The following is a 142,773-nucleotide window of genomic DNA, read 5'->3' on the forward strand; positions in this document are numbered from 1 at the left end:
AGCCCGGGGCAGGGCCTGCCTCCTCTGGAAGCAGATGGGAAAATGACTACATCCCATGATTCCACTGGCTTCGCTTCAGAGGTTCCTTAGCCCCAGGAAGTCAGTCCTGGGGCGGCTCCAGTGGGACTCCCTACCTTCCTTCTCCCACCTCCTCCCCTCCCATCCCTCCTCCAGGAGCACTTACAAGTGGTGGTGGGAGGGGGATGGCTGCTGGGAGACTGGGCCAAGAAGAGGCGCTTTTTTGACCCGGAAAGGCAAACTCTTCGGGGGGACCCAAAGGACACATACAATCAAGAAGGGGCTATGGGGAACGAGCACAGAGCTGTTCAAGGGACCTGGGCCCAGAGAGCCGGAGTCCTGACCACCCTTCTTCAACCTGTCACAGGCAGGTTTTGGTCAAGTCCAAGGCTATCCTCTCCCACAGGGGAGACCACGAACAGCGATGATTGCCAGAAAAATCGTCCTGGCTTAAGATCTAAGTAGCTTCCCAAAAGGCTGGGAAGGAATTCCTGAATGACGGACCCAGAATGGGAAATTCAGATGCTTGGGGACATTCCTGGCCCGTGAGGCCCCTGGGGCCCTGCAGAGGAGCCCCCCTCACCCAGGTGTCCTAACTGTCATTTCTAGAACCCTTTCGGAAGCTTCCCGAGGGCTCTCCTTACAACACCTCTGCGAGGTAGGTAGTGTAAGTATTATTTTCCCCATTTTACTGAGGCCCAGAAAAGGGCAGTGACTGGCCCAGGATCACAGAGGAAGTGGTAGAGCCGGGATTCGAATCCCAAATCCAGGGCTTCTGCCCCTAAGCCATGCTGGTTTCTACAAAGTTGAGCACCTAAGTGCATGCATGTGGGCGGGCACACAGATACACAAGCACACACGGACAAAGCTCCCAAGCTGCCCCTGGGGACCCATATTACTCAGGGGGCATCCCTCAGTGCAGGGAATGGCAATGAAGAAGGTTACTCAGTGGCAAGCCAGTTCAATTCCCTAGTGACTGGCCCTATGGTGGGCCGGGCCGGACGCCCTTCACTCCCCCCCTTCCCTCCCCCCCCCCAAGGAGCTCACAGTCTAGTTAGGGCAATGGAAACAGCACCCAGAAATTAGCACTGCCCAGCCTAAGTGGGGGCTTTTGTGGGCACCGACCTCCTCCAGGATACGGAGCCACCTCTCCACCCACCAGCTCGGGGTCATTTTTCTCTGAAGGTGCATATCTCTGGATGCCCCTGAAGCCCAGGGCTTGGCTCCAGGGATGCCCAACTAATTATGGTCAAAAATGGCAAAGGGCTGGTGACAGGTTTCCTTGACTTCTTGCTGGCATTTGTTGGAGAGGGCCTTAAGAGATTAATTATCTAGTCCAACCCCTCATTTTACAGATAAGGAAACTGAGGCTCAGTAAGGTGAAGGGACTTGCCCAAGATCACAGAGTTGGGGAGTGGCAGAGCTGAGATCCAAACCCACGGAATGTGGCTCGAAATCCAGGCCTTTTCCACTGCTCCTTGCTGCTTCTAGGCAGGCCCTGGTTGGCACAACTGGACGGGCCTCTCCCAGATGCAGCAAGGTTAGAGGCCAGGTTCTTTAACACAGAGGGTCCCAGGGGGGCTTGGGCATAAACGATAAGGCTGATGGTGGAGAGCTCCCCCCACCCCATGCTTGGTGGTGCCCTTGCCTTCTCTGCCAGGCTCCCCCAGGCTCGCTAAAGCAAGCACCAAGGAGAGGGGGAGAGGAAGGTTCCATTCAAGATGGCAGCCATAAGAGATTCACCTAGAGATGGCCCTGGCACTTGACTGGTATGTGGAGCTCCAGCGAGGAGTCCATCTCCAAAGAGGGCCAGAGATTCCTCTCTTTAGAGTTCCCCTTCTCCCCTACCTCCTTCAGCTCCAGTCCTGGGCTCCTGGAAAGGGCCCAGGCCCCCAGCCAGCACCACTCCCGATTGGGTCAGATTGGGCTCAGCTACCAGCAGGGCCCCTGGGCTGGTGGCGAGTTCCAGTTCAGCCACGGGGGTCAGGCCCACAGAGGGGCAGCTGGCGGGGGGCTGGGGCAGCACCGGGATCCCTGGGGCTTCATGGGGCTGGGAGTTGCCCAGGAGCCCCTGCAGCTGAAGCTGCTGAGGCTGCCTCAGGGCCTCATCAGGCACGACACCCTGCAGGTAGGAAGGAGACCCGGGAAGTGCCTCCTTCACTCCTGGAGTCCTAATGATAGCAGCAACCAGGGTCCCCGGGGGCCTGGATGCAGGCCCAAGGGCTGCTGATGAGAGGCTGCTGAGGACAAACGGACGCCCTGCTGCGGCCGAGCCCTCTGGGAAGCTGGAGCCCAGAGGGAAGGCAGCCTGCAGGGTGACAATGTCCTTGAAGGCCGAGGCTGAAGGGACCCCCTGGAGGACAATTTGGGGTGAGGTGGCCGAGGTGGCCGAGGAGCCACTGGCCAGCACTGTGGCCAGTGGGATGGTCTGAAGGGTCAGAGCTCCCAGGCCTGAGCTGGCTCCCGCTGCAGACACTCCACCGTGGTTAGGAACCAAAGGTGTACTGAGGAGAAAGAAAACAGGCCAGGTGAGGCAAAACATACTACTTCCTTTACGACCTCCAAGCGTTTGCTTAACACATCCCCTCCGCCTAGAATGTCCTCCCTCCCTCCCTCTCTCCACCCATCCAATTACTACCTTCTTTTTTTGTTTGTTTATTTTGTTTATTTAATTTTTTTTTTACTACCTTCTTTTAAAGTGTAAGTAACTCCGATGTACCTTCTTCAGGAAGGTGATTCCGTTCTCTCTGTACCATTTTCATAGGGTCGTTTTTGTGTTTGTTTTTTTTGCCAGGCAATGGGGGTTAAGTGACTTGCCCAGGGTCACACAGCTAGTAAGTGTTAAGTCTCTGAGGCCGGATTTGAACTCAGGTACTCTTGACTCCAGGGCTGGTGCTCTATCCACTGCGCCACCTAGCTGCCCCATAGGGTCATTAATCAAGGATTGGAAGGCATTACATTATCACATATAGAAAGCTAGAAGAGACGCTAGAAGTCGTCCCGTCCAACTCTCTCATTGTATGGATGGGGAAACTGAGGCCCAGAAAAGGGAAATGACTTATTCAAGGTTATATAGGTAGATGGGATTTGAATACAGGTCCTCTGACTCCAGCACCAGGAGTCTTTCTACTTACTGCACTGCCTCTTCTTTGTTCTGCCCTTCTCATGCTTATATTACATTATATTACACTGTACTATACTGTATTACATTAAACTATATTATACTATACTATATTATTTTTTATTTTTTAATACTATATTATATTAATCATTTTCACTATAGTTCTCTGTGTATGGGTCTTAACCACCTACTAGAGTATCACCTACTTGAGGACAGGAACTAGGGCCTATCCAAACTTTGTACTACCCTCAGTGCCTAGCACTGGGTTCTGTACACAGCAGGTGCTTAATGGATGTTTGTTGAACAAAATTATCCAAGTTAGAGAAGCTATGTGTACCATGTAGAGCACATGGATCTCAGAGCCTGAAAGATCTGGGTTCAAGTCATTCTCCTGATACACACAGGCTTTGTGAAGCAGAGCCAGTCACCTCATCTCTCCTTCTCCTTCTCCTTCTCCTTCTCCTTCTCCTTCTCCTTCTTCTTTTTCTTTTTTCAGTGAGGCAATTGGGGTTAAGTGACTTGCCCAGGGTCACACAGCTAGTAAGTGTCAAGTGTCTGAGGCCAGATTTGAACTCAGGTACTCCTGACTCCAGGGCCGGTGCTCTATCCACTGTGCCACCTAGCTGCCCCTCACCTCATTTCTCAAAGCTCTGGGCAGCTCTCTAGGGACAGAGTTAAAATCCACCAAAGCAATGAGGCATCATAGTCTGGCCAGGGAAAATGAGAGCATCCTGAGGTGGAAGGCCCAGGTACCCAAGATCCAAAGACAGTGACCCTTCTCTGGCCAAAGGTCAAGGAGGCCTAACCCCCTCAGAGAAACCCTCAGAGCAAACCTCATGTGCTGGGGTTTGCCCAGGGTGAGGGAAAATGGCAGTGGCCTGGCCTTTGGGCCAGAGGTCTAGGTCAGGGGAGGGTTTCTCATCTCGGAGAGCCCAGGGTCCTGGGCCTGCCCTTGTTCTTGAAGTGGCAGGCTGTAGAACAATACTTTGGCCCCAATCCCAGCTGCCCTATCAATTAACTGTGTGACCTTGGACAAGTCACACTCTCTCTCTGTGTCTCAGTTTGTGGACGCTAACACCTGCCTCCCTGACATCACCAGGCTGTTTCCACAAGCAAATGAGATCACAGTTGTAAAAGCTCTCAGCAAGGAGATCTGAGTCACTTTCCTTCCTGCAGCGGGGAGCACCAAGCATCTTACCTGACTGTGTGAGCCAGGGTCCCCCGAGCCTCACCAGGAGGGGCTGTTACAGCAGCAGCTGAGCTCTCCTTGGCCATTGCTTGCAGGCTGAGTGCTGCCTGTGGGCCTTGTTGCAGAGCCTCCCTAGGAGGATCCTTCTTCTGCTGGGTGGAAGGCCGGGCTACAGCCTTAGAAGCAGCTCGGCGTGGAGGTGGGGTCTGTTGGAGTTCGGCACTGGCTTCATCACCCTCTTCATCTTCAATTATCACCAGGTCTTTGGGCATCTCCTTGAACTGGTACACCAGCCTCTGCCCTTCCACCTTGGAGAGGATGCCCCTCTGATAATAATACCTGGGGGTAACAGGGCACAGTTGGCAGGCAAGGAGAGAGAAACTGAGCCCCAAACCTCAGATGCCTGAGCTTCCCTGCCAGTGGTCAAGAAATCCCTTTACTGGCTCAGCTTCCAAAGACCTTGGAAATAATCATAGTCAGAACCCTAATTCCAAGGTCTTTGGAAACTGATATGGCAAAGAGATTTCCCAAATATATTCTTTTTTTTTTTTTTTTTTTTTTTTTTTTTTTTTTTTTTTTTAGTGAGGCAATTGGGGTTAAGTGACTTGCCCAGGGTCACACAGCTAGTAAGTGTCAAGTGTCTGAGGCCGGATTTGAACTCAGGTACTCCTGAATCCAGGGCCGGTGCTCTATCCACTGAGCCACCTAGCTGCCCCCAAATATATTCTTCAACATAATAATCTTCATTGTCATCACCGTCATCACCATCCCCATCACTCCTCTTCCTCCTTCTCAGCAGAGATAAACTGTTTTATTTTTGCGGGGCAAGTGACTTGCCCAGGGTCACACAGCCAGTAAGTGTCAAGTGTCTGAGGCTGGATTTGAACTCAGGGCCTCCTGAATCCAGCACAGGTGCTTTATCCACTGCACCACCTGGCTACCCCCTGGACCACATGTTTTCATCTACAACTCCGGTCTTCTGATAAGTCCTGGATATGTGACTCTGGGCAAGTGCCTTCATCTCTCAGGAGCGTCTCAGGCAACTCTGTCTGATTCCTACCTGGGGTCCCTATAGCCTGCCAAGGGGTCAGTGGAGAGATTTCAAAGGGTCTGTGTGATCTTGGGTTGGAAAAAACCCAATTCATCTTTCTTTTCGCTAACCTTTGGTTTCCTTTGTAATTCTATGTATTTTAATTTGTGCATTTCGAAACCTGATTTTGAGAAGGGGTCTATGGGCTTTACCGGCCTGACTGGCCCCCAAAGGGAAGAAGTCTTGCCCTAAGGCTCTGAGTTGTTGAGCAGATGCCAATCTGTATTGGTAGAGGAGGTCTTCTCGCTCTAACTTTCTTAAAGAACTCACCAACCTGGTCAAATGAATAACAGCTGTCTCACATTGCTTTGAAGTTGACAAAGCTGGGGCAGCTAGGTGGCGCAGTGGATAAAGTACTGGCCCTGGAGTCAGGAGGACCTGAGTTCAAATTTGACCCCAGACACTTGACACTTACTGTCTGTGTGATCCTGGGCAAGTCACTTAACCCTCTTTGCCCCGCAAAAAAAAGAAAAAGAAAAGAAAAAAGAAATTGACAAAGCACTTTCCCTGGATTATCTCCTTTAGGGAAGGTAGAAGCTCTCCCTCACCTAGGGAATTCCCAAGGGCCTGAGCAGGGGATGGGGAGAAGGGGCTAGGGTCAGGCAATAATCAGAAAACTCACTGGAGCTGGAAGGAGCTTCCCCGCCCAGAGGTGAGGGCAGCCTCAGTCCTAGAAGGTGTCTCAGGAGAAGGGCATTGGCCTCCCACGTGCCCGGAGGGTTGAACAAGAGGCCCAAAGCAGGAGAGGAGAGACTGTGGTAGGGCATGAGGGAGAAACACTCAGTGATGGTGGGATGTGGCCCCCAATGGCTTTACCTCAGTGCTCGTCCCATGGTCTCATAGTTCATGTCTGGCTTGTTTTTCTGCTTCCCCCACAGCTTTGACACAGCCTTGGAGTCCACAAGCTTGAAGATGCCCTTCTCACGCTGGGTCCACTTGATGTACTTGGGACAGGTGTTCTTGTCCTGCAGGAGAGCCAGCAGGAACTCCCAAAGGTAGATGGTATTCCCTGCAAGAAGCAGCATTAGCAGACACGGAAAAGTGCATCTGTTCCCCCATCAGACTGGAGGCTCTCTGAGGGCAGGCACAGTGCTTCCCCCTTCATCAAAGCAGGGCCTCTCCAAGAACTGGGGCCATGTCTCCATCCTCCCCCTACCTCAGCCTCCCAGTGCCAGAAGGTGAACAATACAGAGAGCAGAATGTACCTTTGCCATCCTTGGACTTCTTCCGGATGGGAAAGTTGGGCTCACTGACTGGTGAGGGACAACGGGGTGCTTTTGCCTTCTGGACTGTAAAGGGGAAGATGGATGGGGAAAGCAGGATGAGTACAGTGCCTCAGTGCCCCTGAGCCTGAGACCAGGGTCTCAAAATGACAGCAGATGAGCCCTGATTGGGCCAATCCACCGAGGCACACATTACAGCTTCTCCTGCTCACTCCTTGTTCCATGATGTCCCAAATCCAATCTGGGGATCCAAAAGGTAGGCATGAAAAGGTCAGCTTTTAGGGGGTTCCATAAACTCCTTACACATTGGCCACTCTCTGTGCTGGTTTGTAAACACGTCAACAGCATGTGGCCCACTGAGTGCCTCTCTCTCTCTCTCTCTCTCTCTCTCTCTCTCTCTCTCCCTCCCATCTCCCCCCTACCCCCTTGCAGACAGCAAGGGCTGATGTAGGAGAGTAGCCTCCCTGCTGTAGTCCAGACAGAGAGCTAGGCCATAAGCAATAACAAATATGTATAAGTCAGAGAATTTAGGGAGACTTGTATGAACTGATGCAGAGCAAAGCAAGCAGAACCAGGAGAAAAATAATACAGACAGGCTTCATAACTCTGGTCAATGCAGTGACCAATGGGGCTTTCAGAAGCCCAATGGTGAAGCTGCTTACCTCTCAGCAGACAGGGGTGAATAAAAGGTATGGAATGGGGCATACATTATCAGCCATGGCCAGTGTGATGATGATTTTTGTTTGACTGTGCTTATTTGTTATAAGGAAGGATTGTATTGAGGGCTTGGGGGAATCATTGGGGAAATAACAGTGATATGAAAATATATGGGGCAGCTACGTGGAGCAGTGGATAAAGCACTGGCCCTGGAGTCAGAAGGACCTGAGTTCAAATCCTGCCTCAGACACTTGACACTTACTAGCTGTGTGACCCTGGTCAAGTCATTTAACCCCAATTGCTTCACCAATATATATATATATGTGTGTGTGTATATATATATATATATATGTATATATATAATGTATATATTATATATAAAGAAGGAAGAGGAAGAGGAGAAGGAAGGAAGAAAGGAAGGGAGAAGGCAAAGGGAGGGAAGGGGACAGAGGAAAAACAATGAGAAAATGGGGGAGGGAAAGAGAAGAAAAAAGGAGGGAAGGGAAAAGGAAGAGGAGGAGAAAGAAATGGAGGGAGGGAAGAGAGAGAGAGAGTGAGAGAGAGAGAGGGGTGCAGGGGAAGGAGGAGAAAGAAAAGAAGAAAGGAAAAGGAAAGCAAAGAAGGGTTGATCCGAGAGTCCTGGTGCCCAGCTTTCTTTTGGTCCCAGTTCTACCACCAACCCATTGCTTGGGTTACCTCTCAAAAATTCCTTAATTCTGGCATGACAGACATAGAAGAAGTTGGGGAGCCCTCTTAGGTTGGGCAGATTCATCCCAAGAAGCCCCTGTCCAATGGCTTTTGTTGCAATTTGTAACATGAAATGGAAGTCTGAGGCCCCTGGGACTACTGCACCATCTTCTTTTTTTTTTAATTAATTAATTTTGCAGGGCAATGAGGGTTAAGTGACTTGCCCAGGGTCACACAGCTAGTAAGTGTCAAGTGTCTGAGGCCGGATTTGAACTCAGGTACTCCTGAATCCAGGGCCGGTGCTCTATCCACTGCACCACCTGGCTGCCCCTGCACCTTCTTTAACTGTGATGTTAGTCCACTGTGAGACAATTGCTCTGGGAACTCAGTTTATCCCTGAGTAAAATGAGGCAGTTGGACTAGATCAGAGTGATTCTCCTTTCTCTACCACTCGAAGGTTTAAACCCTAAGAGGGAGGTTGTAGAAGCATGATTATCCCCATCTGACAGAGGAAGAAACTGAGGCTCCGAAAAAGGAAGGGATCTGCTCACAGTCAATTCAATTCAATTCATTTCAGTAAATATTTATGTGCCTACTACATGGCAGCCTCCATAGGGACACTGGGGATTTTTAAAAAAGCAAATAAGGGCAGCTGGGTGGTGCAGTGGATAAAGCACCAGCTATGGATTCAGGAGGACCTGAGTTCAAATCTGACCTCAGACACTTGACACTAGCTGTGTGACCCTGGGCAAGTCACTTAACTCTCATTGCCCCGCAAAAATATTTTTTTTTAAAAAGCAAACAAACAAAACCAGTACCAGTAAAACTCAGGGAGTTTACATGGGGGGGGGTGCGGCTCAGAAGGAGGTGGAGGGACAATTACATAGAAAATTGAATAAAAAACAGATAGAAACAAAGTAATTTCCACAGGTAGTACATTAACAACTGGGGGAATGAAGAATTAGGGCTGGAGGAGAGAGGTGAGCTTTAAAGAAAGCTGGGGGTTCTCTGAAACAGAGGGGAGAAACAAGTATATTCTAGGTGCAGGGGGGGGGGAGCCTATGCAAGGCATTGAGATGAGAGATGAAATGATGGGGAATGGCCAGTTTGTCTGGAACATCAAGCCTCTGTGTGTGTGTGTGTGTGTGTGTGTGTGTGTGTGTGTGTGTGTGAGAGAGAGAGAGAGAGAGAGAGAGAGAGAGAGAGAGAGAGAGAGAGAGAGTGAGAGTGAGAGAGAGAGAGAGAGAGAGAGAGAGAGAGAGAGTGAGAGAGAGAGAGAGAGAGAGAGAGAGAGAGAGAGAGAGAGAGAGAGAGAGAGTGAAGCTTGCAGGAAACTTAGAAAGGCAGGCTGGAGTAACACTGGTAAAGGTTTTCAAAGTGTTAACAGAGGGTTTGTACCTTTTCCTAAAGGCAACAAAAATCACAAGAGTTTCTTGAGCTGAGGCGTGACACAGTGAGACCTGTACTTTAGGAATATCAATCTGGCAGCTGTGCGTTAGATGGATTAGAGAGAGAAGTGAGTGGAGGAGGGAGGGAGGGAGGGAGCTAGCTAGCTAGCAAGCCAGGGAGGGAGCCAGGGAGGGAGGGAGCCAGGGAGGGAGGGAGCCAGAGAGCAAGCCAGCGTGAGAGCGCGGGAGGGAGAGAGGGAGAGAGGGAGGGAGGGAGAAGGACCAATTAGGAGTCTCTACAATAGTGAAGAGGAGAGGTGATGAGGCCTGGGCTGGGGCAGGGGGAGGAAGGAGGGGTTCCCGCTGTGGAGGCAGAATTGACAACGCTTGGCAACTAATTGGATATGAGGGGGTGAGAGAAAGTATTGAAGTATTGCCGATGACTCAGACGTTTTGAACCTGAGTGACTGGAACAATAGTGATGCCTTAGGAAGAGAAACATTCAGAAGAGGGGAGGGTTTGGGGGGAAAGAGATGGAGTTCTGCTTTGGACATGCTGAATTTAAGATCTCTGTGGAACATTCAGGGGGTAGAAGTTTGTCAGATGGTATGGGGAAGACCTGGTGAATACAGTAGCTTATTAAAATTTCAATCTGGGGCAGCTAGGTGGCACTGCAGTGGATAGAGCACTGGCCCTGGAGTCAGGAGGACCTGAGTTCAAATCCAGACTCAGATACATGCTAGCTGTGTGACCCTGGGCAAGTCACTTAACCCCGATTGCCTCCCCAAAAATAAATAAATAAAGCCCATCTCTATTTTTTCTTATGTTCATATGCATGGTAAATTCAAGAACTTCTTTCCTTTCATATGAAATAGGGGATAGAGAAAGGTTTAATTGAAAGCCAAGGGGTCCGAGGACCACAAAAGGATGGGAATCCCTGCAATAGGTAGCTGGTGACATAGGGTTAGGGCTCTGGATCTGGGAACCCTCCAAAGTTTTTGGGTGTCCTGGCCCCTTATGGAAGTTTGGTAAAGCCTATGTCCTCCTTCTCAGAAGCAGGTCTGCAAATCATTGGAAGAAATGCTACCTTGTACAAAGAGATTAGTGAAAATCAAGACGTCAGTTTTTTGCCGTCCAAATTTGTGCACCCCCTGAAATCTATCCACTGACCCACTGGTGGGGCTGGACTCCAGGTTAAGAGCCCTGGATGTAGAGGGTAGCTGCATTTACATATGCAGGTCCTTGTCAGAGCCAGGATCCAACTCCTTAGGACTCCTTAGACTCTGCCTTTAGAAACGATCTCAGGAGCAGCTAGGTGGCGCAGTGGATAAAGCACCAGCCCTGGATTCAGGAGGACCTGAGTTCAAATCTGGCCTCAGACACTTGATACCTACTAGCTGTGTGACCCTGGGCAAGTTACTTAACTCTCATTGTCCGGCAAAAAAGAAAAAAAGAAAAAAAAATGATCTCTAAGCACCTGCCAGCTGACACATTCCATACTCCTTCCACTGCCCTGGTTCTTCTTGCCCAGAACTGGAGGCCCATAGAGAGAATAAGGAACCACAGGCTGTGAAACTGAAAAGGACCTCAGAGGTCATGTAGGTCACGCCCTTCCTCTTAATGAGGAGGACACTGAGGCCCGGGGAAGGCAGATAGGTGAGTTCTTAGTCCAGAGAGAGTCTGCAATTGAACCCTGGTCTTTTGACTCCACTCCCGGAGCTCAAGCTCAGGTCTGCCCCCCTACCGGCCCAGTCATCTACCTACCTGATTGCCTGATTGCTTCACTACTTGATCAATTCCAAAGTATATTACTCACAAGACCCCTGGGAGATAGGTGGGTCAGGTATTACTTCTACTTTACACAGGCAGAAACTGAGGCCCAGAGAGATTAAGGGACTTACTTGGGACAGTGATCACAAAGAAATTCATTAAGCATCATTACTCACCTATTATTGGTCAGGCACTGAGGTAGGGGCCAGGAAAAGAAAGACTTTGAAAACAAAACAATGTCTGCCCTCAGAAACCACTCATCCTTAGAGGCAGTTAGAATATATATATAAAAATGAGGGAATACAAAGTGATTTCCAGGATAGGAAGGCCTTGAGCCTAGGAAAGGAGGAGGACCAGAGCTGAGCCTTGGACCTAAGTATTGCTCAAAAGGTGGCCTTCAGTTTTGGTGAGTTTTTTATAAGGAATATAGACTAATCTTAGACTTTAGACGATTTGCATTGTGTTTCTACTTTCCTATCCTTCTAATCAACATCACCTTGTGACTACCATAACAATAAAAGGTCTATCTAGAAAACTGAAAGCTTCTTCCATTTACTAGTCTGGGAGATAAATTAAGGGAAAGGTTAAGTAAGGGAGATTTATGATCTAATACCCAATTTTAAATCTCACAGTTTGGCCTAAGAAGGGAGGAGGACCAGGACTGAGACTTGAAGGGAGATGGGGATTCCTGAATGGAGAAGAGGAGTGAGGGCACTCCAGGCAATGGCAAGGTGGCCATTTTAGCCAGGACATATTTTTACATGAGGGGTACGCTGAAGCCAGATTTTTCAGGGCTTTAAATGACGAGAAGTTTGTAATTGTTCCTGGAGCTAAGAGGGAGCCACTGACATTTCCTGTGGCCCGACCCTGTGAATCTCATTTTGGGCAGCTGTGTGGAGGATGAACTGGAGGTGGGGGGGCTGGAGGCAGGGAGGCTCTGCCAATCAGGAGGATACTGCGAAGGTCCCAGGGGGAAGTGATGAGGGCCTCAACTAGAGCAGCAACTGTGGAAGTGGGGAAAAAAGGCCCATGAAGGAGATGTTTTGGAGGTAGGATTGATGGGACTTGGCAATTGACTAGCTCTGGTGGGGTGAGGGAAGGAGAGGTGAGAGGTAAGGATGGAGTGAGGGAATTTCAAAGCTGGGAAACAATTTTTAAATGTTAGAGGCCTTTCTCTGGTTCTTTTTATTTCAAGGGCACCTGCATAGTCCTTGGGCTGTCCTGAGGACTCGCCTTCCAGCTAACATTCAGCATCTTAAGAAAGCCAAAATGTGGTGCTGATGGTGACATTTCAGGCACTGTGGCAGGCCAAGAGGGAACTATCTGGGCCCCTTGCTGGATACCGAGTAGACAGCCACCGATGAGCAAAGCTGGTCTTGCTCCCTACAAAAACAGAAGTACTTACCTTTCTTCTTTGACCTCATTGGCAGAGGCCTCCCGAGGTCTTTGTCCATGGGACTGTCCTCTGGCACGGAGAACCCCTCAACAGTCACATTCCCGCCAGTCGGGATGTCTGCCCCCGAGGAGGCAGAAAGCACACAGTTGGTGAAGGCCCCGGAAGAGTCCTGCTCAGTGAACAGCCCGGAGCCACTGACTGCAGGAAGAAAGGCCCAGGTAGCCTGAGTTGGGGGCCAGGACAGAGAGAGGACCCCTTCCCCCAAGGATGGTGGCATCCAGTCATCTCAAGGCCTGGACACACAACCATGTACAAAGGTGACCCTTGGAGTCTCTCAAGCAGCCCCTAGGCCAAGGCAAGGGAGACAATTCAGTCCAATGCAGAGAGACTGGCACTGGGTATAAGAAGTTGTTGTTCAGTAACCTCTGAGTCTTTGTGACCCCATTTGGGGTTTTCTTGGCAAAGATACTGGAGCAGTTTGTCATTTCTTTCTCCAGCTCATTTTACAGATAAGGAAACTAAGGCAAACAGAAGGAAGTGACTTGACCAGGGTCACATAGCTGTCAGGCCAGATTTGAACTCAGGAAGATGAGTCTTCCTGACTCCAGGTCCAGCTCTCTATCCACTGCAGCGTCACCTCGCTATAAAAGTATAAGAGGACCTGAGTTCAAATCTCATCTCTGCTACATATTAGCTGTGTGACTTCAGGCACATCTCTTGCCCTCTCTGGGTCCCTTTCGCCTCTTTATAACATGAAGCAATTGATCTCTCCTATCCCACCATTCCCCAATTCCCCATAAATTCTTTCCTTGGAAGATTCCCTTCTCTGTATACTACAAAGATTCTGTATGGACATGGTTGGTTGCAAATTGTCTCCCGCCTTGGCCTGGGACCTCTTTGAGGCAGAGGTGTGTTGCTTTCCTTTGGATCTCCAGTTTAGCACTATGGCTGGCACCCAGTAAGCACTTAATAAATGCTTACTGCCTGCCTGGACTAGAGAGGCCCTAATTTGGTTGTTTGTTTTTTTGTGGGGCAATGAGGGTTAAGTGACTTGCCCAGGATCACACAGCTAGTAAGTGTCAAGTGGCTGAGGCCAGATTTGAATCTAGATTCCCAGTGTGGAATCTTTCTGAATCTCCAAGGTAAGAATTCCAACAGGGTCACAATCTGTGTCCCCTAATGGCTGCCTGTGACCCTGCTCACTGTACCTACTGGGCTCCTATCTTACCAAGCAATAGCTATGCATCCTCTCCAGCCCAGCCAGCCAGAGGAGAGATTAGAAAATCTATTATCCTCTATTTACAGAAGGGACACCGAGGCTAAGAGGGGAAGAGACTCGCCCAAGGTCATGTGGCTGGGAAGTAGCCAAAGTGAGATTTGAACCCAGGTCCTCCCCAGTCTTGCACTCCTTCACTCTCTGGCCCCCTGCTGCCTCTCTGCTGTTTGGAGTTTTCTAGGGAGAGGAAGATTCCAACTCACACATGCGACTTTCATCCAGTATGTTGTTGGGAGCCTCCACATCAAGCAGGACTTCGGTGGCCATCACCGTCTGGTTGTTGTCATCTGGTGTAAGAGAAGGGGGAGGAGATAAGATAAGTCCACATGGGCCACAGAGCGGGGACGTGGGCCCAGCCAGAGGAGGAGGCTGAGACAGGAACCCTGGGCACTGAGGAACAAGGGGAGGGGAGCTACGGGAAGCTCTATGGCCAAACATCATTGGGTTCAACCCCCTGGGTCTCTGACAGAGCCCTGAGGGATGGTTTGAGGGAAACTGTGACCATCATCCAAGTGGAATAGTGGGGAGAGTGCTGCATTGGGAAGCAGAGGTCCTGGGTTCAAATCCTATCTCCGCTGCTCCCCAGAATGGGTAAATTATCCCCAGGCCTCAGTTTCCTCCTTTGATCATTCCAAGGTCCTACCTTTTCAAGTTTACCTCCTCACCCCTCCCAGCTCAGTTCAATAACTTTTTTTTTTTTGGTGAGGCAAATGAGGGTTAAGTGACTTGCCCAGGGTCACACAGCTAGTAGGTGTCAAGCGTCTGAGGCCAGATTTGAACTCAGGTCCTCCAGGGCCAGTGTTTTATCCACTGCACCACCTAGCTGCCCCCCCCCAGCTCTGTTCAAAGATTCCACATGCCCAATGCGCATTCCCATTTCTATACCGGTTCCTATCCTTTCCCTCTCCTCCCCTTTTTGAAGCTCAGCCTGACCAGCCCCATCTTCACTCTCCTACTGGATCACAAGATGTCAGAGCTGAAAGGGGTCTTATTCTACAAATGAGGAAACTGAGGCCCAGGGATGCGATGTGGTTCCACAGCAGTAGCAGAGTTAAGCCTCAAACCCTGGTCCTCTGGTGCCCAATCCAGCACTCTTTTCACCACACTAAGCCAACCAATCCAATGTTCTGTTTCATGAGTCTTGTCTCCTCAGTTAGACTGTAAGCTTCCTGAGGGCCTGGACCATCTCATGATACTTTTGTATCCCCCACGAGGATGAGCACAGGACTGGCCACCCCTCCCCCTCAGGTGTGTCTCTTGGTTACTTGAATGTTCCCTAACTTCCCTTCCTAATGAAGTCAGCCCGTCTGCAGTTTCTTGGTGGGCCAGCCTGCCATTCATTTCCATACCTCATTAACCCACAGAGCTTTGGGGCTGTACCCCTTGTTGGAAGTGATGAGTCCTCATTGTTTGTCTCACAGAATGGGCTGGGGGTGGGGAAAGGGAGGGAGGGAGGAATAGGCCTGGATTTGGTCCCTCCTCTTCTCCTTGCCTTTGGTAGACGGTTGGGCCCAGGCCTGGTCCTTCCAGGTTTGGGGGCCTAGCTTAAAGCAGGGTCACCAGCCTCCTCCAGGAAGGCTTCCTTGCCTTAACTCATTTCCTAATAGTCCATCTGTCCATCCCTTCTCCAACAGCTCACCTTCTGCCCAACTTGGAGGCAGAGAGAAGCCAGCTGGAGCAGCCAGCGCCCTGCTCTGCCTCCCAAAGTCCCCCTAAAGCTTTCCTTCACACCCAGTCCCCCCAGCCCACCCCCAGTCCCAGCCCCAATGAGGATGGACCTGACACCACAAGGCCTCCCTCCAGGATCTGCCCTTCGGCCACCCCCAGGTCCCGGTCCACCATGATGCCATTGGGAACTTCATCGCGGTCCAGTCCAGAGTAGAGGTGCAGCAGTTCTGGGCAGGGCAGCTGCTCTACAATCACCGCTGGAAACACGGAGGGATCGTCCAGCTGTGGAAGGAAGGACCAGCTGAAGGCATCCCCTCCCCCAATGCACACACCTCCTCCAGGGAGTCCTTCCTGATTCCTCGCAGCCCGGCACTGCCCCCCCCAGAGAAGGGGAGACCCAGGAAGGTGCTCTGTCCCAAGGTTTGGCTAACCCAAGGTGGGGTACTCCCAAAGACAATAGGGTGTTTGGTGGGGGTGCTATCTCTGATGCTCCAAGAGTTGCATCCATGTACCTGCTGGATTTCTTCCATCCCGCCGTTGGCAAACTCAAATACCAGTTCACTGCTCTGTACAGCAGTGGCCATGCTGTCTCCTCCCAAGGCCAGTGAGAAGGGGACCTCTGGGGCCTTGAGATCTTCTGGGCTGAGAGAATCACACCGGCAAACTCCTAGCTGTCTGAGAATTTGCCCTGGGATCAGGGCAGCATGCTGGGTGGGACTCAGCTGGCTGGGGAGACCTGGGTAGAAGAGAGGAAGAAGAAAGAAGCCTGTGAATTCACCTTCCCCTGGGTCCAGCCTGTTAGTCCTGAGGACCACCAAGGGGAGGCAGGAGGAGACAAAAGAGGAAAGATGAGAAGAAGGAGGAGGAGGAGGAGGAGGAAAGAATCATAGAGTGGCAGAGCTAGGAGGGTCCGGAGAGAGCATCTGGTCTGATTTGACAGAAAGAGGAAGTTAATTGCCCAAAGTCACCCAGCTGCCAGACTTAGCAGAGCCAGGTCTCCTGAATCCCAGTCCATTGCTCTTCGCCATATCATAAGAGATAAAAGTGAGAGAGCCAGCCAAGCAGAGACGAAGCAAGAGGGAAGGAGGGAGGCAGGGCAGGGGTAGGGATCAAGAGAAAGAAAAATGGGGGAATTCTGCAAAACATAGGAAGAGGGGAAGGAAGAGAAGGGAAAAGAGAGAAAATGTTTCCATTGAACAAATGTTTGTTGAGAGCAGCATTGGCCTAGGGGCCTGACCCAGAGAAATAATGAAGACCCCTGCCGAGATAGGCCTCCTTCCTAAGGGGACCCTGGCCACCTTAGCTGCTGCTATTCCTTTTCCCCTTCTCTTCCCCTCCCCTTTTCCTATCTTCTTCCTCCCATCACACGTATCCCCCCTCTCCTTTCCCCCTTCTCTCCCTCTTTTCTTTTTCTTCTTTCTTCTCTTCTCTTCCTTTACCCCTCCATTCTTTCTTCCTCCTTCTCTTCTTCTTCCTTCTCTTTCTATCTCCCTCTTCCTCTTCTCTTTTCCTCCTCTCCCTCCTTTCTTTTCCTTCTCTCCATTCTCTCTTCCTCCCTGTCTCCCTTCTCTTCTCCTCTTTTATGTCTCCTTTCTGTCTCTCTCCTCCTCCTCTCCCTTCTCTCTTCCTCCTTGTCTCCTTTCTCCTTCCTTCTCCTATCCCTTTTCTTCTCTTCCTTTACCCTTCCCTTCTCTCTTCCTCCTTCTCCTCTCCCTTCTCTCTTCCTCCTTCTCTCCCTTCTCTTCTCTTCCTTTACTCTTCCTTTCTTTTCCTCCTCCTCCTCCTCTCCTTTCTCTCTTCCTCCTCCTCTTTTCTCTTCCTGCTCCTCTCTCTTCTCTCCGTTCTTCTCTCCTCTCCTGCTGCCTCCCACTGTCCTTTCTCTGGAGAAAGCCCTGGTCCCTTTTGCCTGATGCCTCCATCTCCCCCCAACCCAGGGGAAACAGAGCACTCCCCTCCCCCAAGCTGCAGGCACTCTGGGCCAACACAAGACACAAGTAGAGAAATTGGGATTCTGTAAGAGCTGGTAAGGCCTGCACAGTGGGCCCACTGGAAGCCAGCTGGCACAGTCAGTCAGGATTTGCCCCCAGACTCCAGTGGAGGAAAGATCTGTGCTGGCCAGGGACTGTGCTAAAAGCCCGGCGCCCCCCAACACCCCCTTACATTATATAAGCTTGCCCAGAGAGGGCTGGCAAACAGGGAGACAAGATGCCCTGGCCCAGAGCCCCCCAACCATTGGCAGCTGTTCTGGATTCAGGACTGAAATGTCACCCTGGGAAAGCCTGGGGACCTACCCCCCCAACCTCCCCCAAAAGACATGGATCGACCTCTCTCCTGGGAACTGGTGAAGACAGCAACAGCCTGGGGGATGGGGATTGGGAGGAGGGGATTCTGCCTGGGCTCCAAGTCCCTGTCAGGCTCCCCGGCCCCTAGGAAGCCAGTTCTGAGTACTCCAGTGCTATCCCTGCCGGCCGGCCACCACAGAGACTAGCAGTTCAGTGCATCCCAGCTCATTTTCTCTATTTCAGGTGTGTTAGTCCTGCCCCCTCCCCCCCCCCTCCTCCCCCAGCTTCTGCAAAGCAAGGACTGTACCTTCGGTTCGCCTCTCCTCTAGCTGCCACGGTTTCTGGCCCAGGACTAGGCACAGGTGCTTGGAGATCTTATTCAGGACTGCAGCTTCAACTGTTACCCCTCCAGAGATGCTTCCCAAATCTACACCAGCCAGAGTGACCTCCAGAGCTTACTCCCCCCCTCCTCAATGGACATCGGCAGCAAGATGCTTGACGTCAGCATCTCAATCGTGAAGTGACCAAAAGAGACCTCACCATGGCTGCGCCCCAGCCCACCGCACCCCACCCCGACCAGCTCCCCTGCCTGAATTCCCTATTTCTCTCAGTGGCACCACCACTCACTCTCCCCACCCCAGAGACTCCCTGACTTCTTCCTCTTCTCGCCACCCCCTCCAGCATCCAGGCAGTTGACAAATCCGGTCGATTCTACCTCGGAAACATGGTCTTCTCTCCACTCCCACTCCTCTCACCTAGTTTCAGACCCTCATCACCTCTCCCCAGGACTATTGCAACAGCAAATTAAGTCTCCCTGCTTCTAGTCTCTCTCCTCTCCGATCCATCCACCACACAGCTGCTGAAATTCTCTCCCCAAGGCTCATGTCTGGCCATGTCCCTTCTCTATTTAAAAACCCGTTAGTAGCTCATCATAACCTACTGGATGAAGTCGAAAGTCTCGACCCCTGTCATTCAAGCCCTTTCTCGATCCCATGTACCGTTCCATGCTAACCTCCCACTATCCCCCTCTGTGTTCCAGCCAAAGTGTACTTTCCTCCTCCCTAGTTCTGATCCTGCCCTCTCTGTTTTCCCTGCCTTCACTCATGCTGTTCCCCATGCTTAGAATACACTTCTCCCCCACCCCAGTCCTCCCTTCATTCAAGACTTAGGTCAGGCCATACATTTCCATGAAATCTTCCTTCTACCTGGGGGAAGTGGGCCAAGCCACTTCAGATTTCCAACAATCCCTGATATTTCTTTGTGTACACCTTTTAAATAATAGTTAATATTTATAGAGTACTTCCGGGTTTGGGAAGCTATATATTATACATATAGATGTGAGTATATGCATAGAACATGTCATTTGGAAATGCTTCTTCTACACCCTTCCCTCCTAACGAAATTCAATGTAACAATTGTTGATTCACCGATTAAATGACTCCTAAGTGTGCAGACTGACTAGGATGTAAAACATAAAAGCAAATACCAAAACATCCCCTGCCCTCCCGGAGGAGATATTGTGACCCAATGGAAGGAGCCCAGGATTCCCAAGAAGAGCAGCTGAGTTCAAATTCTGACTCTGATTCATCCAACCTACCTATGTGAACTCGGGCTGTTTTTCTAATTTGTAAAATGAGGCAGTTGGGCATTTTAACAAGCTCTGTGACCCTAGGCAAATCACTTAACCTTTCTTGGCCTCAGTTTAGTCCTATGTAAGATGAGACTAATAACAGCAGCTACCTCCCAGGGTTGTCCTGTGGATCAAATAAGATCAAAACTGTAAAGTGCCTGGCAGTGCTATGTAAATGCCGAGGATGATGATTATGATGATGATTATGGCCTCTTACGGTTGTTGTGCTGAATAATTGATGGGTATAAAGCACTTTTCGAGCTTTAAAATGCTATCAAAATGGGAGCCATTTTTATGATATGTAAGGTTTATCTTAGGTACCATTGGTATAAACTTCCTGAAGGTACAAATTGGGTCTTTGTATACCGGCCCAGGGTCTTGGGTTTCACAGGCTCTAAACACTGGCTTATTGAATAATTATTCACATGATAAAGTCCAAAATCCTGGCCCTCCACAATCTGGCCCTTATCCAGGGGCAGTATTTGAATCTGGGCCTCGGCCCTAATGGATGTGGAATGGGTAGATCTGAGTGGCCACAGCCACTTTGGATCTGTTTCCTCCTAAAAAGAATTCTAATAATTCCTCTTCCTGATAGTAATAATGATATTTCTTCCTCATAATAGCTACCATTTATCTAGTGTTTTCAAGTTTGCTAATAAGCAGGTTACAAATATCCCATTTGATCCTCACAACAACCCTGGGGGGGCGGTAGGTGCTATTATCAGCTCCACTTTTCAAGATGATGAAACAGGGGGAAGCCAGAAATTAAGTGACTTGCCCTCAGTCACTCACCTAGTGTCTGAGGCTGGATTTGAACTCTGTTCTTCCTGATTCCACATGCACCCACCCATTGCACCACCTAGCTGCCTCCTAGGTGATGATAGCACTATGTACTGCTTCCCTCACTATAGGCGGCCTTGGGGAGAGTGCTCGATAAAACTGAAACTACTAAAGATAGGGGTGGGGGAGGCCGTGGGGAGGGAGCTGGTGCCATGGAAAGATCTGACCTAGGTTCAGATATGGACTCTGTGTCCCTTATGCTCTCAGAGCCTCAGTTTCCCCATCTCTAAAATAGGAGAGGGGTGGATTGGACTACATGACTTTCAAGGTCCCTTCCAGCTTGAGATCGCCGATCCATTGTGTGTCTCCTGCCTTGTTTTGTTATTCTTTAAAGTCCCAGGAGTCTTACCTACTCAACTAAGTTTCCTTAAGCCAGGGAGGGACCACAGTTAGAGACTTCCGGTGTATCTTCCCCCTCCATACAATGCTTAATGCTGAGTGAGGATTCACTCAGTAAAGCTTGACTTCTCTTGCTGACCTGATTCCCAGCTCTGTTTAACACCCCTCGATGTAGTAGCAATAGCAGCAGGCCTGTAGCTCCTCCCCCACCATCAGCCAGCCAGTGACCACATCCTTTGGGGGCTACCACCACAGCTGAAAGGCCAGGAAAGCCCCCCTCCCCCCAGAAGCTCTCAGCCTGGAGGGAGGAGGGGAAGAGGTGTTGGCTGGTCCAGACATTCTTGCCTTAGTGGGAAAAACCAGCCTTAAAAAGGGGGCAGGGGGGGCAGCTAGGTGGCACAGTGGATAGAGCACCGGCCCTGGAGTCAGGAGTACCTGAGTTCAAATCCGGCCTCAAACACTTAACACTTACTAGCTGTGTGACCCTGGGCAAGTCACTTAACCCCAATTGCCTCACTAAAAAAAAAAAAAAAAAGGGGGCAGGAGGAAAGGCTGCCCGGGGCATGTCCTTTGCCACCTCACCTACACAAATGCACTTAGACTGGTTCCCCAGTCTCAGACTGAGCCTGTTAGAATTCTGCTCTGTCCTCCGAGCTGGCTAGGAGGGATCCCCTAGCTAGAAGTGTCCACTCCCATCTTCCTAAAAAACATTGGCTGGCTCTCTCCATTGCCCCCATCACAAGCACCAAGATAGCAAAACTCTTCGCCCATCTCACGCCCACACCTCACCTGCCCCCAAACAAAAATAACAACTAACTAACTAAAAAGTGGAGAAGGACATTCTGGGCTCAGACCTGGGAATTCCTTCATTTAAGTCTCCCTGCCACGGATAAGGATAAACACTGTGTGACAAAATAAATAAAAGTACAATAGAACATAAATAATGTTAATATGTGGTTTTCTAAATCAATATTTGGTCCCCAGGCATCCTACTGGCCTCTTGTTTCTATTTAACACTGCTGGATTAGAGCATTGAGAGGTTACGTAATTTGCAAATTATTTATTTTGTTAAATATTTCCCAATTACATTTTAATCTGGTTCAGGGGTGTGCCTGGAAGCGTTCAGGCTGCAAAGCTACCCAAGGGGCCAGGATTTAACACCTCTTTGCATTTCTCCAAAACCATGAATTTCAGAGAAAGTAAAGACCTGAATTGGTAGAGGGAGTCTTCTCCCCACCTGGGAGGTTGCCTATACAGATGAAGTAAGGTCTAGTCTTTATTACTATTAAATTAGAAGGTCCCTGAGGACAAGCACTGGGTAGTTTTTCTTCTTTATATTCTCAGTTCTTAGCACAGGGCCTTGCAAATAGTTGCCACTAAATACCTGTTTGGTAAAACAAACAAACAAACAAGAACATCCTCCTGAATTTAAATTCCAAATACAAGTTACTTTTCCATCTAATCTCCCTGAGTCTCAGTTGCTTCTCCTGTCAAATGGCCAGAGTAGTACTTGGCCTTGCTACCTCACAGGAGCTAAAACAAGAAAGCTTGTTTATAGGATTTAGTGCTGAGAAGAACCTTAGAGATGGGCCAGTCCACATTTTACGGATCAAGAAACTGAGGCCAAGGCGGGGGAGGGACTCACTCAAGGTCACACAAGGAGTAAGATCATAGGACCTGGGTTCAAATCTTGGCATTGTTAACTCCCAGAGGTCTCCTGACCTTGAGCAAGTCAATCTTTTCTGGGTCTCAGTTTCCCTGCTTGTAAAATGAAAGGGTTGGACTAATCAGTCTCTAAGGTACTTCTCACCTGTAAAGTTTTTATCTTTCCCAAATCCCAGCTAAGTAGAACAGGGCTTCTTAAACTTTTCCCACTCTCGACCCCTTTTCGCCGGAGAAAATTATTATGTGTATATGGATATATAAAACAGGCATACATAACCTTGCACTGTTGCCAAATTTTTCAAGACCCCCACATTCACTTACAGGATCCTATATGGGGTGGAGACCCAGTGGGCCTGGTGGCAGGAAGACCTGAGTTCAAATCCAGATTTAGATACTTATTAGCTGTATGACCTTTGGCAAGTCACTTCACCTCATTCCTGAATTGTAACTAGGGATCATAATAGCACCTACCTCCCAAGGTTGTTGTAAAGATTAAATAAGCTAATATTTGTAAGGCGCTTAGCACAGAGCCTGGAACTTAGTAAGTGCTTAATAAATGCTTGTTTCCATTTTCCCTAGGCCATTTGGAGGATCAGACTTTATGAGCTATTGACCACTCCACCCACTTCCCAACTAATTTGAAAGAAAGGTGACAGTTCTCCCTCCCCACCAGCCACCTGGTGGCCACTCAGCCAATCCAGAATACTCTTACTGAATCATTTCTGCCAGGTGTCTTAGCAGAGACCTACTCAGAAATGGGCCTTGCCTGTGGCCCTGTTCTTTGTGTTGGTCTGGGTCATCGGGTAGATGGGTAAATCTGGATGCAAACTGTGTGCATGCCAGGAGGTGTGGGGTGCGTGGGGTGTGGGCACCATTAGCCCTTGCATGCATTTGTATCTGTCCTGCCTGCTTCCATAGAAAACCCAAGGCAGAAAGTCCCGCCCCCTCCCATATAACAAGTCAAGCCTTCCAGCCCAGCCCAAGCTACCTGAGAACCCCGCCTCTCCCCCCCAAGGCAGGGGTGTCCTTTTTGCCTGGTATTCTCTCATCCTGAGCCCTGGCTTTCTAGTAATGGACGCTCCATTAATGTGGGTTGAACTGAATTGAAGGGGGGGGGGGGAGTAATCAGTTCAATTCACCATACATTTATTAAGCACTTACTACATGCATGGGGGCTGCCCTTTTCTCAAAAGAGCTGACATCCTAAGACACAATCGAAACATCCCTACCAAGTATATTGCCGTGTAATACAAAGTAATTCTGAGAGGAAAAGAGTGCTAACACAGCCAGGATCAAGGAAAAGGCCTTGCCGCCGGGAGGAGGCAGCTTCTGCTCTGAAGCAAGTTAGAGATGCTGACACGTGAAGGTGAGGGCGAAAACGCCGGTCACACACGGGGGAAACAGGGGCAGGGGGTGGCATGTTGTGGATGAGGCTTGGTGAGGGCGATGGTGGGGGAGCGCTCCGTGAAGGGGCTCAGAGAGGGTGATGGGGGCTGAGAGAGAGAGAGAGAGAGAGCGGGCCCTCAGCAAAGACGAAGGACGATGGGGAACGTTCGGTGAGGGAATGGGGTGGGCTCAGGAAGGGGGGTCAGCGAGGGTGAGGGGGCTCAAGAGGGGATGGGGTGGCCTCAGAGAAGGGAGCAGCGAGGGTGAGGGGGGCTCTGTTAGGGGATCAGGGCCTCAGCTGGGACGACGGGGACCGATCAGTGAGGGGATGGGGTGAGCTGGGGAAGGGATGGGAGGGGCTTCGCGAGGCAATGGAGGGCTCAGGGATGGCGATTGGGGGTTCTGGGGAGGGATGGCAGGGCTCTGGAGGGGGATGGAAGGGAGCTGGGGGTTTCAATGAGGGCGATTGGGGGCTGAGGGAGGGGAAGGGGACACAATGAGAGAACAGGGGACTCGGTGAGAGGATGGAAGGCTCAGCGAGAGGATGGGAAGGGCTATGAGTGGTTGGGGACTCAATCAGGAAGTGGAAGACTCAATGAGATGGGGAGGGTCCGGGAGGAGGTGCAGGAATCAATGAGGAAATGGCTCCAAGAGATGAGGAGGGGCGAGGAGGAAGCGGGGGGCCCGGTCCAGGGGGAAGGGGGGCTCCTCGAGGGGTATCCAGGTGCTCAGTGAGAGGCTGGGGGTGCTCGGGGAGTCGGATGGCGGCTCGGAGCTGGCGAAAGGCCCGCTGCCAGTCAGAGCAGCCCGGTCATGCCGGGCCCCCGTTCTCTGAGGCAAGCTCAGAGGCTTGACAGCCATGGAGATGGGGGGGGGGGGGCGCGTGCAGGGGTCCGGGCCACCGCTGCAAGAGCCCCCCCCTCCGCCGCTGCCCCCCCCCCGCTGGGCACAGCGCGGGCCCCAACCGGGGAGGAGGGGGGGCGAAAGGAGCCAATGGGCTCCCTCCTCTCCATCCACTGCATCTTCAAGCACTTTGCAAACTCTGCGAACCTCGCGCCTTCCCGCGCCGCTCGTGCCGGAGCCGGTGCCGGTGCCACCGCCGGTGCCGCCGCCGGTGGTGCCGCCGCCGCTCCGCGATCGGCCGGTGGGCGGGCGGGCTCGGGGGTGGGTGGGGCGCGCCTTGGCCGTGAGCCCGCCCCGAGCGGCGGCCACGACCGGCCCAGCGCGCGGCCCGGCCCGAGCGGCCGCCCCAGACACGCCCCCGGCCCGGGCCCCGCCCCCGGAGGAGAACGTTCCGACCCGGTAGGCCGCCGGCGGCCCGGCCGCCGGCGGCCCCGGCTCGGGCTCGGGTCTCCGCAGGTGGCTGAGGAGCGCGGGGAGGGCCGGGGGGGAGGGGGAAGGCCAGGGAGGAGGGAGAAGAGGGGCTCTCATTTACATGCGGACTCTGCCCCCTCCCCCGCCTCCCGAGCGCAGAGCGCCGCAGCCCCTCCCCCCGCCCCCCAGGAAACCGCCGCCGGGGGCCCGGAGGCCGGGAGGGGGGGGGCCGCACCGGCGGGAAGGAGGGGGGGAGGGGCCCCAGGCCTCCAGCCCTGGGAACCCCAGAGCCCGCGGGCGGGGCCTCAGTCCTCACCTCTGCTTCCCGGCGGGGCTGAGCCGAGCCCTGGGAACCTTTTCCCCTTTTTCCCTCACTCCTGGGACTCGGCGGCCCCGACCCCGGTCCGAGGGGCCCCGCAGGAGACGAAGGGCAAGCGGCCCGTGGCCCGGCGCGGGCACGGAGCAAGGACGGCTTGGGGTGCTCTGCGCGGGGCGGGGGGTGGGGTGGGGGCGCGGGAAGCAGCCTCACTATTGCCAAGACGCACAGCCGTTTGGATGCAGCAGCAGCCAGTCTCGGCCTCCCCCCTCCGCTCAGGATCTCCCCAGCTCAGTGCCAGATTCTGGTCCCCCGTGGGTGGGTAGGTAGTTGAGTGACTGAGTGAGTGACTGAGTCAGTGAGCTAGTGAGTCACGGAGTGCGTTGGTGACAATTCCCTCAGCTGACCCAGTGGAGCTTACACACGTTGCTAGTACCGTTTGGCCCCCTCGCTCGGAACTGACAAGGCCAGAGGCCAGATGGACAGAAAGGTGGGCCTGCCTAGCCAGAGTCTTCCTCTTAGCTCCCTCCCACCGCCTGCAGCTGGTCCCCTCGTGCCCATCACCGAGACCACTGAGGAACGCCTCCACACACACACATACACACATATACACATGCACACACATATACACATGCACACACACATATACACATGTGTGCGCGCGCACACGCGCACACGCGCACACACACACACCTTTCGTGAAGCCTGGAAGGAACCTGTTGTCATCCCAGTAAGTCCAACATTTTCCCCTTCCCTGTTTTACGGAGGAAGAAACTCAGATCTAAAGAGGGAAAGGGACTTGCTTAAGGCCAGAAAAAGAAGTCTGAGCTTCACCCCCACGGCCTCCCCTCACCCCCAACCACTGCCCAAAAGGTTCCCTCCGGAACACTTACCCTGTACCTCTATACAGAAGAACCACCAGCCAACAACATCCATCAACTAGCAGCCACAGCAGATTCTAGCTCTTGATCAATGAACCCAAGATGTTGACGTTTTACTAGACTGCCGGACAGGGTGAGGGGTGTGGTCCCTGGCCGCAGAGCTCAGCCGAGCGATGGAGGGAGCGAGCAAACAGGTTGTCGAAGGGAACAAACCCACAACCTTGGTCTCTCTCTCTCCAGCCCTGAGCTCCAACTCCTATGTGCAGCATTCTCCTTTCCTTGCTAGCTAGCTAGCTAGCGCTCTCTCTCTCTCTCTCTCTCTCTCTCTCTCTCTCTCTCTCTCTCTCTCTCTCTCTCTCCCTCCCTCCCTCCTCTCACTCTCTCACACACGGGGGCTGGGACCCAAAGCGGATTTTTTTTTAATAAAGCTCCTCCTTTATGTTCCTTTCAACCACCCCCTCCATTTGAGATGAAATCAGGAAGAGAGAGGCCAAAAGATAAAGACAGTGGGAGCTGGGCTGCCTGGGGTCTCTGTGTGCTTATTTACATGAAAGCCCTGTTTCCTTCCTTGTCCTCCAGGCTCCAGCATATTCCAGTCTGGGGCTTAACACAGCTCAGACTACACCAAATATACACAGTTCCAGGGCCTGCCCTGGGCCCTGGGCCCTCCCTCACCTGAAATGAATGACAATTTCAAGTTCCCTAATATTGCCCATGGGTTCCTTGAGGTGGGGGAGGCTTCACAGTGGATCCCAAAATGCCATGTGCATTGAGATCCCTTTCCATTCTAGCTTAAGCCTACCTCTCCAGACTTATTGCACATTACTCCCGTTCCTTCATGCATTCTGCCTTCTAGCCAATCTGGCCCATTTGCAAAGTCCTCCTTTACAACATTCCACCTCCCACCTCCCGGATTTTCCACAAGCATCCCTGTTCCTGGAATTCACTCCCTCCTCACCTGGGCCCCATAATCCAGAGTTTGCTTCAAGGCTCAGCCACATTTTTTTTAACAGGAAACCTGACCTGATCTCATTAATTATTTATGAATGCTCTTTGCTCATATTTTTCCTATAATCAATGATCAGTTTCAATATCAGCTACCTTGATAGACTGTAAGATCCATGAGGACAGGGATTCTTCTTCATTTTGCTCCTGTTAGCCCAGCACACACAGGCACTTAAAACAAGGACTAGTTGCACTGGATTAAACTAAGTTCCCATCCTGGCTCCCAATACCACCACTATGGGAACAAGTCACTTACTGTCTCTGGGCCTGCATTTTCTCTTCTGTAAAATTCATGGTGGGGGGTGGGGGGTGGAGTGGGGTTGGACTTAAGGGTCAACTCCATATGCATTGGGGGAAGTGAAAAGGAGCAACTGTCCCTTCTCCAGCCCCCACCCCTGAGGTTGGGAAGGTCTGCTCCTTCCTCCCCTCCCCCAGGCAAGATTAGGAGAGGGGAAGTTGTGGGCAAGAACTGGGCAGATCCAGTGATCCTTCTCTTAAAGAATTCTGAAGTTTAAGGAGATCACCAGAGGACTCGAATGTCCCCTCCAGCTCCAGGGTTCAATAATTGCAGAAGAGGATTCCTCATGGAAATAGGTGGTTCTAGTAAGAGGCTGGAGTTGTAGAATGAGAAAGGCCCCAGACTGGATTTTGTAATCCCGAGAAAGTCCCTGCCTGTCTCAGGGCCTCACTTCCCACCTCCCAAAAATAAGGGGCTTGGCCTACATGATCTCTGAGCACCCTTCCAGCCAGCTTTAAACACAAGTGTTACAGGCTACTAGGCCTGAAGTTAGGAAGACCTGAGTTCAAATCCAGCCTCTGACACAAGCTGTGTGACCCTGGGCAAGTCACTTAACCTCTCTCTGCCTCAGTTTCCCCATCTGTAAAATGATCTGGAGAAGGAAATGGCAAACCACTCCAGTATCTTTGTCAAGAAAAACACCTAACAGGGTCAGGGAGAGTCAGAAAAGACGGAACAACAGCAAGAAGGATTGGCAAAAGGAAGATGTTAATTGGAAGATGTAGCTTCAAATCCCAGCTCTGCTAGTCAACTGACCTTAAGCAAGTTCCTTCCACACTCTGGGCCTCAGTTTTCTCCTCTGAAAATGAGAAGTGGGGAGGGGCAGACTGGGTATCCTTCTAGGTCTAACACCTATGACCAGCTAAGACTCAGGTCTGCTCTAGAGCTAACCCTTATGGTCAAGACCAGCAAGCAGGGAAATGCCTAGGACCCATCCTTTCCTTTCCTTCCATCCTCCTGCCCTCACTGCCCTGCCTTCCACAGCTGATCTGGTTGGAGCTCCTGACCCTGGTCCTGAACAGCGAGGACTTTACAGGGCACCCATGTTACAGATGGGGGATCACACAGTCCATTTGTGACAGCACTCGAATTAGGCCCCAAACTCTCCTCAGTAGCTAGTTGAGGGCCTGCATCAGTGACCTAACGACACTTTCTGGCCCATGCCCTGTGGAGGAGAAGGGGGAGGTAGGAGTCCCAGATTCACAGCTTGACTCACAGTGTAGCCTTGGGGTGGCCATCTAATTTCTTGAGAGTTTTCCCCATCTTGAGAAAATGGCTCATGGGGGAAATAATCCTTAGGTGGCCAAAAGGGAATCAAGAGTGGGTGATGGTGGAAATAATCCCTAGGTTGGGTAGGTGATAAAATGAGAAACAGTGGAAGCAAAGTCTTAAAAACGACACTAGGGACAGCTAGGTGGATCAGTGGAAAGAGCACCAGCCCTGAAGTGAGGAGGACCCGAGTTCAAATTTGGCCTCGGGTGCTTACTAACTGTGTGACCGTGGGCAAGTCACTTTACCCCAATTGCCTCCCCCCAAAAATGACACTAAGGAAACTCGAGGGATTGTTGCTTTCGCTTGAGGCTGTGGTTTGGTATGGTAGAAAGAGAACTCACAGTCTGTCTGAGGCAGGAGACCTGGGTTCAGGCTGTGCTCCTGACTTCCTCCCTGTGTGATCCCAGGCCACTCACTTCTCTTCTGGAGGTGACCAGTTCCTCCTCCTTTAAATGAGGTGTGTGGGAACCTAGGTGTTTATAAGGGTCAGAGGACTGGAATCAGTGTCCAGCCTCTGACACTAGCTGGGTGACTGCAAGGCCTCAGTTTCCTCACCTGTAAAATGAGAAGGGGGTTGGAAAGCCTCGAAGGTTCTTTCTCAATCTGATTCTCTGAGAGCACGATTTGGTAGAAAGAATCGTGAAGGTCTGGATTCAATGTCCGGTTCTCCCACTCAAAAGACCCCTCCCAAAAGAAAAAGAAAAAACAAAACAAAACAAAACAAAAAAGGGGCAGCTAGGTGACACAGTGGATAAAGCACTGGACCTGGATTCAGGAGGACCTGAGTTCAAATCTGACCTCAGACACATGACACTACCTGTGTGACCCTGGGCAAGTCACTTAACCCTCATTGCCCTGAAAAAAAGAAAAAGAAAAAACAAAACAAAAGACCCCTCCCATCCCTAGGCCTCAGTTTCCTCTGGGGTGCACTGTGATGTCCCTCCCAGCTCTGTCAGAGTCCATTCTAAGTCCTTCCCTGCTCTGTGCGCCAAGGTGTCCTCCGGTTCTGCCAGAGTCTGTTCTAAGATTCTCCCAGGCTGGGATTTGGTGAAAGTGCTAAATGAGGATCACTGGGCCTCTTCTGCATCCCAGAAATCTTCAATGGCTCCGGGCTGACTCTGGGAGACTTCACTCTCAGACTACTACCTAGTGGGGGAGGGTCCCAGGTTGCAACAGCTGCAAGTGCCTGGGGCCCTGGCAGGAGGGAATGGGTGGGGTGCAGTTGTCAGGAGAGATCTCCCCAGCCCCCAAGCTCCTCTCCCTCCCTGTAACACCCTTGGGGTTGTGGTTATGTGGCAACATCAAGGCAGCAGGGTAATGAAGGAAGAGGCGGTACTGACAGTGATGGAAAAAAAAAAAGGCTCTCCCCAGACTGTCTACTGAGAACAGCCTGTGGCCCAGCCAGTGCCCACCCAGCCAATGCCCACCCATCCTGCCAGGGGTTCCTCTTCTCCCCTCAGTGCCCCACCAGCCACAGCTGATCAGAGGAGGCTAGATTGAGGGTGCCAGTCACCCTCTTTTTACAGATAAGGAAGCTGGGGTCCAGAGAGAGAAGGGAACTTGTCCAAATGAATACAACGACTAAGGGTCAAAGATGACTCAAGGAAGGGGAGAGGGAATCTGGGGGCTTTAATTATACCAAGTCAGAGCTGGAATGGGCCTCAGGGCAGGTCCACCCCCCCTCCTTTTTCAGAGGAGGAAACTGAGGCCCCAAGGGAGGAAGTGGCTTGTCTTATTGTTAGAGCTCCCCCTTCGGTCCCCACCCCCATCTCCTCCAGTGGGTGGTGCAGTGGATAGAGCAATCAGGAGTTCAAAGGTTAGCTGTGTGACCTTGGCCAAGTCCTTTCACCTCCTGTCTGCCTCAGTTTCCCCAACTGTAAAATGAGGATAATAACAGCCCCTCCCTCCCAGAGTTGTGAGGATCAAATGAGGTCGTATTTGTAAAGTGCTTAGCACATAGTAGGCCCTTAATCAATGTTACCTGCCTGCCAATTATGAAGATTGAATCACAGCTTTGTTGTTGGAAGGTACCGCAACCATCTAATATAATCCTCTCATTTTACAGAGGGGGAAACTGAGGCCCAGGTGACTTGCTCAAGGTCACAGAGGCAGTAAGTGACAAGGAGGAACCTTTATATTTCTTTCATATTCATTCACTATTTCCTTATCTGTTTCCCACTGTGTGTGTAGAGGGTGGGCAGAGAATCCCCAGAGATAAGGACTAAGTAGCAGTACGGCATTTGAAACCAGGTCCTTGGACCCCAAATACAGGGCTCTTGACTCTAAGTGGAGATTTCTATTTCTAAATGTGGAGATCTCTTAGGTCAGGGAGGGCCCGGGGAGTGATGGATTTCCCCTGCTGGGGAAGGGGGCATAATTCTGGGACTGGGCCCACCCAGAACTCACAGGGTGCCAGGGTGGGTGGGGGTGGGGGCGGGGCCCAGGCACAGCTGGCCGAGGCCTGGCCTGGCCTGCTCAGCACGGCCTGGGCTCAAGGCTTGGGTACTTAGGGGAATCCTGCGGGAGGGTCCGGTCCAGAACAGACCAAGTCGATTCATTAGGTTTGTTGTTTTTTTTTTTTTAAGGAGATGGGGTAATGTGTGACCGTGACCCAACAGGATATTAAGTCAGATTCCCTTTTACTGAAGGGGCACTTTGTTAAAGAGAGACCAACGCTATCTCCGCCTTCCAGCCCCTCCCAATAAGCCTCCTCCAAGAAACTGGTGCGTTCACTCCTAGCTCCCTTCTTCAATTAACTCTTTCTCCATCCTCCCCCAGGGCCCCTCCCTGCCTCCCTCCCCTTCTGAACTTTCCTGAAAGCTCCTCCCTGCACAATGTGTATGGCTTCCTTTAACAAACTCCCCTCCCCCCCACCCCCTTCTCTGACCTGGCAGGTCCTCCCCTCCCCCCTCCCCCCTCCCCACCCAGTGTTAGCAAAGCCCCTCTCAGAAAGGTGGGGCAGGGCCCTCTCCCAGTTCAGCTTCCCTGGGCCTGCACTTGCAGGCCCTGAGCTTGCTCACTGCACCCCTGCCTACTCCCCGGGAGGAAAGGGGCCCTCTCAGGGCCACTTCCTGCTCCTGGCCTTTCAGAAGTTCCCCCTTGTGGTGACTGTCCCCCCTCCAGGTCAGAGAGAGCTGACAGGGGTGGGGCTTCAGGGGTTGGGCCTCCCAAGAAAGCTCACTTCTCAGCGTTAGCCGAGGGGAAGGGACTTGACCACCATCACACAGGTAGTGTGTGTGAGTGCGTGTGAGTGTGTGAGAGTATATGAGTGAGTGAGTGTGTGAGAAATGTGTGAGTGCGTGTGAGTGAGGGAATATATGAGTGAGTGTGTGTGGAGAGAAACAGAGAGAGACAGACAGAGACAGAAACAGAGACAGACAGACAGAGGGAGAGGGAGGGGCAGGCAGGAAGGGAGAGGTCCTGGGTCCCTGTGTCTTCTACCTCTGAAGCCCATCCTCAGGTCCACCTCGCTGGCCCTGCCTCCTCTCTGGGTTTGCATGTGCCTGGTGCAGATTAGGTATTTAATCAATGGGCATAGAACTCAATTGTGTCTCTAGGTCTCTCCCATGAACACAAGTGGAATGAGATTCAGATGACCTAGGTGTCACCTTGGAAGACACAGGCAGGCAGGCAGGCAGGCAGGCCTAGGCAGATGGAGACCAGGGAAGTGGCAGCAGTGGGAGACAGAGGCCGACCCAAGAATATAAGGCTCCATCAAGAGAACTTTCTGGGTGACAGAGACTAAGGCAGGCGGTCAGTCAGGTGGCACAGGGGCTAGGATATTGGAGAATGGGAGAGGCTAACTTCAAAATCCTAGATGACCCATTCAGGTGCCATGTGGCTGTGGGCAAGTGTTGGCCTGAATGACCCCCAAAGTCCCTTCTAGCTCAAAATTGATGAACTTAAAGCCAGCCCTATGAATCACTGATCCTGCAGCTGCCAAACTGGCAGGGAGCCCCTGGGGCTCTGTAAACACTTTCCCCAGGCCCCTGGGCTCCCCTGGAAGGCAGTGGGCTGTGTATGTAAGTGCATGCACACCTAGGAGCACCTTTTCGGTGGCTGCTAGCCTGGGGGAGCAGGAAGAAGACAGGCAGGAGTCATGTAGGTAGGCACCTCTTCCCCCAAAGTAAGGAGCTGGACCCTTCCGAGAAGCAGCAGCTCCTCATCTTCAAAGCAATAATGTTATGGCCTCCCAGGTGGGTGGTGGTTCATCCAGTAACGGTCAGAGGAGAAGGGAAGGAGTGACTCCTCGCCGAGGGCCTGGATGTCAACGTGAGAACCACAATAGAAAAGCCTGCCACCTTCCCCGGGCAAGTACGCAAGAGGTGATGGATGGAGAGCCTCTCCAAACTTGTCAGGCCTCCCAAGACTTGTCAAACCTGATAACTCCAGCCCATTTCTGGTGATTTATGTGGGCACAAATGATACTGCCAGAAGGAAGCTAGGAGTAAGGAAGACTTGGGCAAGAAGTAACTGAAGACCTATGGGGCGCAGGTGGTATTTTCATTGCTGCCACTGATTGAAGGAGGAGAAAGGCAGATCTGGGGAACGAACTGTTGGTTAAGAACCTGCTACATGTGAATGGAATATGGCTTTCTGGACCATTGCTTCAAATATGGCAGAGGAGTGCTGGATTCTTGGTAAGGGATAGAGGCTGATAAAGTATGTGGACATATACATATATAGGTGTATGTGCATGGGTGTGCACACACGTGCACATGCACATGTGTATATACACACACACACACAGTGCCTTGAAAATCTCACCAAAAAATTTAAGGGGAAAACAGAAAGGAGAACACTGTTTCTGTAGCCACCAAGATAGATACCAAAGAAAGGATCTACACTGTAGGAAGGGGAATGGCAGCAGAGACACCCAGAATTCCATAGGAGAGAAAATCCAAGAGAGGAACCAGAGGCAGCTAGATGGCACAGTGGATAAAGCACCAGCCCTGGATTCAGGAGGACCTGAGTCCAAATCCGGCCTCAGACACTTGACACTTAGTAGCTGTGTGACCCTGGGCAAGTCATTGCCCTGCAAAAAAAAAAAGAAAGAAAAAGAAAGGAACCAATAATAATGCCCACAACCTCAGTTGTCTAGTGATACAAAGGAACAATGTGTAACAAGGTGAACCAGAGATCTTAAGGCTAGGTCTTAGGAGCAACTACGTGGTGCAACAGTGGGGTAGCGCTACAAGCCTAGAATGAGAAAGATTTGAGTTCAAATCCTGCTTCAAACGAGGTCTGTGTGCCTCAGTTTCCTCATCTGTAAAATGGGGATAATGATAATACCTCCGTTCCAGGGTACTGCAGTGCCTGGCCCATAGTAAACGCTCTGTAAGTATTAGCTATTAGTATTATTGTGGCAGCTAGGTGGCGCTGCTGTGGCTAAAGAGCCAGGCCTGGAGTCAGGAAGACTCCTCTTCCTGAGTTCAAATCCAGCCTCCAACACTGCTTGGTTGTGTGACCCTGAGCAAGTCACTTCACCCTGTTTCCTCAGTTTCCTCATCTATCAAATGAGCTGGAGAAGGAAATGGCAAAACCACTGCAGTATCTCTGCCAAGAAAACCACAAATGGGGTCATGAAGAGTCAGATGTGACTGAAATGACTTGTGAGGAAATCCAAGGCTGCGATACAGTAGCTGAAGAGCTGTGACTGAAGAGAAACAGAGACAGAAACAGAAGTGACACGGTCACAGAATTCCAGGGTTGGAAGGAACCTCAGAGGGCATTTAGAACTGGAAGAGACTTAAGAGACTTGTCTTGTTCGACACCCCCCCCATTTTACCAGGGTAAACTGAGGCCCAGGAAGTTGAAGTGACTTGCCCAGGGTCATCCAGGCAGTAATTATCAGAAGCAGGATTTGAATCCTGGTCTCATGACTCTAGGATCAATGCTCTTTCCCCTGTACCATGGTGGGTGCTTCCCCCACAATAGCCTACCTGATCATCTTACTTTTGGCCTCTAACAAAAAAGGCACTTAAAGGGCAGCTAGGTGGCACAGTGGATAAAGCACTGGCCCTGGATTCTGGAGGACCTGAGTTCAAATCCAGCCTCAGACACTTGACACTTATTAGCTGTGTGACCCTGGGCAAGTCATCATTGCCCTGCCAAAAAAAAAAAAAAAAAGGTATGAAAAAGGCACTTGACACTATTTCCTGAGCCAGCCCTTGGCCGACGCTGATGCCAAGGGTTGGGGCCTAAATCTGCCTCTATGCACAGCCCCTTCCCCCATTTAGCTCCTGGTTCTGCACTCTGGGGCCAAGGAGAACAAGTCTGATCCCTCTAGGACAGGCCTCCTAATATTATTAAAAGACAGTTCTCGAGGCCTCCCATAATTTGTTCTCTCCTGAGTAAAATCCCTAAGTTCCTTCAGCCGATCCTCAGCCGGAAATGGTCTCAAAGCACTTTAAAATCCCATTTCTTCTCTTCCATCCAATCAGCAACATCCTCCCTAAAACACAGCTCCCAGAGCTATGAGACTCCAGTCAAAACTCCATAGACCCTTTGTCAAACGCATAAGACTTTACATTTATTGTTATTAAATTCCATCCTTCTCACTTGCCAACTTCTGTTTAGATCCAGAATGCTAGCAGGTATGCTAACTGTCCCTTCCAGCCTTGTGTCATCAGCAAATTTCATAAGCGTGCTTATTTCAAGTCATTGATAAAAAATGGTAATTAGCACAAGGCCTAATCTACATATACCCCCAAGGAGGTCAAAGACATAACATCTACAAGAAAAACTTCCTGGTAACACATTTCATGGTAGTAAAAAAAATTGGAAACACAGTGGCTCTTCACCCATCGAAGGCTGAACAAATTGCGGTATGTGAATATAACATAATACTCTTGTTTTCTAAGAAATGACAAATTGAGGGATTTAAAAAAAATTTTTTTTTGGTTGTTGGGTAATTGGGGTTAAGTGACTTGCCCAAGGTCACACGGCTAGTAAGTGTCAAGTGTCAGGCCAGATTTTAACTCAGGTCCTCCTGAATCCAGGGCCAGTGCTTTATCCACTGCGCCATCTAGCTGCCCCCTAAATTGAGGAATTTTGAGAAAACTACAAGATGTGTATGAACTGACACAGAGTGAAGTAAGCAGAACCAGGATAATCATATAGGCGGTAAGGACAATGTAAATGTGAACAACAATCAAAAAAAAAATCGAATGTTGTAACATTATAATGACCTAGGTTGGCCCTGCTGAAGAAATATGAGCATTCAATCTCTTCCCTTCTTTGCAAAGGTGGGGAAGGTGGTACAGTGGATAGAGCACTGGGTGTGGAGTCAGGAAGTCCTAAGTTCAAGTCCTGCCTTGGACACTCACTAGCTGTTGTCACTGAACCTCTCTCAGCCTCAGTTTCTTTATCTGAAAAATGAGAAGAAATAATAGTACCTACCTCCCGGGGTTGTTGCAACGATCAAATATGACAACATTTGTCTCCGCAAACCTTAAATAGCTACATAAATGCTAGCTATTATTATGAAATACTTCATTTGTCAGGCTTGGCTAATATGTTGTTTAGTATTGCTGAGGGCAGTTAGGTGGTGCAATGGATAAGGCACTGGGCCTGGAGTTAGGATAGAACTGGGTTCAAATCTAGCCTCAAACATGTAATAGCTGTGTGACCCTGGGAAAGTCACTTAAGCCTGTTTGCTTCAGTTTCCTTATCTGTAAAATGAGCTGGAGAAGGAAATAGCAAACCAATCCCATATCTTTGCCAGGAAAACCCCAAATAGGATCACTGAGAGTTGGATATAACTGAAATGGCTGAACAAGTTTTGCTGAACTTTTCTCTCTTTTGTTCTTTGTTATACAGGGAAGAAGAGGAACACATTGGGAATTAAAGGTGATTTAAAGAGAAACGATGTCAGTAAAAATTCAAATGTGAAAAAAAGGCACCGATAAAACTTTTTTTAAAAGTAGCATAGGGGGCAGCTAGGTGGCGCAGTGGATAAAGCACTGGCCCTGGATTCAGGAGGACCTGAGTTCAAATCCGGCCTCAGACACTTGACACTTACTAGCTGTGTGACCCTGGGCAAGTCACTTAGCCCTCATTGCCCTGCAAAAAAATAAAAATAAAAAAATAAAAGTAGCATAGGACAGGGCAGCTAGGTGGCACAGTGGATAGAGCACCAGCCCTGGATTCAGGAGAACCTGAGTTCAAATCCAGCCTCAGACACTTGACACTTACTAGCTATGTGACCCTGGGCAAGTCACTTAACCCCAATTGCCTCATCAAAAAATTATAAAGAAAAAAAGAAAAAAAAGTAGCATAGGACTAGCACAGATCCCATGGGCACTCCACTAGAGACCTCCTTCTGAGGGGATATTATGCCACTGATTTCCCAATCCACTGCCATCTAGTCTACATTTCTTCATGCTATCCACCAGGATAGCATAAGAGACTTTGTCCAATGCTGTGCTAAAATCTAGGTAAATTATTCTTATACCATTGCCTTCATCTACCAGTCTAGTTAGTAACCCTGTCCAAAAAATGAAATAAAGTTAGTCTGGCCTAACCTGCTCCTGATGAAGCCATGGCTAGTTCTTTGGGATCACCAGTTCTTTTTCTAGATGGTCACTCACCATCCTGTTAGAAATATGATTGAAGGGGCAGCTAGGTGGCACAGTGGATAAAGCACCGGCTCAGGAGGACCTGAGTTCAAATCTGTCCTCAGACACTTGACATTTACTAGCTGTGTGACCCTGGGCAAGTCACTTAACCCTCATTGCCCTGCCAAAAAAAGAGAAAGAAATATGATTGAGAACAAGGCTTCTAAATCTTCCTGTATGCATCATGGCCCCTTTTGGCCATCAGACTCGTGAAACCCATGGACCCCTTCTTAGAATAATGGCTTTAAATGCATAAAATAAAAGGAATTATAGAGGAAGTCAATTCCATTGAACTATAGTGACCAAAATCTTTTTACAAAACTAAGAACCTCTGCTCTAGCATTTGTCCAGGAATCACGAAATCTGTGAGTTGGAAGGGACTTTGTTGTTCATCTAGTGCAATCCGTACACCAAAGGAATCTCCACTACAACATATGGGATGAGTGGTCAGTCAATCTTGTTGGCCTAGAGTTTGCAGCCTCTGTCCTCTTCCATTTGGTGAAAACAGGAACAACATTTCAGGAAGGATCAGTTATTCAGTTGTTTTTCAGTCACGTCTGACTCTTCATGACCCCATTTGGGGTTTTCTTGGCAGAGATACTGGGGTGGTTTGCTATTTTCTTCTCCAGCCCATTTTACAGATGAGGAAACTGAGTCAAACAGGGTGAAGTGACTTGCTCAGGGTTACACAGCTAGTATGTGTCTGAAGCTGGATTTGAACTCAGGAAGAGAAGTCTTCCTGCCAGGGCTGGCACTCTATCCACTATAGCACCACCTAGCTATCAGGAAGGATACCAACCTGCTGCTGTTGTTTGTCCTTCGTTCTCAAAGAGGACCATGACATCAGGAGGCGATGCCATGACTTGCAGTGAATTGGATTTAAGTGAGGGAGGGCTGTGCAAGGTCACCAACTTCACTCTCCTTCAGAGCCATCTGGGTCCAGTGGCAAGATATATATCAGGATGACTGGAGATGGCCCCAGATGTTTGAGGCAACTGGGGTTAAGTGACTTGCCCAGGGTCACACAGCTAGTAAGTGTCTGAGGTGAGATTTGAATTCAAGTCTTTCCAACTTCAGAGCCAGTGCTTCATCCATTGTGCCACCTAGCTGCCCCACCAACATGCTAAAGAGTATCCAGAGACAAGAGCAAGAAATCCTCTACAATATACCCAACAAGTGGCCATCCCAGTTCTCTGCTTGGAAACCTCCTGCCTCATGGAAATCACTACCTTATGAGATAACCAGTTCCCCTTTAGGACAATGCCAGTGGAATCCTAGATGTGAATTCTGGAAGCTTTTGCCTCCCCGAAGGAACAGACAGGATTCATTCTTTGATTTACGCGAGGTATAACTCTCATTGTTCTCAGGCAAGCACTATCTGCCAAATGAGGAAAATGGGCACAGTTCTCCAGCAGTTTCTGGCACCTAGTAGGTGCTTTATAACTTCATGTTGAATTAAATTGAATTGAATGATACATGCCCCCCCCCAATCCTGGGGGCCACATTAGCCAGGTGTGCACCTGGGCTCATGCCAGCCCCTCCCCAAATTTGCAGTGTAACCTCTGAGCAAGCATTTGATGATGGAACACAGTTTAAATCCAGGTGACAAATGTTTGGAAAAGAGCTCTAGCCCCAAGGAGTGGGGGCGGGGTGTGGGGTGTGGGGGGGTACCCAAGAGATCAGATGGGGCTGGGGGAAAAACCTAAAGAACTTTGGCACTGGCCTGAGCTGGGGCTATGTCGAGGGTGTGGCCACCGTGGTGACGAGCCAAGTGCCAGGAATTTTTCAGATGTGGGCAGGGATTTCTTTGGAAGCCCTAGCCAGCTCAACAAAAATAAGTTGACAATATCCCTCCCCCCTCCCCGCCCCTTGCGCCATTGCCCTCCCACGAACCTGTCCACAAGGTCCCCAAGTCTTCCTTCCCTTGGTCCAGCCTCCAAGGTAGAGGGAATCTTTTCCCTTGCCAGGGCCAGGGATTTCTTTGTGCCCTTGGCTCCATCCCCTCCCAGCGTCCATCACTTATCTACTGGCTCCTTCCTTGTGGTCTGCAAGAAGGCCCGGATTTCTCATACCTGAGGCAGGGGGCCAGGTAGCTATGGAGGGAAAGAAGGGAGGGGAACAACGGCGGAGATAAAGGATCGCAATATTTGTTCCACCTATTCCCCAGGGGCTATTGTGAGGTCTCAAATGTGAAAAAGAGATGAGGAAGCATTGCCAACCTATCTAGGGGTACAGAGTAGGACTTGAGGTCTGTGAATCTGACTAGTTCTTTCTGTGGTGTCAAAGAATTGGAAACTGATGGGATGCCCATCAATTGGGGAATGGCTGAACAACTTGGTATATGACTGTGATGGAATCTTACAGCTGTTGTGCTGTAAGAAATGCTGAAAAGAGAACCAGAAGAACATTGTACACAGTATCATCAACATTGAGTGCTGACCTACTGTGATGGACTATATTCTTCTCACCAATGCAATGGCACAGAAGAGTTCCAGGGAACTCATGATAGAAGAGGATCTCCAAATCCAAGGAAAAAAAAAAAGAACTGTGGAGTATAGATGCTGATTGAACCATACTATTTCTTTTGTTTTGGCTGCTGTTGGTTTTTTTTCTATTTTGAGGTTTTGCATCACTGCTCTGATTTTTTCTCTTGTAACAGGATTAATGCAGAAATAGGATTAATGTTGTTATGTGTTTATATATATCTATATGTATATAGATATATAGATATATAGATATAACCTATATCAGATTACCTGTTGTCTAGGGGAGGGGGGAGGGAGAAAAATCTGAAATTGTAAAGCTTGTATAAACAAAAGTTTAGAACTATCTTTACAAGTAACGGAAAAAATAAAATACCTTATATGTAAAAAAAAAAGAAATGCTGAAAGGGAGAGTTTTGGAAAAAGCTATATGAAGTATTGCAAAGTGAAGTAAGTAGAATCAGAACATGGCACACAGTGATAGCAAAGCTGTAATGAGAATCAACTGTGAAAGATTGGACAACTCTGATCAATACAGTGATCCATGACAGCTCCAAAGGACCCGTGCTAAAAAATGCCATCCACCTCCAGATAGATAACTGATGGGCTCTGAGTGAAGAATGATGTCTATTTTTTCTCTTTATTTTTCTTGCTTTCTTCCACAAAATGGCTAAGGTTGACATATGTTTTGCATGACTTCCTATAGAGAATGGGTATCCATATTTCTTGTCTTCTCAATGGGTAGGGGAAGATGCAGAAAGGGAGAGGGTTTGGAATCGAAAAGAAAAAATGCAAAAATAAACAAACAAAGAAACAAAAATAAAATAGATGTTCTGAAAACTGGCATCTAATAGAATAGGTTTCCTTTGGAATATTATGTATTTTCATGTAAGAGCTTAAAACATATTCTGAGAAGAGGTCTGTAGGTTGCCCCAGACTGCCACGGGGAGCCGGGACACAAAATAATAGTCAAGGACCCTTGTCACAAAGAGGCATAGGATGTGAGCAAGTGGCTTCCCCTTCCCTGGACCTCATTTACTTCAACTGTAAAAGGAGAGAGCCCGAGCAGACACTCTCCAAGCCCCCTTCCTTTGTCAAGGGGACAAAGTGCTGACTTAAAAGAGGGGGACAAAGCAAGCAGTACAAAAACCAGAAATGGAGGGAAACATGGGCCTAATGATCATGACTTTCAGTGTAAATGGATTAAATCATCTAATAAAGGGAAACTGACATCGTAGACGAGAGAACAAAAGCCAATGGCCTTTTGAATTGGAGAAAAGCATCTGAAAAGTAGACAAACCTAATGAAGACAGGAGATGGGAAGCCAACTTACTTTGCAGCAAGTGAATTCATGTTTATTTCTCTTGTGAATTAGGGTTTACAGGGCATTTTCCTTAATTAACTCCATGATGTCAAGAGAGCAAAGATTCATCTGTCACTGATAGGGAAACTAAAGGATTGAAAATTTCAATCCGGGAAGGACCACAGAAGCCATCAAATTCACTCCCATCATTTGAAAGAGGATAAAATTGAGGTGCAAAGAGGAGAAATGAATTGCCCGGGGTCACCAAATATTGGGGCAGGATTCAAACAAAGGTTTCCTTGACTGGAGGGGCAGAACTTGCTCTACCGTGATTTACCCAGAGTCACATAGGTGGCCAAATACGGAACCAGATTCCAACCTAGATCTTGAATATGTAAATTTCTGGATGGATTGGGAACACTGGGTTCCATATCCACATTCATTTGTAATAAATCTAGTTTTCACGGAAGATTCGTGAAGTTGTGATTGCCTGTTGACAAGCTCCAGATTCTTTTTCAAGAAGGGTACCCTCGTTTCCAGAGTTTCCCCCATCCCAGCTTGGGATTTAGAACAGTGCCATCATGGACCGTGGCCCACAAACGCACTTACTTGAACTGGAACACAATGTAAATATGTATGTGCATGTTTGCTCATTCATTCACTCAATATTTACCAAGCACCCGCAGTGCAAGGCCCAGAGCTAAGCTGTAGTCACCAGCCTTTCCCAGGCACCTCCTCCTGGTCACTGCTACCCCCGCCCAACCATGGCTACCCAATTGGAAGCTCCTAGCAGGCCCAAGGCCCCATCTGTCGAAACAACAGCCACCGACATCCATATATGGGTTTGTTCCCAAGACAATTTCACATCTCCTGAGGCCCAGAGAGGGGCATTGGCTCACCAAAAAGCACACAACAAATGTGCCATGGGTGTGCTGAAGCCAGCTCAGTTGGGCTCCTGCCCATTGTTAAATTTTCACTGTGAGCATTTACACCCCAGAAATCGGTAAGCATCACAAATGAGGGCTTGATTTATTGTTGATTGTCTAGACTTAAGAAAGCGATGGAGAAAATGGTCAAAATAATTCAGATTCAATTTTTTCTTTTTTTGGTGGGACAATTAGGGTTAAGTGATTTGCCCAGGGTCACACAGCTAGTAAGTGTCAAGTGTCTGAGGCCGGATTTGAACTCAGGTCATCCTGAATCCAGGGCCGGTGCTTTATCCACTGCGCCACCTAGCTGCGCCCCCAGATTCAATTTTAAAGTATGCCCAGCATACATTTCTCCCCAGAGAGCCAATTGTTAAACATTTGGCAGCACATGGAGGAGTTCTTGTTGGGAGAAAGCAAGTTTCCTCCCTCCTGAACCCAAAGGTTTTTTACCTACCTTCACTCTACTTCCCCAAAGCCCTGTAAGTCTTTTTTTTTTTTTTTTGGTGAGGCAATTGGGGTTAAGTGACTTGCCTAGGGTCACACAACTAGTAAGTGTCAACTGTCTGACTGAGGTTGGATTTGAACTCAGGTGCTCCTGACTCCAGGGCCGGTCCTCTACGCACTGCGCCACCTAGCTGCCCCGCCCTATAAGTCTTTACCAAGTCTCTCCAATATACTCAGCTCTGGAGATTACAGTCCCCAAGTAGAGAGACAGTATGTACATAGATCAGACAGTTGGAGAGTGTTGCAGTGGAATGATTTGAAGTTTGAAGACCTGAGTTTAAATTCCATCTCTGTTACTTCCTAGGTGTGTAACTTTGGACAAGTCACCGTCCCTCTCTGAGTCTCAGTTTTTATGAGACAATGGATGTGAGGAGAATAATATTTACCCTCGTGGGTGCTATGATGCTTCACGGGAGAGAAATGGATGGGGAAATACTCTGACTTACTTATTCTGTCACTTACTGGCTGTGTGGCCTTGAGCAAGTCCCCTGACAGCTCTGGGCCTCAGTTTCTTCTTCTGTACAATGAGAGGATTGGACTCAATGACCTCTAAGGTCCCTTCTGGCTCACTTAATAATAACAGATAGCATTTCTACAACACTTCCAGGTTCACAAGACATTTCACATATGTGTGTGTGTACAGATAGATATTCTCTCATTAAATCTTTACAACAATATTGTGAAGTAGGTGCTTTTAGTTTAGTTTAGGTTTTTGGAGGGTTTTTTGCAGGGCAATGGGGATTAAGTGACTTGCCCAGGGTCACACAGCTAGTAAGTGTCAAGTGTCTGAGGCTGGATTTGAACTTAGGTCCTCCTGAATCCAGTGCCGGTGCTTTATGCACTATAATGCCACCTAGCTTCCCCCAGTAGTTGCTTTTGTTATCTCCATTTTACAGATGAGTAAACTGAGCCTGAGAGAGGTTAAGCCACTTGCCCATCAATTCACTACTAGTAATGACTGAGGTGGGATATGAAGACACAGGATGGCAAACCCAACAACTTTATCTACTACATCCTACTTCCCTGGAATTATGGGTGATTTCTGGGACTAATTAAAACCCAATAGGAAAAATAGGGCTGGGTTTGGAGGAAGAGGACCTGGTTCAAGTTATTGCACCTTTCTGAGTTTGTTTCCCCATCTATAAAATGGACTCCATGGCCTCTTTCAATCCTACATTTATGATCTTGGGAAACGAGGTAGTGTAGTTCTATTGGCTAGTGTGGTTCATAGTCCAAGTGTTACTGGCAGCCATTGACACACATACTTGGGCGCTTAATCAACGTTCCTCAGGGACAGTGATGCAGAGGATTTCTTTCCTCAGAGAATAAAATAATCTCAAAAGGTATCTATGGCAAACTTAGTGTAGCTATGCGTAGGTCTCCAGATGAGTCCTTGCTTCGATTGCAACCTTCGGAGTCCAGCCAGCTTGGGGGAGCAGAAAAAGCGCTGGCCTTGGCTCCTGACTCTGTCACTGATTAGCTGAGTGACCTTGGACAGATGCCTTTCCCTCTCTGGGCATCTCTTTACTCTGTACAACGGAGGGCTTGGACTAAATCATTCTGAGCTTTCCTCCAAACATGAACATTCTTCTAGTTTAGGCATTCTGTGTCCTAAGGTCTACTCCAGCTCCGAAATTCTGTCTTCTTAGATCGCGTTCAGCCCTAATATTCTATGGTCTAAGTTTTCTCGGAGATTTGTCCCTTTTCTATATTCTCAAGTTCCTTCCAGCCCTAGGATTCTCTGTCTGAAGGCCCCTTATAGCCCTGAAATTATCTGTTCAATATTCTAAGGCTCCTCCCAGTTCTGATATTCAGTTCTATATTCTAAGGTTCCCCGCCCCAGCTCTATGTTCTTGGGCTTCTCCCAGCTCTAATATTCTATGTTCTATATTCTAAGGTTCTCCCCCCCCCCAGCTCTATGTTCTAAGGCTCCTCCCAGCTCTGATATTCTATGTTCTATATTCTAAGGTTCCCCCCCCAGCTCTATGTTCTAAGGCTCCCCCCCCAGCTCTGATATTCTATGTTCTATATTCTAAGGTTCCCCCCACCAGCTCTATGTTCTAAGGCTCCTCCTAGCTCTGATATTCCATGTTCTATATTCTAAAGTCCCCCCCAGCTCTATGTTCTAAGGCTCCTCCCAGCTCTAATATTTTATGTTCTATATTCTAAGGTTCCCCTCCCCAGCTCTATGTTCTTTTTTTTTTTTTTTAGTGAGGCAATTGGGGTTAAGTGACTTGCCCAGGGTCACACAGCTAGTAAGTGTTAAGTGTCTGAGGCTGGATTTGAACTCAGGTACTTCCTGACTCCAGGGCCACTGCTCTATCCACTGCACCACCTAGCTGCCCCAAGCTCTATGTTCTAAGGCTCCCCCCAGTTCTGATATTCAGTTCTATATTCTAAGATTCCCCCCCCCAGCTCTATGTTCTTGGGCTCCTCCCAGCTCTAATATTTTATGTTCCATATTCTAAGGCTCCCCCCTAGCTCTATGTTCTAAGGCTCCTCCCAGCTCTGATATTCTATGTTCTATATTCTAAGGTCCCCCCCCCAGCTCTATGTTCTTTTTAAAAATAATAAACATTTTTATTTAAAGTTTTGAGTTACAAATTTTATTCCTCCTTCTCTCCCTCCCCTTTCCCCTCCCTGAGGCAGTAAGCAATCAGATACGGGTTATACATGTGCAATTATGTAAAACATTACCATAGTAGTAATTTTGTATAAGAAAAATTGAATAAAAGAAAAAAAAGAAAGAAAGAAAGTGAAAAAGAGCCTGCTTCAGTCTGTGTTTACTCAATATCAGTTCTTTCCTTGGAGGTGGATGGTATGCTTCATCATTAGTCCTTTGGGATTACCTTGGATCATTGTATTGCTGAGAATAGCTAAGTCATTCACAGTTCTTCATTAAATAATATTCCAGCTCTATGTTCTAAGGCTCCTCCCAGCTCTGATATTTTATGTTCTATAGTCTAAGGTTCCCCCCCCCCAGCTCTATGTTCTAAGGCTCCTCCCAGCTCTGATATTCTATGTTCTATAGTCTAAAGTCCCCCCCAGCTATATGTTCTAAGGCTCCTCCCAGTTCTGATATTCAGTTCTATATTCTAAGGTTCCCCCCCCAGCTCTATGTTCTAAGGCTCCTCCCAGCTCTAATATTCTATGTTCTATATTCTAAGGTTCCCCTCCCCAGCTCTATGTTCTTTTTTTTTTTTAGTGAGGCAATTGGGGTTAAGTGACTTGCCCAGGGTCACACAGCTAGTAAGTGTTAAGTGTCTGAGGCTGGATTTGAACTCAGGTACTCCTGACTCCAGGGCCACTGCTCTATCCACTGCACCACCTAGCTGCCCCAAGCTCTATGTTCTAAGGCTCCCCCCAGTTCTGATATTCAGTTCTATATTCTAAGATTCCCCCCCCCCAGCTCTATGTTCTTGGGCTCCTCCCAGCTCTAATATTCTATGTTCCATATTCTAAGGCTCCCCCCCAGCTCTATGTTCTAAGGCTCCTCCCAGCTCTGATATTCTATGTTCTATATTCTAAGGTCCCCCCCCCAGCTCTATGTTCTTTTTTAAAATAATAAACATTTTTATTTAAAGTTTTGAGTTACAAATTTTATTCCTCCTTCTCTCCCTCCCCTTCCCCCTCCCTGAGGCAGTAAGCAATCAGATATGGGTTATACATGTGCAATTATGTAAAACATTACCATAGTAGTAATTTTGTATAAGAAAAATTGAATAAAAGAAAAAAAAAGAAAGAAAGTGAAAAAGAGCCTGCTTCAGTCTGTGTTTAATCAATATCAGTTCTTCCTTGGAGGTGGATGGTATGCTTCATCATTAGTCCTTTGGGATTACCTTGGATCATTGTATTGCTGAGAATAGCTAAGTCATTCACAGTTCTTCATCAAACAATATTCCAGCTCTATGTTCTAAGGCTCCTCCCAGCTCTGATATTCTATGTTCTATAGTCTAAAGTCCCCCCCAGCTCTATGTTCTAAGGCTTCTCCCAGCTCTGATATTCTAAGTTCTATATTCTAAGGTTCCCCTCCCCAGCTCTATGTTCTAAGGCTCCTCCCAGTTCTGATATTCAGTTCTATATTCTAAGATTCCCCCCCCTCCCAGCTCTATGTTCTTGGGCTCCTCCAAGCTCTAATATTTTATGTTCTATATTCTAAGGCTCCCCCCCGCCCAGCTCTATGTTCTAAGGCTCCTCCCAGCTCTGATATTCTATGTTCTATATTCTAAAGTTCCCCCCCACCAGCTCTATGTTCTAAGGCTCCTCCCAGCTCTGATATTCTATGTTCTATATTCTAAAGTCCCCCCCCCAGCTCTATGTTCTAAGGCTCCTCCCAGCTCTGATATTCTATGTTCTATATTCTAAGGTTCCCCTCCCCAGCTCTATGTTCTTTTTTTTTTTAGTGAGGCAATTGGGGTTAAGTGACTTGCCCAGGGTCACACAGCTAGTAAGTGTTAAGTGTCTGAGGCTGGATTTGAACTCAGGTACTCCTGACTCCAGGGCCACTGCTCTATCCACTGCACCACCTAGCTGCCCCAAGCTCTATGTTCTAAGGCTCCCCCCAGTTCTGATATTCAGTTCTATATTCTAAGATTCCCCCCCAGCTCTATGTTCTTGGGCTCCTCCCAGCTCCAATATTCTATGTTTTATATTCTAAGGCTCCCCCCTAGCTCTATGTTCTAAGGCTCCTCCCAGTTCTGATATTCTATGTTCTATATTCTAAAGTCCGCCCCCTCCCCAGCTCTATGTTCTAAGGCTCCTCCCAGTTCTGATATTCAGTTCTATATTCTAAGGGCCCCCCTAGTTCTATATTCTAAGGCCCCTCCCAGTTCTACCATTCTTTGTTCTGTGTTCTTCCACGCTATGCCATTCCGTGGTCTATGTTCTAATGTCCCTTCCTGACCTGCCGTTCTCTGTTCTGTTTCCTCAGGCTACTTTCCAATTCTGACCTTTTCCATTCTATGTTCCAAAGTTCCTCCCAGCTCTGACCGATTTGTTCTAAGGTACCTTTCTAGAGCTGCCATTCTCTGTTGTGAGGCCCCATTCTGCTCTGCCATTCTAGTCTATGTTCTAAGGTTCCATCTTCTGTGGATCTTCCCAGCACTGATATTCTCTATTCTAAGGTTCCTCCCAACCCTAACATTCTTAGTTCTCTGTCCTAAGGTCCTTTCTGGCTCTAAGATCTGGTGATCCTATGCGTAAGGCCCCGGGCCCGGTTGTGTATTGTGGGAGCGCCCCCGTGCCCCCCCCCCATCCCCCCAGGGAGCTCCTTTTGGCAAGTCAGTAAGTATATGCCCTTGGATGGGCCTGCGTCATACTGAATTCTGCTCTGCTGCACTGAGGGTCAGATGGCTGACCGCATTGCGCCCCCCCCAGCTCCCCTGTAGGGCAGGATGTTTCCCCATCCTGCTAAGCTTCCTGCTGCTTGGTGGGGCTTCCCCCTCCCCTCCCATCACTGGCCTAGCCTCTGCCCCTATGCCTCCCTCCCCCACCAGGGCACTTAGAGACTGCCAGCAACTAACTTATCTGTGGGGAAATCTTTGCCTCACCCTGCTGCCCCACCCAGCTGACAGCCTCCCCACAGCCCTGTGGTTTGGTCCCAAGCCCTGCCCCAGGCCGGGGAGCAGTAGCGGGCAGGGCTGTGGGCAAGAGTTGACTGCTTCATAGAGGCCTGGGTTGTCTGATTATTTGTGCTGGCCCTATTGGCCGATGGGGGAAGGTGGGGGTGGAAAGGAGGGAAGGGGTGCATTGCTTCGTTTTCATTCAGTCTCCTTTCTTTCCATGCAGGCTGTTGAAGGTGTGTGTTGGCGGGGTGGAGGGGGGGGGCGCGGAGTGAAACTTGACCTCTGGCGCCCAGTTCCGTAACCCAGATATGGCCAGAGTCACAACCAAAGAGTAAGGGTCATGAGACCATGGAAGGTCAGAGCTAAAAGGGACTCAGAACACAGAGGGCAGAGTGTCAGAATGGGGAAGGACCTTAGAACAGAGAACAGAGCAGGGAGGAGCCTTAGAACAGAGCATAGCAGAGGTGGGATGGACCCCAGAGAAGGTCAAATGGCAGAACCTTAAAACATCAAATAGAGGATGATGGAGGTAGATGGGACCTTAAAACAGAGAATGTCAGGATTGGGAGGGAAACTTGAAGAGTATCTAATCTAGGCCCTTTATTTTACAGTAGGGAAACTGAGGCCCAAAGAAGTTAAAATGATTTGTCCAAAAGTGTTGGGGTGGGGGAGGGGGGTATTGAGGCAGAGAGTAATGCTAGGGTTAAGGACTTTGAAATTTTGGGGGGGGGCAATGAGGGTTAAGTGACTTGCCCAGGGTCACACAGCTAGTTTCAAGTGTCTGAGGCTGGATTTAAACTCAGGTCCTCCCGAATCCAAGGCCAGTGCTTTATCCACTGCGCCATCTAGCTGCCCCTAATTTGTCTATTTTTAAAAAAGTTTATTAAGTGCCTACAATATTCCGGACCCATGTTGGAATTGAAGAGAAAAAGATGAATAGAGATATGGTCTCTGCCCTCAGGATGCTTACATTCCAATAGTGGGAATGTGGCATGTACACTAATAGGTAAGATACAACCGAGAGTATGGAAAGGGTAAGGGAAAGATCCTGGCAAAGTACTCTAAGGATGTGGGAGCAGGGGGCTAGATGGGCTCTCCCCCTTCATGCTGTGTCAAGGACTGATAATGGGTTAAGGTTAAGCTCTCCCAAGAAACATATTTCCATTTTAATGGAAACTTCTGGAAAAATGACTCCTTAACCCAATGGACTAACAGATGGATGTGATACAGCCGAGCTGCTTCCAATGGTCTTTGAATGACTGGGAGTGGTGATTGCATGCTTAGCCAATTTGAAGACAGCACGCGGCTAGGAGGGCTAGTTGATATTGCTGAATGCCAGCCGGGAACCAAAAAAGCTCTTGAAGTCTAGAAAGGAGAGTGGAATATAGAAAGCTAAAATTCAGTGGGCATCAATGTCTTACCCTTGGATTCCAAAAGTCAACCTCACAAGGACAGGACTGCATGGGCATGGCTAGACAGCAGTTCATCTGAAAAAAGATATCTGGGGAATTTGGTGGACTGCAACCTCAGTCCTAGTCAGCAGTGGGATGAGACAGCTGAGAAGGCTGATATGTTTTTTGTGTTGGTTTTTTTTTGGTGAGACAATTGGGGTTAAGTGACTTGCCCAGGGTCACACAGCTATTAAGTGTCAAGTGTCTGAGGCCGGATTTGAATTCAGGCTGATATGTTTTAGTGAAGTATAATGTAATGGCCAGGGAAGCTAGTTGACTCCAAAGTTCATAGAGTGGTGGACCCGGAGTTAGGAAGACTCTCCTCTTCCTGAGTTCAAATCCAGCCTCAGACACTTACTAGCTGCGTGACCCTGGGCAAGTTATTGAACCCTGTTGGCCTCGGTTTCCCCATCTGTAAAAGGAGCTGGAGAAGGAAATAGCAAACCGCTCTAGTATCTCTGCCAAGAAAATCCTAAATAGGGTCATGAAGAGTTGGAAAAAACCGAACTACAGCAAACGTAATGGTCGGGATAAGGGGTGATGATTGTCCAGATGACATCTGGAGTCTTGAATTCAGTTCTGGGTACCACAGTTTAAGAAAGTTACTAAGATGGGGAGTGTCCAGATAAGGGTCACTAGGATAATGAAGGGTATGGGGAGGGGGGGAGCTAGGTAGCACAGTGGATAAAGCACCGGCTCTGGAGTCAGGAGGACCTGAGTTCAAATCCGGCCTCAGACATTTGGCACTTACTAGCTGTGTGACCCTGGGCAAGTCACTTAACCCTCATTGCCCCGCAAAAAAAAAGAAAGAAAGAAAGAAGGGTATTGGGATCGCGCCATACATGGATCAGTTGAAAAAATCAGAAATGTTTAACATGGAGAAGAAAAGACAAAGGCTCCAAGTATTTGAAGGGCTGTAGCAGGGAAGAAAGATCAGCCTTAGGGGTTTTTGTTTTTTGTTTTTTGCTTGGGCCCAGAGGGCAGAACTAAGAACAATGAGGGCAGGAGGGTGGGGAGTCAGATTTAGGGTTGCCATTGGCAGAAACTTCAAAACTCGGTCAGCTCCAGCTGGCCACAAGTAGAATGGGTTATCTCAAGAGAAAGTGGGGGATTCTTATTCTGGATGGACTGATCCTGATGGACTCTTTCCAATGTGGTTCTAGATTCTGAGGTTCTATAGAGAGATTTGGGAGCAAGTGAGGTCAACAGTACCCTACACACAGACATCTTAGAATGTTAGAAATAAGAGCAGGGGCAGCTAGGTGTCGTAGTGGATAGAGCACCAGCCCTGGAGTCAGGAGGACCTGAGTTCAAATCCGGCCTCAGACACTTACTTAACACTTACTAGCTGTGTGACCCTGGGCAAGTCACTTAACCCCAATTGCCTCACCAAAAAAATTTTTAAAAAGAAGAAATAAGAACAGAGACTATCTAATCTCTAAATAATCTAGAGTTTATCTAATCCAATCACTACCTCCCTCACAGTTTTCCATATGGAGGAATTGAGGCTCTGAGAGAACTGTCCTAAACTGTGCACTGAGTTAGTCCTGCCCAGGGTTATCCACATCTTTGTTGTGGTCATCTACTCCCCTCCAGGTCATTCTGCCTCCTACTCTAAGGAGTTGCGTGCCCCAGTTCACAGTCTTGTTCTCCATTTCCATCTCATACATACTCTGGGATTTCGGTACACATGGTGATGTCTTGAGGAAACATCTTGAGATAACACCTCCTTAACCCCCATAGTCCACATCTTCACTCTACTCCACCAGGAGGTGATATCACAGTCAGATCTCACCCTGGATTGGAATATTGCTGCCTCCACAACCCTGAGCTTGGAAATTGCTCTCTCCTCAGGACCTCCCATTCTCCCTCTGCGCCCCCTAATCTCCTCTCCACAACTTTGTATTTTGGCCTCACTTTCTTGCCTTTACAGTCTGGATGCTATGTTTATCAGTTCAGCTCTATGCTGTCACATAGCCTAGAATCTTTTGCGTCTTGCTCTGTTGCCTCTCACACGTTGACAAACCCCAATTCTGGGTTACAACTACCAGGGGCATGCTGGAACCTTCTCGAACCAACTCGAGGGCCAATTGTTCAATTTTCAGCGTGAGCATTTCCACTTTGGGAACCAGCAAACGTTACCAATCACAACTCAATTTATTGTTCTGTTGATTCTCTGGATTTAAGAAAGTGGAAATGTCAATAGAATATTAAATAGAATAATAGATTATTAATTATATTAGATTATTTTTATTAGATTATTAAATATAATATTTGATTAAACAGATTATTCTATATTAGATTAAATTAAAAATTAGATTAAATAAAATCGAAAATGGAAAATGTTAATAATGCATATATTAAATGTAACAGTATCAGGTGTACTTTTTTTTTTTTTTTAGAAAACTGGTTGTTAAATATTTACCACTACACCACTGGCTACCCCTACCACCTGCCTTCTCAACTCCTATTCCAGAGCTTTGGGGAAAAGTCCCACAACCACACCAATCTCAGCCAGGCTCTCACTTATGACGGCCAAGTCCTTTTGTTGATTCTGACTTTCCCTTTGATGAGGATTCTAAACTTTCTCTTTTCTCTTCAAGGACTCTAGACCACCCCTCTCTCTCAACAGAGGATCACATCTATTTTTCTGAGAAAAATCAAGGCTAACCACTATGAGCTCCCCTCTTTTCCCTTGCTCCATACCCCCAAACTTCTCGACACCATCCCCCATTCCTTTGGTCTAGTCTTTGAGGGAGAGATGGTCTTTTTCCTTCCAAAAGCCAAGCCCTCTACCAGTACCCTTGATTCTGTCCCCTCCCACCTCTTCCTGGAATTGCCCCTTTGAACATCACTCTCCTTATCTACTGGCTCTTTCCCTACTGCCTGCAAACAGGCTCCCTCACCTTTAAAATAAAACAATAAAAAAACCCCTTCGCTTGATCCTTCCACCCTCCTTCAACCATCATCATACATCTCTCATTCCTTTCACTGTCAAACCCTGGGGAAAGAACGGGGCTGCCTCTGTTTCCTCGCCTCGCCTCACACTCCCTCTCAATCCCTTGTAATGGAGATTTGAGGCAGTGGACTGCAATCACTGTCGCCAAGGTTACCAACAATCTCCTAACTGCCGAAATCAGGCAGCCTTTTTTCATTCCTCATTTTCCGGCACCTCTCGAGATCTTTTGACATATCAACTACCCCTTCCTCCTTCTCTCCCCCTGCCCCCTATGACCGATCCTTTTCATTCTCCCTTGCCTATCAACGTGCTTCTTTAAGCAGGTGTGCTTCTCAAGCACCTGTCCCAGGCTGCCTCCCCCTCCTCCTCTTTGTCCTCGTCCTCTTCCCTCCTCTCCTTCCTTTTCTTCTTCTTCTTCTTCTTCTTTTTCGTTTTCTTCTTCTTATTATTTTTTCCTTCTTCTTCTTTGTCTTCTTTGTCTTTTCCCTTTTCTTCTTTTCCTTTTCCTTTTTCTTATTTTCTCCTCCTCCTCCTCCTCCTCCTCCTCCTCCTCCTCCTCCTCCTTCTTCTTCTTCTTCTTCTTCTTCTTCTCCTTCTTCTTCTTCTTCTCCTTCTTCTCCTTCTTCTCCCTCCTCCCCCTCCTCCTCCTCCTCTTCCCTCTCCCCCTTCTCCTCCTTCTCCTTCCTCTCCCCCTCTGTCTCTGTGTCTCTTTCTTTTTCTGTCTCTCAACCTTTCTTGTGTCTCGGACCCCCTTTAGTAGCGTGAGGAAACCCTTTTTTGGAATCACATCTGTAAATAATGGAAGATGGAGAGGCTACATTTCAATGAAAGGTTAGTGAAAATAAAGGTGCCGTTCTTGCCCCTTTCGAGCTTGTGGACCCCTTTGTGATCCATGGGCCCCAGGGTAAGCACCTCTGCTCTAAATATTCTTACAATGTGATCTGAGCAGGCCCAGTCCCTCTATGCCTACATGTCCCGGATCTACATAACCAATCCCGGCTGCTCTCTTGAATTCCAGGCTTGCACGGTCAAACCTGCTAGACACTGCTACCTGCATGTCCCATTGGCGTCTTAAATTATATGTCCAAAATGGAATTTATTCTCCTCCTCTCTAAACTGGGCCTTCCTTCAGACTTCTCTGTTGCTGTTAAGTGTACCACAGACTCCTGGTCACCGAGATTTTCAACTTCAGAATCATTTCCCCATCTCTCTTAACCACTCAGTATCCAAGTCTTTATTTTATTTTGTTGGGGGGGGCAATAGAGGTATAGAGGTTAAGTGACTTGCCCAGGGTCACACAGCTAATAAGTGTCTGTGGTCCGATTTAAATTCCAGTCCTCCCGATTCCACAGCCAGTATTCTATCCACTGCGCCACCTAGTATCCAAATCTATGATTCTAACAACTCTTGGAGAGTTCAGGTCCTCATCACCTCTCACCTAGACTATTCCTGATGGATCTCTTTCCTTTTAGGCTCTCTTCTCTCTCTCCAATTTATCCTCCACACACTTGCCAGGATAATCTCTCTCTCTCTCTCCCCCCCACATCCCCCAGGATAATCTTCCTGAGGTACAGGTTTGATCATGTTACTCTCCTGCTCAAAAGTCTTCAATGGCTCCCTATGGCCTTTACGATAAAATACCAACCCTCTTGGCTGGGTATTGTAATCACTCCACGATCTGGCTGCAACCTAGCCTTCTAGACTTATTTCACATGGTTCCTCTTCACACATTCCATGTTCTAGCCAAAGCGGCCTGCCAGCTATTCCTATTCTCTCTCACATCTCCATGACTTCAAAAGGCCATCCTCCTATACCTGGAATACACATTTCTTCCCCATCTGGTGCTCTCAGAAACCTTATCATCCTTCAAGACTCAGTTGATAGGCCACCTCTTCCAGGGATTCTACCCTGATTTCTCTCTCCTCTGCCCCAAGTGGCTGCTCCCTCCTGCCTCAAACTCGTTCATTATAGGTTCCTTGAGGCCAGGGACCATACCAGTTTTTTGAACTCAGTATCCCCACTGCAACCACTTATGTTCTTGTTGAGTTAAATAATTGTAAAGATCATCACAGGGCTAGAGCTTGAAGGGGCTTCAAGTACAACCTGCTTCCCCCCCCCCCCCATTTTACAGATGAGAGAACTGAGTCTCAGAAAGATGAAGCATGCACGTAGGACAACACAGCTAGTGTCCGAGGCAGAATTCCAACTCAGGTCTTCCTCACCCTCTCAGAAAGTCTAACGCTATCCACTAGACCACACTGCTTCTCTGCTAGGAGTGAATGTATAGGAAAGCACTTGAAACAAATCTGAAAGGCCTATATAAATTTTTTTTGGGGGGGTGAGGCAATTGGGGTTAAGTGACTTGCTTAGGGTCACACAGCTAGTAAGTATTAAGCGTCTGAGGTTAGATTTGAACTTAGGTCCTCTTGACTCCAGGGCCAGTGCTCTATCCTCTGTGCCACTAGTTGCCCCAGGCCTATATAAATATAAGAAAAGACTATTGCTGAGTCAGAGCCCGGTTCTGGAGCAGTGTTGGTCACTCAGTCAGTCAATAAGCACTCTTACTATGTATCAAGCACCGTGTTAAGCACCTGAGCTACTACAAAGAAAGGCAAAACCACAGTCTTTGCCCTCAAGTATGGGAATTTACCGTCTAAGGGGGAGACTTGCAAACTACTATGTGAATATAAGATCTATACAGTGTAAATGAAAGGTAATCTCTGAGAAGCCCAGAGTAGCACCCTTAAATCCTACTCCTCCCCTACTGATAAGAAGTGCTCTACTCCCCCACTCCCGCCCCACTGATGCTTCAGAGGCCAGGCATTGGGGGAGGAAGCATGGAATATGCCTTCCATTGGACAATTAGGAAGAGATTCTTTGATGGATTCTCCAAGCTACCCTACTTCCCCTCTCCCCACCCCCCACCTCCCACCCCCCGGCCTAGTGTATTCCACCCTCCCATTCCCCCATACTTGAGGCAGACAAGCTCAGCATAACCCTATCCACCCAACTGAAGAATCCTAGAGCCAGAAAGGACGTCAGAGGTCATTTTGCCAGACCTTTAGAGAGGCACTAAGGCAACCCATTGGACCTGGGACATGTCATGACTCACAAGGTTTTTTCTTAGATTAGAGGGAGTCTAAATCACTTTCTTTTTTGTTTGTTTTTGTTTTTGTGAGGCAATGAGGGTTAAGTGACTTGCCCAGGGTCACACAGCTAGTAAGTGTCAAGTGTCTGAGGCCGGATTTGAACTCAGGTATTCCTGAATCCAGGGCCAGTGCCTTACCCACTGCGCCACCTAGCTGTCCCCTTCTACCCCCAGTTGAAGAAGCTTTGCCCTAGAGCACCTTTGCTGAGGGCTCCTACAACTGACACAACAGCCCCCACCCCAGTCTGTTTAGATCCCCAGAGAGCTCCCTGAGGTCAGGACTGGGCTGGACACGTGGAAGAGACCTGAGCAGTACTTGTCAAGTTGAGGTCATGTGAAGGCATTGAGAAACACCTCGGTGCAAGGAGCACAGATATGTGCAAACTCAAAGACTTGAGGCCCAGAGTGGCAGCCTGTCTGAAGAGCCTGCTTCTTGCTGCCATATCCTGGGATCTGAACCCCACAAATGTGGTATAGAGGAGTGGCATTGTGGTCCAGTTAGAAGGGTGGGCACTGGACATGGCTCTGCTACTTCATAGCTATGCGATCTCTCTGGGCCTCAGTTTCCCCTCCTGTTAAATGAGTGGCTTGGACTACCTATTATCTTTTTTTTGGGGTGGGAGCAGGGCAATTGGGGTTAAGTGACTTGCCCAGGGTCACACAACTAGTAAGTGTCAAATGTGCGAGGCCGGATTTGAACTCAGGTCCTCCTGAATCCAGGACCAGTGCTTTATCCACTGTGCCACTTAGCTGCCGGGACTACCTATGATCTTGAAGTTCCCTTCTAGCTCTGCTATTCTCTCAGAGGCAGCATAGTATAGTGGACAGGGCACTGGACCTGAAGTCAAGAGCACATGAGTCCTACTTGTCTTGAGTACTAACTGTGTGACCCTGAGTAAGTCACTTATCTTCTAAGTGCCTCAGTTCTCTTCTTCACAGAAAGGACGGTGCTGGACTCAATGACCTTTAAGGTCCCTTCCAGCTCTAAATCTATGGTCCTATGAACTATTCTGAGAGGCAGTATGGCACAGTGGATAGAGGTGGTCTCATAGTCAGTAAGATATGGGATCAAGTCCTGTTTTTGCCAAATACTGACTGTGTGACCCTGGGTAAGTCACTTGTCCCCTCAGGGCCCCCATTTAACCCCTCTAAGACTAGAAATTGCAGGGAAGGCACAGACCTGTATTGCTAAAGGAAGTTCCCTTGTCTAGTTCTCCGTACCTCAGTGAAATAATAGATCCAATCCCTCTTCCCATGAGTTATCCTAACTCCAGTCCCAGCCTAGGGTATTTCTCTTGGTGACACTAAAGGTGGCTAGAGGAGAAAAAGTGGGCAAAGGGCCCAGATGCCCAGAGGGCTCACCCATGGTTCTCCCCATTGAGACAGGTCTTCTTCTCTGGCCACAAGATCTGGCCCAGCCTGCTCAGTGAGCCAGAGAATCTGGCATCTCCCCTGAGGAGCATCCAAAAGAAGGCCGGGCATCTCACAGGAAAGCATGCCCCTCCCCTGCCCTGGTCACACTAGCTGTGTGATCCTGGGTCAGTCACTGCCCCTCTGAGCCTCTTCCATCTATAAAATGGGGAACAAAATACCAGTAGCATCTAGGAAACACAAGAAATGGAAAGTATTTTGCAAACACTAAAAGGGTCACATAGGCATCAGCTCTTGCTAGTGTACTAAGGGGCCGCCCAGACCTTGGCATAGCCTCTTCAACAAGTCGATCAACAAACATTCCTTTTTTTGGGGGGGTGAGGCAATGAGGGTTAAGTGACTTGCCCAGGGTCACACAGCTAGTAAGTGTCAAGTGTCTGAGGTCAAATTTGAACTCAGGTCCTCCTGAATCCAGGGCCTGTGCTTTACCCACTGCGCCACCTAGCTGCCCCCAACAAACATTCTTGAAGTACCAAAAAAAAAAAAAAAAAAAAAGGAGCCGGTTGTGGCTCTTATGGAACTTTTGTTCCATCGTTTTCTAGGCCAACCTCCCCATCTGAAACATGACGGTGGGCTGGACTGGATTCTAAGAGCTGTTCCAAGTCTGGCATCCCATGGTGCTCTGAGAAGGCCAATCCAAATGCTCCAGGGGAGAGGACCAGGCTGTGGGTTCCTATGAACACAGTCACAAAAGAAGAGATGTCTCTTTGGCCCGCAAAGGTCAAGACGGGAGAAGGCAGGACCAACAGGGGCAGGAGAGGGGATCACTAATAGGGGAGCCTACTCTATAGAGTAGGCAGTGATAGGTCTAGGGAATTCTATCTATCTATCTATCTATCTATCTATCTATCTATCTATCTATCTATCTATCTATCTATCTATCTATCTATCTATCTGTCTATCTGTCTGTCTATCTATCCATCTATCTGTCTGTCTGTCTGTCTATCTGCCCAACCATCCACATCTATTTCCCTGTCTATTTATCTGTCTGTCTATTTGTCTGTCTATCCATCTGTCTGCCTGTCCACCCGCCAGTCCATCCATCCATCCATCTATCTACCTGTCTGTCTATCGGTCTATCTACCTGTCTGTCTGTCTGTCTATTTCCACCTATTAATTTATTAAACCCAGCCCACAGCCATGTGCTGGGAACTGTGGGACAGACAATGTTTAGACAAGATGTGGTCCCTGCCCTCACAGAGCTCACAGTCCAGTGGGAGCAACAAGATATAGTTGAAAGGACACTGGCCCTGGAATCAGAACCTCTGGGTTCAGACCCCAGCTCTGAGGCAAGGCACATGATCTCTGGGTCTCAGTTACTTCCCCTGTAAAATGAGGGGATTAGCTTCCATGGTCGGTTGGAGGTCCCTTCCAGCTTAGTGTATTTCCTGATGAGGCCTAAGCAAAATGCTCGGGGGAGGGCCTGAGTGAAGGGGAAGGTAATTCCTTCTCCACTGGTGGAAATAAGCAAAGGATCAGAGCCGTAAGGAACCTTAAAGGGCATCTGGTCCAAAGCCTTCATTTTAGAGATAAGGAACCTGAGACATGGAGAGGTTAAAGTGTCTTGTCCAAGGCCACATGGGTAGAAAGTAGCATAGGTTCTCTGTAGAAGGTAGCGTTTGAGTTGGGTCTCAAAGAGTAGAGAGGAATTCACCAGGTGAAGAGTAGTTGAGAAGGCATTCCAGGAAAACTGAACAGCCCGAGCAAAGGTACAGAAATTGGAAAGGACAGGGTGTATTTGGCTGAAGCACAGAGTGGGTAGAAGAGTGTAACATGAGAGAAGCCTGGAAAGTGTGTGGCACCAGATTATGGAGGGCCTTGAACACTAGGCAGGAATGGATGAACTTTTACTAGGTAGGTAATAGGGAGCCACTGGCAATTTTTAAGAGAAGGAGTGACACTACCAGATCTATATACAATAAAAGATACTCTGGGAATTGGATGGTGGAGATCATAGAGACAGAAAGACCTGTTAAGAGGCTGATGCAGTAGCTCAGGCAATTAGTAAAGATGACCTCTATTAGATGGTTGGGGAAGTGGGACTAGAGAGAAGGGGATGGAAGAAAAAGGCATTGCAAATGTGGGATTGATAAGACTCAATGATTGGTAATTCCAGGGAAAAATCAAAGATAACCCCAAGGTTGTGAACCTGTAAGAGGCCAGATAAAGAGCCCTTTGTTTGTACCATCCTGGTCCAATTATTATATGATGTTGTGGATTTCAGTTATCTGAAACTGGTAACATTAAGCTGCTTCCTGCCACAAGAGCCCATTTCTTAAATATCAACATTCTGCCAATGATGCTCTACAGCTACCACAACCCATGCAGAGCCACAATACCAGGTCACCCAAAGGGTGAGACTCATCATGAGGGGGAGTGGCAGGGTATTACCAGCCATTACATTCTTCCAAGAATCAGTGCAAAAGCCATCATCATCCAGATGTGTGATATGCAAAGAAAGCTCATAAATGACCTGTCTGTTGGGGAGTTCTCCTATGCTAAAAGACTTGGTCAAGAACCACATTGGATGATAAGACATGGATGAGTAGTGATCTGTACCTTTGGAGAAACTATCCACATACAAAGTATTACAGACTGAAATATCAACATTACCTGGGTGTTTCCAATTCCCCTCTCCAACCCCCATAGACTGTGAGCTCCATTAGGGTAGGACTCCTTGGCTTATCTAAGCTGCATCTGAACCAGGGCCTGATGGGGATTTTGCACGTAGTAGGTGCTTTATAAGTGGTTGTTAAACCAATTCAATATGCCCTTGTAGACTTTATCATCTCTGACCTGGAATGTCCTCACAGCCTTGCTATGAAGACCCTTTGCTCTTTCACTGGGCCACCCACACACTCCAAGAAGCCTTCTCCCAGTGAAAACAATCCAGGTGATGGAGTGGCCTTCCTCCAGTCCCCCTCCCTCTTGACCCTCACTATCATCCAAACCACAAATATTAAGCTCCATATGTGATGTAAATATTGTTTTCTTCCCAGCACCATGTGGCATGTTAGCTCTTGACCTGCTATGGGGCTGAGTATAGCTCTCCGCCTTGCCCCAACTTCTGCCACTGGTTTCAGACCCTCCAGGGCAGGGGCCAGGCCTGTCCTGCTTTCCTCGAAAGAGTAGAACCCTGTGCATGTTAGCACCTAATTAGGTAGGATCATCCTGTGGACAGATCCTTCCAAACCGGCTGGACAAGTGAGCATCTGGTTTGGCCCTTGCTCAGAAGGCGAGGCCACTGGGAAGTGGTCAAGGGCATGCTGGGAAAAGGGCAGGTTCTCCCCTAGGACCCTAGGCAGATGTTCCAGGTCATGAATTCAGGGGATTAATCGCTCAGCCTCCTGTCCTCCTGTCCCCTATTCCCTGAGGTGTGTCTCTGTTGGAGGAAGATGAGTAAGGACTAAGAGGGAAGCCTGAATGTCTACTCTCTCCAGTTAAATTTTGTGTGTGTGTGTGTGGGGGGGCAATTGGGGTTAAGTGACTTGCCCAGGGTCACACAGCTAGTAAGTGTCAAATATCTGAGTCTGGATTTGAACTCAGATCCTCCTGAATCCAGGGCCGGTGCTCTATCCACTACGCCACCTAGCTGCCCCTGAATGTCTACTCTCAAGACTGGTCCAAGGACTTCAGCACATATCCAGGTTATCTTGGGGCCCTGGAGACTCAGTTTAGTATTCCTAGGCTGACCTCAAGGTTCTGCTCTAGGTTATTCCTCTGTAGCAGACAGAAAACCCAAACTGTCCCCAGACTGGCCTACTGGAAATAGTTTAAAATCCAAATGATAATAATACACAAAATAATAACAGCTAGCACACATGGAGAGCTCTACAGTTTGCGAGGCACTTGATTTCCGTTATTTCATTTGTTCCCCATCTTACAGATGAGGAAACTGAGGCAAACAGAGGTTAAGTAACTTGCCCAGGATTCCACAACAAATAAGTTTCTGAGGCTGGATCTGAACTTGGGCCTTTCCCACTCCAAGTCCATGACGCTTTATTTGGGAGCCAAGCCTAGCCTTAGCCACCTTCAGGGCCACTCTGGGCCAAGACCACAGGACCACAGAATGCCAAAGCTGCAAGGGATCTTAGAGATCACTGGGCTTTTAACCCCTTCGTTTTAGAGACGAGAGAAGCGAGAGGCAGAGAGGGGAAGGTTTGGGGATTCCAGTCCAAGTCTGCCTCCCAAACCAGTGCTCTTTCCACTAAAGTAAGCCCTGGGGCCTTCTATGCGTTAGCCCAGAGATGGGAGGAACAAGGTGTGGGTAAAATGCCAGTTGCCTCCTAGCCTCATTCAGTGGTTCCCTTCCCAGGAGTAACTGATTCTTGGGAAAATAATGCATCCCTGCCGAGGGACTGGCTCATTTGATAATAAGCTGACGACAATGATAAAAACAACAGAGGGGAAGATGAGGGGCTGAAGATGAAGGCCTTCATAAAAGAGATGAGGGGGGCAGCTAGGTGGCACTGTAGTGGATAAAGCACCGGCCTGGATTCAGGAGGACCCGAGTTCAAATCCGGCCTCAGACACTTAACACTTACTATCTGTGTGACCCCGGGCGAGTCACTTAACCCTCACTGCTCCGGAAAAAAAAAATTAAAAGAGATGAGGAAGAGGAAAGAGATGGGAGCTCTTAGTGTTCCACTTTTCCCTAGACAACCACTCTGCTGTCCAATAGGCTCTTAGATATCCATTCCATTCATGTCCTGTCTCCAGGCTCCGGCCTCCCTCCCCTCTCCAAAGAGATATTAACAGCTCCCATTTACCGTTTACAGAGCACTTTCTTCCTGCCAACCCTAGGAAGGGACACCATGCAGGAATTACTATTCTTCTCTTACAGGTAAGGAAATTGAGGCTCATGGTGGTGGGGGGGGAAGGAACTTTGCCCAGGGCCATGTGGCTAGGAAATTTTGGAACCCAGATGGAAACCCGCACGTTTTTCCAGTGTAATATGATCACAGAGAAGAGTGGCTTAGCCATGACTGTCAAGGACAAATGGGTATATTAAGGGCTTCAGGGCTCTCCTGGATTGGAAAAACAAGGACTGGATTTGGGCTTAGGAAATTTGGGGTTCAAATCCTATTGCTTGTACGCCCTCGGGCAAGCCCTTCTCCCCTGGGGTCTTCCGTTTCCTCTTCTCTGAAGTGAGAAGGTAGGACTAAGATTCCTCCAGAGGCCCCTTCTAGCTCTAGGGATCTCTGGCCTTTCCTGGTGTCTTGGAGAAAGTGCCCTTCTCCCGGCTCCAGCCACACTGAACGCAAGCAGGGAGTTCTCTCAGGGCCTGGCACCTGTTCTCGGAAGCCTCACCTCAAAGGAGGACCATGGTGCGCAGAGCCTTCGGAGTTCCCCACAACGGCCCTCAGTGGGCAAGGATGCCCTGGAGTTCCTGGTTCCATTGTCTATGGGGGCAGAGAGTAGTGATCACAGTGACTGGGGTGGAGAGGAGGGAAGATGACTGTGATATGTACTAAAGCCTAACCCCTGGATGAGTGGCCTACCTGTAGACTCATGCTGGGTCCCACAGGCTCACTACCATGATCACTGGCTGAACTGGGCAACCATAGGATTAAGAGCATTTAGTCTACCACCATCGATTTACAAAGCGGGAAACTGTGGCCCAGATTGGGGAAGGGACTTCTGTTTAGAGACTGTCAAAGCTGGAAAGGATTTCAGAGATTTGTGGCTGTTGTTGATGACCCATTGGGGGTTTTCTTTCTTTCTTTTTTTGTTGTTGTTTTTTGGATTTTTTTTGCGGGGCAATGAGGGTTAGGTGACTTGCCCACCGTCACACAGCTAGTAAGTCTCAAATGTCTGAGGTTGGATTTGAACTCAGGTCCTCCTGAATCCAGGGCCAGTGCTTTATCCATTGCACCACCTAGCTGCCCCCTAACAACTTGCTCTTGCAAGCCAGTTTTTCTGTACATCCCTGAGTTAATTTGTTTGTTTGTTTTTCTGTGGGTTTTTTTTGTTTGTTTTTTATTTTTTTTTTTGCAGGGCAATGGGGGTTAAGTGACTTGCCCAGGGTCACACAGCTAGTAAGTGTCTGAAGCCAGAGTTGAACTCCAGGCCCAGGGCTCTATCCATTGAGCCACCTAGCTGCCCCGCCCTCAAAGACCATCTAGTCTAATCTTATATTACAGAGAAGGAAATTGACGCTCAAGGAGGTTGTGACTTGTCCAGGATCACATATAGGATACTTGAGTTAGAGCTGGAAGGGACCCCAGAGGCTATCTAGTTTCACCCCTTCACTTTACAGAGGAAGAAACTGAGGCCCAAGGAGAAGTGACTTGTTCAAGGTCTCACAGCTAGTGAGGAACAAAGCCAGAGTTCAAATGGAGGTCCTTTGCCTCCAAGCCCCATGTTCCAGCCACCACACCCCACACTCTTCAATAACTTTGAAGAACATTCCCTTTTCTGTGCCAAACTCCCAGACCTTCAGATTACTGATTTAGTTGGGGGGGGTATCTCAGAAGGCATCTAATCTCAATCCCTGATTTTCTGGAGGAAGAAACTGAGACCTAGAAATTTTCCCAAGTCACACAGGTAGCAAGTGACAGGGCTGAGATTTGAACCCAGGTCCCCTGCTTCCTGATCCTGTGCGCTTTCCACCGACTGAAGAGAAGCAAGAAAAACATGAGCTCCTTATATCTCCCTCAGCCCAGGATTCTGTCCTCAGCTCTGCTTGGGGCATCCTCCTGGACAGCTCAGTTCTGGAGTCCATGAATTTATCGGGGTCTCTTAGGAAACTGCTTCTGGCGTTTAGCCTGGATTGTCTCTTGGAGGTAAAGCGCTCCATAGATGTTATAATTGCCCATTCAGTAAAGTAGGCTGGTTGGGGTTTTAATTGGCCCTGAACCTGGGCTTCCCTCTCCAGGCACCTTGTGATTTTTTTTCAGACTGTTGATCCTGTCCCCTCTTGTCTTCAAGCCTAAGAGGCTTCTCTTTTAGGGTTGGAAGCTTGCCCCTCCTCCCCTCCAGCATTCTAATTGGTCTGCTCTGAGAACGCCCCCCCCCCCCCGCACCCCGCACCAGGCCTAGGCGATGCCTCGGGGGTCAGGGAAAGCTGCAAAAAAAAAAAAAAAGAACCCAAACCCAACGAATCCCAACGCATCCCCTAAGCCGGGGAATAGGCAGGCAGCCTTCCCAGCTTTGCACAGTCCCTGTCAGTCTGTGGAACTGTAGGAGGTCAGGCCAGGTGTCAGAAGTGGCCCCCTCCCTCCACTTTGGGGTGTGCGTGTGTGTGTGTGTGTGTGTGTGTGTTGGGGAGAGAGTAGGTCACTGAAACACGCCTGTTCTCTTCATCTCAGTGGGGATGCGTTTGTATTGTACCTTCCTCGTACTTTCATCTGGGTGGGGAGGGGGGAAGGAGATGAGCAGCCTCACTGAGAGGGATGGCAGAGGGGAGGGAGTGTCTAAGAAATCTCTTCTCGCTCCCAACTCAGAAGATTCCACTGGAAGCACCCCAGGACTCAGTTTCCCCATTTGTAAAACGAGTGGGTCAGCCAGGAATCCTTCCCGGCTTTAGACAGACCTTGTTCCTTGTCCCAGCAGGCAACTCAGTCAGCTGGGGTGAGAGGCCCAGGGCTCAAACCGCAGCAGCCAGCCGGGGTGAGAGGCCCAGGGCTGGGCCCCTGCCTGCTCAGGGGTGGATGCTAATTGCTGGAGCAGCCGAGCAAACACAAGGCCTTCATGGGGGGAATGCCAGACATAACTGCAAACAAGCCACTCCTTCAGCTCCCAGCAGGTCAGGGCAGCCTGGAAGTTGCAGCCTGAACCCAGGAGAAGCCTCCCCCAGCCCCACTGAGGGAGGCCAGGAAGCCCTCGGGATTGAACTCGACTTGACTCATGGGACACTTTGGCCCTAGGGCACTTGGTCATTTATGGACCGAGTTCACATGCACTCGGGAGGGGTTGGGTCGATGGTCTTCAACCCAAGGCAGGGCCTATCTCTCCCCCATAGCAGACCAGAGGAGGGCTCTCTAAGGACAAGGCTTTTGTATCGCCTATCAGATTGGTGGGGGGACTTCCTGAGATCAGAGCTCCGTACCGTCCGATATATGGGGAGGCTCCCTGAGGGTAGGCACAGCGTCTCCTACTTCAGACTCGCGGATCTCTGCAGGCAGAGCCTAGCAAATCAGTGCCTCCCCCAGCAGCCAAGGAGCACCCCGTGGGAAGGACCCAAGCCTCCCAGATGAACTCTGTCCCAGGTGCCCTTCTGATTTTACATCTACGTTCCGGTGATCCTCCCACGCCAAACCCAGAAAGGTGGCAAGGATTTTCCTCGTCTGCCCTCTCAGCCCGGGTACCCAGGTCCCCTTCCTGTCCTCTCCATTCCTTCACCCGGCACTCGGTCCAGGGGCCAGCCTACTGGGGTAGGCACTCCCTGGATGTCGATGCCTGAGACCAGGATGCCTGGGCCAGGGGCAAGAGAAATGGAAGTTAGGAGGAGTGCCTCCCAGTGGCTGACTTCAAGTCTGTCTCTGCCCGCTCCTCCCCCCCCCCCCCCCATCTGAGGCCCTTACAGCCTGGAATCAAGGAGTCCAAGGTTAACTGTTCCTCCCCACTTTAAGAGCTAATTAAAATGATTAGCCACAGCGAACTGTCAAACATTAACAAGGAGAAGCTTCAGGATGAGACAGGCCTCCGTCTTGAGCAGAGATGAGGGACAGAAATCCAATGGCCCGACCGAGGGGGAGGGTGGGGAAGGGGGAGTATTGTTGAGTGGAGGGGGAGGGTGGGGAAGGGAGAGTATTCTTGAGCAGAGGATGTAGGGTGAACTGTGGAGGTGCTGCTGGGAGGAAAGCCTGGGGGGAAGGCTGGCCCAGGGGCAAGAAGTGGGGAAGAGGGGAGGCTCTCACATCCTGAGGTGTACCCATGGGGTCGGGGTTGGGGGTGGGCAGAAAACTCAGGACTAAAGATCCAAGAGTCTAAACGACTCCTGCTAGGCGTTGTTGGGGGAGAAGAAAGAGAGGTTTCTAGTGCTAATGGTTCAAAACCCTGCTGGGACATGGACCATATCTCTTCACTAAGCCTCAGTTTCTGTCCCTGTAAAATGGGGGAGATGAATTAGATGAACTCTGAGATCTCTTCTTGAGAGTCCCATGTGCTATTATCGGTCGGAAGGGTTGTAGTGTAAATAAAGTACCGGAGAAATGAGTTATACAATCATTGAGAAGCTAACTCTCTGACTTATCTTAGCAAAAGTTCTCGGCCCCTCCCTCACAAGTTCAGGCCCACTGGCCCAACCCCCCAAGTCAAGCCCAACCCCCCAACTCAGGCCAGCTCCCCACCCAGCTCAGGCCTGCTCCCCCCAAGTTCAGGCCCACTGTCCCCAACTCAGAACTGCTCCCCCTTCAGTTCAGGCCTGTTCCCCCACAACTCAGGCCTGCTCCCCCCAGCTTAGGCCCACCCTACATTTCAGGCCTGCTCTCCCCAGCTTGGGCTCACCCTACATTTCAGGCCTGCCCCCCCCCCCCAACTCTCGCCTGCTCCCCCTCCAGTCAGTTAGCCATTCAAATGAGAGCACTGGGGCTGATGCACTGCCACTTGTGGGTGGGTGGGTGGGGGAGATGCTCACTGTTCCCGGTTTAGCTTCTGGGGAAAGGCTTTCGTTGAAGGAGGGGAGAGGCCGGAGCTGATGAGGCAGTGTGATACCTTGGAAAGAGCACTGAGCGCCTGGCCAAATCGCGATTCTCGGGTCACTTACTAGGTGCCTACTGGGACCTTGAGAAAGTCACTCACCGCGACCCGCGCCTCGGTTTCCCCGCCTGTAAAACGAGGGAGTTGGACTAGATGACTCCCGCGCTCCCTCCCAGCTCTCCAAGAGGGCCCCTGGGCCCCGGGCCGAGGAGGGGATGCCGTTTAAGCGCCCTCCTCTCCCCCCAAACACAGGTGGGCTGGCCCGACTCTAGCCTAAAAACCCAGCTCTCGTGGCGGCGGCGGCGGCGGCGGCGGCGGCGGGCGGGCGGGCGGGCGGGGGAGCGGCAGGGCAGGGCAGGGACGGGACGGGGCGGGCAGGGTGCCCATGGGCACCCGATGCCTACCTCCGGCCCGGTGCCCACTCTCCACTCCCCGGCGGGCCGGATGCTCTCTCCGTGGGACAGATTATCCTTCCCTCTCCCCCCCCCAACCAGCCAGCCCAGCCTCTCTCCCCGCTCCCCTTTCCCCTCCGCTCCCTGCCCTCCCCTCCGCTCCCCTCCGCTGCCCTCCCTGGGCGGCCCGGGACGTACCTCAGGCAGTTGGGGCTCCCGCCGTAGAACCATGGTCCGGCCCGGGATGGGCAGCACAGTTGGGGGCTCAGCTGTGGGGGCCGCAGGGTAAGGCTGGGCTCGCCTCCCTCCCCCCACCCTCAGGAGGCTCTGTCGGGAAAGGAGTACAGCAAGGAAAACTGGGGACAGCCCAAAAGGAGAACTACAACTCACTGGTGTGCAGCCTCAGCCTCCTCCCCCTCTGACTCACCTCCTGGCCCCGGCGGGCGGGCGGGTCGGGGTGAGGCTCAGCCTCCGGCTCTGCCTCTCCCACCGGCCCAGCTGCCACTGGCTACTTCTAGGGCAGTATGCAAATATCAGGTGAGCTGGGGGTGCCCCGCCTGGGAAAACACTGGGGGGGGTGCGGGGGGAGGGGAAACACTCAGAGACGCGGAGAGACAGAGACGAAAAGAGGCAGAAACACAGAGATGTATAGGAGAGGGAGACAGAGATAGGAGAGGGAGGCAGCGACAGAGATAGGAGGAGACAGAGACACACAGTGCCCAGAGATAGACGGGAGAGGGAGACAGAGAGGGAGGCAGAGACACAGAGATAAGAGAGCGAGGCACAGAAAAGCAGACACCCTGATAGCCGAGAGAGGGAGACCGGGAGGGAGGCAGAGACACCCAGAGATAGAGGGAGGCAGACGTCCAGAGATAGACAAGGAGGGAGGCAGGGAGAGAGAGAGAGAGAGAGAGAGAGAGAGAGGTAGACACACTGAGAAAGGCAGAAGAGAGGGAGGCTTCTGGAGGCAGATACTGAGAGACACAGACAGAAGAGGGAGACAGAGAGAGGAAGAGGAAGACCGGGAGGGACACAGAGTAGTCAGAAATAGAGGCAAAGAGAGGCAGAGATCCGGTGAGACAAAATGAAACAGAGAGACATCGAGGACGACGGAGACCGAGAAGAGAGACCGTCACCAGGAGCCACGGAAGGCAGGAGTCGGCACTGGCTTCACCGTGGAAACCAGTGAAGGGAACAGAGAGAGAACTGAGAGAGAGGGAGAACAAAAAGGGGAAATCACAGTAGAAAGACCCAGAAAGCTGAAGGCAGAGGAGGGGGAAGAGGCTGTCTCCTTTGAAGTGTTTGCCCCCAGCAGCAGCACCCAGAAGGCACTAGACTCCCAGCACAGATTCAGAGCAGAAAGGGACCCCAGAGTTCATGTAGCCCTCGACTGGGGCAACCTGGTCCTCCCTGCCTCCACTTAGAGGAAGTGACTATTGTTTCTATCTCTGGTTCTCCATCTCAGATGGGGTTGGTCCCTGGGGCTCCCAGGCCTTCTTCAGTCACTGGGGCAAGTTAGGCCTCAGGGTGACACGTGAAGTTGGGACAGCTGGCTTCTGCCTTTCACTACCAGGGTGACAATGGCCAAGTCCCTGCTCCTCTTTGAGTCCCAGTTTACCCTTCCGTAAAATGAGGTCTTCCAAGGTCTCTCCCAGTTTTTGTTTTTGGGTGAGGCAATTGGGGTTAAGTGACTTGCCCAGGGTCACACAGCTAGTACACCTGTCAAGTGTCCAAGGTCGGATTTGAACTCAGGTCTTCCTGACTCCAGGGCCAGTGCTCTATTCACTTCACCACCTAGCTGCCCCTGATCCCTCCCAGTTTTTTTTGTTTTGTTTTGTTTTTGTTTTTGTTTTTGGTGAGGCAATTGGGGTTAAGTCACTTGCCCAGGGTCACACAGCTAGTAAGTGTTAAGTGTCTGAGGCCGGATTTGAACTCAGGTCCTCCTGAATCCAGGACTGGTGCTCTATCCACTGCGTTACCTAGCTGCCCCCGTTTCCTCCCAGTTTTGACAGGATACATACTTCTAGCCACTAGGTTGAGTACCCAGACCGTAGTCCTGGACCTCGGATCTCGTTGGTGAAGGGAGCTTCCCTTCCCCTATCTCAGAAAGTAGAAACTACCAGGTCTCCAGCCCCCAACCCAGACCTGAGCCCTGTGGGAGAAGAGCCTGAAGCTGACTTGCCCAATGGACCCAGCTCTGGACTCAGAAAAAAAATCAAGAAGACTCCCCAAATTATCCCATCCCTTCCCTTCCCCTGCTGCAGAAGTCCCTTGGAGCCTCTAGGAACCCCCTGGGACCTCTGATCCTCAGAAGCAACTCGTGGGGTGGGGGAACCAGGAGAAATGGAAGCCTTAGCCGTCCTATATCCCCCCACCCCTTTTAAGGCGGACTCCAGCTCTCTGGGTCTAACCTACCTTTTCAGTTCAATTTTGCTTGACGTTCCAGCCAAACTGGTCTACTGGTTCCCCAACTCAACATTCCATCGCCCACCTCTGTGCACAGGCTGTCCCAGTGCCTAGCACCAGGTCCTTCCTCTGGCCAGGGAAAGCCTTCTCTGCCTTCGAGGCTCAGCTTCGGTGCTACTTCCCTGAGGAAAGCTTCTTTACGTTTTTCCCAGAGGGAAAGTGATTTCTCTTAAACTTTATCCTAGCTTTTTGGCTGGCCTCAGCCTTTGCTTCACTTATGGTATCTCAGATTCTCAACTGAGTTTATACACCTAAAGAGCTTTGTAAACTTTAAAGTACTATATAAATGTTCACTATTTGTGTATATGTCCTAGCCCCTCCTACTTGATTTTAAGCTCCTTAGTGGTCAGGGTCTGGGTCATTTTAATGTTTGAATCTCTAGCATGCTTAAATTAAATAGGAAAGGGGCAGCTAGGTGGCACAGTGGATAAAGCACCGGCCCTGAATTCAGGAGTACCTGAGTTCAAATCTGGCCTCAGACACTTGACACTTACTAGCTGTGTGACCCTGGGCAAGTCACTTAACCCCTCATTGCCCTGCAAAAAAAAATTTTAATAGGAAAAAAACCCTCAATGTTTCCCACACAGCCTCCCATCTCCCATCTCCAGGCCTTTGCTCTGGCTGTGTCCTCTATGCCATGAATTCATCATTCCTCCCTTCACCCTGCTTTCTTTCCAGACTCAGCTCAAGTGTCAACTTTTACATGAAGGCTTGGCTGACTCTCCCTGGACCCCCCCCCCCACACACACACCTGCTAATACCTTCCCTCCTAACTACCTTGTAGTCATTCATTTTGTATACATTCTGTATACAGGCCATAGCCAGTCATCCTGACTTTTGTCTTGCCACTGGACTTCAATAACTCTGGAAGAGAGAAGCTAAGGGTTTTGTGCAGCTCTGCCTCACTTAAATCCAATTCAAGAGCAAGTCAAGACATCACCCCATGATGTCATTGGTCCTCTGAAAACAAAGGACAAACAACATACATTCAGTATCTACTTATATGTGTTTATGTGGTCTTCCCCATTAGAATGTAAGCTCTGTAGGGGCAGGAACTATTTCATTATTTTTCTTGGTATCACGAATGCCTAGAGCTGTGAGTGCTAGGAAGGTAGTAAGTGCTTCTTGATAGATGATTGTTGATTGATTCTTTGGCTTAGTTCCTAGTGACTTCTGGGTACAAATGCTCCGCCCTGAGGAAGGTATGAAGTTTAGATTAGGCCTGATCTTACCCTCAGGAAATTCACAGTCTATTGGGAGAAGTTATGCAAACACAGATCACTTACTGTAATACACAACAATACTGCAAATGTCGGAGAGAAGGGGCTAAAGAAAGTGATTTGTAAGGTCCGAGGGGGCGGGCCATCTAGTGAATGTTTGTTGAATCAAATTAGCTTTGGGCCCCCAGCTGCTTTTTCTCCACCTTCTAACATCTACCATTGTTCTGAAGAGCCTTTGTGCTCTTTCCCTTTCTTCTCTGTTTCAGTCTGATCTCAGAAAAGGATCTGAAACTCATTAAGACTGACATGCACATGCCTGACAAGACTTTACTCATTACCTTTTTCTGAGCAAGGGAGAGTTTGTATTTTAATAAGGCCCAAAGAAATGAGTATCTAATGGTGAAATTTCAGGTCTAGGTTAGCTAGACAGGAAAAGTTTTCATTTTGATAGGAAGGTATCGCTCAGTGAATTTCCACCAAAGAGGCTCCTAAGATAGGCTTCATTTTGGAATAAATGTTAGATAGCTGCCTCCACCAACTGGGTAACATCAAGAAAGAAGCTCTATTTCCTTGTCAAGTGACTTGTTCAAGGTCACACAGCTGGTAATTGATAGAGTTAGGAGTTGAACCCAAACACTGATTCAAGATCCAGCACTAGAATAATGGAAAATCAGGAAGAACAGGATCGAATCACCTTCCTATCAAAGTGACCATAAGCAAGCTACTTAACCTCTCTGAGGCTCATAGAGTTGTTCTGAGACTCAAACAAGATAAGATATGTCAAGTAATGTCAATTTAGTATTAAACCATACCACCTTCTGCATCCGTGTGAATTTGAAGGAGTGTCTTTGGGATGGGGGGGGGGGGAGGGCCTACTGCAAATCTATGATCTGTGTCTAAGAATGGAGTGTATGCTACTGTGTATACAAAGTATTCACTACCGTGAAATGGGTCCAGTTATTTGGTTAAATTGTTTTTTATTTGTTACAAGGGGATGTTTCATTTGATGAGTGCCTGGGCTAGGGGTGGGGGAGTTATATCCGGAAATGACTGTGATGACAAATAAATAAATGAAACATTTCACGAAAAAAAGAATCTATGTGCGAATACAGAGAGCCTGCTTGTTTGTATATCTATCCTTTCCTGCTAAATTTTGCCTTTATCTTCCTGGTTTAATGAAATGCAGGGAAGCTGAGAATGAAGGGGAAGTGGGGGGGGGGAGGCTGGGCTAAGGGAGTGACAGGGGAAGGGGAGGGAAGGGGAAAGGGAAGTTAAAGCAAGAGAAGACAAGTGTCAGCCAGGGATGAAACTGAAAGTGATACAGCAACTAGTACAAGACAGAAACCTGGCAGCCTCTCAAGATTCCCATTGCTCCCATGGACAACCCTCCCCAACAACCAACCAACCTGGGATCCCTGACTTCAACATGGCTACTTTGGCCTGAGGCATAGTATCTCCAGAAGATGGGGGGGAAGGTACAGCTTGGAGGTGATGATACATTATAACATATTAACTCCCGAATAGCTAAAGAGACAGCACCAGTCTATTTGCTTCATTAGTTGCCCTTCACACCAGGATTGGCAGTAGAGAATGTGGCCTCAGCTGCTCCAATTGTACCAGTGCTGCAAATGTAGGGAGGTCCCTTAACCTCTCAATTCCCTCTTTCGTAAAATCTATGTGGCAATGCCTACTTTCCAAGGGTCATTCCTGAGGAAAGTGCTCTGTAAACCTTTGTAAGCAGTATAAACGGGGGCATCATCCCCACCATCAACAACATCAACAACCACTAAGGAAACCCCGTGTGCTGGCCCTAGAGTCAGGAAGACTCATATTCCTGATTTTAAATCCAGCTTCAGATACTTACTAGCCGTGTGACCCTGGGCAAGTCACTTCACCCTGTTTGCTTCAGTTTCTTCATCTGTAAAGTGAGCTGGAGAAGGAAATGGCAAACCACTCCGATATCTTTGTCAAGAAAACCCTCAATGGGGTCACAAAGAGTTGGACACGACTGAAAAACGACTTAATTTAATAAGGAACCTGCTCCCCTCCCCCCATGAGGAAATCCTTCTACCCATGCAAGTCAATATTTCAGGAAAAAAATCTCGGCAATTTAAAGACTTAGAGCAAGAGTCCTTAATCAGAACTTCATGAAATAGTTTAAAGCAGTTCAGACTGGTTCAAACCAGCTAAAACAAGTTGGAACTAGTTTAAACTGGTTCAAACTAGTTAGAACCAATCCAGACAAGTTTAAATGAGTTAAAACCAATTTAACTCTTCAAAACCATGGCCTAGGGGCAGCTAGGTGGCGCAGTGGATAAAGCACCGATCCTGGATTCAGGAGGACCTGAGTTCAAATCCGGCCTCAGACACTTGACATTTACTAGTTGCGTGACCCTGGGCAAGTCACTTAACCCCCACTGCCCCGCAAAACAACAACAACAACAAAACCCAAAAAAAGCCATGGCCTAGTTTGGTCACTGATCTGTGTTGGAGACAAATAACTACACTGGCAAAATAATAAAGTTTGCAAAGTGCTCTACATGGAGATGGTAAATGAGGATGAAGTTCAAGTAAAGCATATTATGAATGTTCAACAAAAGTGAACGTAGGAAGCTGTAAATAATAGAACAACTACAACTGGTAGTCTGTTGACTTGACCAGTGCTATTGTCCTCACATTTGCCATGATGTGGAAGCAGGTCCTTAACTTTCTTTCCTTTTGACCTTTTGCTAGCACATAATAGGTAGGGTGCTGGACCTGGAGTCAAGAAGACCTGAGTTCTATCAACAAGCAATCAGAGCTTCACGAGACTTCGATCTCACCTCAGACACTAGGTACGATCCTGGGTAAGTCATTTGACCTCCCTTATCCTCAGTTTCCTCATCTGTAAAATGGGGACAATAATAATAATAATAATAATACCACCTCTCTCCCTCAGTTGTGAGGATCATTGTGTTCTCTTTGTGATCCTAGGTATTTTATTTTATACATTGAAAATCATTATTTGGAGAAGGGGTCCATGGTCTTCAAAAAACTCTTAAAGCAGTCCATGACATACAAAAGAGTAAGAACCCCTGTACCTAGGATCCGAAACTTGCTGTCTTCCCAATTCTGAAAACCCCTTCACTTGCTCCTTCCAGCCCTGCAAACTACAATCCTCTGTCTCCTGCCTTTGTAGCTAAAGTCCTCCAAAAGGCCAGCTAGAATCAGTGCCTTCCCTTCCCCTCCTCCCACTGTCTTCTCTTCCCCTTATGATCTGGTTTCTGACCTTATCCCAGAACTGCCCTCTCCAAAGTTACTGATGTGGCCTTTTCACGATCCTCATCCTCCTTGACCTCTCTGCAGCTTTTGATACTGTTGATCACTTTCTCCTCCTTCATTCTCTTCTCTCTAAGTTTTTGGGATTCTTCTTCTTCTTCTTCTTCTTCTTCTTCTTCTTCTTCTTCTTCTTCTTCTTCTTCTTCTCCTTCATCATCATCATCACCACGATCGCCATCATCATCGTTGTAATCATCTTCTCCTTCTCCTCCTCCTCTTCCTCCTCCTCCTTCTTCTTTTCCTTCTCCTCTTCCTCCTTCTCCTCCTTCTCCCTCCCCCTCCCCCACCCCCTCCCCCTCCTCCTCCTCCTCCTCCTCCTTCTTCTTCTTCTTCTCTTCTTCTTCTTCTTCTTCTTCTTCTTCTTCTTCTTCTTCTTCTTCTTCTTCTTCTTCTCTCCACCTCCTTCCTTTCTTCCTCTTCTCCCTCCCTTACCTCCTCTCTTTCTCCTTCTCCTCCTCCTTCTTTTCCTCTTTCTCCTCTTCTTCCTCCTTCTTCTCCTTATCTGTCTCCTTTGCTGGATCTTCTTCAAGACCATGCCCTGTAAACTGGACATGTCCTTCACGGTTCTATCTTGGGCCATGCTACTTCCCTTGGTGATCTCACCAGCTCCCATGGATTTAATGCTGATGATTCGCAAATTTAGCTTTCCTGTCCCAATCTCTCTGCTGACCTCCAGTCTTGCATCTCCAACTGCCTTTCAGATATCTCCAACTTGATGTCCAGCAGATACCTTAAATTCATTATACCCCAAACAGAACGCATTATCTTTCCCCCTAACTACCCCCCATATCCCTTTTACTATAAAGGAAACACCATGCTCCCAGTCCTTCTGGCTCACAACCTAGGTGTCATCCTGGACTCCTCACACTCTCACCCCTCCAATCCAATCTCTTGTCAAGGCCTGTCAATTTTACTTTGCAACATCTCTCGAATACTCGAATATACCCCCTTCTGTCTTCTGACACTGCCCCTACCCTAGTACAGGCCTCCATCACTTCATACCTTGGCTATTGCAATAGCAGCTGGTGGGTCTGCTGCCCCAAGTCTCTCCCCACTCCAATTAACCCTGCATTCAGCCACTAAAGTGATTTTCCTAAGGTACGTGTCCAATCATGTCACCTCCTTATTCAATAAATTCCAGTGGCTCTCTAGCACCTCCAGGAACAAAGACAAAATGCTCTGTTTGGCATTCAAAGTCCCTCCTAACCTAGTCCCCTTGCCTTCTTATACTTTACTGCTTGCCAAATATTCTTCGATCCAGTGACCCCAGCCTCCCGGCTGTTCCATGAATAAGACCCTCCACTTCTTGGCTCAGGGCATTATCCCTGGATGTCTCCCATGCCTGGCATATTCTCCCTCCTCTGCCCTGATTACTGGCCTCCCTGGCTTCTTTTATTTTTTTTTTTAATTTTTATTTATTTATTTCTTTTTGGTGAGGCAGTTGGGGTCAAGTGACTTGCCCAGGGTCACACAGCTAATAAGTGTCAAGGGTCTGAGGTCGGATTTGAACTCAGGTCCTCCTGAATCCAGGGCCGGTGCTCTATCCACTGCAGTGCCACCTAGCTGCCCCCTGGCTTCTTTTAAATCCCAACTAAAATCCCACCTTCTGCAGGAAAACTTCCTTAACCCCTTTTAATTCCGGTGCCTTCCCTGGGTCAAATATTTCCTATTTATCCCATATATAGATCGTTTTGTATACTGTATATTTGTTTGCATGTTGTCTTCCGGATTAGATTTTTGTTCATTTATTTATTTAAAGTTTTGAGTTCCAAATTCTATCCTTCTCTCATTCCCTCCTTCCCTACCTTCCCCCCTCTCTGAGGTGGTAAGCAATTAGATAAAATGTTTTCTTTTTTTTTGTGGGGCAATGAAGGTTAATTGACTTGCCCAGAGTCACACAGCTAGTAAGTGTCAGGTGTCTGAGGCCGGATTTGAATTTAGGTCCTCCTGAATCCAGGGCTGGTGCTTTATCCAATGCACCACCTAGCTGCCCCCTACCCATTAGATTTTTTTTAATCTTTGTCTTTTGTTAAGGCAATTGGGGTTAAGTGACTTGCCCAGGGTCACACAGCTAGTAAGTGTCAAGTACACCCATTAGATTTTAAGGTCCTTAAGGGCAGGGACTGTATTTTGCTTCTTTTTTTACTGCCAGCCCTTAGCACAGTGCCTGGCTAATAGTAGACACTTAATAAATGCTTACTGATTGTCCCAGGCTCATATAGTCAGTAGGTATCAGGGGGTGGAACTTGAACCCAGGTCTTTTGGGTCATCTCTCTATCCTACATACCACTGGCATCAAACTTAAATAGAAATAGATCCCTGTAGGCTGCATGTTGACTTAGAAAACCACAAATTAACATTAGCCATGTTTTATTGTATTTTAAATTTATTTCATTCGATGTTTCCCAAATTACATTTTAATCTGTTTGGGGCTGCACTTGGGAGTTTTATGGGCAGCATTAGGCTTTCGGAGTTTGACATCTCTGTTCTCTGCCACACTGTCCCTTTTTTATTGGGTCCAACCCAACCACATAAGCATTACTTAAGCACCAGGCACTTTCTAGGCACCAGGCTTGGAAAAACAGTTCACATCCTCAAGGAGCTTACACTCTTCTTGGTATGAGATGTGCCAGAACTGAGGATAACAAGAGGCTCCTTACCTTTCTGAAGGCAGGGGACTGGACCCATCGATCTCTTCTGAGCACTGTTGTCTTCTTTGTGACAAAGAATGTAAGCCTCTGAGGGCAGGGACTATTTCGTTTTCTTGTCTCTGTATTCCTAGTGCTTAGCCCAGTGTCTGGCACAGAGTAGGCACTTGAGAACTGCTGATTGGCTGGTTGATTCCTTCCATCTGTAATTCTAGAATGCTGGCTAGATACCCACCCAACAAAGGCTTTATCGGCGAGTTCACCTTGTTCGTCTGCGAAATTTTATGAGTCTGTAATTCGCAAAGCTTCTGGAAGGTCCCCATGTGCCAAGGAGAGCTACCTTAAGAGTAAGTTCATATGCTGTAGACCTGAAAGAGATTGTAGACATCACTTAGTTTGAGCATCTTGTTTTAGAGAGGGGGGAATGGCGTTCCAGTGAGGTGAAGGGACTTCACCGAATCGTTAGAGATGGAATGGACCTTGTAGGGCCCCTTGCCCCAGGTGACACAGGGAGCAAGGAGATGAACCTGGCCTTGAACCTAGGCCCTCAGATTCCAAAAATGAACTCACTTTCACCTATCCCAGGAAAAGCCTGGCCTAGTGTGGATATCATGTGTGTGTGTTACCATGAAAGACCAGGTAATTCACAGGATATACATTAAAAGCTGATGAATGCTTTTATTATTTCCTCCCCCGAGAGCTTCTTCAGGTGAAAGGTGGATACAGTTGGTCCAAAAGACCAAGGCTCCCCGGTAGCACGAAAGGACAGTAGCTGTCCCCCTGCAAAGGAAGTTGGGTCATAGGATAGTTTACTCCTGTGTCTAGAGAGGGGAATGGGGCTACTTGATTTCCCTAAGATCACAGATCTTTAGCTGGAAGGGACCTCAGAAGGGACCTAGTTCAACTCCCCTCCTCTTACAGATGGGGAAACCGAAGCACAAAGAGGTGACATGACTTGCCAAAGATCACACAGGCGGAGGTACAACCTGAACCCACATCCGATGACTCCCTTCTCACTGAATCACAATGTCTCCTTGCTCCCGGGTGCTTGGACACAGGTTTAATCAATCAATCAATCAATATTCATTAAATACCAGTTATATGCCAGGCACTATTTCCAGTTCGCCTCTCCTTCAATTTAATGAAGTCTTGGTATGGGTGCCTAACATTTGAGTTTTATTACTAGATCAGGAATGGGGGGAACCCTCCTCCGATATTATCAGGCCACATCTGGATTACCGTGCAAGGTTCTGGGCCTTGAAGCGCAATGGCCAGTGCTAGATTTAGCTTAGCCCCAGCACATCACTCTGTTAACTAATTGATTATGGGTCAGTAAAGCCTAAACTTCTCCCCTCAACCCTCCTCCCCCATCCATCCCCCCTCCAGCTGTGGGGCCACAGACTGAGCCCCAGCCTAGCACAACCTGGCCTCAGAACTTTGTGGCTCCAGGGAGGGAGAGTTCTGCTGCTTCGATGCACCTGAGCAGGTGCAGTGAGCAGAGAAGCCAGCTTCTCTATCCCACAAGCAGATCTACCTGCCTTGTTGGCTTGGAGCCTGGGGAAGGGAGACTGGGGTTGGGCCCAGGTACAAGACCAGAGTGAGGGGTGGGAGTGGGGGGAAGGATGAGGAGAATGGAGAGGGTCCCGGGCTGCAATACTAGAAGGTCTGAGGTGGGAGGCCCCTTAAAGGGCATCTAATGCAACCCTTTCGTTTCATGGAGGAGACAAGGCCCAGAGAGGGAAAGGATCTGGTCTGGGGTCACACAGCCATGAAAAGGCACGAGAACCAGGGTTCCTAACTCCACAAGCCCGAGCTGGGGGTGGGCGGAATGGACCAACTCTCAATCTGGGTCTTTCTCCCAGACCTCCCGGGCTCCAGACAAGCAAGAGCCGTTTCCCGCTCCGGTCCCCAGCAAATCCTCAGCGCCGCCACCTACCGAACGAGCTTGAGCAAAGCAGCTCCTAGGGCGGATGCTGTTCGCCGCGGGCTCTTGGGAATCCTGGCAGTGGCGTTCAGGGCTCTCAGCCTTGCTCAACTCTCCCAAGACCCGAGGAACTGCGCGGGGCAGGGCGGGGCTGGGAGGGAGGCGAAGGCCAGGGCTCCAGCCCATGAGAACCCAGCCCCCATCCCGGCAAACTGGAGAGCCCCGCCCCAGGCCCTCTCCCTCCCCCACCCCCTTCCCGCCGCCCAGGGCAGGGGCTCCCCGTTTCCCCCAGGCAGCCACGAAGGCACCCGCAAGCAGGGCCAGGAACCGCTGACTCATCAGGATCCCCCTTCGGCCGGCCCAGCCCTGGAAACTTCCCCTCTGTCTCGCTTTCCAGCCCCCACTCCCCCCTACTCCGGGAACCACCGTTAGTTAGGCTTGAGAAAGCCCGACCTAGGACCGCGAGCTCAGAGCCAGAAGGGTCCCGAGGCCATCTCCTCCACCCTGAACATTTTACACAGATGGAAACTGAGGCAGGAGCAGGACTGAGGGGAGGGGAGGGGCCGGAACATTCCTAAGGCCACACAGCTAGCCCACAGACTCAGACAACCTGGGCTTTAGGCCCAGCTCTGGCATTTGGTAACTGTGGGGCCTTGGCAAGTTTCCTTCTCACTACCGACTAGTTTCTCCTTATTTAAAATGACACAAGGTTGGGTTAGGTGGCCTCTAGAATCCTCTCCAGTCTGGACAATCTAAGTGGGAGGCAGGTGGCTGGACTTGAGAATAAGAAATATCTAGGTTCAAATCGCCCTCGCCTGGGCAGATACCTTCTCCATTCTGCCTCAGTTTCCTCATCTGTAAAATGGTCACAGTGAGGCCTAGAGCACCCACTTTGTACTCTGTTGTTGGGGAAAACATGAAACAATCTAGGTAAATGTTGGGAACTTCAAAAGGTTACTTAAACGTTAGTTATTCGAGGACTAAGTAATCCTGCAATGTCAGAGCAGGAAAGGAATTGGGAGCTCATCCAGTCCAACCCCACTCCCATCCCCACCCTTGTCATTTTACAGATTGAGAAACTGATGCCCAGAGAGAGGAAGCCCCTTGCCTGAATTCACACAGGGAGGGAATAGAAGTGCATGCCCAAGCTAAAAAGGGCTGAAAAAACTTGTTCCCTTTTCATTTTCACAGTGTGTGGGTGGAACTGAGGGAAACATTCTGTGTATATTCTATCATTTTCAGGATTCCCATGGAGCAACACCATGCAACCACCCCTGATAAAGCCCTCGATGTGTGCCAAGCTCTGTGCCAGGCCCTGGGGAGATAGCAAAGCTTTGGTTTTGTTTTGTTTTGTTTTGAGGGGGAGGTTGCAGAGCAATGAGGGTTGTGACTTGCCCAGGGTCACACAGCTAGTAAGTGTCAAGTGTCTGAGACTGGATTTGAACTCAGGTCCTCCTGAATCCAAGGCTGGCGCTTTATCCATTGTGCCCCCTAGCTGCCCCCGATAGCAAAGCTTTGGGGGGATTTTTTTCCTGGGCTTTTAGAACTTAGTGCCTTTTTGTTTGTTTGTTTTGTTTTTAGTGAGGCAATTGGGGTTAAGTGACTTGCCCAGGGTCACACAGCTAGTAAGTGTCAAGTGTCTAAGGCTGGATTTGAACTCAGGTCCTCCTGACTCCAGGGCTGGTGCTCTATCCACTTCACCACCTAGCTGCCCCAATGCACTAACCTGATAAGACACATCCCAACATGTAACTGGAACCTACAGTGTTACTGGGCAGAAGGGCAGAACGAAGGGAAAGGTTATGGGAGCCAGGTCAATCTGGGAAGGCTTTCTGGAGAAGGGGACATTTGATTTGAGCGTTAAAGATTGGGTAGGGATTTCACAGGTGAAGAGGAGGGTGGACAGGAAACAGCCTGAGCAAAGATCTGAATGGACACGAGTGTGTTTGGGGGCCAAAGAGTAGTTTAATTTAGCTGGGACTAAGAGGGTGTGGAGGGGAGTAATATGAAGTAAGACTGGAGAAGGAGGGTGACATTAGATTGAGGAGGGCCTTGAATGCCAGAGAACAGAGTGAACTCTGTTGTTGCTGTTGTTCCTCCTTCCTTCTCTCTCTTTTTTTTTTTGCAAGGCAATGAGGGTTGAGTGACTTGCCCAGGGTCACACAGCTAGTAAGTGTCAAGTGTTTGAGGTCGGATTTGAACTCAGGTCCTCCTGAATCCAGGGCCGGTACTTTATCCACTTCGCCATCTAGCTGCCCTTCCTCCTTCCTTCTCAAAGAGGACCAACGACATCAGGAGGGTGATGTCTCGACTTGCAAGTGAATTGGATTTAAGTGAGACAGAGATGTGCAAAGTCACCAGCATCCCTCTCTCCCCTGGAGTCATCAAGGGTCCAGTAATAAGACATAAATCAAGACGACTGGGCATGGCCCAGTGTTTGAACTTTAATAGACTGGGAACCACTGATAATTGAGCAGAAAAGTGACAAGATCTGTGTGTAGGAATGATTATTCATATAATCGAATGAAGCATGGAATGGGGGCGGGGGGGGGGAGAATGAGCTTTTTTCCTGGATGTTGGAGAGAGGAGAATCCTATGCAGGTTCAGTTGGAGGGGATAGATTAATCAATCACTGAGCACTTAGGAAGTGCCTACTGTGTACCCGACACTGCTGAGCACCTGGGACAGAAGTCTCTTCCAATACTGACTTGTGATTTTGTGGAGGGAGAAACCAAGAACCAAGGAGGTTTAAACAAGGCAGCTATTTACACTTGGGGAGAGCAGTTGGGGCTCAAAAGGTGAGGCAGGGCAGGGGTCTCTTCTGCTATTCACCCTTCGGAACTCTGATGGCACAGTGGATAAAACATTGGCCCTGGAGTCAAGAGGACCTGAGTTCAAATCTCACACTTACTAGCTGTGTGACCCTGGGCAAGTCACTTAACCCTGATCGCCTCAAACATCCAGGGCCATCTCCAGTTGTCCTGATAAATATGGATATGGATATAGATATAGATATCTTGATGTCTATATCTTGATATATCTATATATATCTACATCCACATCCACATCTATATCTAATCTATATCTATATCCATATCATCTATATATCTTGCCGCTGGACCCAGTTCACTGCAAGTGATGACGTCACCCAATGTCACGGTCGTCTTGGGGAACGAAGGACGAACAACAACAACCCTCTCTCCTCTCTCTCTGCCACACCATAGTCCCTAAGCTGGGCCAAGAGCCTCTGTCATCTTTTGCCAGACTGACACTACAAGGCAGCCTCAGAACACAAGATCCAGCAGCGGGGACAGAGCAGGAGAGACCTTGCCTTGCTCTGCCAAGAGCTTTGGTGTTCCTATACTTCAACCTGAGCCCAAACAATGGGCATTTGCTCTAGGGCTTAGTCCTCATTTAGAGAAGGGGAGAAACATCAGGGGTTTGCCTGTGGGGTGGTGAAAAGAGCTTCCTCCGGTCATTAGTTCACTATTGGGTCTTGGAGAAGTACCTTCCCATACAGCCATCTCCGGACCTCAGTTTCCCTCTCTGTAAAATGTGGGGGCTGGGCTCAGCGACTTCGCCAAGCTCCTGAGAATCATTAATAACAATACAAATGGCAATCACGAGCACATTAAAGCCCCCATTTCTCCAAATGCTGTCGGATTTCCAAAGAACGTCCCACACAAGCACCCTGGGAGGCAGGTAACTGAGCTCTTCTCACATCGCTTCAGCTCTGATTCTGAGTCAATGAGCCAGTCCCGGGGCTCTTTCCTACCTGCCTAGGTGGGCGGGGAGGATTATACAGCCTTTCCTGTTCTCCCTAGGGGGCAATAAATGCAGGAGGAGGGCCTGGGTGGCTTGGAAGGAGGCGGGAGCGAGGCCCCAGGGATGGGGGCTTAGAAAAATGTGATCTGAGTAGACAGGGAGTGGGGGTGGGGAACCAATCTGACAACCTCTGGATTTCTAGGCAGAGAAAAGGGATCGAGGAGACGGGGGAATGGGGGAACAAGATGAATCGAACTCAGAGAGAGAAAGGAGAGGAAGGTGGGGGAAGGAGAAGAAAAAGAAACAATGTTATCTGACCTTTGGGCCATAACTAGCCATTTGCCTCAGAACAGTACGTCCAGAGGACCAGAAAAATACTAAAGAGGCACATCTTCAGCTGAGCAGAAGGAGGCTAGGACACTGAGTGCTTTTGGAGACAGAGGACTTGGGTTTGAAACCTGTCTCTGGCATTATTAGCTGTGTGACCTTGAGTAAGTCCTTTCTACTCCCTCAACCTCAGGCTCCTCTTGTGTAAACTGAGGACCTTTGAGGTCCCTTCCAGTTCTAAATCTGTGTTCTTCTGAAGTGAAAGTAACACATGGAGTTCAGGTGCTCAGATGCTGATGGGTGAGGGTTGGGGTTGACTCCTGGACTGGGCTTTGGGGCAGAAAGCCATGGTTAGTGGCTAGAATCCTAGACTTGGAGTCAGGAAGGTGTGGATTCGAATTCTGCCTCAGACACTAGTTATTTGACCCCTCGACCAATCATTTCACCTGGATGGGCCTCAGTTTCCTCATCTGTAAAATGTAAATCTATGGCCCCATCATTTATGATTCCATGACCTAGCTTATTGGCTTGCCTTATTACACTCCCTGCTTCCCTTCTCTCCTTCCTATTTAAATAAAGATTTAAAGGGGAGGCCTCCATCCTCCGGGCTGTGTCCCCTCCCCAGGGCTTCCCTCCTCTTCCTCTTTTCCAGGCTGATCAGCCTTTCTCCTTCCCATCGATCTCAACCAGCAGCAGCTCAAGGCTTAGCTGAGTGCTATCTCCCATACTGCTGGCTGCGTGGGAGGGAGCTTTGCCAAGGCCTCTGCTGGAGGATGCTGCTAGAGTCAAAGCTGCAAGGGAGACTGCAGGGGCCAGCTGTCCATTTTACAGATGAAGAAACTGAGGCCCAGGGAGGGGAAGGGACTTCCTCAGAGATCACACAGAGGATTTTTTCTGCTCTGGAGGAGTACCTATTCTAACTGGTGAGACCACATGCAAATAACTATCTATCATCTGTCTACCTAATCTATCTGCAAGATGTATACTGTGTAGACGAAAGGTAAACTCGGAAAAATGCACTAACTACAAAAGATGCTGGGAAAGGCCTGCCTTGAAGGTAACCGGGAGCTGGAGGTGAGAAGGGAGAACATTCCAGGCATGGGGGACAGCCAATACAAAGGCATGGAGGTGGGAGATGGAAGAATGTGTGGGTGTGAGGAATAGCAAAGTAGACCAATGTAGTTGGATAATAGGGTGCATGGAGGGGAGTAAAGTCAGTTAGGCAGTCAACAAACATTTATTAAGTGGCCACTATGTACCAAGCACCGTGCTAAGCACTGGGGATATGAAAGAAGGCAAAAAATAGTTCCTGCCCTCAAAGGAGCACACATTCTAATTTCTTTTTTTTTTAAACTCAGATTCTTATTTTATTTTTTAAAAATATCTTTCCAATTACATGTAAAAGCCATTTTAAGATTCATGAACATTTTGAGCTCCAAATCCTCTCCTTCCCTCTCTCCCCTCCCTCTCATTTAGAAGGCAAGCAACTTGGTATAGATTATACATGTGCCGTCATGCAAAACATTTTTCCATATTAGTCATCTTGTGAAAGAAAACATAGACCAGGGGCAGCTAGGTGGCGCAGTGGATAGAGCACTGGCTCTGGAGTCAGGAGTACCTGAGTTCAAATCCAGCCTCAGACACTTAACATGTACTAGCTGTGTGACCCTGGGCAAGTCACTTAACCCCAATTGCCTCACTAAAAAAAAGAAAAAGAAAAAAAGAAAAAGAAAACATAGACCAAAGAAAAAGAAAGAAAAGAAAAAGAAAGTAAAAAATAGTCCCCCCTCAATCTGCATTCAGACTCCATCAGTCCTTTCTCTGGAAGTGGAGAGCATTTTTCATCATAAGTCCTTCGAAATTTTCTTGGATCATTGTAGTGCTGGGAATAGCTAAGTAAGTCATTCATGGTTGATCATCGTACCATATTGTTGTTACTGTGTACAGTGTTCTCCTGGTTTTGCTCACTTCATTTTTCATCAGTTCATTGAAGCCTTCTCAGGTTTTTCTGACACCATCCTGCTTGTCATTTCTTAGAGCACAATAGTATTCCATTACATTCATATACCACAACTTGTTCAGCCATTCTCCAATTGATGGGCATCCCCTCAATTTCCAACTCTTTGCCACCAGAAAAAAGAGCTACTATAAGTATATATAGGTCGTTTTCCTTTTTCTTTGATCTCTTCAGAGTACAGACCTAGTAGTGGTATTGCTGTGTATGTACAGTTTGATAACCCTTTGGACATAGTTCCAATTGTTCTCCAGAATGGAATGGTTGGACCAGTTTACAACTCCACCAATAGTACTTCAGTGTACCTATTTTTCCACATCCCCTCCAACATTTGTCATTTTAGCTAATCCGATAGTTGTGAGGTGGTATCTCAGAGTTGTTTTAATTTGTATTTCTCTAATCAATAGTGATTTAGAGCCTCCCCCCATATTACTACAGATAGCTTTGAGTTCTTCATCGGGAACATTCATTCTAATGGCAGAGACAACATGTAGATAACTAGGTACATATACAATATATACAGAGTAGATGAAAGGTAATTGGAGAGGGGAAGGAGTGAAGATGACAGCGGGAACAATCAGAAAGAGAAGAAGAGGGGCAGCTAGGTGGCGCAGTGGATAGAGCACCAGCCCTGGAGTCAGGAGTATCTTAGTTCAAATCCGGCCTCAGACACTTAACACTTACTAGCTGTGTGACCCTGGGCAAGTCACTTAACCCCAATTGCCTCACCAAAAAAAAAAAAGAGAGAAGAAGGGGGGGGGGGATTTGGGATCAAGGGTACATGTAGAAAGGTTTGCTCTTCTTCAGAGACCTGAATGAAGGGAAGATATTTGAGAGATGTGAGATGAGGAGGAGGAGAAGGAGGAGGAGGAGGGTTCAAGAGGAAGCTCTTGGTGAAATGTCTCCATTTTTCTTCTTTGAAGTCTAGGTCTTGACCCTAAGCTCAACTGAAAGGGTTGGTAGGAGGGAGTGCCGTGGGAAGCTTGAAGAAGAGTGAAAGGCTTGAAATCGCTGCTGTGGTAAGTGAGAGAATAAAATGACTAGGGAGACATGGGAGAATTGCCTTGCCATGGTGAGGGTCCAGTTGAAATCAGGTTGGACCCAAATTTCGATGGTTTCTTGATTTTTCTCCAGTTCCGTTCTGTAGTACATGAATGGTCACAAAGAAGGTGAATGGGGGAGCAATCTAGGGTTGAGGTTTGATTGGTGACAGGACAAGGGGGCAAGGGATTTGAATGTTGACAATAGTGTAGGGTTGAATTGATTCAAAAATTAAAAATGCATAAAAAGAGAAAGTCTTTTTGAAAAAGTCTTTAAAAGGAGGGCAGGAACTACAGATGTGTGTGTGTGTGTGTTTTGTTTTAATCCAAAGAGCAAACAGATCAAATCAGAAGGAAGAGATAGACTTGAAACTCTCCTGAGGAACATTCAAGAAGTCTCAGTATAGATGTGGAAAGGGTTAAAGCATGGGTTCTCTATCTTTTGTGTGTCCTGAATCCCACTGGTCCACAGTCTGGTGAAGCCTATGGACCCCTTTCTCAAAATCATGGGGTTTTTTTTGTTTGTTTTTTAATCATGTTTTTAAATGTGAAAAAATACACAGGATTAGCAAAGAAAACCAATATTAAAACAGTAATGGAGATTTTCCACAAAGTTCATCAACTCCAGGTAAAGAATCCCTGAGTTAAAGGAAAGAGAGGGAGGAATCCAGACCAACCTAATCTCATTCTAAAAAATCTACCCAGGATAGCTAGGTGGAGCAGTAGATAAAGCACCGGCCCTGGATTCAGGAGGACCTGAGTTCAAATCCATACTTGACACTAGCTGTGTGACCCTGGGCAAGTCACTTAACCCTCATTGCCCCAGCAAAAAAAAAAAAAAAAATCTACCTGATGCTCTTGAATGTGCTGAGGCCACGAAGGGGAACCTGGGTCCAGATATGGTATCTTTAGAATTAATCATTCCCCTCCCCTTTCTTCCTGCCCACTGAGAGGGAGCACCTGTTATTGCCTGCCTGCCCAGCCATATTTCAGCAGTGAACAGCTGGGCAAGGCATTGTGATTGTTGCTTATCCTACATTTCTTTTTCTTTCTTTCTTCCTTTCTTCCTTTCTTCCTTCCTTCCTTCCTTCCTTCCTTCCTTCCTTCCTTCCTTCCTTCCTTCCTTCCTTCCTTCCTTCCTTCCTTCCTTCCTTCCTTCCTTCCTTCCTTCCTTCCTTTCTTTCTTTCTTTCTTTCTTTCTTTCTTTCTTTCTTTCTTTCTTTTTTTTTTGTTGCCTAACGGATGATTTTTATTGCTCTGGGGATGGTCAAGCTTATTTATTTCCTTTTTAAAAAAATAAACATTTTTATTTGAAGTTTTGAGTTCCAAATTCTATCCCTCCTTCCTTCCCTACCTTCCCCGTTCCTGAGGCAGTAAGCAATCACACACACACACATATATTTCTACATATATTTGTGCTTCTTAATGTGAATATATGTGTGTATATATGTATGTCTATATAGATGTACATATAGATATATACACAACTATACACATACACACCTCCCCCCAACTTTCCTCAATGCCTCACTGTAGTCCAGTTTTTAGACCATCTATAGACCTTCAGGTAACTGTTAGTTGGTACATTAAATCAAGCTTCCTGTCCAGTGATCAATGAGTTGACCTTCAGTCTTCATTTTCTTGCTATAAATGGAACCAGGAGACAGAGGGATATTGCAGCTAAATGGAAGGCTGGCTCACAGGAGAGACAAATAAAGGGGCTGGTGGAGTCAGTTTGATTGTGTGTCCAGTGGCAGAAGAAACATAATTTTCATCCTAGACTTTGGTTATCACACACTGTAGCGATTGTGATGGGCATCTGCTGAAAATCCTGCCCTGAAGATAATTGCTGCTTCTTACACAACATGTGTTAACGAGGATAAGGAAGTAGAAAAAATTTACAAAGAACAAGATGAGACTGTTCGATTTAAATCACCATCCATCTCAATATCTGGTGATTTTAATGCAAAGGTGGCCATAGGGGAACATGGGGAAACAGATGTGGGAAAAATCTGGTTCTAGTTGGTGAAACCTCCACTTCCCGAATACTTTCTATAAGAAGAGTTCGAGGGGAGAGCTGCCTAACATCACACAAAATGAAATTGATTTTATCTTAACAGACAGGAAACGACTGGTTACCAATGTTGTAGTCATTTCTGAATCAGCTGTCTGTGTACAGTCAGACCCTAGACTTGTTAGAGCAAAGATCATGATCAACAGCAAATTATAAGAAAGAATAAAAATGGAGTGTAAAACATGGAGGGAAAGCAAAACAACTCCCACCTATTAAAACAGATTAATCGATGCCGAAAATGGGATGGGGAAAAAGGAAGAGAAACTGATATAGATTATCATTATTTTAAAAGGAAGTTTAACCAATGTAAATCAGTTGCCTCAAGCAGGAGCCCCAAAGAACCTAGAAACAGCCTCAGCCATCACACATTTGATTTCCCTGCCAAGCTGAGCTATGGCAGCCAAGGGAAACATCGGTTTAGAATATAAGTGTTTATAAAATCTTATAGAGAGGGATTGTGAGCAGTATTTTCTCAAAACAGCAAAAAGCGGTGGATGGAAATTCACATTTACGGGAAGCTTGGCAAGAGACCCAATTTAGCCAGATCATCCTCAGACCGTTTAAGTATGAAATTGGAAGGAGAACAACAAAGAGATGAACAGTGGAAAATCTCTGTGAAGATTTCTGCAAGTCTTTTCTTCGTCAAATGGCAGAGGTGTGTCGGGGGTGGGGGTGGGGGTTCACTACATTCGAATCCCAACAGCAGTCCCTGATGTGTTGCCCGAGGAAGAGTGCTGGACCGGGGCAAGCATACACAGAGGAGATCTCGGTTGGAGGTGACACAATTGGACAGTGTTGAGGTATTGCATGTTAAGATCTCTAAAATAGGGAAACATGCCCCCAAAATGGGAGAAAACCCCTGCACACAAGTCATTACTACCAAAAATGGGGATGGAGGGAATAGTAATAGCTACCAGCCCACATGCCTACTCTCTCATCTCAATACAATCTGTAGCACAGTAATTTACACGTGTAGCTATGGTATCCATTGGTGTGTCTGCTCAGTCACTGGACAAGGAGCTCCCCTTTTAGAGAAGCAACAGTTAATTTATTCTTAGCACCCTCTGGCCCCCTTTCTGATGTTGCCACCACTGGTAGAGAGTCAAAAGAAGGCCACCTAAGACTTGGGACCATTCGACATTTTTCTTTGTTTGATGGGTTGCCGTGGCTAAAGAATTCATCACCAAGTAGCCAACCTACATGCTAATGAACTTCTCTGTACTGAGCCAGGCTGTTCATTAGAACTCATCATCTGTCGCCAGGACCCTACTCAAAGCCCTTCCAGCAGACTCAAATATCCCAGAGTGTGCTCTCCACTTGCACAAAGCTGGAGAACACAGGTCACCACCCTGAAACAATGAGATCTTGGAACAGGGCCTTGTGCTTAGAGCTTAATTGTTCATCTGCTATTTCCTCTGTGTGCATCTTGTCTACCCAGCTAGACTGGGAGCTTCCTGAGGACAGGACTTGGATTCGATATTCCGCTTCTGTTTCCCCCTCAAGCGACTCATATAGGGATGGGCATATATCACAGTTCATAGAATCAGAACCTCACCCCAATCCAAGCCTCTATAAGCATTTCCAACCCCAAGGGATCATCTGGACCTTGTCAGAAGTATCGAGTCATGCTAAGTGTTCCGTAAATGCTTGCTCACTGCATATTCTAACTTGGATGCCTAAATTGGCTGATGTCCAACTCAAGTCCGAGGGGCTAGCTAAAGTTGTTACTGGTATTATCATCACTAACTAGTATTAGTAATAATTATTGCTTAATTACTTATATAATTATTAATAATAACTACCATTTCTCCCAAGCTCTAATGCTTAGTCCTTTCCTCATGACAACCTTGTGACGTGGGGAGTGCAAATGTTATTTATTGCAATTTAATGAGGAAGACACTCAGGCCTAGAGAAAGGAGGTGGCCTGCCTAGCATCACACTGCTTCAAAGTATTGGAGCTGGGATTCCAACCCCGAGGTCTGGACTCTTAAGTCTAATATTCTTTCTATACAGTTTCTCATGGGGACTGTGGCACAAGGGAGAGAGTCCTGGACTTGGAATAAAGAAGAGCTGGGTTGGAAGTTTGCCTCATGTACCACTAACTGCATATATAATACTAGGAAAGTCACTGCACCTCCCTGGGCCTCAGTTTCCTTCTCTGTAAAATGAGGGAATTGAACTAAGATTGCCTTTCTTTCTTTTTTAATCATAAAAAGGATGGCCTTTCAGCTTGAGATCCATGTTCTTTTGGGAAAGTCCTTGTACCTCCCTGGGCCTCAGTTTCCTTCTCTGTAAAATGAGGGAGTCAGAGTAAGATTGCCTTTCAACTTGAGGTCTATGCTCCTATGTGTGACTTTGGGAAAGTCATTGTATCTCCCGGGCCTCAGTAAAAGACCCAGTGACCTCTAAGGCCCCTTTCGGGCCTAGATCTGATGATCCTATCCTCTTTTCCATCTTGTCCACTGCCTACGTTCCCCTGATCCCAAATGGGCAAATAAGATGGAGGAAGCTATCCATTGAGGCAATCTTTACCCACAAATGAAAGCAGGCTAGTGTGCACACATTAGTTGGGCAGCGGGCCCAGGGAGCTAGGCTAGAGCCCCTCCCACTGGGACTCGATTCCTGCCAAGCTCAGCCTAGACCCCCTACCTTGGAGGTTCCACTGGCCCCTGGTCAAGGCTTGGCTGGGGGGGGGTGGAGTGAATGAAAATTGACCAGGGCCCCTTCCTGGCAGCCATCCTCTGAGTGAGCTCTGGTCATTTCTGTTTCCAGATGGACATTTTGAGACGATCCCTCTCTTCCAGCTGGTAGTTGGCAGCCCGGAATCTCAATATTTAGACCCTCCCTGTACTCTGACCTAGTCACACCCAGAAGGGAAAGCAGCCAGGCAGGGCAACCACAGGCTGTCACCGGCTCAGACCATGGCTCTGTGTAGATATACTTGGATGTCTGTGCATGTCAGAGATTCCCAAATAAGCCAGAAAAGGAGGCCAGAGATAGTCCTTCTTCATCTCCATGTCCTACGCCCCCGAAGGCAGCAAGGCCCCTGGGGCCTGAGTGCCAAGAATCCCTGTGGGCAGCAAGATGCCAAGCCAGGGAGGAGGTCTGGAAGAGGAAAGATGCTACAGGATGCAAATCCCAAGGGAAGAACGGGAGTTGCCACAGAATAGGATTCTGAGCTGGCAAGGACCTTGGAGACCATGGAGTTGAACCCCCTCAGCTTATGGAGCAAGAAACTGAGGTGGGCCAAGGGGAAATGACTTGCCCAAGGTCACAGAGCTAGTAAAGTAGCAGTATTTGGATCGGTATCCAGACCATCAGACTCAAATCCAGGGCATGGAGGCAGCTAGGTGGTGCAGGGCATAGAGTGTTGGACCTGGAATCAGGAAGACCTGAGTTCAACTTGTGGCTCCTGGGCCTCAGTTTCCTCATCTGTAAAATGGGGGTAACAGTAGCACCTAGCTCACAGGTTTGCTGTGAGGAATCAATGACTGTGACACATGTATAAGCCCTTGGCAAACCTGAAATAGCTATATACTTAGTGACTATTATTGTCCATTTGAATTCACCCTTACCCCGGAGAACCCTTTCTGTTCCCAGGATCAGAGAACAATAGGCTTAGAGCTGTTTAAAGATAATCTTCTGGTCCAATTCCTTCCTTTTCTAGATGAGAGAATGGAGGCCTAAGAGAAAGCGACAAGCCCAAGATAGTATGATCTCATTCCAGCTCTTACCTTGTGGGTGCGAACAGGAACCAGCACATGCTCTCTCCCCAGTGACCTTTCCCTAGCAAACAAACTTCCTCCTGCCTCCCTCCTTCCACCTTGCCCCCACCCTCATCTCTATGGCAGTAAAATAATAAGGGAGATAGAGAAGGCATCTCCCTGCTGGGCTCTCACTCACTGCAGGTGGCTACAGAGAGTCATCGAGTGTAATTAAGTGGTGCCAAGGTACTTCTTGGTACCACCTATCCAGTGAGACTGGAGAGAATCGAGCTTAGAAACAAGTGGGTGGTCCCAAACTAGGTACATTTGGACATGACCCTTGACCCTTGCCCTATCCCCACACTGTGGTGTGGTTCAGACTCAAATAGAAATGGAAGGATCCCAGCAGGCTGTATATTGACTTCGAAAACCTCATATTAACACTATCTATGTTCTATTCTATTTTCATTTCTCTCGTTAAATATTTCTCAATTACATTTTAAGCTGGGTCAGGGTGGCCCATTCAATCTCAGGCAGTGGCAAGGTGGCCTCTAGAAGCTGGATCCAATCCCAATTCTCTCAGCTGCTTCCCGGAGTCCTGAACTTCTGAGATAGCTTCATCTCCATTTTAGATTAGAAAGCACTGGCTGCTATTAGGTGTCCTGGACATCCCCATTCTTCCTTCGACTGGACTAAGAGCAGGTTAACCTTTTGCCTGCCTTCCTCATGCCCTCCTTCCTTGGCCACACCTTGCCAGCACATACAGCAGAGCTACAAGAGAACCAGCTGGCTCCAAGGCACAGTTTGAAGAGCACTGGACTTGGACCCAGAAGCTCTGGGTTCAAATTCTGCCTCAGCTGCTTGCTAACTGTGTAACCTTGGGAAAGTCACATCTCTTTGGGCCCCCATTTCTTCACCTGTAAAATAATAATAGGACTACCCCTCCTACTCCTACTCCTACTACTTAACCTTCTTGTAGCCAGTTAAGGTTTACAAAGCACTTTACATATGTTATCTCATTTGATCCTTACATCAAACAACTTTGTGAAGTAGGTGTATTATTTTTTCCATTTTACAGATGAGATAACTGAGGCTGAGAAATGTAAAGTGATTTACCCAGGGTGGTCCAGTGACAGAGCTATGGAACACTCTTTCCACTTCTTCACTGCCTAGAAGTAGACGATTTCCCAAGTCCCTTCTGGTTCTTCTTTTTTTCTTTCTTTCTTTCTTTTCTTTTTTTTTTTTTTTTGCAGGGCAATGGGGGTTAAGTGACTTGCCCAGAGTCACACAGCTAGTAAGTGGCAAGTGTCTGAGGCTGGATTTGAACTCAGGTCCTCCTGAATCCAGGGCTGGTGCTTCATCCACTGTGGTCCCTTCTGGTTCTAAACCCCATGATTCCAGCCAGCCCTTCCTTTCAAGGACCCATGGATCCCAACAGCCCCCTCCAAGTGCAATCACCTGAGCTGTATCTTTCTGTAGATGTTCTCCAAGTCTGGTACCTGATGCTCATTGGTCTTTGTCAATCCCTTGCTATGTCTTCAGCTAGGGACTGACAATCTGGATGGGGAGAGATGACGCGTGAAATAATTCCACATGAAATTGGTGTTCCCTCCAAATGAAAGATCTAGGGGTGCTTATTGGTTTTGAAGAAATGAAGGTTCAACCCCCCCATCACACACATCCTTGCTGTGTGTGAGCAAATCATTTAGGCTTCCTGATCCTCAGTTTCTTCATCTGTAAAAGGGGACAATAATATCTATATGCAAAGGGACAAGGAACATTCGATGCTCTTTCCAGGGTTGTTGTGAGGGTTGAATGAGAACCATAAGGTGTTTTGTAAACCTTAATTCCTATATTACTCAGTTAAGGTTAGGGGAAGTGGGACTATATTCCAGGCAGGAGGTATCGTGGAAGCAAAGGTTGGAAATTTTGTGGGCATCTGTGATGAGCTTGTCCTGAGTGTAGTAGAGAAGAGGAAGATATCAGCTTAGTTACCGATAGGGCTCAATCACAGAGGACCTTACAAGCCAAACAGAGGCGTTTTGACTTGACCTGATGGATAATAGGGAGCATAATGATTTGGGGAAGATTAGGCAACATGTGCAGGATGGCTTAGAGGATGGAAGAAACAAGAGGCTGGGAGACCACTTGGACCACTATCATTCCAAGGCAAAAATGAGAGGAGACAAATATTGGCTCCAAAGTTTGCTAGCTGCATGACCTTTGACAAGTCATTTCCCCTCCTTCCCTATAACATTTCACCTCCACCAGCGTTGTTGTGAGGAAAGTGCTTCCTCCTTCATTCACTTTCCCATTCTCTTTCCAATGCCTCCTTTTTACCGGGATTTAGTACATCTGCTGAATACAGACAATATTCCACAGAGGAGGAGACAGTATCAGATTCTCAACTCGCTCATAAACTACGATAGTTCATCTCCTGTGCTGTGGGTTGGTCAGGTCACCTAATGGAGTGTGACTGGGAATGGGCTGCCACTTTAGTAATTGCTCTGAGAACACTTGTTGCCGAACACTCCAGGCTCGGAGTTCATCAGACCTCGGGGCGTTAGCCTGCCCTCTCAACCTTCTCTCTAGGCGTTCTGTGCTCTGGGGATGGCTAGATTGCTCTGTGCCTATTTCAGAAGCTTCTGTCGGCTTGCCCACTCAAACACTGCGCCCCCTCCCTGCCCCCAGTTCTCTGTTTGCTTGTTAAAAGAGGGCGTCATCGATGTGAGAAGCACACTTGGGTTACAGAGGCTTTGTTTCATTGGGGGCAAATGTGGATAATTCTGCTAGAAGAAACTATGGCCAGGATGATGACTGTTCACCCTCCAAGAATACACTCAATATTCATTAAATACCTCTTGTACTAGGTGCTGGGAATGCAGAGACCAAAATGAAACAGTCCTGTCCAGCCCACAAAGGGCTTCCATTCTACCAAGGGGATAGAGCATGTACCCAAAATCAAGTATGAGGAAAATCGAGGAGAGTCCATCTAAGGCTGTTACGGAGAGTGCTGGAGTTGAACCCTAGACAAAGACAAGCAAGCTAAGCGAATGTTGGGCCATGGCGGTATGGCTTATGAAAATGCCCAAGATGTCGATCCCAATCTATTTGAATTTGGGGAATGGCTTGCAGCCCAGTCTTCCTGGAATATTGTTTTTAAAAATGACATGAAACCAGTCTGGAAAGGGAGGTGGGAATGAAGGTAGAGGGCCTTCTGTGTCGGGCTGAGGAGTTTGCATTATACAATAGAAAGCCATGGAAGGTTTTTGAGGGAGAGAGTTACATCAAGACTTACCTTCTAACTGAAGCCTTTACCACTGAAGCCCTCCCTCCCCCAAATGCTAATGCATTCCTTCCCCGAACAACCTTTTATTCATTTTGTATACATCACGTACATATTTAGGAACGTTCATATCGTCTCCTCTATCAGAATGTCGACTTCTCAAGGGAACGGATGGCATCCGTTTTGTCTTTATACCCCCGGAACTTAAAACAGTGCCTGGCACATAGTAAGTGCCTAATGCTTGTTACTGATGGTCAGAATGATACCATAGCAAAGGTTCTTAATTGGGGGGGGGATATGTGAACTTGTTTCAAAAATAAATTTGATAACTGGGTTATGAAATCATAATTTATGATTTTCGTAGAATTGTCATTTAAAAAAATTATATTAGCACGGGGGCAGCTAGGTGGTGCCGTGGATAGAGCACCAGCCCTGGATTCAGGAGGACCTGAGTTCAAATCCGGCCCCAGACACTTGATACTTACTAGCTGTGTGACCCTGGGCAAGTTACTTAACCCTCATTGTCCTGCAAAAAACCCCAAAACAAACAACCCCCCCCCACCAAAAAATTATATTAGCACTATCTATCCATGAGCAATTTATATTTTTGCATTTGTTTAGATATGATTTTTTTTGGTGTGAAAAGTGTTTTGTAATTGTGCTCATATAGTTCCTGGGTTTGCCTCGGCAGGTAGACTCCCAAGTATTTTATATTGTCTACAGTTATTTTAAACGGAATTTCTCTTTCTATCTCTTGCTGCTGGACTTTGTTGGTCATATATATAAATGCTAATGATTTCTTTGGGTTTATTTTATATCCTGCAACTTTGCTGAAGTTGTTCATTGTTTCAAATAGTTTTTTAGTTTATTCTTTAGGATTCTCTATCATCTGCAAAGCGTGATAGTTTTGTTTCGTTCTTGCTTATTCGAATTCCTTCTATTTCTTTTTCTTCTTATTGCTAAGGCTAACATTTCTAGTACAATATTGAATAAATTATAATTGGTTTCATTTGCAGTCCTATTTTGTGCTTCTAAAAAGACTTCCTAAAACAAAGTTGAGAACCGTGTTGGGAAGGGTATGGATTAGCATAAGGAAAAGGCTTGGCGCAGAAACCAGTTAGGAGGCTATCATAAATAGCTGGGTAAAGAGGGTGTTAACCAATAAGGGTGAAAAGGGAATGAATGAAATATTGTATGGAGGTTGACGATATATGACTTGGCAACCAAGTGACAGAGATGGGGATGGAGAATGGACTTAAGGGAGAGAATGCCCTCATTTGATTTGTTTGGTTTTTTTTTTTGGTTTGTTTTTTTTGTTTGTTTGGTTTTGCAGGGCAATGAGGGTTAAGTGACTTGCCCAGGGTCACACAGCTAGTTAAGTGTCAAGTGTCTGAGGCTGGCTTTGAACTCAGGTCCTCCTGAATCCCGGGCCAGTGCTCTATCCACTGCGCCATCTAGCTGCCCCCGAATGCCCTCATTTGAAACAGAAGCTTGGAGGAGGGGAACTTCAGGGAAGATATAAAAGTTTGAAAGGAGATATCTAGCAGGCGGTTGACAACAAGTGACTGGAATTGAGATTACGGCTGGATACGGATTTAGAAATCACCTACATAGAAAGGATACTTGAAGCTAATGAGATCCCTGAGCCAAGTGTAGAGAGGACAGAACTCTGGAGAACACTCATGCAGGTGGGTGATGACCCAGCAATAGAGACTGAGAAGGGAAAAAAAAAGAATTAAGTGGAAGAACCAGAAGATAGTAGTGTCATGGAAGCCAAGGAGAGTGTCCTGAAGGAGGGAGACATCAGTAGAATCACAAGCTTCAGAGGTCAAAGAGGATGGAAAAGGGCATTGGATTTAACAGTTGAGACTATAGGTAGCCCTGGAGAAAGTGGTTTTCATGCAGTGATGGGGTCAGAATCTAGATCACAAGGGCTTGAGAAATGAACATGTGCTAAGGAAGTGGAGACACCGAGTAATTATCCTTTCTGGGGCTTCAATGGTGAAAGGGTTGAGAGATATAGCATGATAAGTCAAAGGGGTGATAAGGTTAGGTGAAGGTTAAGGATGAGGCAAGTGAGACTTGAACGAGTTTGTGGTCAGTCAGTTAGCATGTATTAAGCACCTACTGTGTCATGTGCCATGATGAGCACTGGGCATTTCTGTTTGTGGGTGCCTGGACAGTGAGCCACTAGAGATGGAGAGTCAAAAAGGGAAGTTCTTAGGCCTTTGTGCTTAGAATGTTCCACATCTTCCCATATTTGCCAGTTAAACTTCTATTCAGCTTTTTTTTTTTTTGGCTGGGCAACGAGGGTTAAGTGACTTGCCCAGGGTCACACAGCTAGTGTCAAGTGTCTGAGGCCAGATTTGAACTCAGGTCCTCCTGAATCCAGGGCCAGTGCTTTATCCACTGGGCCACCTAGCTGCCCCCTATTCATCTTTTTAAAGACTGATTCAAACACTAATCTCTTCCGAGAATCCTTCCTTGGTTACCCCAGATTGGTAATCTTCAGAGATCACACAGAACTTTGTTGTTCAATCGTATCTGACTCTTCATGACCCCATTTGGAGTTTTCTTGGCAAAGACAGCAATGTGGTTTGCCATTTCCTTCTCCACAAATAGAACTTTGGCCCTCTTTAATGCACAAATCCCAATATAATATTGTGCATTACAGTTATCTCTGTTGGTGTCTTATCCCCCTACAAGAGTCTAAATTCCTTAATAGCGGGGACCATGTATTATTGAAATTTATTTCCCCACAGTGCTCTGTAGATAGCAAGTCTTTAGTAAACGTGTAGGATTCTCATGAGTATTATCCTAAAGCTACTCTGACCAGAGCTGGGTAGAGAACAAACCATGAAGGCTTTTGTGCCTAGAAATGCCCCTTTTTGCACTCAAGCAAACCAACAGCTGTCTGAGATTGAAGGCTAAAAGAAGAGCAGGGAAGTTGGTGCCAAGATGGCAGCCATGGTAGAAAGCAGAGCTGAGAGTTTGAATCTACAAAACTTCAAACACACCTAGAAAATTCACCAGACAAAATTCCAATGGGGAAATTCAGAGAAAGTCAATGCCATTTGTTCTAACCCAGCCCAGCATAGGGAAATAGGCAGGGAGGTCTTTGGGCAATGGGGATGGGGGGTCAGACTAGGAAGATGCAGCATGGGGAGAGCTCCAGTGCCCAGAGAGAGGCACCAGCACAATAGGAGCTTGGACCTCCGGGGAACCACCAGACCTATACTGGGGCCTTTTCACAGGGATAAGTGTGAACTAGCAGCTTTGTTGACCATAGCCTGAGCCACATATATGGGGCAGACTGAGAAGGGGACCTGTGCAAGGGGTTGGCATCCTGGGTAGGGAGGTCCTGGGCAGTATATGGGACTGGAGGAAGTTCAGAAGCCAGCAGCAAGCAGTGTGGCTTAGGCCCCCCCCCCCCCTCGCCGAAGATCTCAGTTCTCACATCTAGCCCAGCCTGCAAAGGGCAGGAATCCCAGATGAAAGGGGAACCTAGAAATCTGTCACTTTGAACCAATAGCAGCTGAGTTCGATGCCAGTCTTGCTTATATCCGAAAATCTTATTAGTCCCCAGAAGTCCCTGAGATCCTAGGCTAACACAATATTCAAAATCCCAAGAAAGGAGCAACAGGATCAGCTTAGACCTTCCCTTAAGAAATGCATAGAATTCCAGCCTTAACATCAAGTTCAAAGTCAGGAAACTGGAAAAATGAGCAAACAGAAAAAGAATCCTACTGTAAAGAGCTATTATGGTGGCAGGGAAGCTCAAGACACAAACCCAGAAAAGGGTGACTCCAAAACATGTACAAGCAAAGCCTCAAAGAAAAACACACAAATTCAAAGTCCTAGAAGAAAAGAAGCAAGAGTTTAAAATGCTTTTGGTTTTTCTTTAAATAAGGGAGAGTACTTGAGAAAAAAATTGGAAAATGAGAGTTTCAGAATTGTTGTTCTTCTTGTTCAGTTGTGTCCAGCACTTTGTGACCCCATTTGGGGTTTTCTTGACAAAAATACATTTCCTTCTCCAGCTCATTTTACAGAGGAGGAAGTGAGGCAAACAAGTGACTTGCCTAGGGTCTGGGGTAAGTGACTGAGGCCAGTTTGAACTCTGGAAGATGAATCTTCCTGACTTCAGGCCCAGCACTCTATCCACTGTGCCACCTAACTGCCCTTATGGAAGAATTAGAAAGGGAATTAACAGCTTGGTATAAGACGTGGAAAACATGGCCCAAGAAAACTCCCTGATAATTAAAATGGACCAAGCAGAAGCCAATGACTTCACAAAGCAACAAGAAATATTAAAACAAAGTCAAAAGTCTGAAAAGATAGTATCTTATAACAAAAACAACCAACCTGCAGTTCAAGGAGAAAACATTTAAGAATCAATAGACTATCTGAACTCCAAGACCAAAAAGAAAAAGAAAGAATCTAGATACCTCTTTCAAGAAATATTAAAAGAAAACTGCCCAGATTTCTTAGAATCAGAGGGCCAAGTGAAAATAGAAAAAAAATCCCCAAATAAAAACTTCCAAGAACATCATAGTCAAAATTCACGTTCCAGGTCAAAGAAAAAATACTGCAAGCAGTCAGAAAGAATTCAAATAACAAGGAGCCACAGTCAGGATCACAATTTTGCAGCCACCACTCAAAGGGAACAGAGGATTTGGAATATGACATTCCAGAAGGCAAAATATATGGGTTTACAGCCAAGAATAACAACCAGCAAAACTGAGCTACAGGGGGAAAAATGAAATAGAGGACTTCCAAGCATTCCTGATGAAAAGACCAGAGGTATGGCAATACTTTGAAGTTCAAACACAGGAGTTAAGAGGAACAGAGAAAAGTAAACATGAATGATGATAAAAGACTAAACAAGTGTAGAGTGCTTAAATTCAAATATGGGGGCAGGGGCTGATATATGTCTCTCTGAACCTTATAATCAGGGGTCATAGGGTCTAATTAGAAAGACTGAGAATAGTTCTGTTATCTTGTGATGACCTTGAGAATGGAAAGAGAGAAATACATTGGGAGGAAAGAGAAAGGAAGGGGAAATTAGTATGCATAATCAGGATGCACAAGTAGACTTCTATACAAACAGGAGGATGGAGTGGGGGGTGGGGAGTGGCTGACCCTTGAACCCCACTCATATCTGAACTGGTTAAAAGAAGTTAGAATACATACACAGAGTTGGGTATAGAAATACATTTCACTTAATAGGGAAATAGAAGAGAAAGGAGAAAAGGGGGAGGGGTAAATTAAGGGAGGATTTAGTACTAAGCAAAACAAACTTTAAGGATATACAAAAACATTTCTAGTTCTTTTTGTGGTGGCTAAGAATGGGAATCTGAGGTAGTATCCATAAAATGGGGAATGGACAAGTTATGGCATAGAAGTATGACAGAATACTATTTTTTTTGGTTGTTTTTATTTTTGGGCAATGAGGGTTAAGTGACTTGCCCAGGGTCACACAGCTAGTGTCAAGTGTCTGAGGCTGGATTTGAACTCAGGCCCTTCTGAATCCAGGGCTGGTGCTTTTTCCACTATGCCACCTAGCTGCCTGTGACAGAATACTATTGCTCTGAACTTGTACCAGTATAATGGCCAACCATGATTGCAGAGGACCAGTGATGCTGCCCACCTCCTGAAAGAGAGGTGAATGATTCAGAGGGCAGAATGAGACAATTTCTTTTTGGAAATAGCCAACGTGGAGATTTAGTTTGACTCTACATGTTTATAAGGGGTTTTGTTTTTTCTTGTGTTCTTGATTTGGAGGGGTAGGAGTTGTTGGGGTTGGAAGGGGAGAGAAAGCTGATTTGGCTGATTAAAACAAAATGTTAAAAAATTAACCCTCTAATTTTTTAGATTTAAATTTAAATTTAGATTTTTAAAATTTTTAGATCAGGCCCACAGTTGAAGTCAGTCCCAATAGTCTCCCAGGAGCAAGCAGTTCGTACTCTGCAAGCATTCATCTGCATTCCCACCCAAATATACTGCTTTCCCTTCTTTCAAACACAATATTAACGGATTGAGAAGAGACAAATTTTATTTCAGTTTTTCTGGATAACAAACCATTTGCAGTGGGCTTGGGTACATATGGACAAGGATGACATGGGCGGCTAAGCTGGATATAAAGTACTCCTTTCGACACTGCCGGCCGTTGCTCGTTATTCCCAAGTTCCACTTGCTTCACTTACTGCAGGGACTTCAATCTTCGTGGATGTTGAAGAGCTTGGCTACTTCATTAAGATCTTCATGCTCTTCACCGTCTTTAATGATCTGAAAGAGAAAGGAACACCAAGTCACTGGCCAGCTCCTCCTTGTGCATTTAGTCCAGGCTCATGAGAACCCAGCCATCTTCCTCCTCCTCCCAGTAACAAATGGTGCAGAACTGGTGGAGACAGATTTACATTAATCGACATCAGTCAAGGAAGTACCCATTACCAGTGAAATTCCAGATCTTTTGAAATGTGTGGATTCTGATAATTTTCAAGAAGCTTGATGACGTGATGGAAGCATTTCCTAGCTTATACTTCCTCTTTTCCCTTCCCTCCCCTCCCCTCCCCTCCCAAGGCTTAAACAGATACCCACCTTTCTTGCTATTGGCATCCGGTTAAAGATGTTCCACAATAAGATTCCCACCACAACTTTATCCCTGAGATAGAAGATGACACCTTTGCCAAAGTCCTCCCCGTCTGTGGGGTTCTGTGGAGTCTTGGTATCGCTGGCAGGAATGCTGATGTCAGAGGCCTCTGACTCTGTCTCACTTTCTGAACGGATACCAGTCCCTGTGACAAAAGCAGCCAGAGATGATCTGGGAACACTTTGGGAGCAAAGTATTCTTAGAGCCCTGCCCCAGTGAGCTTCACAGATGGGTGGATCCTTGCTTAGAGCCCTTCTTTGTCACCAAAGCCAGAGAAAGCTCTACTCTGCTATCTCGGGCGGGCTTTAAGAGCTGCTAAACTCTCTCTCACTCGCTATTTAATTTTCAGATTCTGCCATGGACATCTCCTGCTTTCTTTAAATTCAACAAATATTTATCAAGTGCATACATACTACGTACAAGGCACTAAGCTAGGTATGGATTGTAGAGGAGACGCCACTGCAACCTGAAAAGCATTCTGGGAATGTTTGGGCCAGGGCAGGGGAATATAGACAGAATGGGGGTGGGGCAGATGGCTTCTATCCCCTGGCAATTCCTAGGCTTCTGCCCAGTGGGCAGAGAAATGAACTGGGATCCAATAATCCCAGCCCCTTTTTCTAGTGCTGCCAATATAAAATACTTGTCTTCCTGCCTCATGGGAGAGGAGAGGTCGGAATCAAGGATCACGGATATAAATGTATTTCAAGTTCCCCAGGAAAAGAACCAAGCAAATGGTCTTGTTCTCTTTAGAAAAAAATCTGCCATTCTGAGAACCCATGGAGACCATGCTTCATGTAGCGGATGCACCCGATGGCTGCGCACTTCAGCCAGAACTCTATAGCGGAAAGCAGGGGCAAAAGAGAAAGGAGCTAATGAGAGCTACATTGGGAGAGACCTCCATGAAAGAGACATGTCTCCAATCGAAAGAAAAACTGACATCAGGGTCTGACAAATGGGAGGGATTAAGAGGCCATTCAGGAAGTAACCTGACTATTTTTTCCTGAGCCCAGAGCCCCCTGGTGGCCAACAGACACCAAGCAGAGGGTTTCCACGTCTGGTTTGCTGGGTGTTGAATCCAAACGGGGAACTATACAGACTAAAAAGGCCTGGTTTTTGTCACGTCACCCCATCGGGTCTTTCCTTTTACCCAGACACAATATGACAGAGGGGATGAAGTGGCAAAAGCCTATGTAGCTCAGGCTAGAGACCCATATTTCTAGGCCACAAGGTAGTTCCCCTATTTGATCCACTATGTTGAGCTCAGATCCACCAATGATTTGGAGACCTGTGATTTGGTCTCCTTTAAAGTGTAGCTTTAAACAAAGAGATGATGCTGATAGATAGCCCTTTACTGGGAATATATCAACCTTATTCAGAGAATGCCTGGAAAAGCTGATGTGGTGAAATAAATCTGGTATCGTACAGATCACGTTATATTGCCTCCTGACACTGTTCTGGGGCAATTGGTTGCCACATGTTTACCTGATTCTTCGGTTGCTGATTTGGGGGTGTCTTTTGCAGTAGCCTTGGCAAAAACCCCAACTGTGGGCAAACTACCATCCACAAGACCAATAGCTTCATATCCAACATCTGGGCCCAGATCACTCCTGCGGCAAAAGGAGAGGAGTTATCTGGTTGAGATATTACAAAGAAAAAAATGCAGTAGGATGGCTCTGGGACGCTGACTGTTTACACAGGCCAAGCGGCTTTACAAATGCCACACTAGGTCAGACTAGTGGTGAAGTCCATTTTCTTCAGTTTGTGGAAGTCTAGCTTATATTGTACATGACATCAACCGTAAAAGGTTAGGGACACATCCTCAAAAAGTCTTTACTTCTCTTAACTAATTACAGGTTATTGATCCATGAATTTGCCCTAATTTTTCTTGAATTTTATGTTTTAGTCTATATCACCTCTTGGGGGTGTGTGTAACAAGTTCCATAAGCTTATCACACACTTTGTAAAATATTTCCACTTAAGACTGCCCTTCATGTATCAAGAGGGAACCCTAAGTTATGTATTTGTAGCTGTGTTCACACTAATTCATGAATTTATCAATAGAAGGTAAGCTTCGTGAGAGCAGGAACTTTCATTGTTTCCTTGCCTGCTGTCAATAAAGTAGGCACTAAATAAATGAATGGTTGATTCTATGCCCTCTTGACTCTGTCTTTCCAAATGGAAAAACACTTTTAAAAAAGACAATAAGCATTTCTTTATTAAGCCCCTATATGTGCAAGGCACTGTGCTTAAAAAATTCTATCTTTGTTCAGAAGAATCTCCATTTAAATTATCCTTCCCTCAAAGTTTTCCAATCTCTGCCATGTCTTTCGAATGGTGCAGGGGACTAGAACTACACACAGCATTCCAGGAGAGGATGTGCCATGGTCCTGAGAAAAGGGCAGGAGATGATTTCTGCTTTGTTTCCAACTCCCTTCAAGAAGACAACCCTATATTTTGATGATCTTCTGGGTTCCAGTAGCATGTTGGTAATCGACAGTGACTCTTAGATACCTTTTCTGGGTCACAAATCAATCAACTACTATGTGCAGGGCACTGTGTTAGGTACAAACATAATGAATGAAACAATCCCAACTCAAATTGAACTTATGTTAATGGGAGTCTCTAAGTATACTTTTGAATTTCCCCCCTAAGTCTCATTGAAATTTCACAAAGTATTAGAGCTAAGAAGGACCCTTCGGGATCTAAGATGTTATGAGGAAAACAGGCCTAGAGAAGGAAAGTGATTTGCTCAAGGTCTCATGGCTACCTGTCTATTTTCTCACACTTTTTTCATGTCTACTGAGATAACCTAAGGTAGATGTTTTACTACTGGGAACAGTCTAGTGTCACCTGCACCTCAGGGATTTCAGTGGGACATTCCACCTTCCACATCATTTAAGAAAATGTTACCTTCTTTACAATTTCAACACTGATGAGGGCCCACAATTACCATCCTCTCTCTACCTGGTCCAATATGTCTGATTATGTTCCACTTGGTTTTAATGCTTTCAAGGTTATGATAAGAACAAGCTTTTTTCTTAAAATTAATTCTCACCAGTCAAGTACTCATAAAGCTGTATCATAATAGGATGAATGTACTCTGCAGTGTCATGCAGAGCACAGTAATATCATCCATACTCTCTTCCCTACCCCACCTCATGACAGCTGGCACAGGTGATCATGGGACTGAATTGTTCCTTAGTATAATGCTAACTGGTCCACACCAGGATCAAATCTCTAATGCTGGAGCTGACCCCATGTTCTTCTTCTATTTTAATTAAGAATTTCCCCCAAGTTACATGTATAAAGAAATTTTCACATTGATTTTTAAAACTTTGTGTTCCAAATTCTCTTCCTCCCTCCCCACTCCCCTTAAGAACTCAAGCAATACAATATAAGTTATACATGTGCAGTCATGTAAAACATTTCCACATTAGTCAGGTTGTGAAAGAAAACAGACAAAAAACTTTAGAAAGAACTAACCAAAAAAATTATACTTCAATCTGTATTCAGATACTATCAGTTCTTTCTCTGTAGTGGCTTGCAATGATCCCATGTTCTAGCCCACAAATCTAACTGGCCCAGAGAGTTCCCCAAACACACAAACGTTACCAGAACATTGACTGATGCCAGTATGGTTTGGCAGCCCCGGTCATGTTTTCTCCAGCCAATCTTCCACTCACAACAGCATGGTCATGATGCTCTACCCGTCTCCGCCCCAACTTGATGTCATAGAAACATGCGGCATCTCCTGCCTTAGAAACAGACACCTTGTGAGCACAGGGAGAGGAAAGGTATAGTGTACCTAGGAGATCCTAGGAATCCAAAGTTCCCTTGAAAGGCCATCTATCTCACTTGTCTTTCTTCCCTGCAGAAAGAAATCTACTCAGGATCATAGAATTAAGAACTATATGGGATCAAGTAGTCCAAACTTTTCATTTTGCAGATAAACTGAAGTCTTGAGAGGTCAAGTTACCTAGGTAGTTAAGAAGCAAAGGCAGGATTGGAACCTAGGTCTTCTGCCTCCCAAATCCAGTGGCTGTTTTGTTACACCACACTACCTCCCAGAGAGATGGGATTTTAAGTATTTATCTTAAGCTCACTTTAGTATTTATTTCTACACACATGCCCCAAATACTTTTACCTCATTTGTTTATAGCCATTGCTTAGAATAATGACTGCGCAGACACGCTCACAGGCTGTATCACTGAACCCTCTGTCCAGGTTTGAGTGATATACTTACCACCCAGATGTTAGAGCGTGCCTGGAGCTCTGCATTTACACGGAAACCCCCAAAATCAGAATCTACTTCCAGGCCACCAGTCTTGGCCAACTCAACATTGGGCTCCAAGCCCACAGCTGCAACAATGTGATCAGTTTCTACCTAAAGGGGAAAAGAGAGTTGATTGATCTCATGAATTTTCATACATGGCTGATCCATATCCTTTAAAGCAAATGTCTGGCTTGCCAAATAAGATCAAAAGTCTTTTTATTAAAAAAATCACTAACTCCTCATTTGTGAACATATTTGAAACTAGTAAGGAGACTCAACAAGAGAATTCTGTTACCCAATATGGGCCCAGAGAGATGGAACATAGACAGAGTGGAGCTAAGGGAAAGTGGCTCCTTGATGTTTGCTCTAGCTCACTTGGTGTGCCTTTTTTTTAAAACTGGGAAGGCACACTTCCAGAGAAAACTATGGAAGGTTAATCATGGCTGCCAAGAAACCATTCCACTAGTGTTAAATGAAGGGGAAAGAAAAAGCAAGGACAAGAGCGCAGCTTTCTCTCTTCTCTCCCTCCCACCCCCTCTGGTATGTGAGGTGGAAATGACATTAAATTCTCCCTCTATGGAGGTGCCCATGGTTTCTTAAAGGCTCTGTTATAGAGTGTAAGCTTCCTAAATAAGGCTATCACTTGCGAGACAACTAAAAAGGCTTATCCTGAAGAGGTCTGGCCACACAGGGACATATTTTTTGGTTGGACTAACAGTGAGGTGTGGTGGAGGCTGTGATCTGTATTTGTAAAGTGTGTGGATTATATCACATGAAATCTTGAAGCCTGTGAGCAGAAGACACTTTTTTTTGCAGCCCAGATTGAGATCCCCTTCTTACCTTCCTTCCATCTTTCAGTTTGATGAGCAATTTGCCATTCTGGACACCAACCGACTGCACAACTGCATTGGGCATTACTTTAACTCCCTCTGGGAAGGAAAGAAATAGCCTTGAGTGGTGACAATAAACAAGAGAAGTATAAAGGCAGGTGAGCTGAGACATCATTGAGGAAAATTAATAATTAGGAAGAAGGTAGCCTTGGGAAGACCCAACCCAAACCTACTGCTCATTCTTAGCACTTGTGAGAATTTGGCATCTACCTGTCAAGTCACCTGTGAGAACACTGGGCAAGGATAGCTGACAAACAGGGAAGCAACACCTAAAGAAGCAAAGAAGGCCTCAGGTCCAACCCAAAGGGGGTCCTGATAATAATTGAAAGTGGTACCACATAGGATCATAGGACAGAGCTACAAGGGACCTTAGAGATGATCCAGTCCAACACCTGCACTTTATAGAGAATTAAAGGATCTAGAGCTATAAGGGACCCAAGCCCCTCACAGTTGACATACTTAATGACACTAAGGCCCAGAGAGGCCCCAAGGAGAAGTGGCATAGCTAGAATCTGAAGCCACCGCTCTTTCTATAGTAGCATAATAGCTATCCAAAGGATGAACATAGGGAAGGGAAGTGACTTGACCAATGTAACACTGGTAGTAAGTAGGTAGCAGAGCCAGGACAGACTCGATCCCAGGTCCTCTATTTTAAATCTAGGGCTTTTCCCATTATATGACTGCCATCTACTTTTTTTTTTTTCTCTTGAGAAAAAAAGGGGGAATGACTTTGAAACTTTGTTTAAAAAAAGGATGCTTTATTGACGCATTGGGGGTCAACACTGCAATTACTTCCCCAACACGGCATGCCCCTTACCCTCCATCTTCCTCCAACCTCATGCCCTAGGGAACTCTCCCTTGTGACAACAAAAAATAGGTTAGCTAGCTCTCTGGAAAGCCCTGCATTACCTTGTCTGACTTTTTCTGTGGTCCAGTTGCTGAGGTACTCTGGGAGAATCTTCCCCATATTTCCCTTCTCAGGGAAGAGCTGAATCACTTCTGTGCCCAAAGTTCGAGCTGTGAAGCAAAAACAAAACAGAGGAGAAGAGAATGGAGCGATTAGGAGAGCAGAGCCAATCTTGGATGTGTGTGTGTGTGTGTGTGTGTGTGTGTACATGTACATGTGCATGTGTGTGTGTAAGGCAGGGGAGGCCAATGCAAATTCTGTGGGGCTTCTGAATGGTGCCCGATTTCACAGAACTTCCACATTAAGAGAAAAAAGACAAGGGACATACCTTATCTTTCTATCACTAGCAGTGCGGTGCACATAGTAGGCGCTCAATAAAGATTGGATGAATTGACCCCACCAAAATCACTCTGATTCGAGCTCAGAGACTTGAAAATCTGCTAACCTATTCATCAATCAGAAGCAGTGTGCTTGTTATGTTTTGCACACATAAGCTCTTGAGCAAGAGGCCTAAGACATTTTTCTGTCTTCTACATTTCCCTTCCAACTCTTTTAACAACCAACTTTCCTTAATAATTTACTTCTGGAGAGACTTGATCCAAGGACTGGTGGTATGGAAAAAGAGATGATTAATATTCCATATGCCAAAGTTGGAGATTCCATACTGCCTGCCATCCAAAGAGAAAGAGAGTATTCTTGCTGAGTTTTGCCAGTCAGTGAGGGATCACAGACAGGAATTAGCCTCATGCTCAGCGTCACTAGGTAAATTCCCAAGCCAAACAGAACTCTTTTTTCCCCCTGGGGTACCAGCAAAGTTATCTCTGTGATTCTTGCCAGAAGGAGGGAAGAAGGAAGATGGAGGAGGCTTCTGTAAAAGGCACATTGGTTAATAAAAAGAAATGGAAATTAGTGAAGGGTGCTCACCTTTTCTGCCAAGGGCACAGGCCAGTTCACTTCCTAAGAAACCCCCACCAATAACTGTAATCGACTGGACCTCTCTTGAAATCTTCTCCAAGGCTCTAAAATCTCCAATCTGTAAAATTACTATCAGCTTAGTCTAACAATCTTCCAAAGGGGACAAATGAAGTTATCAGGAAATAATTTTCCTCCCAAATTATTACAGAAACCATTTGTAATTATAAATATGCTCCTATATAAAAGCTAAATTGTACTTTCTAAGTTCCCAATGTCACTAAGTTCCCAATGTCAACTTTTTTCCTTCCCCCACCTAGAATACCTTTCTATCAAGAACTCCAAAGATCTTACAAATATTACTGAACAGCCACCACAGTGGCTTTAATGTTGTTGGCAAAGCATGCTGGGAAAACAGTACCGTCTTTTGGCCATATGTCTGGGCATGAAGTTTCCTTAACACACACAAGGAGAAATACAAAGAGACTGAGGGCAGTTTTCATGACTTAAGCCATCAGAAAAAGCCAAATGTGAAAGGGAAATGGGCAGGAACAATTGTGAACAACAAAAACCACTAAGGAAATCTTTTCTGAGAAGCTGAAGCCACTTGAGTGAAGAAGGGCAGTGACTTGCCCAAGGTCAGATGGCAAGGCTGCAGAAGAGCCAGAGATAAAAAACCATGAATCTTCTCATCCCTGGATCACAAGGAGACCATGAGATTATCCTGCCTCTTCCAAAATAAGCAAGAGATAGAAAACAGTAAAACAGATGGTTGATGGTTACCTTTCTGAAAAGCGTTGTTCTACTCTTTACCTCTGCTCCAGCCCTATCAATGGCAGAAAGATTTCTGGGAGTCCCTCCTGGAAAAATAGGAGAAAAAAATTTTCTTTTTTAAAAGAATCGAATAAAATGTAGTTAGGCCCAAACAACCATCCATCCCATAAAGGTTTGTTCAGAACTGAGGTGTGCGCGCCCTCTGCTGGCAGCACAGGTACATCAACAGGACACAGGAGTCCTGGTACCAGGCTGATCTTTCAGCAGACTCATCACTTTCTTTCCCTTGGCCTATAGAATGTAGAGTTCCTCTACACAGGGCCCCACTTATTCCCCAAATTTTTAAAAAAAGCTTTCTGTTTACAGGCTCCCTTACAGTTTCCCTTAAGGGTTTGCTGGATACTACAGTCATAGTTTAAGCAATTACTTTGTCTCCCCTATCATACTCTCTGATTTGGATCTATAATGAAGCCAGGTGGCCATATCACTTTCAGACGATGGTAAGAGAGAGACAGGTAACTTCCTTTAGCAATATACATGCTCTTCTATGGAGTAGCAGAGGTAATTCTGGGACATCTGTAGTCTCTGGTTAGGCTCCGTTTAAAGGCTAAAATAAGGTTTGCTCAGGGTAGAGTATCTGGATTTCACTTTTCTTGAATACAACTGACAAATTCAATGTTGCCTTCTCCAGAAGGCCGGTCCATCACAGCAGCTTGGATGAGCTGTGCCTAGAAAGGAAGCCACATCAGAGGACACTAACCTGTTGCAATCAAGCACTTTTCAAAAGTTATCTGAGAGCCGTCATTAAGTTTCACCATGTTGTCCCTCACATCCAGCTGTACCACCTGGCATACACAATACAGAGAAAGAAATATAGGTGGATGTGCCTTTTACCTCCAATGGTTACTTCAGAGAGAACCTCCTACTGATCACCTGCACCCAGCTCTTGGCCTATCTCTGCTCCTAACTCCCAGGGCAGCCAAGAAGTGTTCAGACTAATAGCAGGCCTGAAATTCCTTTGCGATTTGTGGGAGGGAGGGGGAGAGGGAGAGAGGGAGAGGGAGAGAGAGAGAGAGAGAGAGAGAGAGAGTGTGTGTGTGTGTGTGTGTGTGTGTGTGTGTGTGTGTGTGTGTGTGTGTATAGAGGGATTCAGGGGAAAGAGAAGGGCTCAAACTGTGAGAATCAGGTATAAGAAAACTAAGCAATGGAAAGCCAGGCCCATGACCTCTTGCTCCTCCAGAAAATTAACAGAGATACTCAATGGGAATTAGCCAGGATCTAGCTGGCATCAATGCTAGCAACTCCTGGGTTCCCACTCACTCTGCCTCAACTTCCCTGGAGCATGACAGACTGTGGAAGTGGTTGAGCACCTGGTCAGCTCTTTCTTCATGCCCCACAGCCCACCTTTCTTCCCTGCTCCAATTCCTAGGGGTATGTGCTCTATCTACTTCGTCAGAAGGGAAGAAAAAAGGTCCTTCCTCTTACTAGGGCAAGCTGCATTTTATCTCGATTTTATACCTCTCCATGGATAGTGATCTGCACACAGTGGGCGCTTACAATTGTTTGCTGGAGCTTAGCTCAAACAAGGTGGGAGGTTTTCAAAAGGAACTATGAACACAAAAGCAAAAGCCCTACTAGATACAAAAGCATAGAAATTAGAGAGCACAGGTGACGGATCCAAACATAACTAATGATGTTTGGCATTACTTATGGGGCACCCAGTACCAGATCCTGTCCCTTGCTTTAGGCCGCTCCCCTGTGTCCTGGAATATTTCCCACTTGGTCCCCATTGCCTTCTTTGCCCATTCTCCACTTCCTAAGGGTGAAGGCCAAACCACTCAGGGCCCCTAAGCAGACAGGACGGTTGCCTTAGTGTTTCTTCCATGTGGGGTTAGCTACACAACTTCCCATCACTGGAGTGGGCAACGCGCACGCAGGTCAGCACACACAGACACAAAGAAAGATATTGGGGCATTTACCCACAGATCTTTCTTTTTGAAGCCAGAGGATGAGCTTCAAGAACTCTATTTCTATTTCTCACCCAAATCTGTGCCCAAGGCATTCTTTGGCCCTGAGCAATTTGCATTTTGACAAGGCCTCTTCATCAACAACCCCCAAGATCTACTGGGGTAGAGGAAAAGCCAAAGAGCTGGGAGAAGAGACAACTTTTAGCTGGCCTGGACAATTTCTCTCCAGGTTAGACCAGCTCACTCCCAGAGGCCTCTTTGGTCTAAGCTGTGGATCCTGGCAATAAGTCGGCAGGACAAATGCAAAGGGCAGGACGGGGGTGGGGGGAACCCAATGAGGGCAGTGACACACCGACCTTCTTGCCAGTGAGGACGGCCACACCACCATTCTCGATATAAGGCAGGTCCTGAGCAGACACATAGAAAGAAGGTGGCTGGAAATAGATGCTAGAGAGGGAGAAAAGAGAGGGAACAAAGAGTTCTGAAACACTTGCTCGTTCCTCCAACTTCATACTTTAGCAGTTAGAGTTGCTCATTAGGTCACAAGAAGAGCCTGAGAAGGCTCCTGTCAGGACCGCTGAAGTTTGGCCCTAGCCAAATCCTTCAGAACCAGAGCAACCCCCCCACCCCCTACCCCATGGAAAAGGGTTCTGAGTGCGGCAAGCCAATGGTCAGAGGCATCCAGTCCAGGAGATTATTCAGCTTCAGACTCCAGGTAGTAGCTGTGGGACACCAGGTGAGAGAATTTATGATTTGTGCGGAAAAGGGTGGCATTTAAGCACATGTCAAAGGGATCACTGATAAAAAAAATCTTTTGGAATTCCTGGGAGAGAGGCTAAAGCAAGAAGCCCCCAGAGTCCAACAGAGGAGTGAGTCCACTGTGGTCCTAGCCCCATGCTGGAGTGTGCTTAATCTCTCAGAGTTTCTCTGCAGAGCCAGCCCTCACAATTCTAGGAAGTTTGATAGGGTTCTGAGGAAATGGGTCCTTTTAGTTGCTTTTCTACTATTCTCAGAGGGGATTCCATCTGCGCCCAGTTCAACTGGATGAGCAAAAGACCCCAGTCACATGATTCTTCCCAGAAGGAAGATATTTTAAAGGCCAGAGGTGGAAAACAAGATACCAGGCAGCCAATTGTTGTTGGAGCTAAAGCAATCCGGGTCTCTGGATTCTGTTTAGTTAATGTTCCACCCACTGAACCACGCTGCATTCTAAGCTAGAGTGTGGCTCTCAATTCGGTGCTCTCCCATCCTTGGTAGGGTATGGTCTAGCTGCCCAGCCTCCTCCCAGCCAGGACCATTTTAGACACTCAAATGCACATACCTCCTTTCTTTTCCATTCCACTGTTTGAAGCGAAGCGTGTTTGTGACATTTGGATCATCTGAAAACCACAGCTCTTTGGAAAGAGGGGGGCGCATGTATGGCAGTTCAGGATCTTCTGAGATAATCAAGACCTTTAGACATACAAAAAAAAGTGCCAAGTCAGCTCATGTGTAAATGCCAAATGCCTAGCTTAGGTGGCATTTACAGACACCTGTGCCAGGGCAGGAGAGGATGCACCTTACCCTGGCCCCGGGGTCACGAGCTCGGATGGATCTGGCGGCAGCAAATGCTGCGGTGCCTCCACCAATCAGCAGGAAAGGAGCGTGAGTTGGTGCCCTGATTTGGGCACCTACTTCTCTCTCTGGAGCTGTAAGAGAGAGCCGACAGACATGGTGAAACTTCTAAGAGGCTCGGATGGGCTCCGTACTGTTAACAGCAATAAAAGGATCACCTTGCAATTATCTTATTCCTTTTGCCCCAATGAAGTACTGCATGCACATTAATCTCAGTAAACCTTGCAACATAATGATGGGAAAAGGAAAGGAGGCTTCAATGACAAGGAGGTAAATGATTCTCCTAAGGCAAATCTATCTTGGACTTAAACCTTAGTTTGGAAATTTAGGTGCATACTTAAAACATGTATATTGGGCTTTGTCCTTTCTAATGAGGAAGGGCGGATAACAGATTCATAGTTCCACCCTATGCCAACTTCCAGTCTGGCAATATGAAATGGACCAATCTGTGAGAGCTGAGGAAAGCAGTGGAGATTGCCCATCTTAGGGCCAAAAAGGGGAGCAAAAAGGCCCCAATTTCCATAGGTTCAACCACAGGCTTCACTGATTTTATGTTTGAACTCGAACTTGATCTTAGCTTCACAATCACATTTCTCTTTTAGTTCTGAAACATACCACTCTTTCTCAAGGTTTATAATCTCCCTGATGCCACCAGATGTCCTTAAATATGGCAACCAAATGGCTTCACTGTCTCATTTCAGCTGCTTGGGTCTCAAGTCCAAAGACTGGCATACTTACCGGTTAAGCTATCCCGCCTCTCTTTTTCTTCTGGGGTCAGTCCTAATTCTGAAATTCTGTCACTGTATCTCTTTTGGTCCTCTTTCACTGTCATATAGGCCTGCAGATCCAAACACAGTGAGAACATCGTTCTACCAGGTGCCTAGCATGCACCATTCACATAGGACTGTTACATTTCAATTAAATGGTAAGCTTTTGTTCAAATCAAGCCAATCCCTTTTAGTTAAAAATGCTGAGGCAAAATAGATTTCCTCATAAGCAAAGAGCAATAAAGCACTGGGTCTGTTTTGGATGCTAAGAGAAGATTTATGAGCAAATGAAAACCCTTCTAGTTTCAGGCTCTCCTGGGCTCTATCTGAGAGCCACAAATCAATCTGGTATTTTGTTCTTTAAGTAGGGCCCAAGGAAAGTGAAGGCATCATCTACACAGGCAGGCACACCAGAAAGCATCTCACATTTCAACAGTAATCTAACATTGCCAAAGTGTTTTCTCTTCATTAACGACTCTGGGTAGTGCAAAGACTATAATCTTGATTTTATGAAATGAGGAAATCAACTCTCAGAGCAGGTCAACGGAACCCCTGTGATATCAAGGGGTTTGGGACTAAGATACTAGGCTGAAAAATCACATCAGAGGCAGGAATGGTTTGGGACCTGGGGCTATCTTTTTCTGACAGAGTTCCCAGCCATCAGGGCAATTAGAGAGAAAACAAATGTCTTGAGGTATAACTAACTGCATACCACCCTTCTCATAGAAATAACTCACTTTTCTCCTAAATGAGCTATTTTTTTTCCTAAAAGAACCAGTCAAGTAGAGTCTAAGTAAAGATTCCATGCACTTCAAGCACCACACTAACATATGTACTATACCCTTATGGTTTAAAAAAAAAAAAAAGGGCAACAGCTTGCCATTGGTTGTGGCTACAATCCTTCTGCTCTTCTCTGCCCTCCCAGCAACAATTCGTATTGTCTAGAATTCTTTAGAATTATCAATAGATTCCAGGAAATTATCAAGACCACCATATTTAAGAAATTATCACAAATCTGACCCAAGATTATTTCGTAATACAAAAAGGTAAACGTCAACAATTAGCTCCAACAAGTTAATTTCTTTCTCTTCATACATTAATTTTGGAAAGAAATCAGCATGGTGCCTGGCACAAAGTTAGCGCTCAATAAATGCTGCTTCTTCTTTTTTTGCGGGGCTATGGGGGTTAAGTGACTTGCCCAGGGTCACACGGCTAGTAGGTGTCAAGTGTCTGAGGCCGGATTCAAACTCGGGTCCTCCTGAATCCTGGGCCAGTGCTTTATCCACTGCGCCACCTAGCTGCCCCCAATAAATGCTTCTTGATTGATTGTGATGGCTAGATTTACCTATGTATATGACAAATAGTAAAAAAAAAATAATAATAATAATAATTTTAAAAATCAGATAAGCTATTTTTTTTAAGTAAGGCAATTGGGGTTAAGTGACTTGCCCAGGGTCACACAGCTAGTAAGTGTCAAGTGTCTGAGGCCGGATTTGAACTCAGGTACCCCTGACTCCAGGGCTGGTGCTCTATCTACTGTGCCACCTAGCTGCCCAAATAAGCTATTTTTTAATAGTTAAAATGGATTCCTTCTTGGTGAGAGAATTTCACCTAACAAATCCTAATCCTGAGTGACACAAGGCCAGATCAAACAGAAAAACTGACACAGAAGCTTGGGCTGTATACAAACTTAAGGAGGACACTTAAACATAGCCCCAGTCCCTCAAACCTCCTTCCAGATTCATGTATCAGTGGAACACGAGCCCGAGAAAAATCTTGAATTTTAGTGGCGTAAAAGTAGTAATGAAGCTTTTATTTCTATGTAGAAGCTATAAATGAGGTTTACAGAGATCTAACCTAGCAAGTGACTTTTTCTAAGGGTTTAAAAAAGTCCTAATAATAAATACATTTATACAGGATTTCCCAAGTACTCCCCTAATCTGTGTGCATTTCAAATCAGGGCTACAAACAAGCCAGGTTTGGAAAACTCCTGCAGTTGTAGGGGAAAAAAAACTAGGGGGCGGCTAGGTGGCGCAGTGGATAAAGCACCGGCCCTGGATTCAGGAGTTCTTGAGTTCAAATCTGGCCTCAGACACTTGATACTTACTAGCTGTGTGACCCTGGGCAAGTCACTTAACCCCCATTGCCCCACAAAAAAACAAACAAAAAAAACCTAGAGGTGTACTCGTTAGAGTCTATTCAACTTGAGGAAGGCCTCTGACAAAAAACATATTATTTTCAGTCTGAGACAATGTGAACAATTACTGTCAACCACAGCTTAACAATGACAAATGGATCTAATTCATAACTCAGGGCCCAAAGCTTAAGTATCAATTGCACTGTAAACCTCAGCTCTGTCTATCGCTAGCCACGGGCCTGAGGCAGCTAGAAACTGAGGTTAAGTGCTTTGCCCAAGGCCCTACAGATAGTCGCTAGCAAAGGAGCGATGAGAACTCACATCTTTGCCAATCATGGCTTCAGATCTGCAGTCTAAGAAGTGTTAGGCTTAAACCACAGAATTCTAACAAAAATTTTGGAAAAGTCCCTTCTAGTCCTCAGGATGGTTTCTTCCTTTTGAGGGTGGGGTGAGAAAAAAGACTTTCAAGGTCTAAGTTAGGGAATGGGAACTATATGGGGGAAAAATTATGAGGAAACACTGAATAGCAATACCCCAACAAATCTGACTGGTTACAAAGGAGAGAGTGTTCTTGAGACTGAAAAGTTTCTTCTCTGGGATGTGCATTATATTTCCACTCAAGTAAAACGGAAAGTTTAAAAACCATTTTTAAAATTTATACATGAAAACACAAATGCACCTTCAGGTAAAAGCTGGAAGTAGATAAAAACCAAAGCCTATCACTCAATGTAAGGTCACATGTGAGAATAGGTAAGTATTTACCCAGGAACCTCAGGGATCTACAAAAACGCCTGCAGGGCCTGGACTTTTCCAGGAAGGGATAGGGTAATAGGGGCTTGCTGCCCCTGGATACAACATCCAATGACCTGGCAGCCCAAGAAAGAATCTGCTTGTCTGGCCTGGTGGAGGTTGTCCAAGCCTATTTAGGTCTAGAAGCCTTTACAAAAAAAGTATGTGAAACCCAAACATTATACGTGCCTCTTCCTTTTTTTTTTTTTTTGGGGGGGGGGGAAGAATGAGATAAGGCAGGAAAGGAAAAGTGAATGAGAAATGTAAAAATGCAAAAATTGCAGATTTAAAAGGTTTCCTCTGAAAAATGGAGGGAGTCATTTAGGAAAATGTTTTGCTCTTTTAGTCTGCAATTTGGTTTAGTTTTGATAAGGTGTCAAACTCCAGTGCAGAAACCAAAATAAAATGTAATTGGGGAATATGTAAAAAATACATATAAGCACAACAGAACCCAAGTAATGTTAACATGTGGTTTTCTAAGTCAATAGGCAGCCCTAGGAATCCTTAGGTCCTTCTGGTTGAATCTACCACTACTGGTGTGGATCACTTCAACCACCAGCTCTGATTAATGCTTCCAAAGGGAAACTGTCAGTTTAAAAAAAAAAAAAGAGGAGGAAAAATGAATTTTCAATGGCTTTTCATATCTGCTCAGAATCACACAGTAAAATGTATTTACACAATAAAGGGTGACTTACCTTAAAGAGAAATGGCATCTCCCTAGAATGACTAAAGTGTCAACAGCTACTTTTTTTATAACCTTGGCAGCTCCAGAAGTACGGTGCCCCTAGTACCCATTATAGCTTGGGGCTTGTTATGTGCCCCCCCCTTATTTATTTATTTTAAACAATTTTTTTTTTAAAAAATTGAGTTCCCAATCCCCTTTCTCCCTCCCCTCTGTTGCCCACTGAAGGCAAGAAGTGTTATTAATTATACATATGAAGGGCAGCTAGGTGGCCCAGGGGATAGAGCACCGGCTCTGGATTCAGGAGACCCGAGTTCAAATCCGGCCTCAGACACTTGACATTTACTAGCTGTGTGACCCTGGGCAAGTCACTTAACCCTCATTGCCCTGAAAAATCAATTAATTAAACATATGAAATCATGCAAAGCATATTTGCATATTAGCCATGTTGTAACCTATCAACCACTTCTTGTATCCTGTCAACAAAAACGGGACCTACAATTTTTGTTAGTACCATGGCGTCACTCATCAAGCCCTGAAATGAATTTAGGGTGAACATCTTATATAAATTCCTGGCTCAGTGTCAACTATTTCTGCAATTAAGTATTACCCATACCAGGTTGCTTCCATCTTTCCCAGAAGCACCTAGTAACCTAGAAGGGGATCTTAGTTGATGACATCATAGAATTCTAGGTAAAGACAAGGTCAAGAGCCAAAGACAGGAAACAGCACAAGTACTAAATATTAACGAGAAGGCTTTTTGGGTCACCTCCTGGCTATCCCCAGTTGCTAGTGCTACCCGCCTCCACTGTCTCTATTGATTGGCTATGTTTTCAGTGTTCTATGTGTTCAGCCTCCTCCACTGTGATGTAAGCTTCAAGAGAGGAAGCCCTGATCTTGGCCCCAGTACTCAGTACAGTGCCTGATGCACATCAAGCACTTAATAAATGCGAGCCTGATTAAAAGACCACTTCACCATGACGCCCCTTAGGGAAGAGGAAACAAGGCAATTTTTAAATTTTCAGTTGCCTTGTTCTCCCCAAGAGAGGAGGTCCAGGCTCTGCTTGGCCTGAGCCTGTTACCCGGAGGACCTCATCTTCTGAAGGCAGCTAGGTGGCGCCATAGTGCACAGAGTGCCAGGCCTTGCATGAGGAAGACTGGAGTTCCAACCCTGCCTAGGACACTGCCTAGCAGTGCGACCCTGGGCAAATCACTGAACTCCTCTAGGCCTCAGTTTCCTCATCTGTAAAATAAGAGGGCTGGATGTGATGGCCTCTAAAGTCTCTCTGCCTCCTAGGTAACAGATTAAGGATCCTATCATCTTCCTTCTGATGATTTTACTCACTACTAGAAAGTTATCTGACTTCCTCGTGCATTTTTTTTAGTGAGGCAATTGGGGTTAAGTGACTTGCCCAGGGTCACACAGCTAGTAAGTGTTAAGTGTCTGAAGCCGAATTTGAACTCAGGTCCTCCTGACTCCAGGGCCGGTGCTCTATCCACTGCGCCACCTAGTTGCCCCCTTCCTTGTGCATTTTAAGGGTTAGGGTATGAAAATATGGGCAACTCCAACTGACTTTCATGAGTAGCTTGGGTTTTTCCTAGTGATCTGGGCAGAAGAATAATTCTTCAACGACTTAACTGGCAATAGAAAATAAAGAATATGAATGACTTCCAGCTATTGGTTCTTAGCAGAGAAAACAAAAGGCATGTGTACACTAGGTACTAGCTTGGGTACTGCCCTTACCTGGCATGAGACCAGAAACTGATCTGCTGAGTCACTATAATCACTGCCAAATTCACAGAGACAGACAGACAGACAGACACATTTTGTGACCAACCAGGCCTGATGAGAGTGCAATTAAGCAGCTATATTATGACAATTCTCCAATACTACTTTTACAATTAAACACCTCAAACAAACTTTTTTTTTTTGGTGAGGCAATTGGGGTTAAGTGACTTGCCCAGGGTCACACAGCTAGTAAGTGTTAAGTGTCTAAGGCCGGATTTGAACTTAGGTCCTCCTGACTCCGGGGCCGGTGCTCTGTCCACTGCACCATGTAGCTGCCCCCTCAAACAAACTTTTAACCTAAAAACAATTGGCACATTATTAGGCTGCTTTTGAAATTTCCAGTGAGGGTGTGGAAATTTTCCACTATTGCTCCCCCTTTTCTGCTCCCCGCAACAAGATAATGTTTTGTATAAAATGCTATGGTTTTTAGTATCTGTGCATGTCAAAAAGTAACATGGAGTGAAGATTTGGCAAAGGAGACTTTAAATCAAATCAGGCTAAGAAGTGGCCAGAATTCATGATCTTATTCATGAGTCAGTATTATCAAATCTAGAAAAAGGCAACAATGCTATGGTTAATCTCATATATACGTATACACATAGAGACACACATACATACACATATATGTATGTATATATGAAAAAAAGATAACTGAAGTCAAGAGAGAAGGGTCTGCCAACATGGGGTTAAATTTCAATAAATCCCAAATTGGTCCTCATGGGATATTAGATGGCAAGTATTTTAAAGGAGGTTTTTGGAAAGCATTTCAGAAGGAGGAAAGGAAATTGTCTAAAGTGGGAAGCAAAATAAAACTAAGAGAAGAGCTATTAATGGAAGTTGGCAGCTTCTTTTCATAAGCTGCTTTTCTACTTACATAGGCACCAGCTCCCATGGTTGATAAGCCCACAACAAGGGCTAACATTGATTTATCGATTTTGCTCCCTGAAGCACCAGAGCTGGTCATTTGTCTTGTCATCTGGAGTCCTATGGGACTATGCCATCGCTGCAACAGGTTGCCTAAGAGACACAATATAGTAGACAAAACAACATATGAAATCATGGATATGTTAATAACTTTAAGTCAATGAACCATATGGATTGAGTTGCTGGTCAATGAACTGCTACCCAACCAACATCCACAAGAGAAGTCAAACTGTGTATGACAAGCATTTGACTGTCCACATCTACATTTCTAGTACCACTTAATGTTAATATTTTTTTAATCATAGAAGTATTACTGTCTAGTTACATGTAAAGATAGTTTTCAACATTTCTTTTTTTCTTTCTTTTTTTTTCTTGTGGGGCAATGGGGGTTAAGTGACTTGCCCAGGGTCACACAGCTAGTAAGTGTCAAGTGTCTGAGGCCAGATTTCAACTCAGGTCCTCCGGAATCCAGGGCCGGTGCTTTATCCACTGCGCCACCTAGCCGCCCCCCTCAACATTTCTTTTTATAAGGTTTCAAGTTCCAAATTTGTCTCCCTCCCCTCCCCCTTCCCCGAGACAGAATGCAATCTGATCTAGGTTCTATATGTACAATTAATGTTAGTATTATGAGATGATCCAATACTTTAAGAGTATGTTCCGGATGTTGCTAATTACAGCAACTTTCTAAATAAGTTTGAACTTGGGTCAGAAAAGATAAGAGTAAATATTTCTACACTTTACCAATCTTCCTTCACATCTTCTCCTACATGAATAGATTACTGACACAATCCATAATGCTCACTATAGGGCACTTAACCAAGACAACACTACATTAACCTAGAAATCTAAGAATCCTGGGTAAGTTAATTAACCCCACTGGCCTGTTTCCCTATATGTAAAATGGGGATAATAATAGCACTCACTTCACAGGGTTTTGGTGAGGATCAAATGAGACAATATACACAAAACACTATATAAATACCAGCAATTCAAATGAGTGAATTTTCAACTATTACCAGAAAAAAAAACGCACTGCAACATTTATTATTTCTGCTTCACCATAACTGGACATATTTTAAGATTTCTTCTTCCTTTTGTTTTTTTGGCCAGGGGGCAAAATAATTCAACTTCTGACCTTATGCCTTTAAGAGGTTCAATAAATTTCTATTTCTACTAGACCAGGCTTCTTTGGAAAACTGTTCAGAGATATACCAGACTTCCTAACTTAGAAAATCAAAACACACACTTCAACTGCTTGTTGCGCATTACTAAATAGTCTCACTGAAGGCAGGCAATATGTGTTGAGGGACATTTTTTCCTGCTCATAACTAGGGTCCAGAATAGAGAGGTAAAGTTCCTATTGGCAGACAAATTAGTTTTCCAATCAATTACCTAAAGAGAATTTCCTTCCAGTTGCTTTTTGCAACTTTTGCTTAATACCTTTTATACTATCACAGAGCAGTACTAAGATAATACTGAAGCCTACAAGCTGAAGAGAGTCACCAAGTCTTTTGCTAATTCTTGTGGGGTCGATTCTCATCATGGCCTTTTTGTAATGGCAGGAGGAATACAGGATAAAGGGAATGAATCCTGAATAAATGAATGAATCTGGAGACCTGTTCACACAACCAAGTGTGAACTGGCCAAAATCCTATGTGGACACGAAGAGAATGACTCTTTAGGGACTCTGCTGCACCACAAAGCCTCCTCTAGGAAATGTGAACACCGATTTACCCAAAAATAGTTTTGTTTTGTTTGTTTGTTTTTTAAAGCATGTTAAGGTATTCTTATTTAATACCAATGAATGTCATCAAAAGCTGGGACACATTTGGAGTTGATGGTTTATGTAGGTTCTTATACATTTGGCTTATTTGTCTACGATCAATGTATGGCAAGAATTTGGCTACAGCCACGCTTAAAAATGCTCCCAGTAAATTTGGGGTTCCTCTAGCTACATGCCACAGAAAGTCACCTTAGTGAGCATAAAGTATTTAACCCAATGGAGTTTCAAGTAGGAAGTTAACTATAATGCTGACTATCTTTTAATTTCACTGGAATTGCATACGAATTCAAGAGAAAATGGATGCACTACAGTCTTAGGCAGATGAAAGCACAGAATAAGTAGAATATGTTCCCGGAAAAAAAGGATCAAGTGATCATGTGTTACAAAGACTAGTCAATTAATTAGGTATAAGAGACCAAGGTATGAAGGATGGAAGGTGATAAAATACAAATGAAAAGAGAGCAATCAATGATTGTTAGGTTTGGGTTTTTCTGTTTTGTTTTGGTCTGGACCTATGATTTTATTGGTAGATCAAACACTGCAAGTTACAGTCTTTTTTTTTTGTGAGGCAATTGGGGTTAAGGGACTTGCCCAGAGTCATAGAGCTAGTGTCAAGGGTCTGAGGCTGGATTTGCACTCAGGTCCTCCTGAATTCAAGGCCAGTGCTCTATCTGCCAAGTTATAGTCTTTTTTTTTTTTTTTTTAAGTGAGGCAACTGGGGTTAAGTGACTTGCCTAGGGGTCACACAGCTATTAATTGTTAAGTGTCTGAGGCCAGATTTGAACTCAGGTCCTCCTGAATCCAAGGCCCGTGCTCTATCCACTGCGCCACCTAGCTGCCCCCAAGTTATAGTCTTAAAAGAATTACCTGGAGACACTATGAAGTTAAGTGACCTGCCCAAAGTCTCGAAGTCAGTATGTAAGGGGCAGGACTTAAGCCCAGGTCTTTCTGACCCCAAGAAGGCTCTACTGATTACATCATTTAATCTCTGGAGTTTGGGTTTTTAATGCTTAGGCAAGGATGATGCACTCAGAAGGAAGCAAAGATAGGTAGGAAATGAATAAATCAAGATCCAAAGAACCAAATGAGCTCTTGGAGTATTTCTAGAAAAGCCAATATCCCAGGATATTAATAAGTAACAAGAAGCTAACTTGACTTCTCTTTTGAGTCTGAAAGTTTGGGAGAAGCTCATTCTCTAAAAATATTAGAAAGAAGCAACAAAACAGCATGGATCCTTCCACACAAGGGATCCAGTTGGTATCTCTTCTTAAAGTGAGGCTGACTACAAGGATCTTTACATGAATAATACAAAAAAAAACACATTAAACTTTTGGACCTCAGGTCAGGGACATTGATCAGTTTGGCACATGGGCAACATCTTTGGCTATGAAACAAAACATCTCAGAACAGAACCCAAATTCTCTTATGTTAACCACTAGTTCTTTAGTACTTACATAGTGACAACTTGTCTTAGCAAGAAATGTATGTTTTGCACATATCATTTGAGGCTCACAACCCTGGTAAGTAGTAAACACTGTGATTTTCAGCCCAAGACTTGCTTTAGCATTAATATACTATTTAAAATCATAAAAGCATTTTATTATTTTCTAGTTACATGTAGAGATAGTTTTCAACATTTGTTTTTATAAGATTTCTAGTTTCAAATTTTTCTCCCTCCCTACCCAACATAGCAAGCAATCTGATTATAGGTTACATATGTACAATCACATTAAACATATTTCTGCATTAGTCATAGCATTAATATACTTTTAAATTAATCTAATGTTGGTAAGAGGTACGGAGCACTATTAAAAAGATCAGTTATGATTGTAATCATTTATAGTAACAATAGGGGCTAAGTTCACCTACTGTCTAAACGCAACAAGAATCCACGGTTTGATCCTCTGCCCAATGTTGATCAAAGAAAGGAATATCCTATGGAAAGAGCAAGTCTCTCACAAAAAATATGCAGTAAAGGCTACTACTTGAGAAGGATAGGGAACAAGAAAGCTGACCTCAAGTGTTTTTGAAGGGTTTTCTTTGTTTTGGCGGGGCAATGAGCATTAAGTGACTTGCCCAGGGTCACACAAGTGTCAAGTGTCTGAGGCCACATTTGAACTCAGGCCCTTCTGAATCCAGGGCTGGTGTTTATCCACTGTGCCATCTAGTGCCCCTGAAGGGTTTTTTTCGAATGAAGACTAAGACTTTTTTCCTGCTTGGCCTTTGAGGGCAAAATTAGGAGTAATATCGGAGAAAGGTGAAATTTTGATAATGAAAAATTTTCTAGCTGTCCACAAGTGGAATGGGTTGTCTTGGGAAATTGAGCATTCTCCCTCACTCTAGGACAGCAAGCAGGTGTAAGATTTATCAGATACTCTGAAAGGATTGCTATTCATGTGTACATTTGAAGAATTTGCCTCTAACTCTAAGGTCCCTTCCCAACAATGGGATTCAGTGTCAGATTGTCTAGTGTCTTATCAGAAGAAAAAGGCTGTGTCCTCTTCCATAAAAAGGGAATAACATTTACACTAACTCCATAGGGTTACTCTAAGAAAAGTCCTTTGTAAATATTAAAGCAGTACCAAAATGTTAATTACTGGTAATGATAAATATTAAGAAAAAGATTATGGTGGAAAAACTTACCTGGGACAAGAATGTTGGTAGTAATGGTCTATTATAGTGTCTTTTGGGGGCAGAAGAACTTTTACTTATCAATGGTCTGTCTTATGGAGCTTTGCAATAAGCCCAGGGAGGTGGGGGGAGGCAGGTTGTATTCAACACTGTTAGTGATAATTTAGATAAAGATATGGATAGTAGGATAGTCAAATTTGCAAATGATATAAAACAAAACTGGGAGAAATATCTTTTTTTAAAAATTTTGTGTTCTAAATTCTCTTCCTCCCTCCTTCCCCAGCCCTCCCTAAGAAATCAAGCAATTCTTTTTGTGTGTGTGTGGGGGGGGGGGGGGCAATGAGGATTAAGTGACTTGCCCAGGGTCAACACAGCTAGTAACTGTCAAGTGTCTGAGACCACATTTGAACTCAGGTCCTCCTGAATCCAGGGCCAGTGCTTTATCCAATGCACTACCTAGCTGCCCCCAAGACTTGTTTTTAAAGTCAATCGAAAAACACAAGACAGGAGAGGTATGTCTAGACAAAAAGTACGGGAAAAAGTTCTGGGGGACAAGGTCAATCAAGATGAGTCCAAGGTGTGAAATGGTAGTCCCCAAAACTAATGGCATCTTAGGTTGTATGCAGAGAAGAACATCCAGAGGGAGGAAGATTTGGAGCCCCATATTTCTGGGAGGTCACCGAAAAGCTGGCACTTATAAAAAGGAAGGTAACTAAGAAAGGTCATGCCATCTGAGGATTATACTATTAACTAAGGATCAGTTGAAGGAGCTGTTTAGCCTGGAGAAAAGATGACTGGGGGTAGGGTTTGGTAAAACTTGTCTTTAAATCTTTACCTGAAGGGCTGTCAGGTAAAAGGATGGATCAGATTTCTTTTACCTGGGAAATCATAAAGAGGCAGACTTCTGTGTGATATAAAGTAAAGCTTCCTATCAGAGGTATGCAAATCTGAGAGAGGCTGGATGCCACTTACAGGGATTCTTCTTAAATAGGGGTTAAATTATATGGCATCTGAGATCACTTCCGATGCTATGGATCTATATAAATCTTTTTTTTGGGGGGGGGGCAGGGCAATGAGGGTTAAGTGACTTGCCCAGGGTCACACAGCTAGTAAGTGTCAAGTGTCTGAGACTACATTTGAACTCGGGTCCTCCTAAATCCGGGGCCAGTACTTTATCCACTGCGCCACCTAGCTGCCCCTGAATCTATATAAATCTACGAAGGAGTAAAGAGTCAAGAAACCAGAAATAATAATATAAGCAAGCCATCTCTGAACAAGTTACTAATGGAGGGAAAACAAAATGAGCTAGTTCTTATTAGCACTAACATAACAAAATGTTTTAGCATAAGCAACAAGCATGGCTTAAGATATTTTCCCAAGGAGTCTAAAATTCCACAGATAAGAAGCATCAATGTTAAGTTGGAGGCCAAAGTTACAAAAGGGCAAAAAGTTTACATTATATGGCAATTTTTCAGAATACCGTCTGACATCTGTGAGCACTATTGATGGCACCATCATTTTGGTGTGCCTAGAGACCAGGTCAAAAAGCAATCTTTTAATTGCTGACAACAGAGGCCTTTGGATTCCAAGTATAAAATCACTTAAAATATTTAAACACTAAAATTTAATTCAGGGAACACCCGAGGCAATAGCTCCAGGAAAATGGTGCAAAAACTTAGGGAAACACTTTCATATTACTTTTGCTATTAGCAAGAACTCAAGATGACCCCAGAAAGAAAGGTTAATTCATTTAGCATCTCCTAAAACCAGGTAATTTACGATCACAAGAGGTCACAGACAGGGTGGAGGTGAAAAGTCCATGAACTCAGACACGAGACACTCACTAGCTGTGTGACCCTGGGCAAGTCAGTTAAACCTCATTGCCCCGCAAAACAAACAAACAAAATGTAATTAGTAATCATTTAACAAAATAAATAGCCCTAATTCCCCCCCCCCCCCCCGCCGCCATTTTCTAGAAAATGATACTGAGGCCCAGAGGTGAAAGGTTACACAACTAGTATCATCAGCAGAACCAGAACTAGAACCTGTGTCTTTAAATTCTCAGCCTACTGCTTTTGATACCACACCATTGTTAACTTTTTGAGGTCAACTTCATGAAGGACATTCTACTTTCCCAGGTACTAGTGTCAGAGAAGGATATTGGGCTGCACAGACAACTGATGTGGCATCATTTACTTTCTAATAGACTCAGAAGACACATTATACATTGGTTAAAAAACAACTCTAAAAACTGGCATTAAAGACAACCACAAAGTCACAATGACCATATATATCTATATCTATCTATCTATCTATCTATATATATTGCTAATTATATTTTTCAATTCACCTTTGGCCTGCCATCCCAGCTATTTGGTATTCTGAGAAAATAATTATTAATAATGGATTTCTTGGGGGGTCGCAGAGATCAGTTCTTCAGTCCTTTCTCCTCCCCATTCCAGAAAGTTCAGATCTCACCCGGGACAAACCCAAGGGAACGGAAGAAATGGAGATAGACTTTTGTCTAGCTCAGTGAAGGAAGACACCAGGATAATGGACTTTGCCTTAGGCAACTTGAGTGAGGGTCTTCTCCCAGATGGCATAGGTAAGAGTTAATTTTAATTTAGACCACCCTCAAGTCATGTCAACCAATGGAACTGAATGATGCTAACCAATAAGCTTTGATCAATGTACCTGCCTTTATCAAAAAATCTCACTCTTTTGGCTAGTGCTTGGCCCTCTCCCTTAAGACAGCAATGAGAAGTTAGGGAGATTCGAGGTAAATCCTTTACTGATATATTAATAATAATATACCTACTGCCCAAACTGGTGCGAAAGTAATTAAATTTTTAGAAAACACAGTTGTAGTTAACGTTAAAAAACATAATATTTATCTCATGGCTTATATTTACTGTTGTTTCAATGATATTTGATATAGATAGGACTTCGGAATTTCCAAAGTACTTTCACATCTATGCTCTCAACTTTAAGATACAGTAGATATTATCTCTGTTACAGATGAAGAAACTGAGGCCCAAGTGGCTCAATTAAGTCACATCTATAATAAATGGCCGAGATCCAGGGTTTTTCCCATTAGACTTCCCAGCTTTCACGGTCCAATGAATGTTTCTGAAATTCCCTTCCTCTTACCTAGTAGAAATCTTATCCCTTCTTTCCCGGACTCAATTAAACGCCACCTCCTCCCATGAAGTATTCCCAGCTTCCACCCGCTCAAAAAACATTTTTCCCTCCACTAAAGTCTCAGTACTTCCTTTGTGCAACTTCCCCTGGCGCTTTTTGCTTTCGGCTCTCCATTATCTGTGCTCAGGAGTCGCGGGTCTCACGGATCTCCCCCGCCAGATAGGCTCCCCAAGAGCTAGTAGCGGCTTCTTTCGGATTCAGCTTCCAGTCTCACCCCCCGGGCCTAGCTCGTTTAAATAGTACTTAAAGCACGTGGGTTTCCAGAAGCCCGCTTCAAGGCAGGAGGGGGGGGGGGAGGGGAAAGGGGGTGTGTGAGCGAGTTAGGATCCCGGGAGCCGGGAGGCTGGCGGGGATGGCTGGGGCTGGGCCGGAGGGATCTCAGGCTGCAGTCCGTCGGCTAGTGGGGTGGGGGTGGGAGCTGATGCCTCTGAAGGTCAGGCCGGCGAGTCCTGCCTGAAGAGTTTGGAGCGCTCCCAAAGGAAGGCGGGAGTGAGCGTGCGGAAGGGGCTTGGCTGCGGAGGACAGGACTGCAGAGGTTGGGGGGGGGGGCGGTGAGAGGAGGCCCGGGGTTTCCAGGGGTCAGGGGAGGGGGGGGGGGAGCCAACGGCTGTGGGAGCCCCGGGCAACTAAGTTACCTGGAAGCCGGCTCTTCTGCTTCGGGCCACGGACGCTGAGAGTCTGAAGCAAAGGCGCCAGTTTCTGCCCCAAGCCGGCCACGGCGATGCTTCCCCATCGGAACATGACGGCGACGACGACGACGACCGGGAAGACCGGGACCAACTACAGCCGTAGAAGCCCCGCCGCCTCCGCGGCTCCGCTTTCTCCCACAGCCACTGACCCGTTACCCACCGTCTGCCTCCAACTGCCACTCTAGCCCACCCCAGCCCACCTCGGGGGCGGAGCCTCCCCAGAGACGCACTCTCATTGGACTGCTGGAACCGCCTGCGCAGATGCTGCCCTCCAGTTGGAGGAAGGGAACGAGCCCTGTGTTGCCCCTAGAGCCGCGCAGCCATTGGCTAAAGCGGCAACGAGGGGAGCCATGTCACGCATGCGCACGTCCCAGGACTTTGGCCGGGGCAGTAAAGTTCCCAGGTGGCATTCCGAGGGCATAGGTCGCTACCTTACTCTTTGGTTTTGGGCTGCCGGTTCCTCCGGGGTAATTCGGTTGTCCTCTCCCGTTCAGTGGCGGCGGCGGCGGCGGCGGCGGCAGCGGGAGGTCTGAGGTCCGGGGGCCAGCCTGGGTCTGCCGGCGGACACCCAGGCGCTCAGTAGCAACAACTCCGAGCCGCTTCTCCACAGGTCAGAGCCCGCCCTCCTGGGCTCCCTAGTCTATGGTGACCTTGGCAGGTCGGACTTATGGCTCTCCCTCTTTGCAGCCTCCGACCTTTTTCCTCTGCCAGAGTTTAGCATTTTCCCTTAACGAAGGTCTCATCCTGTCGCTCCTCTAACTGGCTGTATTACCTTGTGCAAGTCCCTTGCCTTCTCAGAACCTCAGCTTTTCTCTAGAGCAGATGAGGTTGGCCTCTATGGTTACTCGAACCACCCTCCCAGCTGTGACTCTATGAGCCTGTGCTCCCATCCTCGCCTGTCACTGGGGCCTCCATACTTAAATGGAATCGGGAGCACTGGCAGCAATAACTTGTCTTCTCTTGGCGGTGTTTTCAGAACTGTAGAATGAGAGGGGCTGAATGGAAATGGGATGTTTTAGGCAGCTGGAATATGAGCAAATTTGGGAAGCTGGTCTTTGGAGCTATACAGATAATAAAGAAAACTGCAAACACTACTAAGAGGTAGTTTTACTATTTAAGCATTTTAGGAATAGACATCATGCCTCCACAATGAGATTTTTAGCATCCTAAGGACAAGGACCATGCGTTATTTTTATCTTTGTATTCCTTAGGTAGATGTAGAGTTGCAAAGATCCTTAGAGACTTATCTTGTGTGGGGGGCACCTAGGTAACATAGTGGATAAAGCACCTGCCCTGGTTTCAGGAGGACCTGAGTTCAAATCTGACCTCAGACACTTGACACTTACTAGCTGTGTGACCCTGGGAAAGCCACTTAACCTTCATTGCCCCGAAAAAAGAGAGAGAGACAGACAGACAGACTTATCTAGTCCAACACTTTCATTTTACAGAGGCCCAGGGAGGATGCCCAAAGTGACCCAGGTACTAAGCATTAAAGGCAGCATTTGAGCCAGATTATCTGGCTATAGAGCCAGTATTAAACTATACTATAGTGCCTTCTGGTTTGAAGTATATAAAAGGTATGAGATCAGTTTCTTGAATTGATAAGCGAGATCTTGCAACTAGATCACAGATTCTATCTCCCCTTACTTCTTCTGTCCCATCGGCCCAGACTTTACATATCAATAAGGTTTATCCTATCAGCTAGGATTGTACGAGTGAGGCTAGTTCACAGGGAATATGCCCTAGCACTAGTCTAGGGACTGCTCTATATAGTATGCTACAGTGACTCCTATTATTATTTGTGACATATACTTTTTTTTTGGCAGAGCAGTGAGGGTTAAGTGACTTGCCCAGGGTCACACAGCTAGTAAGTACCAAGTGTCTGAGGCCAGATTTGAATTCAGGTCCTTCTGAATCCAGGGCTGGCACTTTATCTCCTTTGCCACCTAGCTGCCCCAGAATTCACGAATTCTTATGAGCATCTTGGGTCTTCTGAACAACTAGGCTGGGCCTGCCCTTTTAAAGACAGGAAAACAATGGAATTCTCAGCAAAGACCTGCTATTGGCCATGAGGGTGCTTTTCCAGGCCTTCCCACTGCTTCTAGATATTCACCCAAGACCAATTCAGTATTCATATATACCACCCACGTTCATTATTACAGCTTCAGTATGTATTTCACAAGCTACCTAGAAAGCATGTCAAAGTCCCATGTATAATATTCTTCATCTCTCCAGCTAGATCAAAACCCAGTTCCTCAAGGGACAAAGTAACTAGGTGGCACGGTGGTTAGAGTGATGGGCCTGGAGTTCAAATCTGGCTTAGACACTTACTAGCTTTGTGACCCTGGGCAAGTCATTTGACCTCTGTTGCCTCAGTTTCCTCAACTGTAAAGTGGGGATAATAATAGCACCTACCTCCCAGGGTTGTTATGAGGCTCAAATGAGATCATATTTATAAAGTACTTAGCACAGTGCCTAATGAATGCATATTTCCTCTTCCCCCAACTTTCTCAAGTGAAGGTACCCTATCTCATACTTCTATCTGCTACAGCATCGATCACAAGGATGGGCTGGGAGAAAGACTACTGGTTTTGGAGTCAGAGGACCTTGGTCCAACTCTGGTACTTAGCTGGATGTGGGTAGATACCTCTCTCTGAGCTTGTTTTTATTTTATTTTTCAGTTAACAAGCATTTATTTTCTCTCTTATTACCCCTCCTTCCATTTAAAAGAAAAAAGGGGAAAAACCCCTTGTAACAAATGTGTATAGTTAAGCAAAATTCCTATGTAGGCTATACCCTATTCTGTGCTGGGAGGCCACCACCTTTCTGTCAGGAGGTAGGAAGTTTTCTTCATCACTGGTTTTCTGGAGTCATGATTGATCATTGCATTGATCAGAATTCTTAAGTTTTTCAGAGTCATTTGTTTTTACGTTGTTGTCGCTGTACAGATTGTTCTCCTGGTTCTGCTCACTTCCCTTACCATCACTTCATACAAGTAATCTCAGATTTCTCTTTTGTTCTTTCCCTCTATGTTTTGATATCTTTGGGGTATGAGCCTAGTAGAAATATGACTGGGCCAAAGGTGAGGTAAGGCTTAGTGATTTTGGGGGTATAGTTCCACATGGCTTTCCAGAATGGGAGGGTCAAGCCACAGCTCCATCAACAGCGTGCAAATGTGGGGCAGCTAGGTGGCGCAGTGGAAAGAGCACCAGCCCTGGATTCAGGAGGACCTGAGTTCAAATGTGGCCTCAGACACTTGATGCTTACCAGCTGTGTGACCGTGGGCAAGTCACTTAAGCCCATTGCCCTTCAAAACACACACACACACACACACACACACACACACACACACACTGTGCAAATGTGCCTGTTTTCCCAAAGCCACTCCCTCCAACATCTGTCTTTTCCCTCTTGTCATCTTTGCCAGTCAGATAGGTAGGAGGTGGAACCCCAGAGTTTCTCCAATTTGCATTTATTTAATTCTTAGTGATTTGGAGCATTTTTTCCCCTATATGATCATTGATAGCTTGAATTTCATCCTTGGGTAACTGCCTCTTTTGATCTTTTATCATTTGGGGAAGGGCTCTGAACTTTCGTTTCCTGATCTGTAAAATTGGAATGATATTGGTACTACCTACAGGTTGTTGTAGGGGAAGTGCTTTGTGAACCTTAGTGCTCTATATAAATGGGAGCTGCTATAGTGGCCATGTGAACTTGGGCAAGTCATTTAACCTCTGAGCCTCAGTTTCCTAATCTGTAAAATGGAAATAAAACCTATACTACTCATTTCATAGGGCTGTTAGGAGGAAAGCACTTTATAAACATTAAAATATTATAGAGGTGGAAGCCATGATTCTTTTCCTTAAGGCTAGAGTGTAAATGTTTCTATTCCTATCCATGAAGTGTCACAGCAACTACTAAAGACACTTATGTGCCTTGTACCTCTAAGACATCCTCTGTTTTTCCTTGCAGGGCATTTTTGAAAGGGTGTTTGCACTTAGAGACATTCAGTCATTTTCAGTTGCGCCAGGCTCTCTGTGACTTGGGGTTTGCCATTTCCTTCTCCTGCTCATTTGGTAGATGAGAAAATTGAGGCAATCAGGGTTAAGTGACTTGCCCAGGGTCACACAGATATTAAGTATATGAGGCTGTATTTGAAATCAGGTCTTCCAGGCCCAGCTAGCTAAGCCATGTATTAGATGTGTGACCTTGGTGAAGTCACTTTCCTTCCCATCTAATCTCCAGTATCCTCATCTGTAAAATAAGAAAGTTGGTTCACTTCCAGTTTTATTATTCTATGATCCTATAGGTACAACCTACCTAATGGAAGTAGCAGTATTTTTAAAGAATTCTTTTTTTTTTTTTGGCAGGGCATTGGGGGTTAAGTGACTTGCCCAGGGTCACACAGCTAGTAAGTGTTAAGTGAGGCCGGATTTGAACTCAGGTACTCCTGAATCCAGGGCCGGTGCTCTATCCACTGCGCCACCTAGCTGCCCCGAATTCTTTTTTTAATAAGCATTTTTATTTAAAATTTTGAGTTCCAAATTCTATCCCTGCTTCCCCTCCCTCTTCCTTGAGGCAGCAAACAATTAAATATAGGTTATACATGTGCAATTCTGTAAAACATTTCCATATTAGTCATTTTGTATAAGAAAACTTGAATAAAAGAAAAAATGAAAGAAAGTAAAAAATAGCCTGCTTCAGTCTGTGTTCAGTCAATACCAGTTCTTTCTTTGGAGGTGATAGTATGCTTCATCATTAGTCCTTTGGGATTGTCTTGGATTATTGTATTACCAAGAATAGTTAAGTCATTCACAGTTCTTCATGAAACAATATTGCTGTTACTGTGCTAGACCTTCTCCTGGTTCTATTCACTTCACTATACATCAGTTCATGTAAGTCTTTCTAGGCCTTTCTGAAATCATAGCACAATAATATTCCATCGTCATCATATACCATAGCTTGTTTAGCCATGCTCCAATTGATGGTCATCCCTTTGATTTCCAATTCTTGGCCACCACAAAAAGACCTGCTTTAAATATTTTTGTACAAATTGGTCTTTTTCTCTTTTTTTGGATGTCTTTGGGATATAATAAGGCATTTTTTCATATGACTATAGATAGCTTTGATTTCTTTGTCTGAAAACTGCCTATTCGTATCTTTTGACCATTTATCCATTGGGGATTAACTTGTATTTTTATAAATTTGACTCAGTTCTCTATCTGAGAAATGAGGCCTTTATCAGAGATACTTATTGCTAAAATTCTTGCCCAGTTTTCTGCTTTCCTCATAATTTTGGTTGTATTGGTTTTGTTTGTGCAAAAGCTTTTTAATTGTATATAATCAAAATTATCCTAGAACTAGCAGTATCAAGGAAGCCATCCTAGTATATAAATTCTCAACTTAATTGAAAAGTAAAGGGGAGAATGTAAGAACCAAACATGACTAATTTTTTTCAATTTTAGCAAGCTTTTTTATTCACTTCCCTCCCCCCATAAAAAAGAAGAAAACCAAAATCCTTGGAACAATTTCCTGTTATCAAGCAGAACAGATTTCTGTGCTGGCCATGGCCCAGAATGTGTGCCTCATTCTGTATTGGGAGGCCATCATCTTTGTGTCAGGAGGTGGGAAGCTTGCTTCATCCCAGGTTCTCAGGAATTATTGTGGATCATTTCATGAATCAGAGATCTCAATATCAAAAGACTCTTTTGAAAGACTCTCTATATTGTTATTGTACAAATTGTTCTCCTTATTTTGCTCACTTCATACAAATTATCCTAAGTTCTTCTGAATCTACATCCTTCATAATTTTTTTGTGGTGCAGAAGTATTTAATTATGGTCATCTCACTTAGATATTATAATTTGTTCAGCCATTCCCCATTTAATGGGCACCCGTTAGTGTCCAATTCTTTGCCACTATGAAAAAAGCTGATATAAATATTGTTGTATGTAGGGGTGCTTTTCCCCTTTGGGACATAGACCTAGTAGAGGTATTGCTGGGCCAAAGGGCATGCACACTTTCGTGATTTTAGGGGCATGGTTCCAAATTGATTTCCACAATAGAAGGACCAAGCCACAGCTCCATAAACAGTACATTAACATGTCTGTTTCCCAAAGCCCCTCTGATCTTTGTTTTCCCGTTTTGTCATCTTTGCCAGTCTGATAGGTGTGAGGTGGAACCCCAGAGTTTCTTTTTCTTTTTTCCCCCTCTTTTTCCCTTTTCTTTTTCCCTTTTTTGTTTTATTTTGTTTTTTGTTTTTGTGGGCAATGAGGGTTAAGTGACTTGCCCAGGGTCACACAGCTAGTAAGTGTCAAGTGTCTGAGGCCACACTTGAACTCAGGTCCTCCAGAATCAGGGCCAGTGCTTTATCTACTGCACCACCTAGCTGCCCTCCCTTAAGAGTTTTTAATTTTTTTCCAGTTACATGTAAAGATAGTTTTTTCAACAATAATTTTTATAAGATTTTGAGTTCCCAATTTTTCTCCCTCCCTCCCTTGCCTCTTCCTCCCCAAGTCAACAAGCAATCTGATATAGGTTATATACGGACAATCAAATTAAACTTATTTCCACATTAGTCATGTAGTGAAAGAAGAATCAGAACAAAAGGGGAAAACCTCAAGAAAGAAAAACAAAACGAAAGAAGTAAAAAGTAAAAACAGTCTGGTTCGATCTGCATTCAGATTCCACAGTTCTTTTTCTGGATGTGGAGCTCAGAGTTTCCTTTATCTTGCATTTCTCTAACTCATGGTAATTCGGAGCATGTTTTTTTTCATATGGCTGTTGACCGCTTGGATTTCATCCTTTGAAAACTACCTGTCCATACTCAATTGGGGAATGAAGAGCCATGGCCACTTTAGAACTCAGAGGGACTTTACAGATCTTTTAACTCCATGCCCCTTTCCCCAAATTTTATAGATGAGGAGGAGGGATATGTCAGTTGTTTTGAGGAATCTGAAATGGACTGAAAAACAAGTACTCTGTAAATGTAACGGATTATTATTCATCAACCTTAAAAGATAGGCCTAAACCTTTCTTTTATCCTTGAGTCCCCCTGGGGCACCTAGCTACCAAGCCCAGGCCTTAGTTCTAATATCCCTGAGATTTAGTTGTGTTATACTGACTTTATAAGGAAAATGGTGGTCAGCACATGACTTAAAAAGCAAGTATAGGAATATTCGGATCAATACAATCATTGGGTTATCTATATTGTTTGAAATCAAAGTTTAGAAAATATGTTAGGTGTGCTGTAAGAAATGATGAGCAGGTTGGTTTTAGAAAACATCGAAAGCCTTGTGGGAAATAATGAAGAGTTAAATGGGCAGAAGCAAGAGAACGTTATATACAGTAACGGCAATATTGTTCGAAGATTAACTGCCAACGACTAAATTATTTTGAGTATTGTAAATACTCAAATCAACTACAAAGGACCTATGAAAGAAGATGCTATCTGCCTCCAGAGAAAGAAATGATAAATAGAAGTATGCATAGTATGTTTTTACATATATAATCTCTCTCTCTGTGTTAAATGGTGGCCTTCTCTAGTGTGGGGTGGGGAGGAAGAGAGACAGTTTGGAACTTAAAGTGTAACAAAAAATAAATTAATTTTTTTTTTGTTTTGCAGGGCAATGAGGGTTAAGTGACTTGCCCAGGGTCACACAGCTAGTAAGTGTCATGTGTCTGAGACCTGATTTGAACTCAGGCCCTACTGAATCCAGGGACAGTGCTTTATCCACTGAGCTACCTAGCTGCCCCCAAAACTTTTCTTTTTAGGGCAATGAGGGTTAAGTGACTTGCCCAGGGTCACACAGGTAGTAAGTGTCAAGTGTCTGAGGCCAGATTTGAACTCACGTACTCCTGCATCCAGGACCGGTGCTTTATCCACTGCGCCACCAAGCTGCCCCTAAAAATAAATTAAATTAAAAAAAAATATATTGGGCCAAAAAGTTTTTGTAGACAAAGTCAACAAAAAGTGTTGAGCACTGTTGTACAATGCATCCAATTAAATGAGGGCACATCGACTGTTTTGTAGGAATGTTTCAGGGAAAATGCCTCCATCTTTGGCCAAATGCTAATTGAAAAAGCAAAATGTTTTTGTTTTCATTGAATGAGCAAATGCCGTTGACTCTGCTACATGTTTCATTTGGTTATATTTAGTCTTATGCTATGTCTCACTTTGAAAAACCAGTGCCACCCATTAGGAAGTACAAGTAGCAAATCTTGAACACTTTTATGGTTTTTCCAAAGAGCTCATTTCTGAGCACAGTTTATGCCTGGAACATAATTTTCAGTACAAATAAAACTAGTTGGTCTTGGTCATGTTTGGCAGCTTTTCTCTTCATCACTAGAGCTTTGGTCCATTTGGCTCTGGTCCTAAGGAAGATGACAAGTTGACTCTCCTTACATGTGCTAATGGTATCGAATCCCACAAAATAAGACTGGTGCTGATTAGGCCCTTTAATTGTCATCAACTTGTCAAATGTCAGATATTTACTTGTTGCTTGTATGTTGTTCTGTCTTTTCATTTGTGTCCAACTTTTTGTGACTCCATTGGGGGTTTTCTTGGCAAAACTACTGGAGTAGTTTGCTGTTTCCTTCTCCAGCTCTTTTGAGGGATGAGGAAACGGAGGCAAACAGGGTACAATGACTTGCCTAGGGTAACAAAGGTAGTAGGTGCCCACAGTCATAGTTGAACTCATGAAAAGGAGTCTAATTCTAAAACCAATGCGCCACCTAGCTGCTCTGCTTATATAATACAATCTACTCTGTAGATTTATTTTCCTAACTTGTTCTGTTGTCTTTTTGTACTTTCAGTGAAAGATCATTTCAGAGTTAAGGGCTTCTTTGCTATTACTATAACAAAGCTATTCTACTGCTAGACAGTTGTAGAACTTATCCTTGGAAGTAAGCAGATACCCAAAGGGCTATCAGGCTGTGCATGCCCTTTGACCCAGCAATGCTACTACTAGGTTTGTATCCCAAAGAGATCAAAGAAAAGGAAAAAGAATCTATTTGTATAAAAATGTTTATAGCAGCTCTGTTTGTGGTGACAAAGAATTGGAAATCGAGGGGATGCCCATCAATTGGGGAATGGCCAGACAAGTTAAGGTATATGATTGTGATGGAATATTGTTGTGCTATAAGAAATGATGAGCAGGACGATTTCAGAAAAATCTGGAAAGACATAGATGAACTAATGAAAATGGAAGTGAATAGAACCAGGAGAATATTGTATGCAGGAACAGAAATATTGTACAGTGATGGGGGGGGGGGGGCAGCTAGGTGGAACAGTGGATAAAGCATCGGCCCTGGGTTCAGGAGGACCTGAGTTCAAATCCAGCCTCAGATACTTGACACTAGCTGTGTGACCCTGGGCAAGTCACTTAACCCTCATTGCCCTGCAAAAAAAAAAAAACAAAAGCAAAAAACTAAAACAAAAACAACAACAAAAAGGGGCAGCTAGGTGGTGAAATGGATAAAGCACTGGCCCTGGATTCAGGAAGACATGAGTTCAAATCCGGCCTCAGACACTTGACACTTACTAGCTGTGTGACTCTGGGCAAGTCACTTAACCCTGATTGCCCCACAAAAATAGTGTACAGTGATCAACTGTGAAAGACTTAGCTACTCTGATCAAGACAATGATCCAAAGGACCCATGATGAAAAATGCTATCCACCTCCAGAGAGAGAACTGATGAACTCAGTGCAGATTAAAACAGACTTTTTAAAAGATGATTTTATTTTTTATTTTTATTTTTTAATTATAAAATGATTTTATTATTTTCCAGTTATGTAGAGATAGTTTTCACCATTTGTTTTTATAAGATTTCTAGTTTCAAATTTTTCTCCACCCCCCTCCCCAAGACAGCAAGTAATCTGATATAGGTTATATATGTACAATAACATTAAACATATTTCTGCATTAGTCATATCATAAGAATCAGAGCAAAAAGGAAAAACCTCAAAAAAGAAAAACAACAGCACCCAAAACAAAAGAAATAGTATGGTTCAATCTGCATCCATATTCCACAGTTCTTTATTTTTCTGGATTTGGAGAGTCTTTTCCATCACGAGTCCTTTGGAACTATCTTGTACCATTGTATCGGTGAGAAGAATCAAGTCTATCATAGTTGATCAACACACAATGTTGTTGATACTCTGTACAATGTTCTCCTAGTTCTGCTCATCTCACTCATCATCAGTTCATGCAAGTCCTTCCAGGTTTCTCTGAAATCCACCTGCTCATCATTTCTTACAGCACAATAGAATTCCATTACATTCATATACCACAACTTGTCTAGCCATTCCCCAATTGATGGGCATCCCCTCAATTTCCAATTCCTTGCCACCACAAAAAGAGCAGCTATAAATATTTTTGTACATGTGGGTCCTTTTCCCTTTTTTATCATCTCGTTGGGAAAAAGACCCAATAGTGTTATTGCTGGGTCAAAGGGTATGCACAACTTTATAACCCTTTGGGCATAATTCCAAATTGCTCTCCAGAATGGTTGGATAAGTTCACAGCTCCACCAACAATGCATTAGTGTTCCAATTTTTCCACAGCTTCTCCAACATTTATTATTTTCCTTTTTTGTCATATTAGCCAATATGATAGGTGTCAGTTGGTACCTCAGAGTTGTTTTAATTTTTGAAGCAGACTTTTAAAAAATTTTATTTTTCTTGTTTTTTTTGTATGTGTGTTTTCTTTGAAATGTGGCTAATATGGAAATATGTTTTGCATGACTTCACACATAAAATCAATATATTACTTGCCTTCTCAAGAGGGAAGGGAAGGAGTGAATTTGGAGCTCAGAATTTTAAAAAAATGAATGTTAAAATTTTTTTATTGTTGATTGCTCTGTTAATTTTAGAGAAAATAAATACTTGTAAATACTTAATATATGCAAGCGCTGTGCCCGTAGATGCTAGGACTACAGCCTTGTCACATTGTCTAAGAGATTATCTGCCGTACACGTTCCGACTTTCTCAGAAAGTAGCAAATAATGAAAAAGCGAGGTGATGGAGGCTTTGTTGTCTTTTCCTATTTAACTGGAATCTTTTACTTTAACATTGGGCATAAGAGACTTTTCCAAGAAATCGAGTTCCAGGGCTAGTGCTCGGAATCAGTGCCCATTGAACACTGTGTCTCATACTGTCCCTATTTCTGCCACCCACATGTGTGGCCTACACAGGTCACTTCCCTTTCTAGGACATTTGTTTGCATTTCTGTAAAGTGGGTGGATTAGATTTATAGGATCTTTAAAATCACTTTACAGAACCACAGAGTCTGAATTGGAAGGGACTTCAGAGGCCATCTAGTCCAACCTCAAACAGAATGCCTTCCAGCAGGTGTGTGTGTGTGTGTGTGTGTGTGTGTGTGTGTGTGTGTGTGAGAGATCTTTGCCAATGTTCTGGGTCTGTGTCCGTTTTAAAAAATTTTTTAACTTTTTTTTAGTGAGGCATTTGGGGTTAAGTGACTTGCCCAGGGTCACACAGCTAGTAAGTGTTAAGTGTCTGAGGCCAGATTTGAACTCAGGTCCTCCTGACTACAGGGCCGGTGCTCTATTCACTGCACCACCTAGCTGCCCGCCCCCCCCCCCCCCGTGTGTATCCTTAATTCTTCATTCTCCCTTTTCTCCCATATCCCATCAGCTGTCGAGTCTTGTGGATGCCACCCTTATATCTCTGAAATCTGTTCCCTTCTCTCTGCTCACCTAGTTCAGTCTTCATCATCTCTCACCTATATTGTTGCAGTAGCCTTCTAATTGGTCTCCTTGCTTCCATTCTCTCCCTTTTCTAGTCTGTCACCTTCATAGCTGCCAAATCTGGTATCCCTAAAGCCCACATCTGATTATTTTGCTCTCCTACTCAGAAGCTTCAGTGGCTTTCTCTTACCTCTAGAAGAAAATACAAATTCATTTGGCTTTTCAAGTCCTTTTGAGTCTGACTCCGGTCTATATTTCTAGACTGATTTCACGGCATTCTATATTCTACATATATTATATATATGCATATATATATGTATATAATTTCTACATGCATTCTCTATTCTAACTAAACTAGGGTACTTATTCCCCCATTTATGACATTTTATCTCCTGCACAGGCCTAGAACTTTCCCTTTTTAGCTTTAGTTGCCTTCAAGGTTTGCTTCAAGACCTACAGTCTACTACATAAAGCCTTTCCGATCCCCCCAATTAGCAGTCTCCCCCTCCTTCTAAAATGACTTTCTATTTACTTCATTATAATTATTTTGTATAGACAACTGTAGACTTGCTTTCCCCTCCCTAGTAGGGGAAGTGTCCTGTCTCCCCCACCCCCAGGAGGGGAAAGGCCCTGGGAGCTAAGTAGTGCAAGTGTTGTTTATCCCCATTTGACAGATGAAGAAAGAGGCGCAGAGAGAGGAAGTGAATTGGCCATGTTCACCCAGCTAGTAAAGGATCAGGAGATAAGGGTTCAGGTCTCAGTTCCAAATTGAATTCTCTCGCCACTATTCCACACCACTGGCATGCCTTGGAGTCACCCAGAAACACTTCAGCACACTCTAGGACAAAGCTTCTTAAACTGTGGGTCGAGACCCCATATGGAGTCTCATAACTGAATGTAGGGATTGCGAAAAACTTGGCAACGGTAAAAGGCTACATATACCTATTTTAAGAAGGCCTGATCTAGGAAAACGTGGATGTGTGTATTCTATGGTAAATAAGAACTCGATTGATTACAAATGGTCAAAATGCACTCTTGGCCCTGTAGGATAGTTGAGGAAATGCATTTCCCTCTTAAGAGAGAGTTGGGGCAGGGAGCGCTAACACTGCTGGAGTAGAAAGTCACTATCAGACCAGGTCATTTTGTCTGTCAATTTTGTTGAGTGATTTGTCTTTGTTCCAAAAGAGAATTAAGGGAGGGGCAGCTAGATGGCACAGTGGATAGAGCAGCGGCCCTGGAGTCAGGAGTACCTGAGTTCAAATCTGGCCTCAGACCCTTAACACTTACTGGCTGTGTGACCCTGGGCAAGTCACTTAACCCCAATTGCCTCACCAAAAAAAAAAAAAGAGAGAGAATTAAGGGGTGGGGGAGGGAGGAAGGTCGAACAGGGGAAAACCACCAAAGGCTTCAATACAATATTTTAAAATGGCTAAATAAACATTTTAGTCCTTAAAGTGTTAAACTTATTTTTTTTGGAACACACACACACACACACACACACACACACACACACACACACACACACACACCGGAATGAAATGTTCTATTTCTATAGAGTTCTAAATAACTTCGGTGTGACTGTGCATGGAACTTGTGTGAGACCCTGAGAGATCTGAGGCTCTGAGATGGCCAGCTGGAAGGGTCCTCAGAGGCCATCAAATCCATCCCCTTCGTTGGACAGAGGAGGAAGCAAGATCTGAATCTCATCAGTCAAGCTCATTTTATAATTTCAATTAAAATTTTTTTTGTTATTCTGTACCTGGCAAACATCAAACATGAGCATTTCCATATCAGAACAACAAAAAAAGATTGTACATGAAATCTCTATTATGTACAGTTTGCATTAAAAAAAGAATATTGTTTACCATATGTTTCTTTTACCATCTTAGTTTCAATGTTGTCCTGCTTGTCTGTGTCTCCTGAACCTCCTTCCAGTCTAATTTTTGCATTTTAAAAAGTGCTAATAGTCCTTTTTTTGGTATCACTATTTGTAGTTCCCCTCTTCCTTCTTTTTAACTTTTCTTTTCTTTTCTTTTCTTTTTTTTGGTGAGGCAATTGGGGTTAAGTGACTTGCCCAGGGTCACATAGCTACTGTCAAGTGTCTGAGGCCGAATTTGAACTCAGGTCCTTCTGAATCTAGGGCCAGTGCTCTATCCACTGTACCACCTAGCTGCCCCTCCCCTCTTCCTTCTAAATCTTTTCCTCAATTAAAAAAAAATCCCCCCGAGTCATAAACAAATGGACACAGTGGTGATTTCTAAAAATGTCTATTTCTACCTGCTCCTGGAGCTTAACTCATTTCTAATAGGTCTCAGCAATGTTCGATTTTCATCTCTTAGGCCTGTTGGACACAAGTAGAAGATTACAGCTCTTGACCACCAGCTGGAGCGCCTGGAGTCTTGACCTCCCTGCTGTCAGCCCCAGACTTCTCTGATATTCTGCCCTCCCCCACGCCTGGAGGAAGATGGGCTAGCTCTCTTGGTGTCCTTGGTGAGTAACCTGGGGCATCCCTGTCCCCTGGGGCCCAGTGGAGACTACCTCTGTGCGGCTGGATATCCTTGTCAGTGCCTGCACAGTCACAGACTATCCTGATTGCCAAGTTCCTTGAGAACAGGGACTGTCTTCACCTTCTTCTACCTGTATCCCCAGGGCTTAGCTCAGTGCTTAGCATACAGTAAGTGCTTAATAAATACCTTTTCTTTCATTTACTTTGTTCACCTGTGTCCAGTATCACTGGACGGTGCATGCCTGACGTCTGAGAGCCCAGGT

General features: G+C 46.4%; 2 protein-coding genes across 3 annotated transcripts; both read right to left on the reverse strand.

Annotated features, from left to right (window-relative positions):
• Nucleotides 1-1,055: 1,055 nt before the first annotated feature.
• On the reverse strand, nucleotides 1,056-67,375 carry ELF4 (E74 like ETS transcription factor 4). 2 transcript variants are annotated; one of them, XM_043973660.1, is made up of 9 exons: nucleotides 67,334-67,375; nucleotides 15,996-16,219; nucleotides 15,594-15,765; nucleotides 14,019-14,102; nucleotides 12,549-12,737; nucleotides 6,624-6,707; nucleotides 6,235-6,427; nucleotides 4,338-4,667; nucleotides 1,056-2,522 (listed from the first exon to the last, which is right to left on the reverse strand). In XM_043973660.1, exons 2-9 carry the CDS (start codon nucleotides 16,065-16,067, stop codon nucleotides 1,844-1,846), a joined length of 1,803 nt encoding a protein of 600 aa, XP_043829595.1. In that variant the 5' UTR covers nucleotides 16,068-16,219; nucleotides 67,334-67,375; the 3' UTR covers nucleotides 1,056-1,843. The 2 variants fall into 2 exon arrangements, with proteins under 2 accessions (XP_043829595.1, XP_043829594.1); XM_043973659.1 differs by lacking the exon at nucleotides 67,334-67,375 and adding an exon at nucleotides 26,149-26,189.
• Nucleotides 67,376-100,955: 33,580 nt separating this feature from the next.
• On the reverse strand, nucleotides 100,956-128,479 carry AIFM1 (apoptosis inducing factor mitochondria associated 1). The gene is made up of 16 exons (XM_043974845.1): nucleotides 128,246-128,479; nucleotides 119,946-120,088; nucleotides 113,646-113,745; nucleotides 112,857-112,981; nucleotides 112,615-112,745; nucleotides 111,650-111,740; nucleotides 110,087-110,171; nucleotides 109,336-109,412; nucleotides 108,565-108,673; nucleotides 107,643-107,750; nucleotides 106,684-106,772; nucleotides 105,814-105,954; nucleotides 105,183-105,325; nucleotides 103,053-103,177; nucleotides 101,519-101,715; nucleotides 100,956-101,206 (listed from the first exon to the last, which is right to left on the reverse strand). Exons 1-16 carry the CDS (start codon nucleotides 128,349-128,351, stop codon nucleotides 101,135-101,137), a joined length of 1,842 nt encoding a protein of 613 aa, XP_043830780.1. The 5' UTR covers nucleotides 128,352-128,479; the 3' UTR covers nucleotides 100,956-101,134.
• Between the last annotated feature and the right edge of the window lie 14,294 nt (nucleotides 128,480-142,773).

Source organism: Dromiciops gliroides, chromosome X, assembly GCF_019393635.1.
Source record: "Dromiciops gliroides isolate mDroGli1 chromosome X, mDroGli1.pri, whole genome shotgun sequence".
In the NCBI taxonomy this organism is placed as follows: Eukaryota; Metazoa; Chordata; class Mammalia; order Microbiotheria; family Microbiotheriidae; genus Dromiciops; species Dromiciops gliroides.

Coding starts and splice junctions, on each gene's coding strand:
- ELF4 (XM_043973660.1), bottom strand. CDS start 16,067: ATGGCCACTGCTGTACAGAGCAGTGAACTGGTATTTGAGTTTGCCAAC. Junction 6,428..6,623: donor GAAGTCCAAGGATGGCAAAG/GTACATTCTGCT, acceptor TGCTTCTTGCAG/GGAATACCATCTACCTTTGG. Junction 2,523..4,337: donor ACCCTGGCTCACACAGTCAG/GTAAGATGCTTG, acceptor CTTTCTCCTCAG/TACACCTTTGGTTCCTAACC.
- AIFM1 (XM_043974845.1), bottom strand. CDS start 128,351: ATGTTCCGATGGGGAAGCATCGCCGTGGCCGGCTTGGGGCAGAAACTG. Junction 103,178..105,182: donor TGGCATCAGTCAATGTTCTG/GTAACGTTTGTG, acceptor CTTTTGCCGCAG/GAGTGATCTGGGCCCAGATG. Junction 101,207..101,518: donor GGATGCCAATAGCAAGAAAG/GTGGGTATCTGT, acceptor TTTCTCTTTCAG/ATCATTAAAGACGGTGAAGA.